The sequence below is a fragment of the Lampris incognitus genome, chromosome 12 (assembly GCF_029633865.1).
Source record: "Lampris incognitus isolate fLamInc1 chromosome 12, fLamInc1.hap2, whole genome shotgun sequence".
NCBI classification, from domain to species: domain Eukaryota; kingdom Metazoa; phylum Chordata; class Actinopteri; order Lampriformes; family Lampridae; genus Lampris; species Lampris incognitus.
Window position 1 is genome coordinate 28,193,334 of NC_079222.1, and position 128,332 is coordinate 28,321,665.

At 42.1% G+C, this 128,332-nt stretch overlaps 2 protein-coding genes and 1 pseudogene across 9 annotated transcripts; 2 read left to right on the forward strand and 1 right to left on the reverse strand.

Moving 5' to 3' along the window:
- Positions 1–989: 989 nt before the first annotated feature.
- On the forward strand, positions 990–33,249 carry LOC130122191 (cytosolic purine 5'-nucleotidase-like). Of its 8 annotated transcripts, XM_056291235.1 has the most exons (18): positions 1,240–1,270; positions 7,076–7,160; positions 7,684–7,757; positions 8,061–8,178; positions 18,749–18,844; positions 21,245–21,336; positions 21,894–21,951; positions 22,102–22,195; positions 22,323–22,376; positions 22,487–22,570; positions 22,693–22,728; positions 22,867–22,974; positions 23,053–23,119; positions 23,682–23,852; positions 24,410–24,461; positions 24,557–24,617; positions 31,280–31,456; positions 31,551–33,249. In XM_056291235.1, exons 2-18 carry the CDS (start codon positions 7,099–7,101, stop codon positions 31,650–31,652), a joined length of 1,506 nt encoding a protein of 501 aa, XP_056147210.1. In that variant the 5' UTR covers positions 1,240–1,270; positions 7,076–7,098; the 3' UTR covers positions 31,653–33,249. The 8 variants fall into 8 exon arrangements, with proteins under 8 accessions (XP_056147208.1, XP_056147211.1, XP_056147209.1 ...); XM_056291233.1 differs by lacking the exon at positions 7,076–7,160 and having other exon boundaries at positions 990–1,270; XM_056291236.1 differs by lacking the exons at positions 7,076–7,160; positions 22,867–22,974 and having other exon boundaries at positions 990–1,270.
- On the forward strand, positions 3,434–5,911 carry LOC130122193 (epidermal growth factor receptor-like; annotated as a pseudogene).
- A 24,561-nt stretch (positions 33,250–57,810) lies between the features above and the next one.
- On the reverse strand, positions 57,811–117,845 carry sppl3 (signal peptide peptidase 3). The gene is made up of 11 exons (XM_056290897.1): positions 117,376–117,845; positions 74,368–74,445; positions 71,757–71,848; positions 71,520–71,639; positions 70,762–70,840; positions 69,867–69,979; positions 66,919–67,025; positions 64,642–64,805; positions 63,191–63,381; positions 61,996–62,105; positions 57,811–60,100 (listed from the first exon to the last, which is right to left on the reverse strand). The coding sequence occupies exons 1-11, from the start codon at positions 117,399–117,401 to the stop codon at positions 60,029–60,031; spliced, it is 1,152 nt and encodes a 383-aa protein (XP_056146872.1). The 5' UTR covers positions 117,402–117,845; the 3' UTR covers positions 57,811–60,028.
- Positions 117,846–128,332: the final 10,487 nt, after the last annotated feature.

Sequence of the window (128,332 nt, forward strand, 5' to 3'; positions counted from 1 at the left end):
ACAGTGACGCTTTGCATTCCTGTACATTCCACCTGAACACCCCCACACCTCAGGCTAATAATGACTGAGTAAACAGTAAGCAGATTGCAAAGGCTGAGTGAAAACATTGCCTTCATCCTGTTCCCCTTTCTGCTTCCTGCTACTTGGACTTAAGAAATTGTTCAAAAGAAGGATGGTGCGCCCGATGCACATTTTTCTCTGACTGGTGCAGTTTCTTTTTGGGGACGACCACAAGTAAGTTACTGTGCCACGGTCACTCTGTATATTAGCAGCATCTGGAGCTCGTAAGAGATGTCTTCACCCCAATCTAATAGAGGGAGATCCTTCTCGATTCAGCACAATCTAATTACACTGGACAGTTCGCCTGAGCGGATTGTACAACGTCTAATGAATAAGGCACGATACAGGCTGAATAGACAGTTATTAAATACACGTCTTGCGATAGTGGTGGGCCTAACCCCAGCCTCTCTGGCTTTGTCATATGACACCAATCATCAGATAGGCCACCTAAAACTAACTTGGACTGTGCAGTTGTGTTATGGCTGCGTGCTGTATGACATAACAGAAATCAAATAAGGGTCACATGTGCCTGGTGCTAAATTTTAATCTGTAATAGGGCTCTATCAAAATCACATTCTGATTTGATGTGTGTGTGGGGGGGCACGACATAGCGTTATGATGCCTACCTAAACGCCTTTTTTTGCAGGTGAGCAAACACAACTTTCCTTTCGGTCTTTTTTTTCTGTTTTGCTTTCGAAACTGTTATTGATAATTTGCCTCACGCTCCCCTCCGACTCGCACGTAGGAGTCGACGCTGAACCGGTGCCAATTACGCACGCGTGCGCCGCAGCGGCATGTGTGCGCCTCTGATAACACAATCTCCATGGTCCACGGCGCGTTTCTTGTTGGACGTGACAAGTACGCACACAAGGAGGGGATTGCGCGCCTCTCCAACACATCACCGACCCCAAAGTTTAGGGCGTTTTTTTGTTGTTGTTTGGTTTTGTTTCGCTCCATTTACGAACTCAAAAAGGAAACGTCGGGGCCCACGCCTACAAAATATAAGTGAATTTAACGTTGTCAAAGCCTGTCAAATGACTGACTGCACGGGGACGCCGTGAGGTCGGCACGCAGGCAGCCTCGGTCCAGAGCATGACACCGCGACGACAATGGAGGAAGCCACTCGGATTTTGAAAGATCGACTTCAGTTGGACATCGACGCCAACATTTGCACGGATCTATCCGCGAAGAAGAGAGACCTTCACCAAAAGTGAGTCACCGTCTCAGGCGTGTCCTCGGCTAAAAGCAACGCATGACATGGGAGATGATAATCACCACGAATCCAAGCGGATAAAATCACCCAAATAGAGGATAAACAACCATAACAGCCTTTAATTTGAACAGACCACTTGTTTACCAAGCATAGAGTGTAGAAATACCTTCATTGTGTCAAATTGTTCTTTCACAACACATCAATGAGGCTGCAGAGGCTGAACTTTGCGTCTCTTTCCAAAATGTTTATTTCTTCATTTATGGGTGAAATACTGCTAACTAATGATATCTGTGCTATTTTTCATAGATTACAAAAAAAACACATCACATCAAACATATACTTATAAAAATGTACATTCAACTGAAAACAGCCGAACCCTGAAATGAAGACCGCATGCAGTACCCTATACCAGCTCCATCAGATAATCCTCTCCGCCGGTGTTTGTGTGTGTGAATAAGCTCATGTGACGCCTCTCATAGCTCAGCAACATACTTATAAAGGAAGAAGTTGCAGGTTAATTATTAACGGCGATTCAATATGCATGAGCTGGCTGTTGACGGGGTTGACTTGTGGGCCATCTATAGATGCAGATAGGCCCTTCTCCCCCGGGTGTCGTGAGTATCATGGAGCAACTGACATGGGAAACTTTGAGCCCCACAGATGACTAAACAGAGATGGAGAGAGATTTGTTATTAATAGGTCCACATAGCCCTATATCCAACAACGATCCATACGGAAGACTATACGTATAGCCTGCCTCAAAGTCCTGAAGTGTATGTATAGCTGTTTTCCCAGATTGTTCCGATGAGCTCTTTTGACTTCACCCAAGGACTCAATTAACAGAGCGAGAGGGACTAGCGGGTACAATCTAGACTCAAGATTTGCCCGCACATTATTAATGACCGCTCATCAACACCTCTGTATTTAACAGGAAGCATTAACGAATTAGTAACAGTATCTGACACAATCAAATAGATTCCTTTCACCCCAGGGGAACTCATTGCCTGAGATCAAGTCCAACTTTTGGTAGGGTTGATGCTAACATGTGCTAATAAACCGATAAACCCGGAACTACAGTAATGATGTTAGCATGGCGCTAACACAGCTTGCTCAGCATGTTTTACGAGACAATGCTGCATGAAGAATGCCACTTTGACAAATTCAAAATTGCTCTTGACCTTGAAACACAGACGGAAATTTAATGATGACTTTCAGCGTTCGAGGGAAACTGGGAGTGCAGTAAGTGTCGTCTTCGGTGAGGTCTCGTTCCTCAAAATACTCTCAGTCAGTATGTTTACATGATGTTAGAGAAAGTCGATTTATTGATATTCCGACTAAAACTGGACTTTCAAAATACATGTAAACGTGTTAGTCCAACTGAAATCGTACTATTTTGAATTTCTCGAAGATGGACTAACATAATAATAATAATAATAATAATAATAATAATAATAATAGCAATGCGGTTGGGGGTCGGGCCTGGCGGCCTGTCCAGGGTGTCTCCCCGCCTGGGATAGGCTCCAGCATCCCCGCGACCCTGAGAGAGCAGGATAAGCGGTTTGAATAATGGATGGGTGGATGTATACACTTCAATCGACTCCAAACTGGCCTAGGCATTCTGCGCATGATCCATAGTTACCGCGGCGGTCTTTCACTCGGAAGTCGAACAGCGTCGTATCAACAGTATCAAAAGTAAAGTGTAGAAAAAAAAGTGTAGACGGGGCGTCCGGGTAGCGTAGCGGTCTATTCCGTTGCCTACCGGCACGGGGATCGCTGGTTCGAATCCCCGTGTTACCTCCGGCTTGGTCAGGCGTCCCTACAGTCACAATTGGCCGTGGGGGTGGGAAGCTGGATGTGGATGTGTCTTGGTCGTTGCACTAGCGCCTCCTCTGGTCGGTCGGGACGGCTGTTCAGGGTGGAACTGGGGGGAACAGCGTGATCCTCCTACGTGCTACATCCCCCTGGTGAAACTCCTCACTGTCAGGTGAAAAGAAGCGGCTGGCGACTCCACATGAATCGGAGGAGACGAGGTAGATTGGCAGAGGGGGGTGGAGCAGAGATCAAGTAATTGGGGTAAGAGTGGGGTAATTGGCCGGATACAATTGGGGAGCGAAAAAAAAGGGGGGGGAGTAAAGCGTAGAGTACATTTGAAATGTACAGTGCTGTAAAGTTGTCCATGTTTTCACCGCTCGACATGGAACCTGCTTGCAGCTTGCTAACTTTTCTTTTTTAAATTTTCTTTATTTTGCCGTTTGCTAACTTGTTTGTTGCTTGTTTGGTATTTACCGCAATAGGTCAACCGGAAGAAGGAGTGACACCTTACAAAAACTCAACATGTTGGTTTGCATACGGCAGAATATCGCACTTTTATGAACATGGAATGACGCGCTTTCACTCGCTCTGGGGGACAATAAATAAATAAGTAAATACAATAGACGAAGGGCTTTGAAAACGCAATGGCAGTACAGTTCAAAATCTGGATCTCTCTCACTTCCTTGCTGTCGCTGGGTTTGTGTGTCCTGCCGGAAAAGAAAGTATGTCAGGGCATCACCAATAGATTCAACCTGTTGGGCTCCAAACAGAACCACTGTCTGAACATGGTGAAGACCTACAGCAACTGGACCATGGTCCTGCAGAATCTGGAGGTCACCCACATGGAGGACCACCACGACCTGTCTTTCTTCAGGTCTATTCAGGAAGTGCGTGGCTACTGAATTCCACTGCACAACCTGCGGATTATCCGAGGCCATTCCCTGTATGATGGGGGCTTTGCCCTCGCTGTGCTACTCATTTACAACGAAACCATGGGTCACGGAACTGTCAAGCTTCCTCTGACCAGCCTGACAGAAATTCTTAAAGGAGGGGTTCGGTTCTCAGGGAACCAGCTGTGTAATGTGGAGACGATCCGGTGGTATGATATTGTGAATGCCGACACCAAACCCAACATGGAGACCCCTGAGCCCAGCAATAACCCACTCTGTCAAAATGTCATTCAAGTTGCTTCAATGGTTCTTGCTGGGCCCCCAGTCCCCAGAACTGTCAGACTCTGACCAAGCTGAATGGTGCCCAGCAGTGCTCCAAGAGATGCAAAGGTCCTTCACGAAGTGACTGCTGTCTTGAGTACTGTGCTGCTGGCTACACCAGACCCAGGCCCTCTGACTGTCTGGCTTGTCGGGACATCCAGGGTGATGCTACCTGCAAGGACCCCTGCCCAGGCCTCATGCATTATGACCCCAACCAATACCAACTTGTGCCCAATTCATATGGGAAGTACAGCTTTGGGCACACCTGTGTCAAGAGCTGCCCACATAACTATGTGACGGACCACGGAGCATGTGTGTGGACATGCAGTGGTAATACATATAAGGTGGCTGAAGGAGGGGTCAGGAAGTGCACCAAGTGTGACGGCTTGTACCTAAAAGTTTGCAATGGCCTTGGAATGGGGAATCTGGCCGATATCATGTCTATTAATGCCTCAAACACTGACTCCTTTAAAAATTGCACCAAAATCAATGGCAACATCGCTATCATCCACACATCTATTTATGGGGACCGGTTTACCAAAATGCCCAAGATGGACCTTGCCTAGCTAAATGTGTTTAGGGCAGTTAAAGAAATTACTGGATTTTTATGGATTCAAACATGGCCAGAGAACATGGCCTCACTCAGTCCTTTTGAGAATCTGGAGCTCATCCATGGACAGACCAAACGTGGTAGCCATAGCCTAGCTAATATACATCTGGGCATCAACAACTTGGGCCTTCGCTCCCTGAGAGACATAAGCTATGGAGACGTGGTAATCACCATGAACTCCAACCTCTGCTACACCAAGAAACACCACTGGAAGGGCCTTTTCAAATCGGAGAGCCAAACTGTCAGGATGGATGGAAACACAGATGCTGCCACCCGCGCAAAGCAAAGCAACACTTGTGACAGGAAGTGAACCAAGGAAGGCTGCTGGGGCCCTGGCTTGATGATGTGTTTCACCTGCCAGGACTACAGCTGGGATGGGAACCGTATTGACTCCTGCACTATCGTGGAAGCCAGAATGCCTAAATCCAAAAAAGTGTTGTCATCCAAATGTGGGAGTGACTCTGACAGTGAGGTAGAAACCAAGGCAAAATGAAAGAAGCCAAGTGCACCACCGAAGCCAGCTAAGGAACAGAAGAGTGGAGAGGGCTCCAGGCCGGGTGGCTCATTCAAAGGCTGTAGTAACAGTGATGACCACATGTCCCAGATTGGTGAAACGAGGTATGTCGGTGTCAGGGACTTTAAAGGCAAAGTTCTAATTGACATCAGAGAGTACTGGGTGAAAGATGGGGAAATGAATCCAGGCAAAAAAGGTATTTCATTGAATCCCAAACAATGGAGTCAACTGAAGGACCAGATTTCTGAAATTGATGATGCCATAAAAAGAATATAGGTATCTATTTCAGTGTTCCTCATTTAATTTAACACCACCAATTTGTTTGTAAGAAGGGTTTTGTAAAAAGCTAAAATTCTCTAAGAGCAGAGGTTTCATTCGCAATTGTACAGTACAAGTGAATTTTGTTTGTGATGTGTAGTTTGCTTTGTGTTAAATTGATGATTGCTATTGGCGGATATTATTGTTCTTTGTCAATTATTTTTCAGTTTAAATAATCAGACTGTTCTACAAGTTTCATTAACATGATAGAAATTAAATTGAATTAAGTTGTATTGACAACTGTGTAGGGTTCGGAGCGTTATGTGTAGTCCACCCTTAATAATATATATTATGTACATTATTAAACATGGCCTATTGTGTTTATTACTAATTACGTCTGTTGATATCTAAGCAACAAAACCCTGTAAAGTTGTCACAATAAGTTTATGCTAATAAGAATAGAATGTCACATTGTTTTGTCTGTTTATTTAGATGACCCGAAATATGGTTGACGTCATGAAAATAAAGGTATATCATAGAAAAAAAATAGCAACCAGCTGAAAGGGGGCATATTGCCACTTCTTTTTAAAATCTTTATTGACAATAAAATTCAAATACAAACAAAAGTTATTAACACAGACAAAATATCAGAGCCAGGGGGAATCTTTTAAGTTTTCCAATAAAGAGAACAGTCAGAGTCAATGTTATCAACAATATACCGTGATACGTCTTTCCAAAATCTGTTAGTGTAGGGACATTGCCAGAACAGGTGCAGCATGGTTTCTGGGTACATTTCATACAATGAACAGTCAACACAAATGTCTTTCTTAAACTTAAGGAGATAATGACTTGTGGGATAATACCTATGTATGATTTTGAAAGAAACGTCCCTTACTTTATTGGTAAGGAGATATTTGTATGAAAGATTCCAGATACTTTTCCAATTCAAGTTATCCACAAATCTAGACAAATAGGGTACAACAGAAGGGGTGCTAGTAATGTCTTTTTGAAATAATGACCATATATTATGATTATTTCTTACAGTAGTAGTCAGGCACATACTACCCACTGGAGTTACCTTAGAGTCAAGCGCTGGTAAGCAAACTGGTCTGGCCTTGTTTTTTGAGAGGATTTTAAACCGAAATATATCAATAATGCGAGGTCACTGACACATCAACACAAAACACACAACACCGCTCTAAGACGTGTTGTGAAATATAAGGCGTAATAACTACGTTGCACTTATTTTATAAAGTTTAAGGTAAACGTCTCTTCTTTCTTCGGCATCATCTGCTATGATGTTGGGCACCGAAAAACATGCTCAACAAGTTGTGAAGCATATTTTGGGTTTTCGGTAAAAATAGACAGTGGTTTACCATTGCCCTCTTCCAGTACAGGAGACCAGATACTAGTTTCCAGCATGTCTCCTGTTGTCCTGAAGCGACCGTTGGCCAAACGGTTTGGCTCGTCCGCCAGCGACAGGTACTACACTGCTGCTGCCCAGTGTCGAGCAGGTCTATTTAAAGGCCTTTGCAACTTTTTATAGGTCCACCAGTGCCACCCAGTGGCCCACTGCGCCCTGGTAGCAACAGTCGCTGTTGGTCCGCGACTGCTAATTCGGTAATTTGGTAATTTCGCAGCTGCCCCCCATATTTGAGGGAGCATTCCGCTATCCGCCACCTGTGGACGCGCTCCATAGCAGTATAGCTCTGCCAGAAGATGCTGCGCTTATTTTATAAAGTTTAAGGTAAACAGCTCCAGCAAGCATGTGCGCTCACGTCGCCATCTTGGCTCGCCCCGCATATCGCCACCAACCGTGCCGAGGCCGGACATACTTCCGTCAATAAATCGATTCTCTACAACGACAGTAGCCTAATTGCATGGCCTAATCGAGTTATAACCGTAGCTTGACTTAACTGTGCATATAAACGCAGTGTGTGTTGTTGTTAAACAGTCTCCTTGATGATATGTCTGAAGACCTCTGTCTGATTCCATTTGATCACAGGGTATTTGTGAACAGAAGTCTAACACTGGAAAAAGTCAAATGCTATGGCTTCGATATGGACTACACCCTGGCAAGTATGTCCGTTTGTGCCTAAATTGCAGTATGCTATAGCAGTAGGCAGCATGTGAAATTAAGGCCACCCTGGTCAAGGGTTTGATTCCCACTAGTGTCACACATTTTCTAAAGATGTATGATATGTGCTAATGATATAAAGGTTAACATAATGTCAGTTCAGTTTCTGAATGTCTTGATTTACCTTCATTGTATAACTTCATTAATCATGTCTTGGCTCTATGCTATGCTATTGCTGTGTGTGTGTGTGTGTGTGTGTGTGTGTGTGTGTGTGTGTGTGTGTGTGTGTGTGTGTGTGTGTAAAGCATATAAGTCCCCTGACTATGAGGGCCTGGGCTTTGAGCTGATAAGAGACAGGCTAGTGTCCATTGGTTATCCTCATGAGCTACTCCGCTACACATACGATCCTAGTTTTCCCACACGGTAAGTTCATCTCTCTGCTTTACCTCTTTACCTCTGCTACATATAACTTGAGATTCATGCAAAGTACTGGATTAAGTAAGCAATTTATATTCTTGTTGCCCGCTATGTCAGTTCGACAAGTAATGGAGGAGAAAGAAAGGTAGAGCTGAGGTATTATAGGGATATCCCACCATTTTTTGCAGGTTTAAGTCAAGTCGAATTTATTTTTATAGCCCAAATTCACAAGGTAGTCCCAGAGGGTTTTATAGTCAGTACAATATACAACGGTAAACAAAAATACGACACCCTCTATCCTTGGACTCTAAGCCCGAATGAGGAAAACCTTCACAAGAAAAACCTTAACAGGAAAAAAAATGTATATATATGGGAGAAACCTCAGGAAGAGCAACAAAGGAGGGGTCCCTCTTCCAGGATGAAAAGACATGCACAAAATACACAAAAATAACAGAATTATAATGTATCATCATAGATTGCACAGAGGAAGGTAATGTAGAATACATACATACAGTTAATGCATAAAAGTTAGCAAATTTAAAAGTGCTGGGCAATAAACTTGTATAGAGAGTGAAAATTTAGTGAATCTATGTCCATTCAGGACAATGACAGGAACAAGTCAAGTCAATTTTATTTGTATAGCCCAATATCACAAATTACAAACTTGCCTCGGGGGGCATTGCAGCAATACAACATCCTGTCCTTAGACCTTCGCACTGGATAAGGAACAATTCCCTAAAAAAAAAAAAATCCTTAAAACTGGGGAAAAATAGGAAGAAACCTCAGGGAGAGCAACAGAGGAGGGATCTCTCTCCCAAGATGGACAGACATGCAGTGAATGCTGTGTGTGCAAAATAAAACACAATTTACAGAATACAAATCACACCATTCACATACACGGATGAAGAGACAACAAAAGATGTTTGTCACATATCAGAGAGAGAGAGAGAGAGAGAGAGAGAGAGAGAGAGAGAGAGAGAGAGAGAGAGAGAGAGAGAGAGAGAGAGAGAGAGAGAGAGAGAGAGAGAGAAGGATATAACAGTGAAACTGGATAACAAAATTATATGGATTTATAAGATATATAATGAATGTCATGAGGAGGATGCCAAGCAGCGTCCAGGTGGCTACCACCATCACCATGGAGACATGAGAGGAGGACAGACTACACATGTACACGGAGGAGACTCACATCACACCATTCACATACATGAGAGAAGAGAAAGGAGAAGACATCATTCAGAGAGAGAGAGAGAGAGAGAGAGAGAGAGAGAGAGAGAGAGAGAGAGAGAGAGAGAGAGAGAGAAGACATGAGAGAAAAGAGAACAGGTTGCAATAGTCAATAATCTATATTCTATAATCTTGGCAGAACAGTGCTTGGTCAATTCATTGAGACAGAAACTGACCTACCATGTAGTACAGATTGTGAAGTACTCAATTTAAAGGCAACTAAATGTAGGTTAACGCAAAAAGATGAGTTTTAAGTTTGAATTTAAAATACTCAGCAGACTCTGATTGTCTGATGGCAGCAGGCAAGTTATTTCAAAAGAACCTTATTCCAAAAGCACCTTGAAGTCTGATGGAACATGGATAGGAAGCCAATGAAGGGGGGCAAGAATTGGTGTAGTGTGGTCAACATTTCTACTTTTTAGTTAGGATTCTAGCTGCAGCATTTTAAACCATTTGAGACATTTAGTACTAGCACGTGGCAGACCCAAAAACAAAACATTACATCAGACATGGCAGGAGAGACCGAATTAATGTATGTTACAAAATGAAAAAAATGCACTCTTGGTGACTTCTTTATGTGCTTACCAAAGGAAAAGTTGGGCTCAAACGTAACACTAAGGTTTTTGGCTGCACCACTTTGTCAAATCAGAATTGTCGATTATTATTGTTACTTGGTCAAATTGGTGTCTATGTCTAGCAGGGCCAATGACCAGCATCTTATTTTTATCTAAATTTAAAAGCATGATATTTAATGACATCAATTTTTTCACAGCAGCCAAGCAGGCATCTAAATTAGTCATTTGATTTATGATCATCAGCCCTTATAGGCACATACAGCTGAGTATCATCTGCATAGCAAAGGAAATTTATTAGATGACTGCATACAATTTGGCCAAGAGGTGAACTTTAAAGAGAGAAATGTAGAGGGCCAAGAACCAAGCCCTGAGGTATGCCATATTCAACATCAGAGAATTTCAATATTATAGCAGGCACACTGTGTTCTTCCAGATAAGTAGGACTTAAGCAAAGAGAGGGCTAACCCAGAGACACCAAAATTCCAATTTATTCTGTCTGATAGCATAGAGTGATCAATGCTGCCAAAGGCTGCACTGAGGTCCAGTAATAGAATCAGAGTCCATAGCAAGTAGAAGATCATTTTCCACTCTGGTTAAACGCAGTTTCAGTGGAGTGACAGGCCCTGGGAGCTGATTGAAAAGGTTCATATTGATAGTTTTCTTCTATATTGGTCAAAAGTTGTTGATCTTGTTAAGTGAGAGGATGCCTGAGGAGTGGAGAAGAAGCATACTGGTACCGATTTTCAAGAACAAGGGCGATGTGCAGAACTGTAGCAACTACAGAGGTATAAAGTTGATCAGCCACAGCATGAAGATATGGGAAAGAGTAATAGAAGCTAGGTTAAGAGGAGAGATCATGATTAGTGAGCAGCAGCATGGTTTCATGCCACGAAAGGGCACCACAGATATGATGTTTACTTTGAGAATGTTGATCGAGAAGTATAGAGAAGGCTAGAAGGAGTTACATTGTGTCTTTGTAGATTTAGAGAAAGCATACGACAGGGTGCTGAGAAAGGAAGTGTGGTATTGTATGAGGAAGTTGAGAGTTGCAGAAAAGTATGTAGGAGTGGTCCAGGATATGTATGAGGGAAGTGTGACAATGGTGAGGTGTGTGGTTGGAATGACAGATGGGTTCAAGGTGGAGGTGGGATTACATCAAGGATCAGCTCCGAGCCCTTTCTTGTTTGCAATGGTGATGGACAGGTTGAAGGACAAGCTCAGACAGGAGTCTCCATGGACGATGATGTTCACAGATGACATTGTGGTCTGTAGCGAGAGTAGGGTGCAGGTTGAGGAAAGCCTGGAGAGGTGGAGGTATGCACTGGAGAGAAGAGGAATGAAAGTCAGTAGGAGCAAGATGGAATACCTCTCCGTGAATGAGAGGGAGGGCAGTGGAATGGTCAGGATGCAAGGAGTGGAGATGACGAAGGCATATGAGTATAAATACTTGGGGTCAACTGTCCAAAGTAATGAGGAGTGTGGAAGAGAGGTGAAATAGAGAGTGCAGGCAGGGTGGAGTGGGTGGAGAAGAGTGTCAGGAGTGATTTGTGACAAAAGTGCACCAGCAAGAGTTAAAGGAAAGGTTTACAAAATGGTTGCAAGACCAGCTATGTTATATGGTTTGGAGACAGTGGCACTGATGAAAAGACATGAGGAGGAGCTGGAGGTGGCAGTGTTGAAGATGCTAAGATTTTCACTGGGAGTGACAAAGAAGGACAGGATAAGGAACGATTATATTAGAGGAACCACTCAAGTTGGACAGTTTGGAGACAAAGCAAGAGAGGCAAGATTGAGATGGCTTGGATATGTGTGGAGGAGAGATGTTGGGTATATTGGGAGAAGGATGCTGAATATGGAGCTGCCAGGGAAGAGGAAAGAGGAAGGCCAAAGAGAAGGTTTATGGATGTGGTGAGGGAAGACATGCAGGTGGCTGGTGTGACAGAGGAAGATGCAGAAGACAGGAAGAAATTTAAACGGATGATCTGCTGTGGTGACCCTTAACGGGAGCAGCTGAAAGTAGTAGTAGTAGTAGGTCAAAAGTTGTTGATGCACAACTCTCTCTAGTACTTCAGAAAAGAATGGAAGATTAGAGACTGGTCAATAGTTATTATGAAACTCTGGACCGAGGTGTGGTGTCTTAATAGAGTTTTGACCACTAAACCGCTGGGAACAATGCAAGTAATAAGTGGTAAATTAACAATGTCTGGCATTGTAGGTCCCAGGAAAGGCCTGAGGTCTTTAAAAAGTTTTGCTGGTAGATGGTCAAGTAGGGAAGTAGTTGGTTTAGAAGCTGACATGAGGTTAGTCAAAGTATCAATAGAGATAGTCTCAAAAACTGTAATAACAGGGATTATCATTGACTCATTGTATAGATATGAATTTGGCAAGACAGGATCTGCAGGAATAGCTGGAGTGGAAGAACTACTTTTGTTTCTGATCTCATCAACCTTATTGCAGAAAAAGTGTAGAAACCCATGGGTCATGAATGGTGAGCAGCTAATACACGGTTGCTTTTTAGTAAATTTAGCTACAGTGTCAGAGAAAATTCTGAAATTATGTTTATTAATATTGATTAAGCAAGAGCAATACACCGAGAAAGCAGTGTATCTCTTGCTTGTATTTCAGTGAACGCTCAAGTCAAGAGGTAAAACACTTCCCATTTTGATTTTTGCCATTTACGTTCCAGTCTCCTTCAGGGCCACTTAAGAGCACAGCCTCTTTAGTGGCCTAGCTCTGGTAGTGAGAGGTGCAACTGAATGGAGCACACTAGAGAGTGCCACATCTAAGTCACTAGTGAGCTTTTCAACAGAATCTGTCTCTACAGTCAAAGCATTAAAGACTTCAGCCAGCTGCTGGCCAAATGAAGCTACAGTGGACGCAACAATGTGGCGAGTGGCAATAATATATGTGCCGACATTAACATAATAATGCTTCAAAAATAATAAGAAAATGATCTGACACATCAGATGTGGTTGACAAGACAGTCAGATCAGAAACAGCTATCTCTTTAGATAAAATCAAATCATGGGTGTTACCACTGCAATTAGTCGACTCTTGAACAAACTGAACAAACCCAAAAGTATCAACAAGCACCAGAAAGACTTTACTTAAAGGATCACCAGCCTTATTCAGATGAACATTGAAATCACCAAGAATTAGAATCTAATCAGAATGAGTAACAAGACCTGAGAAAGATTCTCCAAATTCTTTAAGAAGTAGTGAGCAAGGGCCAGGAGGTCAATAGAGTATCACAATGTGGACTGAGCAGTCTGTTCGTGGCTGAGGGAGATGGACTTAGAATAAGAGCCTCAAAAGATTTAAATTTAGTTTCAATTTAGAAGTTAAATTGAAAATAGACTTAAATATGAAACTGACACCCCCACCTTGTTTATTTGCCCAAGCTACATGGGCATACGTATAGTCAGGTGGGCAAGCTTCATTTAAGGGAAGGTAAACATTTGGTTTCAGACATGTTTCACATACCCCAATCATACCAAAAATATGTTCAACCATCAGATAATTTATTAATAAGGCTTTGGTAGAAAGTGATCTGATATTTGCAAAACCAGATTCAAGCGTCTTGTTGGAAGTGATGAGTCAAGTCAAGTCAACTCAATTTTATTTGCCTTTGAGAGCCATGTGTATGCAGGTTTTCGTTCTAGCTGGACTCCACACACACCAGGTGATTTCACTAATTAGCAACCCTTCAACCAAAGAGGAAGAATGTATCAGTGACATCACCTGTTGTGGAGTCGGGTTGGAATAAAAACCTGCATACACATGGCTCTCCATTTCACAAATTATAAGTTTGCCTCAAGAGGCTTTACAGCAATACAACATCCTGTCCTTAGACCCTCGCATCGGATAAGGGACAACTCCCTAAAAAAACCTTTAATGGGGAGAAAAAATAGGAAGAAACCACAGGGAGAGCAACAGAGGCAGGATCTCTCTCCTAAGATGGACAGACGTGCAGTGGATGTTGTCTTCACACAATTTACAGAATACAACACTGAAAGAGGATAACAGAAGTATAATGGAATTGTAAAATATATGAAGAATATGACGAGGAGGATGCCAAGCAGTGTCCAGACACCACTGGAACATTAGTAAGCAGAACTTTAGAGCTACCAAGAGAAAAACTATTAATTGGAATTAGACACCTTGTATTATTAGTTGACAATTTTGAAGACCTATGGTTTGGAAGATGTGTGGTCGGACTTTTGATAACCTTAGATGTTTGGTTCTCTAGATCATTAGGTGCTTCATTGCACATTTCACCACCACCAGCGGTAGGAATGATTATTAGATTGTTGTGATTCACACATTTAGGAGAAGAGAGCTTGGGAGCAATACAGCAGGGAAGGGAGACAGTCTCAGTTTTATAGACCAAGCTGTCAGTCTGATAATCTATGAGAAATTCCCTGACTAGACATATTAACTAAACTCTTTGAATCCACATCAGCACTAGGTTTAAACCTTGCAGGCTCGCTAACCACCTGCAGCCTGACGAATGATAAGTCCTTAGTGTCAAACTAAATGTTGACATATATCTATATTGCTAGACAAAAGAGCAGCGCCATCCCCAGTAGGGTGGATCCCATCCACTTTCAGCAGGGAAGGATAGCCCCAGAAAGAAGGCCAGTAATCAATGAAACCGAATCCCTGCTCATTACAGTAACAAGCAACTCAGAGGTGCACCTACTGTACATCTCATCATTATCCCTCACGGGTAATGGACCAGAGACAATTGATCAATGCTGACAGATCTTTCTCGACAACTCAAGCGCCCTGACAAAGCTAGCTTCTGTGATCTCTGAATGCTTAATCCTAGCATTATTGGTGCCGACATGAATAACAATGTGGCCTAAAGTAGTGGTGCTGTGTACCTGAGCTCCCTAATTCTCCCTCCGTGATGCCAGCACCCTAAGATTATCCTTTATGTCAGAGACTCTGGATCCGGGCAAACAGTGAACCAAGGCTGGCGAAGCTAATCTGATATTGTGGGTAATGGAGTATCTTATCATTAGCGTGCGTTGCTTTATTCTGTCAACAGGAGCGGGAGAGGCACACTGGCTGGTAGGACTACCAACAGGGCTGGTGAGGGGCGAAAACCGGTTTGCGGTCATGAGAGGTGACTGCAGACCAGGCCACATGACCAATGGCTTGCTCTTATGAGCCTTCCCACGCTGGCAAACAGAGACAAACTCTGCCACATCTGCCGATGGCTGAGCTAGTGCTAACAATAGCAGGTCTGCTGTCAGGTCCAGGGCTAAGGCTATCTGGAGCGCTTGTCACGTCCTAGCCGAAAGAAGCTGCTCTGACTCATGGACATCGCTCTAACAGAGATAACCTATCTGTAACTATGGAACAGTCACCACACACCATTGTTTTAACAAGGTTGCTTTGACTGCAGATGCAATAAAGTTAACTGCTAAACTAGGGTAAGCTCGAAGCTAGTAAACAGACTAGGAATGAAAGGCTGCCCACTAACACAAGAGTTGTTGAGAAAGAAAACTAGTGAATGTAGCAATAAGTGAAGTAATCACGGAAAATAGCGAAGTACGACAAACGAAGAGGTTAGAGCAGAATATAGAGGAGAAGAGAATAAGAGAATAAACATCAGTCATCTGTCTCACAAAGCCGAATCTTATGAAGGCGGAAGTCGGAGGTCAGCTGTTCGCAACTAGATAAGAGGGGCTGGTCGGCAAGATGGCGAACCGGGCAAGCAGCCATTTCCAAGCGCTCGCTCCACTGCCCCTACATTTACATGAGAACTTGCAAGTTTTGCCAGTCAAATGAGATAAAAACCGTTAAGTGAACATTTGAGCAAATAATTGGACTACCTCAAAGTACAAAGTTGAACCTTAAAGTTCTTCGATCTACCATGCTACATGGGGAAACAAGCTAACGCTAAGCTAAGTGTAGCCTCAGGCCAAGCAAGCACGACTGATCACTACTCGATGATGGAAGTTGATGATGATGATGATGAAGAGAAAAACTTCTCCTGTTACATCAACGAAAGTTCCCGCGCAACCTGTAAAGATGAGAACCTCACAGGAGCCAACTGCAGTCCCAAATGCGACTCTCATTGAAGCCATAGAAAAGCTAACCTCAAAGATGGACAACTTCGCTGACCAGTTGAGAGTCATGGTGGCTAATCTCCCCAGACTAGTGGAGATGAGTACCGCTGATATTAGACTGCAAAGTCTTACAACTATTTGATTGATGATGAAGATTTTAGCATGTTTTTGGATTTTTTTTAAGTCTTTGACACGATTGAACAGAAGTTTATGTTTCGTACTGTAAAATTGTTTGGATTAGGAGAAAACGTTATAAATTTAGTTAAAGACACTAATTTACTTAAGGATACTAATAGCACAGTCTTATTACCACAAGGTCCGTCTAATTGACAAAGGAATTAAAAAAGGTTGTCCCATCGCTCCTCTGCTTTTTATCGCTGCAGCAGAAATGCTCTCCATTCTTGTGAAAATTTCAGATTTTGAAAAATTGACAGTATTAGGCAAACAGCTGATGATCAGCCAATGGCAGATGATACAACCATATTCATGAAAAATGGTAATCCAATTCCAAAAATGCTCAATACAATTGATTTCTTCTCTAAGGCATCGGGCTTAAGATCAAATCTTAAAAAATGTGAATTACTTCCAATTCATAACTATCCTCTGACAACAATTCATAATATCCCTGTTAAATCAACTGTGAAAAACTTAACTATACACATTATAAAGGATAACACACTGGATAATCTCAACATTTGGAACAATCTAGATAAATCTAAATCTTATCTGAATTCATGGTCCCAAAGAGATATCTTTATTATTGGCCGATTTTTTCTCACAAAAATGGAGTGCATTTCAAGATGCATTTACCCAGCTTACTCAATGTCACTCCCCAAAAATGCAATCAAAGCAATAAACCAGGTCAACTTTAATTATATCTTGAAAAGAAAAACACTTTAATAGAAAATGAATCATGATTAAAGATTATGAGGAAGGAGGGCTAAAAGCCATTGACATTAAATGTATTAACGGCACTATCAAAATAAACTGGTTAAGAGCCTTTGTGAAAAATGTAAACAGCTTATGGTTCCATATCCCAAGCCAAATTTTTATGAAGCTTGGAAGCATCAACCTTCTTCTTAGATGTGATTATGACTTTAAAAACTCCCTAACAAATTATCCACGTTTCATCAACAGATATTACTTTAATGGAAAATAATCTACAAGCATAATTTTAGTTCTCATACCACCCCATGTGGAATTGCAGGTATGTGGTATTTAGAAATAAATCCTTGTTTTATAATGCTTGAGAAAGGAATATGGTCTGTAATGCACTTAATGGGAAATACAGGAAACATTATATTTTATGAGAATTTTTGTTCAATTTTTAATTTAAATGACCGAAAACAACATGGTACTGTTATCAAACCAGTCCTACACTCCTGTCAAACCAATCCTACACTACACTATAATGATGTCTTATAACTTGTATCAAATAATCTGGATCCGCACCTTCCTAAACTTTTGGCGAATGGACATGATCTTATCAGTCTAAAGCTGCCCAACACCACAATCCGTCAAAGAATTATATCCATTTTCATCAAACAGAAACTCAATTTTACAATATTTATCCAAAGATGAAGCTGAAAAATTGAGGACGAAATTCTTTTGAGTTTCCAATTGCACCAAAAGTAAAGGAAGTGCACTTTAAAATTCTTAATGGAATATATCCTTCTGGAGAATTTTTAAGACATCGATTTGGTTTAGGCTGTAACAACTGCTCATTTTGCAGTGAACACATTGACACAACAGAGCATGTGTTTTATGAATGTCAGTTTGCTGGTGCCTTTTGGGAAGATCTGCATAACTGTTTGTTTCCTAGAGATGCCAGTTTCTCTGAAATTTAAAAAGAGGATGCGATTTTTGGTATGCTTGTGAAAGATGGCACACATGGTTTGGCAGTCAACGCAATTATTATTCTTGCAAAGTGCTTTTTACATAAGAACAGAATCCTGAAAAGACAGCCAAACTTCTGCATATTTCATAGGGAACCGTGTCATTATTTCTCATCACTGAGGTTAATGGAGAAGAAAAATGCTATAGAACTCTCTGACTTGATAGAAGAACTTGAACTTGCAGAGAACCCCTAGGACTCCCCTCCCTTTCATTTATGTATTTAATGTCATTTATTTTAGTCATTTTCTTTACTTTTATTTCCCCCGTCTTTTGTTTTATGTGCTTGTTGTATGTAGAATTTAAACATGTCCAAAAAAAAAAAAGTTAAGAGAAAACTAAACCCCACAGATGCACTCAAGAGCTGGCTGACCCCATGCCATAAACCCAACTCAATGGGGCCCTGCAGAAAGAAAACACTTCCACACTAGAGGCGAGGCAGACTTCGACACAGCATTGACAGAAAGAGAGAGGTGTTGGGGTCATTTGATGTGCTTTCTCTTTTCGTTGCCTCTGGCCTAGTGGACACTGTGGAACAGTCTTTAGATATGTATTGCATTGGAAGTGCAAACACACGTGAACCACAGCTACAGTTTTATCAAAAACTTCACATTTATTAAATGGAGCAAAGTCAAAGATTAGGGGAAATAATAACATTATTTTAGAGTCAACATTTTTTTTTTTTACAATAAGAATGAAAATAATCTATTTCTCTCCCTCTCTATCTGCAGTCCCTCCTAGTTCATCTAATGTCCGGATGACCTCGTTCACACTTCTCTTTCATTTTTCCCCAAACCTCAGCGGTTTAGTGTTTGACACCAGTTATGGGAATCTGTTGAAGGTGGATTCAAATGGAAATATTCTAGTCTGCACTCATGGCTTCACCTTCCTCAAAAGGTAAAGGAAAATACTTTCAGAGAATCCAGTGCCAACATGTTAGTGCATTTAATGTGGCATTGTATTGCATGGTGTCAAAGGAAATCATTAGGTGTTACAATGGAGAGATGTGTACTATGGGGAGGGGGTGTGTATTAGCAAACTCATGTGTATTTTATGAACACCCAAGATCTACATTTGTAGGTCTTCTTTGTATCTGTCTTGAGTCTTTTTGCATGTGTTAAGTACATGTCTGTCATTTTAAATGAAAATAAGTAAAAAATAACAGTTCTATTCAAATTCATCATGAAATCTGTTGGCGTATAATGCTGATGTGCTCAGCTCACAAAAAAATGAAAAGTATATTTATATCCAGCAGCTGGCACTGCGGGGATTTTTGAATGAATGCCTTTGTGTATGTTACAATTTCATTCTCATAATTACAATTTATCTGGATATAGCTTCCTGCTGGTGTCACTGTAGGTTATGTGGAGAATACAGTATGTTACATTTGTGTCCATTGTGGGTGGTTTAGTTATGGTGGAACATATACTGTATTGAAGGGTGATGAAACCCCCTGGTTTCATTCTTTCTCTGCCCAACCCAATGTTTTACACAATGCAATCAAATGGACAGCAACAGTGAAAAGGGAAGTAGATGGGCTCTGAGAAAAACATGGGAAACCATGTTACAACACTCGTCACTACTGTTCTCTCTGGCACAGAGACACAGACGCTGACGGAAGTTAAAAAGGGCCCAAAGACCAGTTTGTTTCTTTAAAGCACACATGAGTAGCATAGCGGTCTATTCCGTTTCCTACTAACATGGGGATTGCCGGTTCGAACCCCCGTGTTACCTCCAGCTTGGTCGGGCGTCCCTACAAACACAATTGGCCATGTCTGTGGGTGGGAAGCCGGATGAGGGTATGTGTTCTGGTAGCTGCACTGGCACCTCCTCTGGCACCTGTTCAGGGGAGAGGGGGAACTTGGGGGAATAGCGTGATCCTCCGACGCGCTACATCCCCCTGGCGAAACTCCTCACTGTCGGGGGAAAAGAAGCGGTTGGCAACTCCACATGTATCGGAGGATGGCATGTGGTAGTCTGCAGCCCTCCCCGGATCGGCAGAGTGGGTGGAGCAACGACCAGGACGGCTTGGAAGAGGGGGGTAATTGACCTGGTAAAACTGGGGAGAAAAACAGTAGTGGGATGGTGAGACCGAGAGGCCATCAGAAGCACGTGTGCCCAGATGGGGTCAGACCCTTTAGTTGACTGGTTAGCGCAGTCGCCCGTGGTGCGGGGAACCCAAGTTTGATTTCCGGCTGCCCCCTGAATTTGCTACATTGGTGTACGTGGGATGGTGAGAAGTGGGATGGTGAGACCGTGAGGCCATTGGAAGCACGTGTGCCCAGAGGCATGAGGGAGTTGATATGCTGAAGCACGGGGACGCTCCTCCCAAAGGAGTGGGGTAGTGTAACAATCACAGGCGACTAGACTCGCTAGCCGGTGGGCCAACGGGTCGAACCCTTTAGTTGACTGGTTAGCGCAGTCGCCCATGGTGCGGGTGACCCTGGTTCGCTTCCCGGCTGCGGCGGATTCCCGGCTGCCCCCTGAATTCGGTAAGCACATCCCCACGCTTCAGCATATCAGCTCCCTCATGCCTCTGGGCGCATGTGCTTCCAATGGCCTCACGGTCTCACCATCCCACTTCTGACACCAATGTAGCGAATTCAGGTGGCAGCCGAGGATCGAACCCAGGTTCAATTCTCGGCTGCCACGGGAGACTGCACTAACCAGTCAACTAAAGGTTCCGACCAATCCACTAAAGGGTCCGACCTGTTAGCCAAGGGCTAGCGAGTCTAGTCATCCGTGGTCGTTACACACGTTTTAGTGTTTTTGACCTCTTTAATAAATGCTTAACTGCGTATATTGATTTTCAGGGCAAAATCACATTTAGTTTTATGGGTAATAAATCAATTTAAATACAGGAGTATAAAATCAGCATTAAAAAAATCAGCATTTACAATGCCAGATAGTTTTACAAACATGGTTACAGGAAAATAAAACAGGCAAACAAAATAAATACAGGTACATACAAAGAGGGTTTAGTAAATCATTGTTAGACTTTTTTAAAAAAAGAGAATGCCCATTTTACAGCTCTCTAGTTAGACATGTAAAGGAGAATATTGGATAAACCGTTCTCTTGATGGCGCTCCAATTTTATTCTGATGGTTATAAAGTTTTTACTTTAATTTATTTTTTCATTTGATGGAATAAAAAAGTCTTACCTTTGATTCTACATAGATCTGAAAAACAGATTTATTTGTATTTTTCTATTGGTAGCCTTCAGCAAAATAAGCCTTATGCATTATGATGTGCATCTGTAGGACTGACCTCTATCTCTAATATGGTTCCTCTCGACAGGCATGAAATTCAGGGCTACTACCCCAACATGTTCATTCAGCGAGATGACACTGAGCGTTTCTACATTCTTAATACTCTCTTTAACCTCTCTGGTATGAACCTCGACTTTATTCTTTGTACTGTTCCACTGTATTATAATTACGTTTTCTCACACAATTACAAAACAGTCACATTCAGCGTTATTGTATGTTTCTGTTTACCCTCATACAGACCCTTACATATCTTATATACACACACACACACGCACACGCACACACACACACACACACACACACACGAATGTATATATATATATATAATCCAGTGAGTCAAGTAAATTCTTTATGAGACAGTACAAGCCTGTTTCATGCCATAAGCAATCATCAGCTGCTTATGGCATGAAACAGTCTTGTATTGTCTCAAAAAAAATGTACTTGACTCACTGGATTATTTTGCGCCTTATTTGTTGAGCACTTTCCCTACCGTTGAGTGTTTCTTTTAACAAATATATATAAGATTTCCAGAAATACATTGTAACTGTCAAATATATTTAATAACTTCTGGATGTGTAACTTGTGTCGAGTAAAAGGAAAAAGAAAAAAGAACTGAAGTGAGCAAGGAACTTAAATTTGCTGGCAGATGGTTCTAATTATACACTTTACTCCTATAGAGACCTATCTCTATGCTTGCCTTGTGGACCTCTTCAGCAGATGCAGCAGATACACAAAGTAAATGAATGTTTTCTATTTCATTCACCGTTTCAAGACTGTACTGTGTTGTTTTCATTGTTTTTACCCCTGGACAGATGTAAAAACCAAAGTATAGCAGGACAAAGAAAAATAACCTCTTCTTTTTCGCTTGTGTTAAATGTCCTCCAGCCTGCTGAAAGGCTTCCAGCATGGGGACTTGTTTATGTCCTTCCGAAGTATGTTTCAGGATGTTCGAGATGCAATGGACTTCATTCATGACACGGTTAGTGAATCATGTGCTACATTCTGTTACCTCACGTTAAGAAATATAATTTGGTTGCACCCTACAGCTTGCAATAACACATGACACATTTATTCATAGCTGCTCTTTGTTTCTGCGCACTACTTAGGGCAGTCTGAAAGAGAGAACGACTAAGAATTTGGAGAAATATGTTGCCAAACTTGTAAGTAACAAAGACAAGATTCTTTGTCGTAATCTCCCAATTTTAAATGTTTCTTGGCTTTTAAACAGAATTGTGAAAAAGAAAAGTATTTTTTCCCCGCTTTGTCACAGCCAAATTTACCTGTACTCCTGAACCAGATTAAAGAGGTGGCCAAGGTCTTCCTTGCCACCAACAGTGACTTCATCTACACTGAGGTGAGCACCGAAACTTGTGTTTTGCCTGGACTTAATATACAGACAAACAGATAAGACACTGGTTTAGCATGGGATTCCCTTAAACCCTTCATTCTGACAGTCTTTTGGTATTGTTCCTCAAGGCCATCATGAAATATCTGCTTGAAAGTGGTCCAAAGGTAGGTTGACTTGTACTGGAGTGCAAGATTTAAATATTGTGTAGAATCTAAACATTCAAATAAGATCACACTTTGCTTTACACGTTGTTTCACTCCTTCACTTTCTTGCTCTGCATTTATCTTTATTCTTAATTCAAGTCTGGTGGCCCAAAAAGGTCATGGCGCTCTTTCTTTGACCTCGTTGTCGTGGATACGAGGAAACCACTGTTTTTTGCGGAGGGTACCGTGCTTAGACAAGTGGACACGGTATGGAAAAGCTCACTATGAAATTGCATAGACAATGGGACCACAACATAAATGTAACCTGCTCTTTAACGAACACAGGACACAGGCAAGCTCCGGATCGGGACTTACACTGGAGACCTCCAGCACGGGACCGTCTACTCTGGAGGTAAAACACAGAATTACAGGAGGAAGGAAGAGGTGTGTGTGTGTGTGTGTGTGTGTGTGTGCGTGTGTGTGTGTGTGTGTGTGTTTATGTTGTGGTGTTTTTGTATTTTACACATTATTGAAAGAACGTGTGTGTCATTTTGTCACCCTATGATGTTATCCCTGTTGTATTGCTTGCATTTTGAGCAGCACGGTGGCCCAGTGATTAGCACTGTCGTCTCACAGCAAAAAGGCCCTGGGTTTGAACCCCAGGGTTGTCTAGCCTTGGGGGTCATCCCAGGTCATCCTCTCTGTGGAGTTCACATGTTTTCCCCATGTCTGCGGTGGGTTTTCTCCAGGTGCTCCAGTTTGCCCCACCATCAAGAAGATATGTATATTAGGGTTAATGCTCCTGTCTGTGCCCCTGACTGAGGCATGGCAAGACAAATTGGTGTTAGTCCCCGGGAGCTGCAGGGCAGCTGCCCACTGCTGCTAGCTACACAGCTAGGATGGGTTAAATGCAGAGAGGAATTTCCCAAAGAGGGATTAATAAAGTATATCAAAATCAAAAATATGTGTTACAGGTTCCTCAGATATTATCTGTGATCTGCTGGATGTGAAGGGTAAAGACATCCTGTATGTTGGAGACCACATCTTTGGGGACATCCTCAAATCTAAGAAGCGCCAGGGCTGGAAGACCTTTCTGGTGGTACCAGAGCTTGCCAAGGAGCTGCAAGTGTGGAGAGAGAAGAAACGTAGGCGCTGTTTATTTTTGTAATTTTTTTAGATAAAATAATTTTATGTCAATGGGCGTATGGGTAGTGTGGTGGTCTATTCCATTGCCTACCAACACGGGGATCGCCAGTTCGAATTCCCATGTTACCTCCAGCTTGGCTGGGCATCCCTACAGACAAAATTGGCCATGTCTGCAGGTGGGAAGCTGGATGTGGGTATGTGTCCCTGTCGCTGCACTAGCGCCTCCTCTAGTCGCTAGGGGCGCCTCTTCGGGGGTGAGGGATAACTGGGGGGAATAGCGTGATCCTCCCACACGCTACGTCGCCCTGGTGAAACTCCTCACTGCCAGGTGAAAAGAAGTGGCTCGTGACTCCACATGCACAAGAGGAGGCATGTGGTGGTCTGCAGCCCTCCCCGGATTGGCAGAGGGGGTGGAGTAGTGACTGGGACGGCTCGGAAGAGTGGAGTAATTGGCTGGATACAATCGGGGAGAAAAAGGTAGGAAAAAAAAAGAAAAGAAATAATCTTATTTCAAAACACTGAATCATTGATATGTGTTTCCTTTTTCTGCCTCCAGATCTGTTTGAAGAGCTTAAGAACATTGATGTCGTCTTAGCAGAAATTCGCAAGTGAGTTTGTACAAATTTGTTCTGGATAATTCATAACTACTGAAAAGTGACACAGAAAAGCTCAGTGATCTTTTCTCTGTTTTCATCATCTGAAGGCATCTTGACAGTGGTACCACAACAAGTCCTGACATCAGTGCCATTGAGACCCGGAGAAAGGTGATCTCTGTTTACTGTTTATGTTTACCAGGCCCGGCTCTAGACAACAGGGGGCCCTAGGCAAGATTTTCTTTGGGGGCCCTCCTTACTTTTCCTGGAGCCAATAACTATGAAATAGGAGCATCCGGGTGTTGTGGCAGCCTGTTCCGTTGCCTACCAACACGGGGATCGGCGGTTCGAATCCCCGTGTTACCTCCGGCTTGGTCAGGCGTCTCTACAGACACAATTGGCTGTGTCTGCGGGTGGGAAGCCAGATCTGGGTATGTCTCCTGGTCGTTGCATTAGCACCTCCTCTGGTTGGTTGGTTGGCAAGATTGTTTGGGGGGAGGGGGAACTGGGAGGAATAGCGTGATCCTCCCACGCACTATGTCCCCCTGGTGAAATGCCTCACTGTCAAGTGAAAGGAAGCAGCTGGCGACTCCACATGTATTGGAGGAAGCATGTGGTAGTCTGCAGCCCTCCCCGGATCGGTAGAGGGGGTGAAGCAGAGATTGGGACAGCTCGGAAGAGTGGGGTAATTGGCCGGATACAATTGGGAGATAAAGTGGAAGAAAAAAAGGAACTAGGAAATAAAACTATAGACCATATATCCATGCATTATCCAAGCCACTTATCCTAATTAGGACCGATGCTGTAGCCTATCCCGGCAGTCATTGGGCAGAAGGCGGGGAAACACCCTGGACAGGCCGCCAGTCCATCGCAGAAAAGTATATATATATATTAAACTATGATTTGTTTTATGAGGACAACGTGAGAACCCTTTGGTATTGTACTGCCACAATGTGACAAGAACATTCCTGCAATCTATAAAGTAGGCATAATCGTAGCATGAAATGAATACACAGAACATACATTTGTAGTAAACATGCCTTCATTCAGTGGAGATGTTCATTAAGAATTATGCCCTCAGACCTTAAATTAGATATCCTCAAGGCACAAAGTCTTTCTAAACTGTCAGCGGAAAATGAGGGCGATACAACATTTGAAAACAGGCATATTAGCAGAAAAACAGTACAACCCAGCAAACACTGAACAGCAGTCATTCAATTCAAAATAATCTAAAACCGCAACAAAGCTCACTCACTAGAAAGAAAAATGAATACTGATGATGTGAGTTGTGAATGAACTATATACACCAACATCATGAACGCAGCTAACATTTTATGTTCCAGATGTTATCTGTAATTCTTCCAATAAGATGATTTACCAATTGCCTTGAGTGCACAAATAGAATATTTTCCAGTGCATCAAAAAGAAGTTTCCAATGTCCTTATTAGTGGAACTGCCAGAATGACTGGAGGGATTTAATTATGCTTAATGGGCTTTAAACTACTCATGCCAATATCCTGGAAATACCCAAATACAATATATGAGAAACACATGGCCAAATGTGACAAACAATAAAACCAGATTCCAGTTTGATGCTAGATTAGCTACAATGCTGTTGGCTCAGCAAGTGGCAGAAGAGGAGCTGCACAAAAAGTTGCATCAATGTGATTGTCTGATGATAAACGTCAGATATCTATTGTGACAAAATTAAATCCAAAACATAATTTATAACTTCTACAGCCAAAAATAAAATTGGGCAGAAGATGAGGAAAATTAAACATTTAAAAAAAGTTTGGGGCGTCCGGGTGGCGTAGCGGTCTATCCCATTGCCTGCCAACACGGGGATGGCCGGTTCGAATCCCCGTGTTATCTCCGGCTCAGTCGGGAATCCCTACAGACACTATTGCCCGCATCTGCGGTTGGGAAGCCGGATGTGGGTATGTGTCCTGGTTGCTGCACTAGTGCCTCCTCTGGTGGATCGGGGTGCCTGTTCGGAGGGGGAGGGGGAGCTGGGGGGAATAGCGTGATCCTCCCACGCGCTACGTCCCCCTGGTGAAACTCCTCACTGTCAGGTGAAAAGAAGCAGCTGGTGACTCCACATGTATTGGAGGAGGCATGTGGTAGTCTGCAGCCCTCCCCGGATCGGCAGAGGAGGTGGAGCAGCGACCAGGACGGCTCGGAAGAGTGGGGTAATTGGCCAAGTACAACTGGTGAGAAAAAGGGGGGAAAAGTCCATCCATCCATCCATGCATTATCCAAACCACTTATCCTTCTCTCAGGGTCGCGGGGATGCTCGAGCCCCCGCGACCCTGAATCCAAAAACAAAAAAAAAACTAAAATAAAATGTTGAAAAAATTAATCTTTAAAAACTTGGCAATCTGTGGTTTCCCTCATGTTGTAAAGCTTTTTTTCTATTTTACTGTTTGTGTGTGTGTGTGAGAGAGAGAGAGAGAGCGAGAGAGAGAAAGAGAGAGAGGGAGAGAGCGTACTTGTCATTTCCTCCTAATAATATAATATCGCCATTACCAAAAATAAGACCCACATAGAAATGAAGTCTGAACAAGAATGACATCCTGCTTTACGTCATCTGATACAGATTTCATTGTTCTTTGACGACTGCACACGCACACCCACACGCACACACACACCCACACGCACGCACACCCACACGCACGCACGCACACACACACACACACGCACACACACGCACACAATGATCTTCAAAAAGCAAACATCTCTCTCGCGCAAACGGAAGTTAGTTTAAGCTTCGCCGTCTGGCAGCAGCAGCTTACTAGCTTAGTTTACTAGCTTAGCTTACTAGCTTAGTTTACTAGCTTAGCTTACTAGCTTAGTTTACTAGCTTAGCTTACTAGCTTAGCTTAATAGCTTAGCTTAATAGCTCAGCTTCTGAACAGGATTGCTAATATTGGCTGATATGATCTATCTGTTGAGGACGGGGGCCCTTGGACTGGGTTAGAGCCATTGATTGGCTTTATGTCTCCAAGCAACCGTCTTTATTTAAATAAATAAATAAACAAATAAATAGATAAATAAATAAATAACGATTTGCGGGGCCCTACGTAATTGCCTATTCAGTGTATTGGGGGGGGTTGTGCTGCCGTTTTTTTTTTTTTTTGCTTTGCGATACACTTAAAAGCTCTTGGGTAACATGTCGGCAACTTCCGCCAACGAGATGCCTAAGGTTGTTGATTAATAATATGCTTTCCAACCCATAATTCAACCCCATATCCTCTGGAGTTGATAGTCCTTGGTCACCATTGGCATTGAACTGGTGGTGCTTGTGGTGCTGGTATGGATACTAGTCTGGGACTGATGGTGCAGATACCTGGCAGGGCTGGGTTGGTTGTCTCAAATCTTCATATGTGATGACAAAATGACATTACTGATGTATAAAATGTCTGATGCATAAGTTGCCTCAGACTGACTTTCACATTAATGCTAACTATACCCCGAGATTTAATTATCAATGGAGGCCTTCGTCTCTCACCTTCTCTGGAAAAAAATATGATTATGAACGTCCATCCATAGCCATATAAAATTTTAAAGGAACATTTTTTTTTATTACTTCGGTTTTATTTACCCAGTTTTTGCCATTTTATTCACTGGCTTCATTTTGTAGACTGGACACAGGACCTCTGCCGGACACAGCTTTACAGCGGCGTCTAACAGAACAATTGAACACAAGTCTCAAATATGTCCTTTCAGCGACAGCAATGACGCAAGTTAGACCGCGTACATGATTTTCCATAATCTATGCCTTCTCAGTTGTGCTGGCATGGTAGTTATTTGATGGGTTATCTAAATGGATGTCTGCTGTGAACGGGCTGGTTCTTCCTGCAAGTTGAACCAGGCAGCAGCTCGGTGATGCGATCGACCGTTCTTAATACTGGACAATTTGGGTCGTAGCTTTTAATTTGTCTTTTCATTTTCAGTTACAAATAGGTGGTTTAGATAATTGTGTTGTGTTGGACTTGCTGAAACACGTCTGACAGTCACATTTAATTGCCCTATAAATTGCCTATAATTGCCCTTGTAAAGCTGTGTCTGGCAGTGGTTCCCCATCCAAAATCTCTACAATGAAGCCTGTTAGCCGATATGCACGGGATGGCAAAACTACGTAAATTGGACCCAGGTTTTAGAAAAAAATTAATTATACTTTAATGAATAAAATGTGCCATGTCATTTTTATAGAGGGGGAAATGATATATTTTGTTCACTCGTATAACAGTGACCTGGACCACATGTAAATGGACTTTTGAGTTTAGAAATAGCTAGTTATGTAATAATGGGTTACATGTAGTATATAGCATGATGCTTGCTCAATAACCCAGGTAAGAAAATCAAAGAAGACTGGTGATTCCATATGTGGCGGGAGTGTCGGAAAAGCTGAGACGCGTATTTTCCAAACACCGCTTCTCAGTTGCTTTCAAACCCCAAAACAAGTAGCGCCAGAAGTTGGTCCACCCCAAGGATCGGGTCCCCTGACACAAATAGAGCAACATAGTGTACATGGTTAAGTGCCAGGAGGCTTGTACAGTGGGGGCCCGTGACTTATGCATTGTGCATTGGGGAAACTAAACAAATGCTGGCCAAGAGGATGGCACAACAGAGAAGAGCTGACACGTCAGGCCAGGACTCCGCAGTCTACACCCATCTACAGGCATGGGGTACTCTTTCAGGGATGAGGCTGTGCACGTCCTTGATATGGAGGAACACTGGTTTGAACGGGGAGTCAAGAGGCCATCTATGTTAAGGCGGAACGACCATCCCTGAACCCGGGGGGGGGAGCTAAGGGTACATCTGTTGCCATCTTACAATGCTGTGTTTGCAAATATTCCCAAATCCTCTGTGAATAGTCCACATGGCCGTTGAAACTCTAGTTAATGATCACACCCATATTTGCATATGAAACTGGTCGTTGGTTGCGGTCGTTATGCAGCTATGTTGTTTATAAGGGAGGGGATACCTGCAGTCAGTTTAGAGGTCACTTAGATGAGTGATGAAACGTTTCTGTCAGTAAACATTGTATCCAGATGAACTGATTCAACCTTCTTTGATTTATATAACACTTTATCTAGACACCCAAAGCGCTTCAGATTGAAGGGGGTAACTCGCTTCAACCACCACCAATGTGTAGCACCACCTGGATGATGCATGGCAGCCATTTTGTGCCAGAACGCTCACCACACCTCAGCTTGAGGTGGAGTAGGAGGACTCAATGGGCAATTACACAGGGGGATGATTAAAGTGGCCAGATGGAGAGCCAGGTTGGGAATTTTGCCAGGACACTGGGGGACCCCGTTCTCTTTGCGATAAGTGCCATGGGATCTTTAATGACCACAGTGAGTCAGGACCCCGGTTCTACGCCTCATCCGAAGGACGGCATTTCCTACAGCACAGTGTCCCCGTCACTACACTGGGGAATTGGGGTTGTTTTTGTTTTTATTAGGGCCAGAGGGACGACTGCCCCCTACTGGCCCACCAACACCACTTCCAGGAGCAACACAATATTCCCAGGAGGTCTCCCATCCATGTACTAGCCAAGCCCATACCCACTTAGCTTCAGTCATTTGGCAGAGCCAGGGTACGTGTTGGTATGGCTGCTGGCACATCATTCTGCAGTAGAGTCCTTTGTATTTGAGTCAGCAGTATTGTGACAACAAACCTGTGTGACAAAATGCCTCGCTCTCCAAAACATCGAACCTGATTTGGAAGTTAATTTTTGTAACATATATGAAAACCATTTTTTTGTATTTCCCAATCATAATCTGAGCGTATGAAAAAAAGATGTGTAATTTATATTTTCTCTGCTCCTTTTGAAGGAACAGATAAATAACTTTACATTTTGGGCCCTGAAAAAAAGTCATTTCTTACATGTTACAATTTCTAATAAACATCAATTTCAAAATCACACGAACACAAAAGAACAAGTGGAGCCCAAGCTTTTTGTACTCCACTTCCACCTTTAATAGTCATGTTTTTTATGTGAAAATGTGTTTACAATTTGACATGTCATTTACTTTCTACAGCCGAGGGTTAAGATAGTTCTGTTGGTGATGACTTGGGACCGAGTAAACCTATGCAGAACCCACTGTATAAATTCAAAAATCAAAAGTTGATTTCCTGGGGTTGCCCTGGTTACTCACCTGGTAGAGCACGTACCACATAAGGCCGAGTCCTTACCGCAGCAGTGGCCTGGGTTCGAATCCGGCCCAGGCCCTTTGTTGCATGTCATCCCCTCTCTTTCCCCCACCTTTCCTGTCTCTGTCTACTATCACTATCCAATAAAGGCAGAAAATGCCAAAAAAAAAGTTTATCATTTTTTCAAATTCATCTATTCTGAAGCAGTAAAGTAAATATGGATGAATAACCCCTTCCAGAGACATAAGATACCAAATGCCAAAAGAATAGAAAAAAATAAAATAAAAATAGTGAATAAATAAAACAAAATTAAATAATAATAATAATAAATAAATAATACAATAAAGTAATATTAATAATAATAAAATAAAAAGTTAATAAAATGAACCGGGTGGGGAAAAAAAACAATATTGTGGCTAAAATGGTGGTGATGAAAACAATAATTTTTATGTTGTTAAATCTAGCCTGCTTCTCTTAACCCTCTAACAAGTGTTTCATAATGAGACTGTACATAGGGTGTATTTTTTGTGTCGGTATGCATAACTACAAAAGGAACAACAACAAAAAAAAGCCCAACTTTTCTCGTCTTTTTTACAAAATGGCATGTTCAAATTGACTAAGGCTCTTTTAATGCTACGGCCCTAAATTTGTTCACGACCTTTGTCTTGTAGGTGGTGACTCAAAGGATGGACATGTCCTACGGTCAGATGGGCAGCCTTCTGCGCAGTGGCTCCAGACAGACGCTGTTCGCCAGTCAGCTGATGCGCTACGCAGACATTTACTCTTCCTCCTGCATCAACCTGCTGCACTACCCATTCAACTACCTGTTCATGGCCCCACCCGTCCTAGTCAGTCCCTCTGTTTAATGCACCCTGACGTTACGTTCATCTATCTTCAGCACATCATTTTTAACCTCTAATTCATCATTTCAACTTTTTTCAGATGCCCCATGAGGCCTTCTTGGATCCCCACTCTGCTGACTTTGCTTCAGCAGAGCTCGCCGTCAGTAATCATGCCCACACGACAAAAAAGGCCTTGGTTTGATTATCAGCATGACAGCGTACAGTAATAAAATGTTCGCGGCCTTGTTCAAACTGTTTGTGGAATATACGTTACAATGGACATTGTAAGTATTCTAAGTATTTTTCTCAATTTCTCCTCTCTTGCTTTGCTGAAGACAAGTGACCAAGACAATGCAGAAGACATTGTGGACATGTGAAGATGCTGCATTTATAAGTGATATGTGCTATGCTTATTTCAGGACGTTTGTCCTGATGCAAATGGCTTGTTGTGGAAATGCAAATGCTAAGCGTCTTTTGTTCTTGCAGCTTGTCTGGTGGATGCTAGCTTTATTTAGGCAAAATGTAAAGTGGACATTGTGCCACATGCTGAATATGTGTTGCTTTGCCATGTAACGTTTGCCAAGTCGACCCACTGTTGCAGAATATTTTCAGAATATATGACTGGAAACAGGTTCCGGGTTACTGTATATAGGGGTGAAAGTGTGTGCTAGTCTGTTTAAAATGGTCATTCACATCTAATGACACACTTTTGATCTAATGATTGTGTAATGGTTTTCCCATGTGTTAACATTATTTATTGGATGTTTAAGTAAGTTGGCCCAACTTCTTTTGATTCATTTGAATAAATCCTTTATATTCATTCCAGTGCTGTCTTTGTTGAATGGAATATATAGGGATACTTAATTGGTGTTTTAAATGGGCATGCTTATATGATGTTTTGAATTTCAGTAATTTCAACAATTTATGAACTAAAGGGGCTGTGATTACTACTTGAAAAGTTAAAATAAGCAATAGCATACTGCAGTACACATCTTGTCCATTAGATGGCATTAAATTTCCACTCAGCAACTATGGATAAAGAAACCAAATGAAAGAGCCTGGGTTAGTTCTCATCCAGTGGAGCCGGGGGGGTGGGTATCAGTTGCTGAAAACACATTAAACATATATAAGACATGTTCATTCTCAATTATAAACTGCCCCTTTTGGTGTTCAGGCTAAAATTGGTACATTTGCTTGTTTATAGCCCATTAATATGCTTATTCATAGGCTATACATAGGCTGTTAAAGCCCGCTGACACAAATGTGTAATATGTGATATTGGGCTATACAAATAGAATTTACTTGACTCATTCACAAAAGTTTCACTGTTCTCGTCCCAAAACAAAACGAAAATATACAGGCTCATGAATAATTACAGACGGTATGCCTTATATCACACATGAACAGTACTCTCTCGCTCTCTCGCACACACACACACACACACACACACACACACACACACACACACACACACACACACACACACACACAGAGCGAGAGAGAGAGAGACCCTTCAGTGTGTCTCCATCTCTGCCTTTACTCTCCCATCTTCTACAACTCAAAATTCAAATTAGTTTTATTGAAACTGCATAAATAATTACAGGCGGTATGCCTTATATATACATTATATATATATATAAGGCATATATAGTATAGTTTGTACTCCAGCTCTTTTTTTAACTTGTTTTTAGCTTTTGGTCTTCATGTGTGTATATCTTATATTGTGTTTGCTGTGTTTGACTGTGTTTGTCTTGCACTGTTTGGTGAAGCCACAGCCCTCATTTCATTTTTAACATGTGCCTGCACATTGTTTTTAATGACAATAAATTGAATTGAATTGAACTGAATTATATCACACATCAACAATTCAACAATACTCTACTTTTTTCTCTCTCTACAGCTTTCTCTCTCTCAAACACACACGCGCGCACGCGCGCACGCACGCATACAGAGTTCTCATTATGCTCTCACGAGGAAAAAAGTGGGGTCCCAATGGCCACAGAGGTCAGAACCCTCTCATCCCAGTACGATCACAAGTTTTTCTGTTGTTGTGTTTTGGCTTCCCCCACATACACTACTCCACACTACACGTGTCCGCTAGCATTAGCAAGTAGCATACAGCCCTCGGTCTCTATTTTCACAAGTTTCTGTAACAAATCGTTTCTTTGACCAGCAGGGGCAAATGATCTAATACGTTACACGTTCAACTCATAACATCTAGCCAGACACTACGCGGGGGGATTCCACAGGTTTACCACCCAATATGAGGGGCAACGTTGGCTGTATCAGACTAACCCTAATTGCAGTTAATAAATGTATAGCCATCCGCTGGAGAAGTGAGGAGCCCCCTAGTGTATCTTTGTGGCTTAAAGAGCTTGGTCATGCTTACCTTCAGAAAAGATTATGTTTAATCCTAGAGAAAAAAACCGTTACTTTTTGATAAATGCTGCGGAGGCGTTGTAACTTCTTTATCTGAAGGAGTTGAATCAAGTGCAACTGGACTTGGTATATATCCGTGAAGACGTTGCGCTTCTCATCCAAGAGGCTTCCTCAGTTCGTGCCTTTCTGACTAGACCAAGCTAGTCGTGTAACTTCTTCTTCTTCTTTTTCTCTTTTTACAAAGTAGAACTTCTCTTAATTATGATGTCCATGGTCGGACTCGAAGCTACCCCTCAAACTAGATCTGACAGGAAATGAACTCAAGCTGAACACTTGGTTTAAGAAATAATTTCCCGATTTATGATGCCTTTCCTCATTTGATATTATAGTTGTTTGTGGACATTACAGAAGGCTCTGTCTAAATCAGGGCCCTACATTTAAGTGTCAGTTGTCTCACTAGCCTGTTCTTCCGTCAGTTTTTTGTTTGTTTTTTTTCATCTCGGTGTCCCTCTCCTGGTCCAAGATGTGCTCGACAACCAGACTGAGTCTTGTATTGAAGTGTACTGATGTTTATGCCAGTGGACCAGGCTAGAAACTGAGCGGACTGTGCCATTAAACACTAACGCAGAGAGAAAACTCTACCTTAGTGTTTAAAACTACTGACATGTAGTTTTAACTCCTAAAAGCTTTTATGAAATCATTTCATAAAATATTTTATGAAATATGGTCACCTTGACTAGTTTTATGAAATAAGTTCTTGACTAGTTTTATGAAATATGGTCATGTTTAGGGTTAGGGTTTATGAAATATCGTTTTATAAAATATGGTCATGTTGACTAGTTTTATGAAATATGGCCATCTTGACTAGTTTTTTAAAAATATGTTCTTGACTAGTTTCATGAAAAATGGTCATGCCGGCTAGTGTTATGAATTATGGTCATGTTGGTAGGTTTTCTGACATGTGGTCATGCTGACTAGTTTTATGAAATATAGTCTTATTGACTAGTTTTATGAATTAAGGTAATCTTTAATAGTTTTTTTAATATGTTCTTGACTAGTTTTATGAAAAATTGTCATGTTGGCTAGTGTTATGAAATATGGTCACTTTGACTAGTTTCATTAAATAATTTATTGACTAGTTCTATGAAATATGGTCTTGTTGTCTAGTTTCATGAAATATGGTGTTGTTGACTAGTTTTATAAAAAATATATATAGCGTTATATATATATATATAGAGAGAGAGAGAGAGAGAGAGAGAGAGAGAGAGAGAGAGAGTATATGAGCATATATATAGTTTAATGAATTATGTCACGTTGACTAGTTTTATGAAATAATTTCTTGACTACTTATGAAATACGGTCATGTTGGCTAGTTTTATGAAATATGGTGTTGTTGACTAGTTTTATGGAAAAAAATATATAGAGAGAGATAGAATATATATAGCTTAATGAAATATGGTCTTTTTGAATAGTTTTATGAAATATGGTCACGTCTAGCTTCATGAATATATATATAAATAACTTTGTTCAACGAAATACTCAATGGGAGGGAAAGTGTTCAACAAATAATGAGCAAAATAATCCAGTGAGTCAAGCAAATTCTTTATGAGACAATACAAGCCTGTTTCATGCCATAAGCAATCATCAGCTGAAAGGGAAAAGTATATCTATCTATCTATCTATCTATCTATCTATCTATCTATCTATCTATCTATCTATCTATCTATCTATCTATCTATCTATCTATCTATCTATCTATCTATCTGTGTGTGTGTGTGTGTGTATATATATATATAGATCTATATATCTATATCTATCTATATCTATCTATCTATCTATCTATCTATCTATCTATCTATCTATATCTATCTATATCTATCTATATATATATATATATATATATATATATATATATATACTTTTTCCTTTCAAATCAAACATGAACAGAAATACACCACTTTTGAAGGTAACTGATAATTACCTATCTTCAAAAAAAAGCAGCGATTGCTATTTTACCAATGAATCGAATAGGTAATGCCGCTCTGCACTACATCTCTTGTCCACTGGATGACAGTAAATCCCCACTCAGTAACACACACAGATCATAGTTCTAGTGGCGTAAGCAAGGGTTAAATGAAACAGTCTAGGTTATCTCTGATCCTGTACATGCAGACCAAACTATTTCAAGGTGAGAATAATCTAAAAAAATGGTGTATTTTCCTTCCACAGGACAGCCTCTTGAATATTGAATTCATGCAGAAAACAGCTCGCTGATAGTAAAAATATCAAAGTTCACTGCCTCTCCCTCCTGTCCTGGGAGCTAAAAACCTGTATCGCAGGACAGCTGATGTGGACTTTGGGCTGCGAGTGCCCACTCATGAGCAGACACAACACGCTATTTCTGATTATCACTTTCCACCCTATAGCCACATGTTTTGGGATTATGAGAACTTCTTACCCACAGGAAAGAAAAGTGTAGCCTTGCAGGGTACATGTGAGAAGAAAAACATTAGTCTTCCCGGTGTGTTTGTGTAGGGACGTGCAACTTGCTAGCCTAGTCCACTAGCCTGAACAATACCCAGTAACCGGCTCAAGTTGATTATAAATCTGTTATTGACCAATATAATGACGTAGATAGTCAATCAGGAAAAACCGGGGGACCAACTCCAGCTCTCCTTTCCATTGCTTTGGTCAGGGGCACAGACAGGAGTATAAACCCTAACATGCATGTCTTTTTTTGATGGTGGGAGGAAACCGGAGCACCCCCACCGCAGACACGGGGAGAACATACAAACTCCACACAGAAAGGACCTGGGACGGCCTGGGGTTCGAACCTAGGACCTTCTTGCTGTGAGGTTACAGTGCTAACCACTGGGCCACCGTGCCGCATATAGAACCCTAAGCCTTCGCTAGCACCCGAAACTGGCTACAATGTAACACGAGTGTCCTCCTCCACTATGACGTAGACCCATATGGAACTGAGAACATAAACCCAGTGCTCAGTTTCAATCTATGCACATATTGACTGGGGAATTCTTCTTTTTTCTTTTTTTTAAACATTGTTAATTTAAAGGTGAAAATACATGACCCAACAGATGACACTTTTGAGGTGAAAATGAAAAATATTTATTTAATAAAAAAAAGAAGGTAATAAAAGCAAATCAACAATTTGTTTCTTTAAAAAGCCATTTGGAACAGTAGTACTCAGAAAAAAAGATCATAGTAACAAATGATGATGATTACAACAGCTCATCTTTATCCCCCGCCTGATATACACACTTTTACATTCACTTAAATTCCATACAAAGGTTGAATAAGACTGGAATGGAGGGGGGGGGGGTAACTAATTTTCATTGACAGCAAATCTGTAAATCTATGCAATGAGAAAATGTAGCCAGAGGCAAATACATTTCTTTTGTGTAGAACAATTGGAATGTGGTGTGTTTAACATATTTTGTGAAATCTGGTTCTCATTAACTCATTAGCCTATATTCTCTGCAGTTTTTTCTTCTTCTTCTTTTTTTTGGTGGGGGGGGGCTGTGCTTGTCTGATCCACACACACACACAAAAAAAAAGCTTCTCAAAGGCACATCAGACATGTTGGATTTCATTGCAGGATACTTTCTGCTCCATCCAGTCAGATAGCTGCAGAACCACAACCATCCGCCATTCCACACATTCCAGGATTTCCCAGAAAGCATTGCAAGCAAGCCTCAACAAGTCACGTTCTTTACTCGGAGAGAATTTCTTATTGTAAAGTGACTGCGGTTTTGATTTGCCTTGATCTGATAAATTAATACTTACGCCTGACTCAATCCTAACAGTTTTCAGTCAATATTTTACAACAAAGTAAACGTGTTGTGTCCGTTATGAGCAGGATGTGAAAGGCCCGAGCCTCCTGACAGTGATAGCCAACATGCTTACCACCTTACAAGCTGATAGAGCTGGATGTGTAGCACTCGAAAGCATGGCGTCGGTGACATATTCACCAGTAGACTGTAAGCTCTCTTTAAAAATGTAATATTTCTGTTCAAATATGGCAAGTGAACGGCTGTGGTTTAACAGGTCCACTAAGAAAAGTCTGCTGAAAGTAGTCAAAACAAACATGTGTTGGTCTTACGATAAGGTTCACACATGAGGCGTTCACAGGAGAAATCCAACCCTATCTCTGCATAAAGAGACATACAGTCAGAGAGACAGACAGCTGGTGTGAAAAAGAAAGACACGGACAGGCAGACATACTTACAGACATACAGACAGAGACACAGACACACAGACAGACATAGTACATACAGACAGACAGACAGATAGAAACACACAGACAGAGACACAGACGGACAGAGACAGACAGACAGAAAGAGACAAAAAGACAGAGGCAGACAGAGAGATAGAGAAACAGACAGAAAGACAGAAAGACAGACAGACAGATAGAAAGAGACAGACAGATAGAGACCGACCGACAGACAGACAGAGACAGACAGACAAACAGACAGACAGAGACACAGTCACAGACAGACAGAAAGACAGAGACACAGATAGATAGAGACACAGACAGACAGACAGACAGACAGACAGACAGACAGACAGACAGACAGTCAGCCAGACAGACAGAGGGCCTGCTCCCTACATTCCTCCCCTCCCCCATTGACCTGCCACACTGAGGATGCTCAGAAATACACTGACACACACTCCTTCCTTTCTGTCTGCCTGTTCTAATTTACTGCTAACTGTGACTCTGCTTTGTGTCATATCATAACAACAAACAAATTTAGTCCACCTTAATGATACTACTCAAGATACTATACGTTAATTACCTCAAATATAACTAAACTATAATCACTATAATTTGATGTAATCTCCTTTCATTGTTCAAACTAACATAACGTCAAAGGAAAGCACTGATTCACAGCAGTGTTGCCTCTTCCACTAACATGCACAGCTGAGGTACAAAAACCTGTCAGTCTGTAAGTTTTTATAGTTGTTTGCTTTAATTAAAACTCTCTAGGTTCTCTCTGACGGCGAGGGGGCATCGCCATTGTGTGGACAAAGTTTCACGTTACGGAAGAAAGTTCTTCTTGCTCATCACTCAGCAGCCATCGCTCGTTTTTCTGCACAAATTTAAAGCGAGCCTTTATCGCCAGCTTAGACTGAGCTGAGGTCAAATGCTATGACAATACTATTGCACTGCTAGAATGGATGGTACAGTAGTGCAACATTGTCAAAGCAGCTGACCTCAGCATGTGTCAGCACGTGGACGTGGGGACAGCCATTCCCCACTGCCAAAATGAAATTACATCTCTACAAGCTATAGCTGCAACCATCTACATAGTGTCAGACTTTTTCTTTTTGTTTTAAAGAGTGCACATTACTAAATTTTATTATTGTTGCGGTGATTGAGTGACAGCGGCTGTTCAAATTGCACCGAATATGATGCCCTTACTTTTGAATATAGTGTCTTTAGAGTTGGGAAATTAAGGAAGTGACGGTCGTTGCCCCGCTGAAGGGCAACACACACACACACACAGTTATATTTCATTTATATAAAGATGACGAGCCGAAAGGGGTGTTTGTCACTGCTAGAGCCTACTGAAACAAACATGCACAACCTATGAGGGGGTTTTGGTTCGAGGCCTGTTTCATCAGCCAATACCCTTTTAATATTGCACTGCTCATCACATTATACAGTAGTGCAACAGAAAAAGGGTAGTGGACAACAACACTGACACCACCAACCTCTAGTGCAGATACTGACTTCACTACCCAGTTTTTTCTACATTGACTAAGATCCCCCTTGGGCCAGAAATAACAAGGTATTCAAAAACCCCATATTAGCAAATTAGGCAACTGCATCTAAATCAAGACCAAAAGAAAAAAAAAAAGTTGGAGGACAGACATTTGCCAATTTCTGATTATTTTGTTGTTGTTGTTGTTGTTGCACTATACAGTAAAGTAAACTGTGAAAACCTGAGCTGAGTAATGACACGCAAATCAACGGTTTGCACCATGTTGACGTTTCCTTGATAGCAGTTTCCATGCATTCCTATGCTGCACTAAAGTATGGCCTGCCATTTCCACACCAAGTCAAACAGTTTTTTCATGGATTAACTTAGTGAATGCAAGCCTCAACGACACATTACAACAACACAGTTATTACAATAGTGCTCTTCAATCTTTGGCATAAAGTTTTAAGGAACATTATAAATTCACCAGCAATAGGTTGCTCTCACCGAGGGGCTTCCCAGCATGTGGGCCCATACTATTCTCTCTCAGTGAATGACATGCATTCTAATTTAGACGGAAAAAAAGGGAGGTTCTACATGGGGCACATACTCTACGTTTCCATAGGCCTATTGGCTGAGGCTAGCCACCAACCATGTACTTATCTAAGGCATCGAGGGCTAAACCTTAAACTCAGCAGCATTCAGTTTGTTCCTTTACTAAAAACAAACAGTATCCCCCCCCACAAAAAAAGAAAGAAAAAAGGAAAAAGAAAAATCAATGTCCTTAAGCTGGATCACCAATTGAAAGAAGAACTTTGTCCCAAAAAAAAGTTGCCATTTCAATTACACAAGTCATCAAAATCGAGAATTTAATCCGAGTGTTTCTCGCAACTTTGCATACCAAGTATGTGATTACATACCAAGCAGAGGACACGACCGAGGATTAAATTGAGGGGAAAAAAACATAAAGCTCTATATAACGACGTAGACTTGGTTGTTACTATAATTATTAAACACATCAGGTGTTTATGGGTGTTTTTTTCCCCCTATCCTATAAAGGTTTATGGTTTCTCCGCCTAACACATCCATATGATAGGCCTATAAGCCTCCTCAACATGGAAAGCACTGAATTTGTCCTGCAAGCCACTGGTGCCATCTCACTAGCTTATCCTGCAATAGTAACGATTTGTTAGATTGCACAACACAGTACAGACAACAGACATGCACACAACAACATCATAAATATTCATCGCATAAAGTCCAGGAGACTACGGTGAGACCCCGGACGATACGAAACGGGGGTTTTCTGTCAAAAGCGCGTTAAAATTTCAGACATTAAGTTTTGAGGCAAGCCTCCAGATGCGCAGAGCAGGCAATTGGCAAATCCAATTTGTGTCCCCCCCCCCCCTTTTAAAGTCAAATCAATACACAGTTAATCGTCAAATCTCTACCTTTCCAACTTCCAAGTTTGCCCACAGCTTCTGACTATTCCGCCAAATGCAACTCAACAGCGGACCCCCACCCCCCACCCCCCAAATTCATGAATAGTATCTATAGCCAAGGGAGGGACAATCCGTTTAAGGCAAGAGAAGAGAAGAAAAAAAAGAAAAAAAGAAAAAGAAACGCAAAAGTTATCCATTAAAAAAAGAAACCCACCCTCTCAACAAACCACACTAAATTGATCCGCTGTATTTGGGATTTGCGGCGTCATTCCCGGCAGGAAATGTGTAAAATCGTTTCAGAGCAGCTTGAGGATAAAATCGCAAATCTTCCATGCACAACCACACGGCCTCCGAGATCCGGACTCCATCTTTGACTGCTTGACATGCAGAGCCTGCAGGAGCAAATTCCTCCTTTGCATGCCTGCCACTGATTGGCCTCTTCTTGCGCTAGTCTTTCCTATATGATAAGCCATTGGTTTGGTTTCGGCGTGTTCAACGTTCTCATCGGACACGTGATTGGTCGCAAACAGGAAGCGTCACTCCGTACAGCGAATGCCTGATTGCCCCTCTCCCATTCACAAATTTCCCATCGTCTTATCGTCTGGCTACTGTAAGGCTGCTTTTTAGCATTTTGTTTTTAAACAACCTTATTTACGAGACGGCTAATTTGACCATTGGGCTACTTAAGGCACCGTAATGTAGGTGTCCAATGTAGCCCAGCGAGCAGCCGACATTGGCGGATACATCGTGTAGCGGACACACACCGATAACGCTGCCTTCCTCACTAAATCACCGCAGGGAACATTGTTTGAATTTCCAAGCAATCTCCCTCGATCTTTTTTTTTCTTTTAATAATAGTGTGTAAACCCAACTTCCGTTTTATACGGAATGCGTGGCGATGAGTTGTGTGTCTGTCAAAACGAGTTAACCGAGGGCACTTTTATTCCTCGATTTAAAAAAAATTTTTTTTTTAACTTGGGCAAACCAACAGGGCGAAGTTAAGACGAACACGACAATAATCGTTCAGTTCATTCAAATACGACCGACTCGACCGAGACGCTTGCCGAGGTGCGTAAGTGGCGTAGTACCTAGTGTAAATTGAACCCCTGGCTCTTAAGTGGCTCGGTGGAAATGGGTGGCGCTGGTGGCGGAAGGCGGGCCCAACTGGGCGCCTGAACCCCTCGCGAGGATTTGATTGACGCGCGGAGAAGAGTAGCGGGCTGTGAAATCTGGCATTCCTGGCCAGAGGAGCTGAAATAATGGTATTGTCCGGCGGGAGAGGGCCCACTCTTCACTCCCCATACACCCACCCACCTCGGACCCTCTCTAAAGAGATCTGATTGTGCAGCCAGTCGGCAAAAAAAATGTTTGATGTAAAACGGCGCAGGAGGATTTAGAGCAGTGATGCCCCCCTCGTCCTCTCCAGTCTCCGCTCATTGACTCACCTTTAATGGCACTGAACTGGTCTTTTCGAACGTTTGCTCTCTAATTTGAAGGGGGGTGGGGGTGGGGGGAACAAAACAAAAAAAACAAAACAAAAACAAAAAAACAGATAAAATAAAAGCTGAACACGGAGGTCAAGAAGCGAGCCAACCTTTCCATTAATGGGGTTTTTTTGGGGGGGGATTTTAAATTCGCCTTCCTCATCTAAAACGTCACTCGTGACGGTATTTCACCAATCACATCTTCTTTTCATGCTCAGACAAAACCAGCGAAGTCAAGGGCAGAATAACACGGCAGCCTTGAGACCCCCCCCCCCCCCCATGTCTTCATAACAAGAAACCTCAGTGTCACCCAAACAATTGAAGCTAGAGAGAAAACAAATGTCCCACAGACATTACAGTGTGGGAGGTGCAAGCTGATAACCGGGAACTGAAGGTCAATTTAATGACTTCTCCACGTGTGTATGCAGCAGTTATATTGCACAAAATAAGCCCAGTAAGGCTGATTTGACATTATCAGCTAAAAGTGGGATTTAAGAAATATGACGAGGATTTGTGGCATGCGAGGATTCAACTATTGTCTCTAACCTGTAATTGAAACAGCAGAGACTCATGGATCATCAGTTCCCCAACAAATCCTCACAGTTTCGGTCAAACTGATTCACATTAAAAGGACCAGAGGATTGTCTTACAGCAGATTTATCGTTTCTCTCACCCCACCCGCGTTCGTTAGATATGAACTGTCTGTTATTTGTGGAAGAAATCAGGCACAAATTGTGTTTAAAGGGCTTATTAAAAAGGTGTTCAGAAATGGTTTGGTATGATTTCAGGCAAACTTCACAAATTGAAAACATATTTATAGTGGGGGTTGTGTGCATTTATTTGTCTGATTACACAAGTCAAGTCAGTCAAGTCAATTTTATTTGTACAGCCCAATGTGTAAATAAACTAAACCACATTTGAGAATCACTGATGGTTTCTTGAGTTTGTATTTTCTCCCCGTTTTGTGCAAGAAATGTTGGAAAATATTATTGATTTTCAATATTGTTAAATGCTTCTTTGAAATGGTCTTGTTTTCTCATCATGCCAGTGGCCAAAGTGTAATTTAATACAATCACAGACAATTTCAAAATAGGTAAATATTAACTTTATTGTATTACAATTTATGCAATCAAACGTATTGTAAAATATCAAATTCAGTGGTGTTTAAACTGCAGTTAAACGTTTACACACCCTGAAATTTGGAATAAATTACGTTGCTGCTGAATAAATGGCAATAAAATGTAAAAAGTTAATTTGTGATTAATTAAGGAATTTGTTCTTACTGAACACTTTTTGCAACACAAACAAATTTAAATGATTTCACCAAAAAATATATACAGAAAGATTTTTTTTCTGGGTTTCCTGCCCTGATGCAGTTTGATTGTTAAAATATTAAAATCAGTCAAATATCACACATAACTGAATTGTTTTAGCTGTGTTGCATAACACAATTAAAGAACAAATGAGTGAAAACACAATTAGCATGTAGCTTTAGAGTTAAATTTAGCATATAGCAGCTAGCTTCTTGTCGTTGGTATTTTACCTTCAAACGAATGGAAAGGCGTATCCTTATCAGATGATAATGCTCCTAGTAATAATAATAAATCTTCTTGAGCGACGTTCAACGATTAAACGATGGCTTCGCTGAGCAAACTCCATATTATTTCCTCATGGCGTAAAAACCTGCTGTAATTTAAAGTACAAAAAATAATCAATGGGAATAAATATTTAAAAGGAATAAACTTTTCATTTTTGTTTGATTCTGTAACTGGAAAGTTGAGTTTTGATGTCACCATTGAGAGCTGTTAAGTTTATTTCAGAGGCTTCTGCTACAAAGAAAAACAACAACAAAAAACCAAACAAAAAAAAGAAAAGGAAACACTTGAATGTATTTGGTCTTTAGAAAAAATAGGATCAGAGTCCAGAAGGATCTGGAAAACTTCTGTGTTATGCAATACTTTTCTACACGTGAATATTTGAAAGCACACCTTTTTTGAAAAAAGGGCACGATGAATAAAAGTGAGGGGAAAGGGAGGTAAAACAATCTGTTTGCATGTTTTTGTAGTTGTTTCCTCTGAAACCTTCCTGGGGAAAGTTGGAGTAGCAGGACGGTTTGGTTGTGAAGTGTGGGCCGTGAGAGACGCCTTTTAAACATGGGAGTTATTGTTCCCTTTTTTTTTTCCAACCCTTCCTTCGAACATGTACCTCCTCTCTTCCTCTGCCCTTTAACCTCTCCCAACCCCCACACCACCATTTCACGTCTCTCTTCAGGTTTCCCTCTCATCAGGAGGAGACCAAACAGCTCTGATGGATTGTCATTGATAATTTCCCACCAAAAAAAAAAAAAAAAAAGGTTAATGGATTAGTTTGTGCTGTGTGAGTGTGTGGGAGGTGTGGGGGTGGGGAGTGAGTTCTCTCTCTTTTTTCATGGGCTAGTGGACCCCACCTCAAGCACCAGGCCCCTGTGCACCCCTGTGCCTCCCCCTTGAAACAGACTCTATGGGCTGCATGCATGACATTCCAGCTGCATGGGTGGCACAGCCTTTTGCAGCGTCTCCAACAGCACACATGGCTCCCAAGACATCATGCTACAAGAAACACGTCCTGGAAGCTCCCCGTTGAACCAGGTGCTCAGGTGTGTCTCTCAAGGTTCACAGTTTAGCCAGTGAACTCCAATGAGAAATGTTTATCCGATGCTACTGAAGCGGCTGGGGGATCAGAAAGCATGGCATGTGCATCGGAGACCAATGTAAATCATCGTGACAGCCTCTAGCATCAGATTTCAGACTATTTACAGAAATGACTTAATGAGAATTACAATTTTTTTCTGCTCAAAGAAGGTTGAATCAGCTCATCTGGATACAACTTGAATCAGCTCATCTGGATACAACGTTTATTGACAAGAAACGTTGTATCATCAATAACTTTGTATCCAGATGAACTGATTCAACCTTCTTTGATTTTCTTACCTGGCTTATTGAGCATGCATCAAGGCAAAGTTTTCTGTAGTAATTTATGTTTCTCTACAGTTGCACCATGCATAATTAATGTTTTAACAATCAATGTTTTACACAAAATCAGAACGGGAGTAAACTCAATCTCTTTACTTATATATGCAATGCGTCTACAATTAAACATTAGTGCGTTAAATTATTATCACTGCCTTGAGCCGACTTATAACTTACAATTTTTTAACTCTTCATTTATTTTTTTCTCCTAAATTGTGATTGCCTGTGGTGATGATGTTTGTGGATCAAAAGAATGGTCAGGCTAGTGGAAATTACACCAACTTCACTTCCCCAAATCTTTATTACCCCACACCCTCTGCCATAAAATCAATCACTCGCAATCCCAAAGGATCACCCCTGATGTTTATTGAGGTTGAAATTGCTAAACTACTAATTGGACAAAGATTTTTTTTTCCGCCACAAACCTACAATAAACTCCATCTGTAAGTCACAGAGCTGTTCAATGGTGTACATACAGATTGTTTTTCCTCCCACTGAGTGACTGGAGCAGAGTCCAAAGGATGAAAACGCAACCCCATCAACTGAACTTCAGAGGAATTCCTCACTTTACATACGGAATGCACTTTAGGTCAAAGGGCAAAGGGCCAGAGGGGAATCCACCCGCGCCCAGGCAAGCAAGCCTTATTTAAACAAGCCCGGAATGCATGGCTGTGAGGGGAGGAGAGGGGAAAGGAACCTCTCTGCCATTAACATGGGCATAAACAGGCAGCATGCCATCATAATTTACCATTAACTGTCTTTTCCCATGTGTTGCTGGAGTTTAACTTTACCATGATGTTGTTTCCAAATCCATTTTTAGTGTGCACCTTAACATCACAGGGGCCAGCAATAGATGTGTACACAAAGATAATGCATTCAAAAGTCTTAGTCAGGTACTGGAGTGGACAAAACTGTGGGTCAACGCAAACAAAAGTAGTACATCCCACAGATGACTATTCCTCTTTTGTAGTTTCTTCCAGACGGAATTTAAATAGAGATTGGTTATCGAATCCCAGTGCAACGCATTCAATTAAGCCTGCAAGTCAAATTTCCGTGTGTTGTCTTGAACAAATTTTGAGCAATTTAGAGGTGTTAGCTGCCAACCCTAAAACCAAAGATGATTATTACTATACAGCGGCCGGCTGTTTTAGCCTGCTCAATCATCTGCCCGTTCGTAATCTTTGGCTCGATAAGATAAGGATTTTAGGAGTTTGTCTACACACAGAACTTCACGTTTCATATGTTGGCCAACCTATTTTCTTTTTTCTTTTTTTTTTTTTTTTTTTCTTTTTTGGAACCATCTCGCCAAACCGTTTCACAAATGACATGCTACAATCCCCATGGTCCTGGTGGAATTCTGGCCACTTCAGGGCCACAAAGCTGCACAGAACCCATCGGATGGTCTGACCAATAAGTGATAAGGGGTGGACCATGCCTTGACCTCAACGACCTTCCCCACCCCCAGTGTCCTGGAAGTTTTCTCCTGATCCCCATTACACCTCAGTCAGTCTGCCAGTCAGCCAGCTGGTCGATTAGCGTGTCAGGCAGGAAGTCATCCAGTCTGACTTGCTTTTTGTCTCCGTCCTTCCATTAATCCTGCCTCTCTCTGTCTGCCCGTCTCTCGGTTCAACCAAATATTTAGTGAAGTAAAATCACCATAATAGTCAAAGAACCAAAATATGACTATTTAGTATTACTAATACCCATCTCAAGCATGTACCTCAATTTGTTCCTCAGTGCACCAAACACAAGCAGTGACAAATATATACGTTGTTGTTAACTTTCCAGATGACTTGTTGCTGGGCAGCTGAAATAGATCAAACCCACAAAATGCTTCAAATCCACAAGTGAGAAGTAATAACTCAGAAAAAGAATTTTTTTTGTGTGATTTTAAGATACTTTATTGATCCCCTATTGCGCTGCTCAATGAACTCTTGACTCAGCATCTTGGTTTCTCATTGAAGCGGCCATTTTCCCATGGGGGCAAAGAGGACCTCGCCATTAAGGTGCATGTAATAAAGATTTTCGACTGGCTTCCCTACATATATATATATATATATATATATATATATATATATATATATATATATATATATATATATATATATATATATATATGGGTATGTATGGGTATGTATGTGTGTGTATATATATATATATATATGTATATATATACGTATGTGTGTGTGTATGTATGTATGTATGTATGTATGTATGTATGTATGTGTATATATATATATATATATATATATATAGGGATATAGATATATATAGGGATGTGTGTGTGTGTGTGTGTGTGTGTGTGTGTGTCAGTTTAATGGAGTAATAGATATCACTGAAACAAGCTAAAATCTTAAACAGTAGCTGGCGATGTGGTATCAACCAGGTCTATGACGCTACTGTGCATGTTTCAACATTGTTATTAACGTGGACTGTGTCGCCATCTTGTGGCTGTTATTGGGCACAAACTCTAATGCCTTTCAGGTGTTATAGCAAAATCTGCGACGGTGGAAAATTGTGACCGTGGCTGTACGGAACGGTCTTCATCAGATGGCGTGCTGTAAGAGACTAACGTATAGGCACGTGGACAGCCGCCCTTCCTATATCGGCACTCGAGCCAAGCTCGGACCAGCCCGTAACTAAACGTATCCAGAAAGTGGGAGGAGTTGGGGGGTGTCCGCGAGTTCACCTTTAAACTGTCTCGGACTGATCGGCAGTTTTTGCGTAGCGCATGCTGCGCCCGTGTACCGTCGGGTACTTGGGGTGAACGCGCCTCCCACCGGAACAGGATGACGATTGTGAAGTCGACACGTGAATGGAGGTTTTGTGTTCTTTTCATTATCCACCAAAAATAGATAACGAGTTTGCTTTTATACGCAAAAGGCAACGTCTTTATAACGCGTCTTATAACGTTTTCCTCTCCCAACCCATTGCACATGACCGCCACTCAAGTGGGAAGAAAAAATGTCGCCGAGTCGGTAAGTTCGATCTCCCGACTTCCCGTGGATCAAATGAACGCAACATGGTCACAGTTTTCCACGGTAGCAGATTCTGGTATAACACTGGCACGGAGGCGTTGTTTTCTGCTTTTCTTTTATAAAACCATTAACACGTTTTATTGAAAGACTTGATACGGGGCCAACATTAGGAATAATAATAAAAAAATTTACTAATATATTTTTAGCCAACCAAAACCTCTTATTTCCAGTTCTTGCTAACGTTATTTGTCAATTTAGATATGTTGAGGGAGACAGAAATTGTCGCTACTTTCGTAAATTTTCCTGTCTTGGTGGGGATGTAAAGAACAAGACATGGTTAAACCTTGCTCTCGTAATTGAAAGATACATTTATTTGTTCATTTATTTATTTATTTATTTATATGTACATTTATTTGGATTTGCTCATTTACATTTTTTTTCAGATACTATATGTTTTTATCATATATTCATATTTGCCACAAATCTCCACATAGGACTTATTAGAGGTATACACTTATAGAAAACGAAGAACAAACAAAGGGAAAAAAACTATGTACAGGTATTAGTTAGATTTGCTCATTTACATAACGTAGGGTGAATTAAGGGTGATTTGGACATAAGGTCAAATACGGGGAGCGCAGAAGAGAGTGGAGGCAGGGCGGAGTGGGTGGAGAAGCGTGTCAGGAGTGATTTGCGACAGAAGGGTACCAGCAAGAGTTAAAGGGAAGGTTTACAAGATGGTTGTGAGACCAGCTATGTTATATGGTTTGGAGACGGTGGCACTGGCGAAAAGACAGGGTGTGGAGCTGGAGGTGGCAGAGATGAAGATGCTAAGATTTTCATTGGGAGTGACGAAGAAGGACAGGATCAGGAACGATTAGAAACTGCTCAAGTTGGACAGTTTGGAGACAGAGCAAGAGAGGCAAGACTGAGATGGTTTGGACATGTGTGGAGGAGAGTTGCCGGCTATACTGGGAGAAGGATACTGAAGATGGAGCTGCCAGGCAAGAGGAAAAGACGAACAGGAGGTCTATGGACGTGGTGAGGGAGGACATGCAGGTGGCTGGCGGGACAGAGGAAGTTGCAGAAGACAGAAAGAGATGGAAACGGATGATCCGCTGTGGCGACCCCTAACGGGAGCAGCCGAAAATGAGAAAGTTTATTCATTATTTATTTATTTATTTATTTATTTATTTATTTATTTTTGCTGAGCCCTAGCTGTGAAACCACATAATCAAAATTACATAGCCTCATTCGTGTGACATCACGTGTGTGGGCGGGGCTAGCATCATAATAAGGTCATACAATTGTCATCGCTGCTATATTGCACATACCTTTGATGGAAGCGTGTTAATATCATGTCTCTATTTTGGGAATTAGATTGTTTTTTTTTATTATTTTATGAATGGGACAGTGCTAAAAGGCTTTGCTAATGAAGAAAAGGATCAACCCTGCCACAGAGAACCATCTTGTGTCTTGAGTCTTGTGGAGAAGATAAAGGGTCATTGTCGATAACGCCTCCTTCACCTGTAAGGACTGTCTGATTTTTTTCTTTCTTTTTGTGAAAGCTTTTACAAATGTTTGATAATTGTTTTTGTTTATTCATACTGTTTTTATTTTTACTGTTATTTATTTGATCTTATTCGTATTTTTGCCTTGTCTGGTTTTATGTCTCTGTAAAGGACTTCGTAACAATGTTTTAGAAAAGTGCTATATAAATAAAATTATTATTATTATTATTATCATCATTATTATCATTATTATTATTATTATTATTATTATTATTATTATTATTATTATTATTGTCTGACTTAAACGATGTGTTCAACAAACAGTTTGTGGGGGTTGGGGGTCAGTATTTAATGAACTTTGGACGTGAAGCATTTAAAAAAAAATTTTTTTTTTACTTCAGTTAAATGTATTCAGTGAAATTTGGACTCCAAGCCATTTTTGTTACCTCAGTTAAATGTGGTCAGGGGGGGGGGGGTTGTGACAGTGAACAGCTTTATATATTGTATGAATGGTGGACGGATTTTTGAACCTTCAGTAATACAGTTTAACAGAAATGAACATGGAGTCATAGTAATGACCAGGAAAAGGAAAATGTGCATGTGACATTATAGTAAAGTATGAATTAAATTATCCAATAAATATGCTTACACTAGTTTAAATCATTGATAAGATGTGCTGTCCCACTCACCAACATGTTACGAAGGAAATGTTTTGGATCAGTTTACACAAAAGAGCATGCCATGCCTCCTTGGAATATGAAAAAACCTTCTTTCCTCCTGAAATGGATAAGTGACGTCATCATGATTACGTTACAGCATTACAGAAATGTATGAATATGAAGCTGGAAACTGAAGGTGTGATGGTGAATGTTATCAGCGCATATGCCCCACAAGTTGGGCATGAGATGCAAGAGGAAGAAGAATACTGGAGTGAGTTGGATGAAGTGGTGGAGAGGGGACCCAAGGAGGAGAGAGTGGTGATCGGGGTGGACTTCAGTGGGCATGTTGGTGAAGGGAACAGAGGTGATGGGCAGGTGATGGGCAGGTATGGTGTCAAGAAGAGGAATGTGGAAGGACAGATGGTGGTGGATTTTGCGAAATGAAAATGGCTGTGGTGAATACATATTTCAAGAAGAGGGAGGAACACATGCAGGGTGACGTATAAGAGTGGATGAAGTGCACACAGGTGGACTATATCTTATGTAGGAGGCACAATCTGAAGGGGTTGGAGACTGCAAGGTGGTGACAGGGGAGAGCATTACTAGGCAGCATCGGATGGTGGTCTGTAGGATGACTTTGGAGACCAAGAAGAGGAAGAGAGTGAAGACACAGCCGAAGATCAAATGGTGGAGGCTGAAAAAGGAAGACTGTTGTGTGGAGTTCAGGCAGGAGTTAAGACAGGCACTGGGTGGTAGTGAAGAGTTCTGGATGGCTGGGCAACCACTGCAGAAATAGTGAGGGAGACAGCTAGGAAGGTACTTGGTGTGTCATCTGGACAGAGGAAGGAAGACAAGGAGACTTGGTGGTGGAATGAGGAAGTACAGCAAAGTATACAGAGGAAGAGGTTGGCAAAGAAGAAGTGGAATAGTCAGAGAGATGAAGAAAGTAGACAGGAGTACAAGGAGATGCAGCGTAAAGCGAAGAGAGAGGCGGCAAAGTAAACGGCGTATGGTGAGTTGTATGAGAGATTGGACACTCAGGAAGGAGAAAAGGACTTGTACCGATTGGCTAGACAGAGGGATGTGCAGCAGGTTAGGGCGAAAAAGGATAGAGGTGGAAATGTGCTGACAAGCGAGGAGAGTGTGTTGAGAAGGTGGAAGGAGTACTTTGAGGGGCTGATGAATGAAGAAAATGAGAGCGAGAGAAGGTTGGATGATGTGGGGATAGTGAATCTGGGAATCTGGAAGTGAGGTGGATTAGCAAGGAAGAAGCGAGGGCAGCTATGAAGAGGATGAAGATTCAAAACAGAGGTGTGTCGTGTGGGGTGCGGGGAGGTGTGTCGGAGGTGTCTGGCTGGCGCTTGGATCGGCTGAGGGAGCCTGGTCTGCTGAGTCTGGTGGGCTCAGGGACCGCGGCCGTGCCTGGAGCTGCGCCCGTAAAGGAAGCACCAAGGGCGGGCGGTGCGCCCTCGACAGCGGGCGGGCTAAGCTGGCTGCTAGCCCATGCAGACCGGCAGGGATTTTCTGGACTGTGTTGCTCTGAGTGGACTGTGTTGTTATGTTGTTAACTGTTTGTGTGTTGTTGTTGTTGTTGCTGTTATTTTAATTAATTTATTTTTTGCTTTGTTCTCTCTGTTTTTTGGTGGTGTCGTTTTTGGAGGTTTTGGATGTGTGTTTCTGTCTTTTGTGTCGCACTGCTGTGGGCTGGGTGGAACGAAATTTCGTTTCTTTTGTATATGCAAGTGCATGAAGGGTATGACAATAATTGTTCCTGGTTCCTGATTGCTGAAAAGGCGGTTGGCCCGGATGACATACCTGTGGCGAGCAGCGGTATGGTTTCATGCCATGAGAGATCACTACAGATGTGGTGTTTGCTTTGATAATGCTGTTGGAGTGTAGAGAAGGTCAGCCGGCGTTACCTTTAGAGAAAGCATATGACAGGGTGCCGAGAGAGGAGGTGTGGTATTGTCTGAGGAAGTCGGGAGTGGCAGAGAAGTATGTAGGAGTGGTGCAGGGTATGTATGAGGGCAGTGTGACGGTGGTGAGGTGTGCGGTAGGAGTGACGGATGGGTTCAAAGTGGAGGTGGGATTCCATCGAGGATCGGCTCTGAGCCCTTTCTTGTTTGTAATGGTGATGGACAGCTTGATGGACGACATCAGGAATCAGGAACACTTTGTGATATTGTTTCCCCCAGCCCACAGCAGTGCAACACAGACAAAAACACATATCCCAAAACTACAAGAACTACAAGAACGCACATATTCCAACTAACACATATATACAAACTAACACATATATACAAAGCAAAAAAAAAAAATCACTGCCCAAGTGAACGAGCGCAGGGCTAGCAGTTATCTTAGCCTGCCTCGCTTATATGTCCTGTCAGACCGCCCTCAGTGCTTCCTCTTTGGCCGCAGCTCCGGGCAGGGGCCATGGTCCTTGGGCCCACCAGACGTAGCAGACCAGGCTCCCTCAGCCGATCCAACGCCAGCTCTCCCAACCAGACACCCTCAACACACCTCGCCGCATCCCACACGACGACACCAAAAACACCACAGTCAACACCAGGCGAGGCCGCTGTCAGACCGCCCTTGGTGTTGTTGGAACTGATGGTCTGCATGGGCTAGCAGTTAGCTTAGCCTGCCTCACTTCCAGACCGCCCTCGGTGTTACCTCCTCGGGTGCAGCTCCAGGCAGGGCCGTGGTCCCTGGGCTCACAGGGCGCAGTAGGCCAAGCTATCCCAGCCGATCCAGCGCCAGCTCTCTCAGCCATCAAACGAAGACAAAACTTAGATGCAGACAGGAACAAAGACGCTGCATGGTTGGTACTGGATGAGGCCGCCGTAAATGTGAATTCGTGCCGCCATGTTCCCACACCGGGAGCAGAAGATCAGGCAGGAGTCTCCATAGACTATGATGTTCCCCGATAATATTGTGATCTGTAGTGAGAGTAGGGAGCAGGTTGAGGAGAACCTGGAGAGGTGGAGGTATGCACTGGAGAGAAGAGGATGAAAGTCAGTAGGAGCAAGACAGAATACCTATGCGTGAACGAGAGGGAGGACAGCAGAATGGTAAGGATGCAAGGAATAGAGGTGACAACGGCCTATGAGTTTAAATACTTGGGGTCAGCTGTTCTAAGTAATGGGGAGAGCAGAAGAGAGGTGAAGAAGAGAGGGCAGGCAGGGTGGAGAAGAGTGTCAGGAGAGATTTGCGACAGAAGGGTGCCAGCAAGAGTTAAAGGGAAGGTTTAAAAGATAGTAGTGAGACCAGCTATATTGTGTGGTTTGGAAAAGACAGGAGGTGGAGCTGGAGGTGGCAGAGTTGAAAATGCTAAGATTTTCATTGGGAGTGATGAAGAAGGACAGGATTATGAACGAGTATATTAGAGGGACAGCTCACGTTGGACGGTTTGGAGATGAAGCAAGAGAGGCAAGATTGAGATGGCTTGGACATGTGTGGAGGAGAGATGCTGGGTATACTCTCACATAAGTAGAGACACACATTGCTGCGTACTTGATTGACATCTCGGAGTGGATGGCGACACACCACCTGAAGCTCAACCTGGACAAGACAGAGCTGATGTTCCTCCCGGGGAAAGGTTGCCCGCACCGAGACCTGGCCATCACCATTGACAACACCGTGGTGACGCCAACTCGGACTGTGAGGAATCCGGGTGTTATTCTGGACGACCAACTGCCGTTTGCTGCAGACCTTGCATCGGTTGCTCGCTCCTGCAGATTTCTCCTCTCTAACATCAGGAGGATTCGCCCATTCCTCACCGACGAGACGGCTCAGGTGCTCATCCAGGCCCTGGTCATCTCCCGGCTGGACTACGGCAACTCCCTCCTTGCTGGCGCCCCAGCGCCGGCCATCAGACCTCTGGAGCTTGTTCTGAAAGCTGCAGCTCGTCTGGTGTTCAACCGCCCTAAGTTCTCCCACACAACTCCCCTTCTCACGTCCCTACACTGGCTCCCAGTAGCTGCTCGCATCCAGTTTAAGACTCTGGTGCTAGCCTACAGGGCAGTGAAAAGAACAGCTCCTTCCTATCTCCAGGCCATGGTCAAGCCCTACACCCCCGCCTGACCACTTCGCTCTGCTGCCTCGGGACGCCTGGTTGCCCCGTCGCTCAGAGGCCCCTGCTGCGGATGGACCCGGTCACGGCTCTTTTCTGTCCTGGCCCCGCAGTGGTGGGATGAACTCCCCACTCATGTCAGGACAGCGGAGTCGCTGCCCATCTTTCAGCGCAGGTTGAAAACTCACCTCTTCAAGAGCTACTACCCTGTTACTTGCTCTTAGCACTTATTGTATTCACTCATTTAAAAAAAACAACAACTCTTTCTTGCACTTTTACTTTAGCACTGGTTTTGCTGTTAGATGCTTGTTTAGGTGCACTTATGACCTCTGATGACCAGTAGTTCTCCTGATTTCCTACGTTAAATACACTTATTGTAAGTCCCTTTGGATAAAACCGTCGGCTAAATGACTCTAATGTAATGTAATGCAATGTATTGTAACGTGCATGGATAAGTAGACACGTCGGCCCTTGGGTAACGGGTCGGACCCTTTAGTCAAGCGGTTGGCGATGTCTTCCGCGGTGCGAGAGGTACGGGATCGCGTTCCGGCGGCGGCAGTTCCTGTGGTTGACCCCCCGAATTCGCTCCAGAAGGAAGAGGAAAAGAGGAAGGTCAAAGAGGAGGTTTACGGATGTGGCGAAGCAGGACATGAAGGTTACTGGTGTGACAGAGGAAGATGCAGAGGACAGGGAGAGATGGAAACGGAGGATCCGCTGTGGCGACCCCTAACGGGAGCAGGTGTAAGTAGTAGTAGTAGATTACTGAAACGTATCATATATTTGGCCAAATTTTTTAAATATATGGCAAGAAAGTTTACACAAGGCGGAAATTCAAAAACTGCCCCAATCACCCTTATGAGCAACCAAAGATCATTAAAAGAGGCTAATCACTCCTTGTTTCAGAAAAAAATAAGTTTAACATCACAAGACGTTAGTTTAATATAATGTACATCTTAGACGTTTTCTTTATCTTGGCTCAGTTGTTCAGCTTGAGAACAGTGTAGCAGGTATGGCATTTAAACCTCTAGATGTGTACATTTATCATAACCAGATAATCTGGAGAAGTCCTTGTTCGATTTCCATTCTAAATGTTCGTCATTTAAAGTCTTAATCCTGTGAAGTTACTGGGAGTTACAGATGATATTGTAACGTGCATGGATAAGTAGACACGTTGGCCCTTGGCTAACGGGTCCGACCCTTTAGTCGACTGGTTAACGTTGTCGCTTGCGGTATGGGAGCCACGGGTTCGCGTCCCGGCTGTGGCGGTTCCCGGGCTGCCCCCTTAGTTTGCGACAATATGTTAGCGGCGGCTTCGAAGGGAATGCTCAGTTACATTTTCACACAACTTCAAATCACCAGGGATAATGTCGTGTTGTACGTAAACGGACCGTCTCTGAAATTCTAGATAACATCAGAATAAAGACGTTATCCCTGTGGAGAAAACGGGTCGTCACAGCCGCTGCTTTCAGGAAAGTACAGACAAGCGTGATGTTATGAGGGCGGTAATGCAATTAACCAGTCACTACCAAAGACTAAGATACGAATTCATGAATAGAAATGAGACAGAAATAAGAGAACTAAGATTCACCATCACTATTAGAGGTACACCACTTTCACATTTGCAGACTAACTGGTGGACGTCCATCACCAGCTGGACCTGATCCAGCAGAGCGGTTATGCGTGTCTTTGTAGGCGTTGCAGACACCCCATGGCTACCTCTGTTGCCTTGACGGATTCTGCATCATCGGTGCAATTTTGCTGGAGAATCCTCTAAAGATCTTCCCTGGGTTTTCCCAATTTTGGATTGTTAAGCTTATGTTACACAACTCTAGTTTTTTTTATCCCCCCCCCACGCCTATTTTTTCTCTCTCCAATTACCCCATCCTCCCGAGCCGTCTCTGTTGCTGCTCCACCTCCTCTGCCGATGCGGGGGAGGGCTGCAGACTACCACGTGCCTCTTCCGATACATGTGGAGTCGCCAGCTTCTTCTTTTCACCTGACAGTGAGGAGTTTCGCCAGGGGGCGTAGCCCGTGGGACGATCACGCTATCCCCCCCCCCCCCGAACAGGCGCCCCAACCGACCAGGTGCGCCAGTGCAGCGACGAGGACACATGCCCACACCCACCTTCCCACCCGCATACAAAGGCCAGTTGTGTCTGTAGGGATAGACCGTTACGCCACCCGGACGCCCTCACGTGAGCTTATTTAATGTGCCCTGAGAAAACTGGTGTATATTTAAGATCTGAGTTAATGTAGTTAAAAGTTCTCTATGGATAAATGGAGACGAACGTCATCACAGGACGGTACAGTTAAAGTCTTGTTTATTTACAGCAGAATCCTGACTGAATAAGGAAAGAAGGGAGAGGAGGGAGCACAAAGAGGGATTCAAAGGAGAAAAAAGTGTTTTAGATTCAACGCTTCAGGATCCATATTTCACTACACAGTTCTTAATTTATTTATTCACCTTTTTTTTTCTATACAGAATCCATTCAGCTGTAACATCAACACGCCAACAGAGCTAGAGCCCTCTGCTGGAAGGGAGAAGACGTGGAATTAATGTATAAAATGTAAAACTAAGAAAAAAAAAACTAAGAAAATTTTTTTACCAACATGGGGATGAAAAGAAAGCTGTCTTCCATAGAAAATGAAAACAGATATTTTTCTCCTTTTTTTTCTCCAAAAAACAAAACAAAAACAAAAACAGTTATCACCATGATCGTCATCAGTTATTTATATTATATTTTCTTGCCATGTCCTTAGTGGCAGGGGATCTGGGCTGAGATTGTGGTTCCGTAATGTCCATGATATTTAGGCAATTGGACTTAGGGACAGGCTGAGAGTCTCGAACCGGCGGGTTCCAGGTCATGTTCGGCCTTTGTGAAATCAGTCAGGCCTGGCTGCCAAGGCCGGAGTTGAGCAGTCTCTGATCAGTAGCCTTTTTGTCCATGTGATGTTCCTCTGCGTAGCCTAGCTTATAGGTCCAGTGCCTCGGTTGAGTCCAACACAGTCTCAAAACTGCAGCTGATGTTAATGCAGTCTGGAAAATGACACACTGTACACTTAACATGCACGGCCAGAAAGCATAACGAAAAAAAAAAAAAAAAACCAGCAAAAAAAACAAAAACAAAAAAACAACCCTGCATTATCCATTCATCACTTTCCAGCTATTAACCGACTAGGCCCACAACAGCGGGAGTAATGAGAATTGAAAATCAAAGATTGTAAATTGCATATCAGAAGATGAGCGAAATCTCATCCAATGAATTAAGTTCGGGGTCCACTGACTGCAACCCATTTTCTGAATTCTGAAGGTCACAATATATTGTCTCCTTTCTGCAGGTCCAAACAGACTTCATGAAGGTAATGCTATTTGATCTGGTACTCACACACAGCCAACATACACCCAAAACAACTCCGGTTAAAAGCCTGGGGGAGGACCACATGCGTTCTCGCTCGAAGCAATATATTTACGGAGGCACCACCCAACTCATAGAGACCACGACGTATGGCTCCAGCGCCAACGCATCAGTAGGGTCCCCCTGACTCTCACCTGCAGGTTTTAAGTCCAGAGTTTCACAATAGTCAGGTTTTCACTTTCAAACAGTAATCTGCTTCCGATATAAATAAACTGAAAAAAGTAATTTAACCAATTTATTTATTCAACTTTGTCAAAACAAACCTTGTCTCACCGTGGCAATAAATAGGGTCGTTTTACAATTACGAGCCTTGCACCTCAAACGCACCAAGGATTATTCAGAGGAAAACCTCAACAAGGAATCGAACGTCTGGGGACAATTTTACAAAAAAATACTTTTAGGGTACGGTATTCATTTTAACACATGAAACATGGGTTCCCAAATTCTATATTAGTATACATTTCCACTGCTGGCCCTTCAAGTAATTTGTTGTTAACTTTTATAAACGTGCCAACAGGTTGCACATGAGATATGTCTTTATGCCCCACCACTTGCTGAACACACCGGGGGGAAGAAAACCGGACTACTGTCGGTTCTATCATCTGTGAACTCCAAATCAGAGGTACAAAAAAAACCCATTCGGTATTCTCTTGTGCATGCATGTGCCCATGCACACGCCCCATGAACGAACACACACACACACACACACAGATACGCGCACACACACACACACATACGTACACACTCAGTGCAGGAAACTAACTCTTTGTCCACCGGCCTTGTTACTCCCCCACCGGCCTTGTTACTGCCCCAGTCAAACCAGTTTGGATTAAAATCTTAAAACGTTCTCTCATCGCTCGACTAAAACCCATCAGCCTGAACTCACCAGCATGCGGCTGGTGTCCGGTGTTAGCTTCCTAACTCTGCTAAACATCCCCAAATAAGAAACACAAACGCATACCCCGATGATACCCTAATGTGTACACATATATACAAACAGAAGTTCTTCCTATGATACAAGGGGCATATTCACAATTTGTGATGCATAAATTCTGTATATGCCAAGAATTAAAAAAAAAAAGAAATCCTCAAGAAATATGTGAGCATGGGGGAATATGGGGCAGTAGATTATCAGAGGACGATGGGGTGGGCAAGATTTGTCAAAAGGAGGGATGGAGTGTTGCTAAGGAACCACTGTGATGGGATGACAGACAGCTTGGGGGGGGGCAGCGGAAGGATGAAGATTCTTCTTCCTGGCGTGACTACTCCCCATAACTGTCACAATCCTGCATGGCTGCAATCCATCGCCTCTTCTCCACTGCATGTTTGTTGAAATCAATCCTTAATCATAACAATAATAATAATAATAATAACAATAACAATAACAAGAGCCATAATGATGACCACGACAATGTATTACAAAAAAGAAAGTCCTGATCATGTTTCACAACCGTAAGTCCACAAAAAGGGGAGGCTTGACCCTCATGTTCATCTGAGTCAGTGAAATACAGAGATTGAGGGGTCGACGATGAATGGCAGGCCCAGAGAAAGAGACTAAGACAACAGGAGAGGCTGGAGATATGGAAGGAGCCATGTGAAGAAAGTGTAATAAAAAAAGAGAGAAACAGTATGGAAAGCATGTTCTATAATGAACAGACTTGAATAAAAGCGATATAAAGAAGCAGAAAAAAACCCCCCTAAATGTTGGGAACAACGACAATATATAAGTTGTTGGGCATTGTGGTCCAAACACTGCTGTCCTTCTGAGGGTTTCACAAAGGACTGGCAGAAAACATGAACTAGTGATGACGAGAACATGGCCTCTCTTTGAGTGCACCCTATCTCCATCCCTCTGTCAAGGGTAGGGTTCTGTGGTCCTCCCCCTGCTGGTTGTGTATTTCAGGATGCATCATACTTCCAGGAAACGGGAGCTGCTGGTCTTGGCATGGAAGGGCTCTGACCACATGCGCCGCAGGTCCCCCTGTAGATCATAGATCACATCTTAAACACAAATCAGGATTCTTGATTTAAATGTGAGAATAAGCAATTTCATGTCGCTTATCTACCTCAAATATTTTTCAAGTTATATAATTCTTATATCATTATTTTCAATATGAATATTATTATAGGTATGAATGTGTGTGTGTGTGTATGTCGGCCCTGTGTGATGGCCTGGCGGCCTTTCCAGGGTGTCTCCCCGCCTGCCGTCCAATGACTGCAGGGATAGGCTCCAGCATCACCGCGACCCTGAGAGCAGGATAAGTGGTTCGGATAATGGATGGATGAATATTCTTTTCCATCCATCCATCCATTATCCAAACCGCTTATCCTGCTCTCTAGTTCATCACAGGGCCGACACACACACACACACACACACACACACACACACACACACACACACACACACACACACACACACACACACCTAGGGACAATTTAGTACGGCTAATTCACCAGACCTACATGTCTTTGGACTGTGGAAGGAAACCCACACAGACACGGGGAAAACACGCAAACTCCACACAGAGGATGACCCGGGACGACCCCCAAGGCTATACTATCCTGGGGCTCAAACCCAGGACCTTGCTGCTGTGAGGCGACCGCGCTAACCACTGCGCCACCGTGCCGCCCCAATATAATGTAAAATTTCTCAATGTTGAAATCCCATTCACATAACTTTACTTCCAGCAGTGGTGCTCTTCAGTGGTACCTAAAACTACACTGTGTAATTTTTCTATTAGCTCCTTAAAATCCGGAGTGTGCACACAACCACGTGAGACCTCTGGGACTCCAATACACCATTTAATTCTGCTGCTGTAATCTTAAATGGTCTGGTGCGTCACGCATGGGCAGTATTGTCATAGCAGCGAATGAGACGTGATGGTTTCTTTACCCACAGGAAGTGACCCTCGCTACAAGGCATGACAGAAATGAACAAAGGATTTTAGATGTTTTGTTTTTTTTCCTCAGCAATGGGCCATATGTATTTCGCTGCAACCTCTACCACCAACAAGCCAAGAATAAGTGTGCTGGGAACCCCCCCCCCCATCTAAAATCTTACACTCATTTTTATCATCACTCACAGTTGCATCATTTCCTGTGTGCGAGGAAGCGATTATGTTTATTTCTGCGGTGACGTGATGATACCGCTCATGTGTTTCACACCAGATCATCTGAGGCGATAGCCGTGGACTTAAGTGGTGTACTGAAGCACCAGAGGTCTACATTTGCTGTGTACACTCACAATGTTAATAAATGACAAGAAAAATGACACAATGTCGCTTTAAGAAACATGTTTAAAAACCAGCTGGCTGACATCTAAATTCTGATTAAGAATAAAATAAAATATTAAACTTTGTAAAAAATTAAATCCCCCTTTTGTGTCAGTGGTTTGGATGACTTTTACAATAAGACTTGAGCAAAATTTTTTTGTGGCTTTTCCCCCTTGTTCTTCCCAATTGTACCCGTCTAATTACCCCACTCTTCCGAGCTGTCCCGGTCGCTGCTCCACCCCCTAAGCCGATCTGGGGGGTGGGGGCTCACCTGACAGTGAGGAGTTTCGCCAGGGGGACGTAGCGCGTGGGAGGATCACGCTGTTCCCCCTCCCCCCTGAACAGACGCCCTGACCGACCAGAGGAGGGGCTAGTGCAGCGACCAGGACACATACCCACATCTGGCTTCCCATCCACAGACACGGCCAATTGTGCCTGTAGCGACACCTGACCAAGCCGGAGGTAACACGGGGATTCGAACCGGCGATCTCCGTGTTGGTAGGCAACGAACAGACCGCTACGCTACCTGGACACCCCGACCTTTTAAATTTTACGTAGGATTTTTTTTTCTTCACCACTCTTCACTCTCCCAACCCCAGTGTACCTTCAAGTAGGCCATAGTGAGGAGAGGCAGTAGGGTGAAGGGCACCAGGTAGAGCAAGGCAGGCTGAGCCGCGCGGTGGATCCTGGAGGCCACGGTGGCGGTCAGCAGTCCTGAAGACACAGTTACACACACAAATTAAACCTTTTGCAAAATTTTGAGAGAATATGCCTTTTAATTTCTTTTCTGTCCTTCTGCACTATTCTACTAGAGAACATGCCACTGTGGTCCCCCAAAGCAACTTCTGGCTACAAAACCGTTTTGGTTGCACAGCTTCATTATCAGTACCACTTTATTCAGCTAGCTTCATTATATCAGTACCACTTGATTCAGCTGGAAAATGTTCTCAACTGTCAAACTACAGGACCAAGCTTCATAATGACAGTGTTTTGATTTAAAGCTAAAAGGCTCTTATTTTGGTTCTCTTTGCTGGTGTGAGATGGGAAATAACTTTTTTCTTTGCTTCTCCCCAATTGTATCCGGCCAATTACCCTATTTTCTGAGCCATCCTGGTCACTGCTCCACCCCCTCTGCTGATCAGGGGAGGGCTGCAGACTACCACATGCCTCCGATACCATGGAGTCGCCAGCTGCTTCTTTTCACCTGACAGTGAGGAGTTTCGCCAGGGGAATGTAGCGCGTGGGAGGATCACGCTATTCCCCCCAGTTCCCCCTCCCCCCTGAACAGGCGCCCCGATCGAGCAGAGGAAGTGCTAGTGCAGCGGCCAGGGCACATACCCTCATCTGGCTTCCCACCGCAGACATGGCCAATTGTGTCTGTAGGGACGCCCAACCACGCTGGAGGTAACACAGTGATTCCAACTGGCAAGCCCTGTGTTGGCAGGCAGAGGAATAGACCGCCACGCTACCCGGACACCCGCCTTCAGAACCACTCTTTTCAACAGCATAGATTCACTGTTGTATTCCTCCTTGGGTTTGTGCCAATGGCAATGAAAAGAAGTGACGTATGGAAGTGACTTGTGTTCATTGGGTACAATACAAAGTAGTGCAGACCAAGCACACAGGTTCAAGTTTAATCCAAATTAAACAAGGATCAGAAGAGTGAAAAGAGTTTCATACAAATGAGGCTGGACTTGGTGACATATAAATGAATGTACAGTATGAGGTGAAATGTTACACCAAGGTCAATCATGTGTTAAAACAAAAGCCTTACAGCTCTTCCATAATTCTGTCCTTACCCACAAAGTATCCAATAAGGGTGCAGTGGAAATAGGAGACACGCTGCATCCGTCCAGACATGTTACCAGGCCCCGGGACCTCCCCATTCGCCTGCTTCTTATAGTTATCATAGCGCAGTACAAAGCATAACAGTAAGCCGGGCATCACAATGTCCCCTATCCCCAGCATGGAGAAGTGACTCCCTGTGGAACTGGACAGGGAAACACACAAAAGGAACAGACTGGTTAAACACTTGGCTTCCATTTTTTTTAACCCCCCCCCCCAAAAAACCAAAATTTTTGTAATGTTTATTTTATTGTTCTTTTTTTGTACTAAATAAACATCAACAATTATATGTACATAAGTTATTTTTGACTTTTTTCTAGCTTTGGTCAAAATGTCATAACTACCATGGTAGTTATGACACAACGGATCTCGCTTAGCCACACCACTGCCTAGCTTAAAACGGAGGTCTAATAATATGATATTATGCGGTGGATGGCCCACTTATGTTACTTATTGGCTTCGCTAACTTCGCTTGTTCAACAGTGCTGCTGAACAAGTCACTCTGAAATGAATAGAAACGTTAATGATGTGAACTATGTAAAAAAAACCAAAACCTTCCCATTTTATTGCTTATGGTACCATGCAAATTGACTAGGAGGTTATTTACTACGGCGTTCTCATTCATCCACACAGTCATATTAAGAGGGTGACAGACCGTGTAGTTTTGGGGTAGATCTGTTGCAGAATTCCTGCTCTGTTTTTTTAATTGTGTAGTAATGTGTTTTGACAGAGAGGTGCTTTTTGACTGTGCCATTTGCTTACATTATATATATATATATATATATATATATATATATATATATATATATATATATATATATATATATATACTGAAGAATAGCTGAATCAATCCAGTTAGTCAAGTAAAATTCTCTATGAGAAAGTACAAGCCCGTTTCATGCTATATGCAATCATCAGCTCATCATCATCATCATCATCATCAGCTGCCTAGGTGGGCGCCCCCTTGGCAGCTGATGAGTGCGTGATGCATGAAACAGGCTTGTACTGCTATGTATTACAGTTTTTTTCCTACATCTATATTGATATATACACACACACACACACACACACACACACATATATATATATATATATATATATATAGGTCAGCAAGTTTTTCAAGCCTGTTGGCTTTAAGAAAACACCTTCTTAGAGTACCAATTTACCTGAAAAAAACGTACACAACAAGAACTTAAAATAATTATGTACAGGGTCAATTCATTCATTCTGTGACAATACATTGGGTAGTTAGGCAGGCGTCTTACATTTGGGATTTATTACAGCAAAGGTTGGAAAGAAAAAAGGAGGCTCAAGTAAACTAGCTGAGGCTGATCTATAGAATTTGAGTGTAAGATCCTGAATGAATGTGTAAAGATTACTCCCTATCATCCCAACTTAATCATACCTTGGAAAAACCAGTTTGCCAGGAAGGGAGAGGCGGGGAACATCACGACCCATCCCTGGTCCCAAGTGAAGCTTCCTGGAAAGGACATCTATGGGGTTTTCTGCTGGCTGAGTTGCCACCTTAACCATAACATTACTGTTGAAGATGTAGGCTGAGAAGAACACCTGGAGGAATGCAAGCAGGCCATTTGTGTGGTTAACTGCAGAATCCAGCACATTTTGTTCTGTAAAGTGGCAAAAGAGTTCGCAAATCACAACATTTGAAAATCCTAATGTCTTCATGGCACTACACTTACTAAACCTATTGCTGCCAGGGTTACCTAAAGATATGTTGTAAATAATCTATGCTGCGATTATGCAAGCACGCCAACACACACAAGCATATGTGTGAGGAAAAAAAAATTACATCACTGGGTTTTTCATTATCCATGACTAACCAACAGGCAATGACTTAAGGGACATTTTAGAAATATTTTCCTCGTAAAAATGTTTTGAGGCCATCTTTTTTGTTTGAAAATGCAAATGACTATCCCTCCTATGCATCTACATGTGATTTTAGGTGTAGGTGGACACATTTATCTCAATACGTGACCAAAGTCAGAAATATGAATTTAATATATTTCACTTATGACCTGCACTCAGCGCCAGATTTTGAAGACTCATATTAACTTTATATTATCATTTGCAGAGTCATAATTACCTGTCAGCACTCTACTGTTGTAGGCTAAAAAATCACCACCTGACTTGCTGCCACGATAGTTTCGAGGCAAGTTAGCTACCATGAACTTACCAAGCAGGAATGAAGGCTTAACCAATGCTGAATTAAGTGACGCTCTCACACACCATCTACCAAATGCTGAGTGCACATATTTACTCACCCTGCCATACTGATTTCTGTTTTAAAAAAAATTGTGAAAGTAAAATCCTTAAAGCTTGAAGGTGGTCATGCACTGAAGTGACACCTACTATATGCTAACCAAAATATATCTATATCTACATCTATAGCTCTGACAACGACTCCAAGAGGATAAATTCCGGGTCTCATCACCAGCCAGTCAGACTAGCTTCATCTAGTCAGAAAGGCACGAACTGAGGAAGCCTCTTGGATGAGAGGTGAAACGTCTTCACGGATATATACCAAGTCCAATTCAACTCCTTTGGATAACCAAAATATAGTAGGACCACAGCTGTGCTGGACAGTCCAGCAGAACAGTAAAATAATTTTGTTATCAGATTGGCATTTCTACTAAGCATGTATACTTTTAACATTAAATGATTAAGCTATATACAAGACTGTGAAATACAAACCTCAGAGAAAGGGCATTTTAAAAAAATGTGGGTCACTTTTAGCCATGCCTTGTGCAAATCTAGGCACATGACTGTGCTGACACTAGAAATCGCAGGAAAGGGGAAATTGATATTTTTCATAAAAATGACACGACTCATCACTCATATTTGTCATTCTTAGAAGCAACTTACGTACCAAACTAATCAAATTAACTTGATTTGATTTTGTATTGCATCGGAAGTGCCAAAGTTTATGAAATGAATAGAAAAATATGTTCAAAATGGATTATAATTTGTAAAGGGGTTGATAAAGGCAACTTCTTTTACATCAACCAGACAAGCAGACAGAAAAAGATAGATAAACAGACGCACATACAATTTAAACCTGGCGTGCGTAAGTTTTGTCTCCCCCTTCTGGTAGTAAGAGTAAATACTTCTCTTCTTTAAGCGCTCTCTAACGAGGAAAAGCTACACTTGCAGTTATCCGTGTTTGTCCTCGCCGTTGATCGCTTTTTTTCTTTTTTACTTTAATCCTCCCTCTGAACGCCGAGTTTCTTTGTTCTCTGGAGCATCAGAAACGTTTCTTGGACGTTTCTGAGGTTTTTCCGTCATAGCTTCCAAGCCCGAAATCTTTCGGGCAGAAAGCCCTGAAGGCAAAACAACGAGAAGCATGCCAATGCTTTCGTCACTCGGACGTTCAGCTCTGGCAAAGCAATCATTGCTGGTTAATCTAAAACACATAACTACGTATCACTTCCGCTGTGCCAGCGCGGGAATGCTGTTTGGGAATATCGCCACAGACACCAGATTTAATTGTCCAGTAAACTGTGAAATACATAGAGATTCAAGGGCTTGAATGTCCTGGATATTCATTTACATGTAAAAGTCCTCACTCTCACCTTAAAATGTTGAATTCAACACTGTCCCTGTGTGTTTGACATTATAAGACTTGTGTGAATCAGGTGGCAGTTGGAATGGAGAAATAGCTTACCCAGAATACATCATAGATGAGTAGACCTGACAGCAACAGGCATGACACCTTTAGACTGGGAAGCCGCACAAAGGCTATCATGGCTACACACAGACCCATGGCTAGTGCTGAAGAAAGAAAAACACACAGTTAAGACTTTTTATTCTATACAAGGCAATAGGCATTCCGATAAAGAAAGCTAGACTGATAGGGATAGGAAAAATATAGTTCACCTAAATTGAACATGAGGCAAAACACACAGACACACCAGGTCAACAGCTAAAAAGAGGGAAAAAGCTGCACTGGACAATGCTTTCAAACTACGAATCATAACCAAGAGTAGGGTCCCGACTAACTGGATATGTAACGATTCATATTTTGTGAGTATTTCGACTGTAGCACACTAAAATGAAACAAGTGGATTCAGTTTGGCAGGTTGCCAAAAGAAACTAAGTTTTGCACACACTGGCTGATGACATTAACAAATGATTTGGAGACTACTGAAAAATCTTCGATGTCCTTCCTCAAAATAGTGGTGGGACTCAGAGATTCATGAGGATTTAATTAGCTGAATGAAATGTTAATGGGTGCTGCAGAAGAGGAGAATCTTAACACCGATTCTTGACATCAGGCTTTCCTTTGTTCCCAATTAACACTACCCACTCTCTAATTGTCTGCATAGATTAATCTTTTCTCTGTATGACACCCCCATTTATCATCTAACATCCCTTTTATTTTATCTCATTACCACAGCAGTCCCATGCGAACTTTAATTTCTTCACGCAAAGATTTTTGTCCATACTGTGCATTTTCATTTCGTATTTAAATTAGTGCTGTCAAAATGAACATGTTAATTTTTGTGATTAATTTAAATATTTAACACGCAAAAGAAATTAACACAATTAATGCAGCTACGTTTTGTTTGCTAGGAAGCGGCGGCTGTGCGAGGCCGTTTCTTGGACATATCAGGGGATTTGGCTGTGCGCTCTCTGGTGTGTTCTCTGCATACGCCAGTAGGTGGCACCAATGTTACGAATATGCCTTGCTGCGTGTAACGTAAGTCAGAAGAGAAGAAGAAACGATTGATCATTACTACTGTGCTACGTGCCTTCCTTACTTATACTTACTTACTTATACATACACCGCTTACACAGCACAGATCCAAACATAACACTCTCCTTATCCCCTACTCGACACAACACTATTTGCGCTGTCAGGGGCGCAACGCAGAGGGTGCAATGCACACAGGTGCCGCATCAGCGGGGGCGCCAAAAGTACAGTGTGCAGTAAATTTTCTGGTTATTGGCGTATTTGTTTTTTGAAAGTTTAATATTTATAAATATTATTACTGAGATGAGAATTTTAGATTAGAATATATAGTTACATGTTATATTTTTTAATTATGATACATTTTTTTACGTAGTCTTTTGGCGCCCCTGCTGATGCGGCGCCTGTGTGTATTGCACCCTCTGCACCCCCCCCCCCTCGTTGCGACCCTGTAAACAGCACTGTGCTTACCGCTTGGTTTGGCGCGGAAGACAGAGTAAAATAGGCGGAGTTTTCAAAACTTCTAGTGGGACAAGTTCGACATTATCCTTATTATTGTTATATTTAATATTATTATATCCATCCATTCATCCATTATCCGAACCACTTATCCTGCTCTCAGGGTCGCGGGGATGCTGGAGCCTATCCCAGCAGTCACTGAGCGGCAGGAGGGGAGACACCCTGGACAGGCCGCCAGGCCATCACAGGGCCAAAAGACATGCAGGTTAGGGTTAATACTCCTGTCTGTGCCCCTGAGCAAGGCAATGGAAAGAAGAACTGGAGTTGGTCCCCAGGCGCTGCAGCTGCCCACTGATATTATTCATCTTATTTCATACTATCTTTTCCTCCATTTTTTTCTTCCATGCTTGGCTGTCTGCCTCATTTCTATTGGCCATGTGGTTATTTGTCACAGCGCACTTCGCTCGCCGAGTGGCGTGCTGCACTGCGCCTGAACGCTTCGCTCGACAGCCATTGTGGTGCAGCACAAGCCATCGGAAATAACGGGTTTCAGAGTGCAGCGGTGCCATTGTCGCGTTGTGTCTGAAAGGTGCGCAACCCTCGTCTCCACTTTCTCACAGCAGTAGGCTTTATTTGTTCACAGCCCTCATACCCGAATGTAGAATATTAGATATTCCACTATGCTGTGCCATTGGGGTTATGGGGCCATCACAAAACCCCATGCGCCATTATGAACATGTAATAAACACGTAATGAACGCTGTGAATTCACGACACTTTAAATTCAATGGGCACTTTAACATATAGGCCTGGGTTTTGATTTTTCTGTTAGTGCATATAAGAAATATGCTTTTTAAGCTGACAGCCAAGTTCGATGGCTTTGGTAATTTTATTGGAAATCTGTAGTCCACAGGAGAGAATCTGTGTTCAGCGTTAAAAAGATGCTATTAAAGTATCTGAATTTGATTTTACATATGCTTCCTTTGTGTTGATTCTACATTAATTCCGTGATTTTACATTTAAATATTCATTATTACAAGCTTGAGTCTTAAGAAGAAAAGAAAATGATTAATCACAGCAAATGAAGTGACTAATTTGTTAATTTTTTTAATCGATCGACAGCCCTAATTTAAATTCTTCAATAAATATTTAAATATACTTAAAATATAAAATATATGGACATATATTTAAAATATATTCAAAATGTTCCAATTTTTAATGTTTGTCACGCATTTCACTTTTTTATTCATCTCAATCCATTGTAGCGGTCTCTTGAAGACCTGAACTTACATTCCAAATATAAATATACGGAGACGACACATCGAGTTGACGGTGACAGTAAAGCTGGACCAAACGAAGTCGCTGTCACGCAAAGTTACCTCCTAAGCCTTATTTTGAGTCAGGAAGAAATCTGGCATACACGTAAAAGCCAACACCAACAACCGTCATGACTGAAAGACGCACCATCCATGAGTAGCCAATGTCCAGTCAACACCCAGATGAGCACTAACATGACAGAAAGGGAGAACGAGAGGAGCTCAGCCAGAGTAAAGCGCCCACAGCAGCCAAACGAGATCCTGCAGAAATAAAACAGCTTGTATGAACAGTCTAAAACACATGATTCTATTGACAAGAAAAAATACCTTTGAAAGATGACTTATTTCATGAAAATTACTTATTGGTCTTTAAAGGAAGTTTTTCATCAATCATAGATTTTTATGAAATCATTAAGCTAAAAAGTGCACCATACATAACAAGACAGACCATAGTAAACATATACATAATAACAACCAAAACAGTGCAGAGTTGTCTGGCCAGCAAAATTGACTATTTTTGTGCTTTTCCTTAAAAGTACCTGAATAGGCAAATATCAGAGCTGAAAGTTAAGAACACTGACAATATGAACAAGTTGAGGTCAATATTAGTCACTGCCAGGAAGCTGTTTGCCCTAATTACTTGAAGAGATTGGAAAGTAATGCTACAGTTTGCTAAGTGAGAGGGGGAAAAAAGCTCTTTGTGGTTAAATCTTCATTCCTTTATGTTCTTTGCTGGACACTTGCCATTAATTTTTTTTTAAATGTTTAACCACATTAAACTTGCAGTTTTCTTATATCCTATAGATGACACAAAGGATGACAAACAGAGAATGTGAAGCTTTTGTAGAGTAGGTAAGCTCATTAAAATATGCAGTGAAATCATTATTGGTATCTGGCTAGTTTGCTGCATAAATGACATAAGTGTGCTGCAATCATGATTGATTTCACAGAGGATTAAGTAGCTCCGCGGAAAGAAAAAAGTGGGAAGGGGGGGCGAGGAATAACGGGACAAGAAAAGCAATAAAGAAAACTGGTCTCCTTACTTGTTTTGCGGGGAGCAGGGTCTGGTCAGATACTGGCACATTGGCAACAAGAGGAATGCAAATGCAATTGTAGCAAGAACTGAAAAAAAAACAAGAGACATAAAATCAAAAGCTGTTGATATATAGACTGGTTGGTTCAGTTGTTTGTAAGTAAATTAGGGCGGATAATGGTCACTATAGTTTCAATAACCATCCCGGAAAATAGTATTTTCCTTTGTTTGTGACTATTAGGATGGATACTGAGAGCTGCTGCAAAGAAAGAGGCACCAGTTGATGATTAATAGGGCCTGAATCCCAGAAAAGCCTGGACACAGGATGGTGCTAAAAGTTTTTAACTGTCTAATTCAATTCACAAAGTACCCAAAGTAATTTTAACTATAGAATGGAAGGTTTTTCTATGGAATGTTTATGTTGGAACAGTCAACTCAGGAAAACTGATAGCCATGCAATTTTTTTTCTCCTAATTTCTGTTTCTTTGCTGCACCAAGATTGTGCCTCAATGCATCTAAATTTGGTGTTTCTGCTTAATGTAGTTTAAAAAAATTGATCCCATATTGGCTAGCTCTAAAAAATAAGCTGTAAAAACTAAAAAATCAGGAGAAAAAATGTTATATTCAACCACTTCTCAATTACCTATCAATCTAATAAACTAAAATTAATTCAATAATGTAAGTCCTTAATACTTGCTTATGCAAAAACACATATGAAATACATTTATTAGTATTTTAATGATTTTACTTAGTGGGGCAGATAGATACCTGCAGTGCAAATGGTGAACACCACCTGTACAGAGTCAAAGAAGAAGAACATGACTAGCAGAGACACAGAAGCTCCTATGGGCAGGAACAGGGCCTGTGTGGAGTCTATGGTCTGAATACCTAAAAAAACAACACAAAAATGCAGAAACCACTGATCAATACTCCATGCTCCCTAAAGAATTGTAAATCTAAGAAAATAAAAGGTCTATGAATCCCAAATCCCACAATAGCACTCACTGTTGTTTGTGTTGCTGTTATTGAAGGACCCTGTTGTCAAGGCGTTGCCATCCTTATCCTTCTCCTGATTCTCACAATCCATGTTTAATGATCTGCATTAGGGGAAATGTATCAAGGGGGGACAGCAGAGTGTTGACCCAGGGCATCAATAATTATGAAATAGCATCCCAAAAGTGTGTTAATTGTTGGCATGTGAGGTAAAGAAGTATACAAGATACCAGGGCAGATTTTTTTTGTCCATTCAGTTTATTCTAAGCAGAACCAATACTTGAACATTTGTGTTTTTTTTCTATCGCCTCAACTTAACATTCTCAAACCAGTTGGCACAAAATTAAATATCAGTTAATACGGTTCTTTTTTAGATACATTAATCTAAATCTACATACCCAACTACATGAGCTGTCTAATAAAATAAAAAAATGTAAATTTTATGACTACTATTCCCTCCATGAAACACACACACGGTTGCTTCCCCCTAATGAGGGCTTTTAATTGACGATTATTTCTAATGCCAACCAGAAAATTAGCAAAAGACCTCTAACCCAGTTTTAAAGTGGCCATATCATGCTCGTCCCAGCTCTGTACTTTTAATCCTGAGCTCCACTAGAGTAGCTTTGCAACGAGTCATAGTTCAGGAAAAAAAAACCTTATTTATCTTATACGGGACTGGCCCTTTATGCAGCCCCTCAGTTCATCCTCTGCCTGAAACAAACCGTTTTAGCTTGTTTTAGTTGTCTCTTTAAGCACCCCCCCTCCCCAAAAAAAGCCCACTTCTTCTTCTTCTGATTAGCCAACTTCTGGAAGCCTGCCAAGGGGAAGCAGTCAGTGCTTTTAGCACCCCCTAATCCTCAGCGGGGAACAGAACTCGATGGGGAAACAGAGTTCGATACAACACAGTGTAGGAAGTTCCATAAGCAAACTATAAACCTACTAAATAACATAATTTCTCATTCTTGATTTGAATGGCAACGTCTCAAATCCATCCGTACATGTTTGAACCCAAATACGATGTGGAATATGAGAGTGGACAGCATGAACATCTGCAGCAACAAAGATTACAGCAGGACATCTCTGGTAAATATTACACTCATTACTTGCCTATTGTGTGACATAACGGTGGGGTTAGTCTTTCAATCACAAGCTGTATATAAAATGTTTCTACATATGTCCATTTAATCGATGTACGTGTGGGAAATGTGCTAAAATGCTGACTGAAGTGGAAAACATCTGCTGCCAGTAAATAACAAAGATTAGGTAGCAAGTAAATTGTTATTCTGCTGTCACCAAATGACTGTAAAGTATCTCCTTGCATCATCGGTTATTTGCATGCTGCAGTACACTGAATGCCTATAATGCTACTGGAGTAGACTGTTTTGCAAGAATGTGTATATACATTTAGCAAGAAGACCATTAGTTTGAAAGGCTTTTGGCCTGGAATATCTTCGATTGAGCATAACTGCTATTGCTATTATAAAAATTACAGCTGATTGCTTATTACTTGAAAAAAAATGTACTTGGGTGATGGTGACATTTATCCTCGGCAGTTGTGAAATTAACGCCATGATTTTGAACAGATATGGTTGAAATAGAGGCATGTAATCTGTCCGCTCACTGCACGGCTGTATTGTTTTGAGCAAATTCCTGTTAGCCCTCTAAATAACTTTAGCTTAATTGTATACGCCCATTGTCTGCACTGAAACTGTATTCACAAGCCATCTGGTCCGATTATCAATACAAGACAAACATTTCAGTGATATAATGTCACCTACAGATTGCGTTTCCGACTCTTCAACATGGTCCCTTACACATGGAACAGCCCCGTCTTTTAGCACTAGCCTAGCCGAAAATCCGGCGTGAACAAACAAACATGTTGGCATATGGCTGTTTTGGGCCCGAAAAAAGAAACTGTATCCAATTTTGTCTGGTGCTTTCTTCTTTAGGAAAGGCGAACAAATAAAAAATCCAGCACTGAACTGTGCCTGGTTCAAGAAACAGTTCTTGGTAAAATGAAGATGACAAAAGGTTGGGGTTGTAATGCTGAGGAAAAGTGGTAAAAATGAATTTTAACCACTGATTCTTCATTTCGTCTCCCTTTGGAAGTCCATAAAAAGGGAATTTGCCTTCACACCAACGAAAACAGCATCTTCTCAACATTGCGATACGCACTAAGCAAACTCTCCCCAGTGTTGCACCAAAATCTGTGACCTGTCCACTCTACCGATCATTGCCTGAGGGCGGGCCAAACTAGCCGCTAAGCAGGCATTACGAAAATGTGTTGCATAGTGACGTAGACAAGTAATGTAAAAAAATGCTGGGCTACAAACGAGGCAGTTCAGGCAGTGCTTTCTGTTGTAGCAAATAACTTCCTTTGGCATAGACTGTGGGCTTTGTAACGCTGTAGATGTTTTACATGCACCTCCAAGCTATATAATACAATAAAGGGAAGGGGAAAACCCAAAAAGTAACATATGACATCTTTAACCAATGTTACGGTTTAAGTAGCAATGGCTTATGCTACAGTTCTGAGCTAAATATAAAACACGTTTCTTTTTTTATTCACAGTTGTGTCCTGTCCACTTAGCTGAACAACTGAAAAGATACAGACACTCACCTGAAGCTGCCATAGACAATGAGAAGGATGGAGATAAGGAAGGTGGATACCTGGCTGGAGTCAACCAGGGAATACGCCCTAAAGAGAGAAAACATTGAAAAAGGAGGATTAACAGTTGATTCTTACAAAACAGCAATCAAAACATAATATTATCTATTATAAACAATTTCATATAACTGCATAAAAGATCTCACCCTGCTGAAAACACTTGAATGAATTTTGGAAAAACTCTTTGAGAACACAATGTTTTCACTATAAACATTCAAGGATAGAACATCTGGAATATAATCTGGCCCTAAAAATGACAGTTTAGAATATAAATGAGTAAAAAGCAGCACAACAAACATGTAAATACACTACATGGCCAAAAATATGCGGACACCTCTTCATGGGTTCAGCTATTATAGCCACACTCATTGCTAACAGGTGCACTAAATTATGCATACAGCCATGCAATCTCCATAGACAAACATTGGCAGTAGAGTGGGTCATACTGATGAGCTCGGTGACTTTCAACATGGCACTATCATAGGAGTCACCTTTCCAAATAGTGTGTCACTCAAATTTCTGTTCTGCCAAAACTGTTGTCACGTAGAAACATCTAGTAGAAACAACAATTCAGTCGTGAAGTGGAAGGCCTCACAAGTTCACAGAATGGGACCACTGAGTGCTGAAGGGCATAGCGCATAAAAATTGCCTGTCCTCAGTTGCAACACTTACTACAGAGTTACAAATTGCCTCTGGAAGCAACATTAACACAAGAAGTGTTCATCGGGAGCTTCATGAAATGGGTTTCCATAACCGTGCAGCCACACACAAGACTAAGATCACTATGTGCAATGCCACGTGTCGGATAGAGTGGTGTAAAGCACACCGCCATTGGACTCTGGAGCAGTGGAAAAGCGTTCTCTGGAGTGATGAATCACACTTCACTATCTGGCAGTCTGACAGTCGAATCTGGGTTTTACGGATGCCAGGAGAATGCTACCTGCCCGATTGCACAGTGCCAACTGTGAAGCTTGGTGGAGGAGGAATAATGGTCTGGGCTGTTTTCAAGGTTTGGGCTAGGCCCCTTAGCTCCAGTGACGGGAAGTCATAATGCTACAGAATACAATGACATTGTGTGAATTGTGTGCTTCCAACTTTGTGGCAACAGTTTGGGGAAGGCCCTTTCCTGTTTCAGCACAACAATGCTGTGCAAAGAGGGAGGCCCATGAAGACATGGTTTGTCAAGTTTGATGTGGAAGAAAATGAGTAGCCTGCACAGAGCACTGATCTCAACCCCATCCAACACCTTTGCGATGAATTGGAACGCTGACTGTGAACCAGGCCTTCTCAACAACATCAGTGCCTGACCTCACCAACGCTCTTGTGGCTGAATCGGAGCGAAACCTTGCAGCCATGTTGCAAAATCAAGTGGAAAGCCTTCTCAGATGAGTGGAGGCTTTTACAGCAGCAAAAGGGGGACTAACTCCATGTCATCGCCCATGGTTTTGGAATGAGATATTCAACAAGCACATATGGGTGTGATGTTCGGGTGTCAAATACTTTCGCCATGTAGTGTATCTTAGAGGAACTGAACAAGAAGAATGGCAAACTGTCTGCAATGGAGATGTAGCAGTTGCTTTTATACTTTTGGATTTCAAAAATTTAATCTGTTCTACAGAACAAAGTTTACTCTTCAATGTTGACAACTGTCAGCAACCATTACTATTGTTCATATATATATATATATATATATATATATATATATATATATATATATATATGCAGGCTAACTTTTTTTGTAAAACTATCATTAAAGATCCCCAGGGGTGCATACACGCATATACATAATACATGCATACAAACATACATAATGAGTAGGGTGTGATGATTCACCGATGTGAACCAAAGCACCGAGCTTACAACTACATCGCTTCAGACAGCTCGTGTTGGGCAAACATTGGTAGGGAATCACTGAAAAATCAATTTGGGCTACTGTGTATCTCTAACGCCTGAAAAGACACGTATTTTTAGTTGCCGTTGCTACTCATTTTGGATAGTGTACTTCTCTTGTGTTTTCTCCAAAATTTCCAAAGAGCAAGTATAAGATTAGTATGCTTGTCTCTCTCTGCCTGTTGGGGGAGACTCACACATGTCAAGTGTTCCCCTGACCCTGATTCAAATATAACTAACTTTCTGCCCTCTACCTCCTGTGTTCCTCTCCCAATTGCTTAAATGTATGTTGACCAACAGTGAGGAAACGTATGATGCACCACTAAACTACAGATCAAAAGCGTGGCCTAACTTTGGGTCTATAAGAGTTGCAATAATTTTCAGGTTTTACTACCAACATATGAGACTTCAAAGAGGATGTTAATTCCGGCATTACTGATTTGATTAGATCTATACATATTAGGATTTCTTCTTGAAACCAGCCACAAACCTATGACATTACTAGACTTAAAATTGAATTGTCTGAACAACTGCATTGTACTGTCGTGATTTGCATCATATTTAAATGCATCAAGATTGCATAGAGATTGTATTTGCATATATTCACTCAACTAGTTCAAAAGTTGCATACACTCATGTTCACCAATTTACTAGTAAAGTCAATGTGTGTACTACTTATTTTCTGGGTGGAACTCACACTTTTGAATTTAGGTTTTGCAAGTGCTATGATGTAGACTCGTAGACTGCATTATTTGGTTCGTAGGGTGTACCAAACCGCATGTCCTGTACAAATACATGTACTGATACACCCCTCATTTTTATTAACTAATGTCACAGCCATCATTGAGACATCAAAATTTCCTATGCAATTTAGAAAAACAACCCCACCTAGTTGACACATACCAAAGAGGGTTGAAATCAGACCGACTGCCTAGGAGGGGTATGAAAGGGTTTTTAAAAAAAAATCCAAAATGGCAGAAAATTTAACATGGTGGACTTTATGGGTCCAATGAGCATGTTTGTTTGTTATGACCCACTATGTAAATACATGTAGGGAATTTAGTGATCTTATGTCACAAAGGGTGGCCGAAAAAAAGTATAAACTGAAAAATGTTCATCCTGTAATTACAGCACCCTCTGGCCCGTCCCTGAACCGGACCTTGGTCGATCTCTAAGTGTCCACCAACCTGACAAGACTGCCAAATTTCATGAGTTCTCATGTATGAGAACGTGGTGAAAATTGAGCTCAACGTGACAAAGGAGGAAGGAGAAGAGGAAGAAGAAAAATAACAACAACAACAAACAGCTGCCTTCGGTGCCTGGCCTCCCTGAATATCTAGTCATGGCTTCGACAGGACTTTAATGTTCTTACAGATTTCTAAGTCAAAGATACCTGGACAGAGAAGCAGCAGAGCAAGCAAATGAAGAAAAAGAGGACAGGGGAGGAAGTGCTGCTGAGAGGGTTAGAGGAGAGAAGTGAGCCCCAGCTCCAGGTGGGTGGGGGGAAATTGTTAGGCAGTGGTGGAGACAAGAGGTGGGCCCCAGGGGTTGGGTGGGACAGCAGTCTGCCTCTGTTGGGTCTGTGAGTGGAATACCAGGGGCAAACGGTAAACTTCAGGGAATGATTTTTTCCCCACTTCTCTGTTGATGTTAGCATTGTAGAGAAATGTCAGTCAGTAGATAGGTAGGTAAGGGTGCCAGGAGTGGTTGGCATCAGTAGGGTGATGCTCCAGAGGTTGACTTGGGATCGAGTGGTTGGTATGGCCAAGAAGGCTATCAGGATAAGCCAGGAAGCAGAGAAAAGAAGACACGGTCCTGGACATAAAAAGTTAGGGTTCACTCTAGAAGTAGGCGGGTGGAAGAGGGAGGTTCGCGAGACTGATGGGTACTGTCATCCAATCATGGCATTCTGACATTAAAATATGTAGATTAACATGGCCACACCCTTAGCAACAGACTGAGAATATTACTAAAAAGTTAATGGAAACATTTTAAAATAAGTTAAAATACTTATTGATGCTTTTGGTGAGAAAAACACACATATACCGACCTCTTATATTTCAGGGATATTCGAAAATGAATTTAAGATGAATGCAGAATAAGGGGTTCTATTTGCATTTGAGGATAATCAATTTTCGAGTAGTTTTGACTTTTAAAAAAATCTTATCACTGTTCCCCTGATGACCAAGGGCTGAGCAATACCCTGAGCTTTACATTCTTCTATGCACCCTGCTGGACTTGCACTGAGCATGAGACAAGGCTGGCATTGTGAAATAACTTCTTCAGTTGAGTGGTGCAGATATGACCCTTAGTCCTCACCTGTCTGTCATCTAACCTCCCTACCCATGTGTGTGGAATGTACTCTGGAGTTAGGACTCCTAAAGCACATACAATACCAATACCAACACTGCCACACTAATATAGTGTATGTATATGTATGTAGGGCACTTGACCCACATAAGGCCAGCAGAATCTTAGTAAGTTTTTTTTTTGGTATTTGAATTCTTTCCTAATAAATTGGGTGGCACAGGGAAGATTAATCTCTCATCTAAACACTCCAGGAATATTATGAAATTAGAAATTAGAATGCTTTAACTGAATATGTTAAGTCTGGAATGGGCTTATAAAGTGGGACTACTTTGTGATTTTGGGCTATAATAACAACAATATAAATCAACATAGATACAGGAAAAAAGTTTTAATGCATTGCAGTAAAGGCCTGTTTCGTGCGTCGCGCACTCATCAGTGCAGCTGATGACTGCGCTCCTTATTAGTTTAGCACTTATAACACTACTGACGGTTTCGGAAAAAAACGCTATATATATATATATATATATATATATATATATATATATATAACAATTATTGTATTTGCAAGAATTAGGTTGTGTTAGCTATGAAAAAAAAATTGTGTCTGAACGACGACATTTTAATACGTTTTCAGTATGTTGAAAATTCAAATGTGCCAGAATTTCACTGATTTGGGCTTGTCCCCAACTCAGACTTTTTAACTTCTCTATAATAAAGTAACAAAAACGTAACAAATTCATTAAAGCTTTACTTTGCATTTTCTCATAATTTAAAAAGACATATTTCAAATTCATATGTTTTATATATATGCAATTTGTACATTTTTTATAGTTAAATATTGCTGTCACTCATAAATTTGTCATTACCATCACACCGAACATTTTAGAGCAATAACGTTGTTTCAAACAACAATGTGGTTGCCATGGAAATGAGAAGTGCCAGAGGCGTATGACCAGTCATGGCAGAAGCATGACTTTTTCATGCCCACAAATGTAAGTAATTTGAAGAGCTATGCCTTGATCTGAGAGTATGTTTATTAGGTGTCATTACCAAACAAGTTACTTATTAAGTATTTTAGTTCAGATATAAGAAACTTCATTTTATTCACGTATATTCATTGTACATTGTATGCTAGCGAACAAGTTAGGTTAGCAAGTCTAAGACTTAGCCAACGTTTTCTCCAAAACGTAAAAATTGTCATTACCACCATGTCATTACCATCACATTTTGCTCTTATAACTTTGAAATAAAGCATCATAATATCAAACTTATTTTGTAGGACGATCAAAGCTATGCTAAGATATTTGTTCCAGACCACTTAAGAGAGCTTTTGGGGAAAAAAAAGCCTTTTTGCCTTTATTGGATAGAGGTTAGTGAAGTGGCAGACAGCAAACGAGGGGAGAGAGATGGGTACGACATGCAACAAAGGTCACTGGCTGGATTCAAACCAGGGAGAGCACTGCATCTGTGTTTGACACGAACGTTCACAGTAGTAAAATGTGCAATCTAAGTCTAACTGAAAAATGTTTTATCATTTGCAAACCAGAAATGTCCACATTGAATAACAGGAATGAATTGGCCAACAGTTGCATAGATATAAGCACTTATTTTGTAATTATAAATAAATCATGCCAATAGACAAATACTAACCAATGGGGGGGGGGGGGGCATTGGACCGTTAGCAATCACATGTTTTTAAATTTTTGAATGTCGCACCTCTCCCTTCCCCCATTGGACGTTGTGCATGTGATGTACATGACGAAGCAGTAAATGGTATATTCTTTCCCCGAGTAGCTTTATGACAGCTGATGATTGCTTATGGCATGAAACAGGCTTGTACGGTCTCAAAGAATTTACTTGACTCCCTGGATTATTTTGCTCCTTATTTGTTGAGCACTTTCCCTACCGTTGAGTGTTCCTTTTAACAAAGTTATATATATATATATATATATATATATATATATATATATATATATATATATATATATATATATACACTACCGTTCAAAAGTTTGGGATCACCCAAACAATTTTGTGTTTTCCATGAAAAGTCACACTTATTCACCACCATATGTTGTGAAATGAATAGAAAATAGAGTCAAGACATTGACAAGGTTAGAAATAATGATTTGTATTTGAAATAAGATTTTTTTTACATCAAACTTTGCTTTCGTCAAAGAATCCTCCATTTGCAGCAATTACAGCATTGCAGACCTTTGGCATTCTAGCTGTTAATTTGTTGAGGTAATCTGGAGAAATTGCACCCCACGCTTCCAGAAGCAGCTCCCACAAGTTGGATTGGTTGGATGGGCACTTCTTTGAGCAGATTGAGTTTCTGGAGCATCACATTTGTGGGGTCAATTAAACGCTCAAAATGGCCAGAAAAAGAGAACTTTCATCTGAAACTCGACAGTCTATTCTTGTTCTTAGAAATGAAGGCTATTCCATGCGAGAAATTGCTAAGAAATTGAAGATTTCCTACACCGGTGTGTACTACTCCCTTCAGAGGACAGCACAAACAGGCTCTAACCAGAGTAGAAAAAGAAGTGGGAGGCCGCGTTGCACAACTGAGCAAGAAGATAAGTACATTAGAGTCTCTAGTTTGAGAAACAGACGCCTCACAGGTCCCCAACTGGCATCTTCATTAAATAGCACCTGTTAGAGCCTGTTTGTGCTGTCCTCTGAAGGGAGTAGTACACACCGGTGTAGGAAATCTTCAATTTCTTAGCAATTTCTCGCATGGAATAGCCTTCATTTCTAAGAACAAGAATAGACTGTCGAGTTTCAGATGAAAGTTCTCTTTTTCTGGCCATTTTGAGCGTTTAATTGACCCCACAAATGTGATGCTCCAGAAACTCAATCTGCTCAAAGAAGTGCCCATCCAACCAATCCAACTTGTGGGAGCTGCTTCTGGAAGCGTGGGGTGCAATTTCTCCAGATTACCTCAACAAATTAACAGCTAGAATGCCAAAGGTCTGCAATGCTGTAATTGCTGCAAATGGAGGATTCTTTGACGAAAGCAAAGTTTGATGTAAAAAAAATCTTATTTCAAATACAAATCATTATTTCTAACCTTGTCAATGTCTTGACTCTATTTTCTATTCATTTCACAACATATGGTGGTGAATAAGTGTGACTTTTCATGGAAAACACGAAATTGTTTGGGTGATCCCAAACTTTTGAACGGTAGTGTGTATATATATATATATGTATACACAGTGCATCCGGAAAGTATTCACACCCCTTCACTTTCCCAACATTTTGTTATGTTTCAGCCTTATTCGAAAATGGATAAATTCCTTTTTTTCTCATCAATCTACACACAATACCCCATAATGACAAAGTGAAAAAGGTTTTGTAGAATTTTTTGCAAATGTATTAAAAATAAAAAACTGAAATATTGCATGTACATACGTATTCACACCCTTTACTCAGTACTTGGCTGAGGCACCCTTGGCAGCGATTACAGCCTCAAGTCTTCTTGGGTACGAAGCTACAAGCTTGGCACACCTATATTTGGGGTATTTCTCCCATTCTTCTCTGCAGATCCTCTCGAGCTCTGTAAGGTTAGATGGGGAGCGTCGCTGCACAGCTATTTTCAGGTCTTTCCAGAGATGTTCAATGGGGTTCAAGTCTGGGTTCTGGCTGGGCCACTCAAGGACATTCACAGACTTGTCCCGTAGCCACTCCTTCATTGTCTTGGCTGTGTGCTTAGGGTCGTTGTCGTGTTGAAAGGTAAACCTTCGCCCAAGTCTGACGTCCTGAGCACTCTGGAGCAGGTTTTCATCAAGGATCTCTCTGTACTTTGCTCCATTCATCTTTCCCTCAATCCTGACTAGTCTCCCAGTTCCTGCCGCTGAAGAACATACCCACAGCATGACGCTGCCACCACCATGCTTCACTGTAGGGATGGTATTAGCAAGGTGATGAGAGGTGCCTGATTTCCTCCAGATGTGACATTTGACATTCAGGCCAAAGAGTTCAATCTTGGTTTCATCAGACCAGAGAATCTTGTTTCTCATAGTCTGACAGTCCTTTAGGTGCTTTCTGGCAAACTCCAAGCGGGCTGTCTTGTGCCTTTTACTGAGCAGAGGCTTCCGTCTAGCCACTCTACCATAAAGGACTGATTGGTGGAGTGCTGCAGAGATGGTTGTCCTTCTGGAAGGTTCTCCCATCTCCACAGAGGAACGCTGGAGCTCTGTCAGAGTTACCATCGGGTTCTTGGTCACCTCCCTGACCAAGGCCCTTCTCCTATGATTGCTCAGTTTGGCTGGGCGGCCAGCTCTAGGAAGAGTCCTGGTGGATCCAAACTTCTTCCATTTATGAATGATGGAGACCACTGTGCTCTTCGGGACCTTCAAAGCTGTAGAATTTTTTTTGTACCCTTCCCCAGATCTGTGCCTCACTACAATCCTGTCTCGGAGGTCCACAGACAATTCCTTTGACTTCATAGCTTGGTTTCTGCTCTGACATGCACTGTCAACAGTGGGACCTTATATAGACAGGTGTGTGCCTTTCCAAATCTTGTCCAATCAATTGAATGTACTACAGGTGGACTCCAATCAAGATGTAGAAACATCTCAAGGATGATCAGTGGAAACAGGATGAACCTGAGCTCAATTTTGAGTGTCATAGCAAAGGGTGTGAATACTTATGTACATGCAATATTTCAGTTTTTTATTTTTAATAAATTTGCAAAACATTCTACAAAACCTTTCTCACTTTGTCATTATGGGGTATTGTGTGTAGATTGATGAGAAAAAAAAGGAATTTAATCCATTTTGGAATAAGGCTGTAACATAACAAACCGTAGGGAAAGTGAATGGGTGTGACTACTTTCTGGTCTGATGCATCGTATATATGGGAAGGTGACAAATGAAACAGAAAAACCAACATAAAGAGTCTTAGTAAGGTGTTGGGCCTCCAGTACAGCTTCAGTGCTCCTTGTCATGGATTCCACAAGTCCCTGAACTCTACTGGAGGGATGAACACCACTCTTCCAAAAGACGTTCTCTCATTGGTGTTTTGATGATGGTGGTGGACAGCACTGTCTAACGTGTCATTCCAAAATCTCCCATAGGTGTTCAACTGGGTTGAGTTCTGGCGACCGTGAAGGCCATAGCATAAAATTTACATCGTTTCCATATTCTTCAAACCATTCAGGGACCCACTGTGCCCTGTAAATGAGGGCATTGTGATCCTGGAAGAGACCTCTCCCATCAGGATAGTAACGTTTCATCATAGGACAAAGGTGATCAGTCAGAATAACTTTGTATTGATTTGCAAAGTTTGGACACATCTGATTGAATTAATGTTTTTCAAAATCTTGAAAACGTTGCCTATTTTTTTTTAAATTTATTTCTGATTTTTCCCTTTTTTCTCCTAATTTAGTGGCCAATCGATCCCTATTTTAGTTCAAACACCCACCCTCGTACTGCATGCATTCGCCAACTGCATCTCTCCGGCCGGCAGTCTCGAAGGAGACGCCTCACCACTTTCGTGACAAGGCAAATCCAAAAGCAAACCACTGCTTTTTCCAACACACACAGAGACGCAATCATGTGATGAACACAAGCTGACTCTGCCCCCTCCCAAAGACAGCGTTGCCAATTATTGCTGCTACATTGAGTCCAGCCATAGTCTGATCTGACGGGACCGGGGTGCGAACCCCGGTCCCCAGCGGGCAACTGCATCGACACAAAGCCGATGCTTAGACCGCCACACCACCGCAGACCCAGATGTTGCCAGTTTCTGAATTTCTTTCCAAAAAATGTTTCTACATCTAATGCCCCCCACGTACTTTCGTATATATATATAGTATGATGATTCCGCTCCTCATTAGTTGAGCACTTCTATCAACACCATTGATGGTTTCCGAAAAAAAAAACAACCCACACTATATATATATATACACACACACACACACACACACACACACACACACACACACACATATACACTCACTGGCCACTTCATTAGGTACACCTTGCTAGTACCGGGTTGTCGGCTGCACATCCATGATGCGAATCTCCCGGTCCACCAGATCCCAAAGGTGCTCTATTGGATTGAGATCTGGTGACTGTGGAGGCCATTTGAGTACAGTGAACTCATTGTCATGTTCAAGAAACCAGTCTGAGATGATTCGAGCTTTATGACACGGTGCATTATCCTGCTGGAAGTAGCCATCAGAAGATGGGAACACTGTGGTCATAAAGGGATGGACATGGTCAGCAACAATACTCAGGTAGGCTGTGGCGTTGACACGATGCTCAATTGGTACTAAGGGGCCCAAAGTGTGCCAAGAAAATATCCCCCACACCATTACACCACCACCACCAGCCTGAATCGTTGATACAAGGCAGGATGGATCCATGCTTTGATGTTGTTGACGCCAAATTCTGACCCTACCATCCGAATGTCGCAGCAGAAATCGAGACTCATCAGACCAGGCAACGTTTTTGCAATCTTCTATTGTCCAATTTTGGTGAGCCTGTGCGAATTGTAGCCTCAGTTTCCTGTTCTTAGCTGACAGGAGTGGCACCGGTGTGGTCTTCTGCTGCTGTAGCCCATCTGCCTCAAGGTTCGACATGCTGTGCGTTCAGAGATGCTCTTCTGCATACCTCGGTTGTAATGAGTGGTTATTTGAGTTACTGTTGCCTTTCTGTCAGCTCGGACCAGTCTGGCCATTCTCCTCTGACCTCTTGCATCAACAAGGCATTTTCGCCCACATAACTGCCGCTCACTGGATATTTTCTGTTTTTCGGACCATTCTCTATAAACCCTAGAGATGGTTGTGCGTGAAAATCCCAGTAGATCAGCAGTTTCTGAAATACTCAAGACCAGCCCATCTGGCACCAACAACCATGCCACGTTCAAAGTCACTTAAATCACCTTTCTTCCCCATTCTGATGCTCGATTTGAACTGCAGCAGATCGTCTTGACCATGTCTACATGCCTAATTGCACTAAGTTGCTGCCATGTGATTGGCTGATTAGAAATTTGCGTTAACGAGCAGTTGGACAGGTGTGCCTAATAAAGTGGCCGGTGAGTGTACATATATATTCACATATACTATACACATACATAGCGTTTATATATATATATATATATATATATATATATATATATATATATATATATATATATATATATATATATATATATATATATATATATATATACACACACAAATCCATCCATTTATCCATTATCTAAGCTGATTATCTCAGTCATGGTCGCGGGTAGCTGGAGCCTATCCCAGTAGGCATTGGGCGGCAGGCAGGGAAACACCCTGGACAGGCTGCAAGTCCATAAGTCCATACACACACAAACACACACACAGAGCTAGAATGAGAGAGTGAGAGAGAGAGAGAGAGAGAGAGAGAGAGAGAGAGAGAGAGAGAGAGAGAGAGAGAGAGAGAGAGAGAAGAAAGAAAGAAAGAAAGAAAGAGAGAGAGAGACAGAGAGAGAGAGAGAGAGAGAGAGAGAGAGAGAGAGAGAGAGAGAGAGAGAGAGAGAGAGAGAGAGAGAGAGAGAGAGAGAGAGAGAGAGACAGAATATCTATAAAACCTGCCAATTTCTGCAGTGAATCTTGTTTCATCACTGACTATTACTGGGCTGACTGACACTCGTCTTTGTTACCAGTTTTGTTCTAGGCGCTGACTGACAAACAGCCCCTGCATAAGAGGATTTTGCTCTTTCAATTGCTTTTCATCCTGCTGCACCTCTGACAGAGGAATTCACAGGTTTCGTCGTGGTGCTGAGGATAAAAAGCGGGAATGTCCTCTCTCATTCACTGAATAATAGAGGAATGACTTAGGGTGTTTGTGAGAGGAGGGGAAACATAGAGATCACTGTTGAAACAGGACACCATGACAATACTTCATCTCCTAGATGCGTCATGGTCCTCTGTGTCCGATGCAGCCAATTACTAGAAAATACATTTAGCAGGCATTACCTTTATAGAATATATCAAGATACAATAGGACTGATTATTTTTGACCCAACAAAACCAGGCCTTAATAAAAACCCTTAAAAATCATCACTCATCATGTAATTTCTCCCTTTGTGGATACCAACCTAAACAGTATAACTGTTTAAAAGACAATTCAGCAGAGATTTGGTCTAAAAAAGATTGTTAAAAAAAAGTCAGTTCAACAAAGTGAAAATGTTGTCTTGCTAAAGCACAATCAATGATGATGTCACTAAGCTATCGTCAACATAACAACCGAATAGCTAGTTTTGTCTAGCATGCACCTAATTAATATTCAAGTATCGAACTGGTTCCTCTGAATTCTCTACACAGAAGCCTGTAGAACATGGGTGCGATAGATGAATGGAACATTTAAAAACAAAATACAATCCCGGACTGTTGAGGGCTGGATGGCAGCCCAAAGTGCCATAAGACTTCCTTGTTCACAGACAGACTAGGTTTTCAATAACACAATCCCAATACCGTCCTCCATCAAGCCAATTGCACGCATGACTTGACCGCAAAGGGCTAGGTCACCAGGCGACTAGGAAGACTTAGTTTTTTGTAAATTTGACCTCTTAAAAGAGTGGCCGGTTGAGACAGAGCACCAAGAAGCAATAATGCCACACTTTTCACTCCTGCTACTCACTCATGAAGATATAACTGACTGATGGGTGTCTACACTCACTTTCATAATTATTCAGGCCTTGCACTTATCCCTAGTATCTGATCTAAAATCTCTGATTGCGCTTCTGTTTATGACAAACGCTAGAGGAGTCAAGCAGCAACAGTACGACACGATAATGTTTAAAGTTACAATCCTAAAGATCAAGAGTTTTCACATGGTTGATCCCGTTTTAGCCTTTAAAGTGAACTTGGCAGTTAGTCAACATTTTTTTTAGTGTGAACACTCCAAATAAATGCAGACCACTCTGACACAAACCGAACTCAGACCTCCATGTGAGGTAGTTTGACAGTAGTTTGTTTTGTGTCCACTCTGTGGCCTGATTGGTTTGTATAAAGTGAACACAAAATGGCCTTGGTTCCCTTTTGTTGTACTGCTTTGGTCCTCAAGGCCAAAGAGCACGTCACCATATTTACCCTTTTTCTACCAAGGCAGTTCGAGGGCTGGTTCGGAGCTGGTGCCTAATCTCGAACCAGTTCTTCTCATTCTGACAGCCAGAGAACCAGCCCTCGGCCAGGAAAACTAGTTCCGGAGCGGCACCAACTCTTTGCTGGGCTAGAAGGAAGAACCGCTTATGTTAGGGATTCAGGGCGGGATTATCATGACCAACAAGACCAATAGAGGATGCATTATCATTATTATTATGCACATCCATCACTGTCTGGTTTGGATCGGCCACCAAACAGGACAGGGATAGACTACAACAGACAGTTAAGTCTGCAGAGAAAATCACTGATGCCAACCAGCCCTCCATTCAGGACTCATACACCTCCAGGCTCAGGATATGGGCAGGCGACATCACTGCAGACCCATCACACAACCTGTTCCAACTCCTCTCCTCTGGTAAGCGCAACAGAGCACTGTAACCCCGAAACAACCAGATATAAAAAGTTTCTTTCCGCGGGCTGTCATTCAAATGAAATGAACGATTAACACTGTCAAATAAATCCAACTATTTTGTATATACTGTAATGTACATTGTATGTATACTGGTACGCTCTGTCATCTACATCTACCTCAGACATGTATGTAAGTAACCTGCTAACAGCTATTTCAGCATCGCTGATATATTCTCTGCATTACTGCACTTTATCCCCTCTTATTTCGCCTGTATATAGTCAACTTGTGTATGTATCTTAAGATTGTTGTGTTGTAGTGTTGTTACCCTATAAAATTCTTTTTCTTTAGATCATGTTTTGGCATTTTCCGCCTGTTTTTTTTTGGATAGCAACATTAAATATGCTGACTCGGGTTAGTGCAATACACAGACTCTTCATCTAGTGTAATAGATATTACACTTGTTTTTACACTTATGCATACATTATCTGTATGCTGATCATGCTGCAAATGTGTGTCCATTTGTATCTTGTCTATTTCTGTGTGTGTGTGTGTTTATATATATATGAATACATATATATTATATATGATCTTGTTTGTACCACTGGGGAGTTGCACTTAATTTCATTGTACAATTGTGCAATGACAAATAAATAAAGGCATAGTAGAGAGAGACATGAAAGGCAGGGGAGAGAGTGGGGATGACATGCAGCAATGGGCCCGGGTTGGATTCGAACCCAGGCTGCTGTGGTTAGGACTGAGTCTTATGTGGTACGCGCTCTACTAGGTGAGCCACCGGGGCTCCCTGGAGTCAAATTCCATGTATGTACAAACCTACATGGCTAATAAACATGATTATGATTTTGATCCTGATTAGTTGGCAGCAACAATCAGTTCTGCCCAATAATGCAAGCACCCCTTAACACTCTATAATGACACTTCAGATCAAAGTTGATAGGAATCAAATGGTTTTATCAGTACATACTTTATTTGATTTGAAACCCCACAATCAATTTTCCACATTTAAAAACCCAATTTTAGTATAACTATCTGAAATTCTATGCTTAAACACACATTGACAAAGAAGACCACAGAGTTCATGCTAAGAAATATTTAGAAATTATTCAAGGAAGCCTTGTAAATTTCAGACTAATCACCCCACAGGAGAACAAAGCAGACAATCACAGGTTCTGTTAATTTTATGACATTTGTGTTCTGATACTTAAACAAACCATCTGTCAACAGGGAAATAAAAGCTTCTTGTTTATTAGACTGATCTCGAGAGCTCCAGCCAGCTCACAGCGGGGTATGTTAGCGTGGCCAGCTAGTCACCAGTTTGTGGAGTTTCTCAAGTCCAAAAAACGTTGGCGCAAATTTTCGATTCACCATCGATTTTCGTCAAACTGCCAATATTAAAAATCTAAACATCTGATTTCTCGCCTCAAAAATTCTCAGATGTGAATTAAATGATGAAATAGCATACTAAATTTTTTTACAATTGTAAAAAATTGGAAATCTACACAACTGATTTCTCAGCTCATCTTGCTGGGAAAGCAGAGATGTATACAGTGACGTAATGACATGCCTCTCTAGCCAGCTCTAGTCTGTGGAAAGCAATCCACTTCTTAGGAGGTTCACCAGTTGAACCAACTGCAAACTGGCACTAGCACCACTGCAGAGCTGGAACTAGGTTTGCATTGGTGGAAAGAGGGTAATTGAGGTGGGAAAAACACAAAACAGAAGGTGTGGCTGATTGATTGATATTTAGGTAAACTGACATCAATGAAAAATATATTTGGTATACTTAACCTACATACAATTTATGATTTTTCTTGAATTGTTTTTTCTTCATTAGTCAAGATCATTGAAAAACAAACCCTCTTCTTTTCTTTCAGAAAGACTTCTTATTATTCCACATTGCAAAAGTGAATGAAAAAATGAAATGCTAAGAGAAATTACGAGCTAATATGAACTCAGAAATTACCCTCAAGACTGATGCTTTCCTCATTTCTTGTAGTTCTTGCAAGGCCTTTTTTATATTAACATTCTGCTATTTGTAGCTTGCAAACACTACTTGAAAAGTTGGCCCATCCTCCCTACCTCAACAAGACATGAAGTCTACAAATATTATCGCTTTTCATCCCAATCCTCTCCTACAATTCTTGCCAATGTTGGAGAGTCAACTACCGATTCACCCTGGTTTCATTTTTGAAGTGCTGCGTTTGTCATTAGCCTAATGATCATTTCAACAGTAACGATCTGGCACACTCACTGAATGCTGCAGTTTCAAAGCGTTACGCCTCACAAGCAAAGGTATTGCTTGCAGTTGTTGACTGACAGAACAGCAAACACCCACAAACCTTCCAAACATTCAGAAAATAATACACACAAGCAGAAGGCATGGTGTATGCAGACACATACCATACTGACCAAGACTACCAATGGACCATAGGTAATGATCAAATAGGTACATCTTTGTTAAGTTTGCCATTTCGGGGGGGGGGGGGGTCCTAGTTACTATGCCTTTAAAGGTCACTATGCCTTTGTAGTTGTTTATTTTTTCCAAAGAAAAAATGATTTGATACAAAGCATTTTTCAACATGAAAATGGGAGGGTTTCTTAGAGCGTGAAAGGGAAGCTAAATTGTTTACAATTTCATTTAGCAGACACTTTTATCCAAAGGGTCGTACACCTGTGAGTTAATACGACACAAGCAAGGATCTAGTCAGGAGGCAATAATGCAAGTGCCAAAAAACTATGTTAAAGTCCGATAGGACATGTAGGTGTCAACAGGCAGTGCACAAAGGCAATGCATAGCGTGCATAGAAGTGATTATTATTATTATTATTTTTTTTTTTTTAATATTAATACCATAAAGTGTGGAGGTGTTTGAGAAACAGCTGGGTCTTTAGCTTCTTCTTAAAGATGGCAAGGACTCAGCGGACAGAATGGAGTTTGGTAACTCATTCCACCACCGGGGAACTACAGAAGAGAAGAGTCTGGCTAGTGACTTAGGGCCCCATTGTGCCAGAAGTGTCAGGCGCCTTTCATTGGCAGAGTGTGGTGAGCGGGACTGAGTGTAGATCCAAATGAGGGAGTTCAGGTAGGCGGGAGCCATTTCAGTTGCTGTTTTGTAAGCGAGCATTAAGGTTTTGAATTTAATGCGGGCAGCAACTGAGAGCCAGTGGAGGGATATGAACAGCGAAGTGACATGTGCTGTTTGAAGTCCAGACACACTGCCACGTTCTGGATCATCTGAAGAGGTTAGAAAGTGCTTGCAGGGAGACCTGCCAGTAAGGAGTTGCAGTAGTCAATGCGTGATATCAAAAGAGCCTGTTACCAGGAGTCGTGCTACATGCTCAGACAGGTAGGGTCTAATTTTCCTGATGTTGTACAGGGCAAATCATCATGACCGAGCAATCGAAGCCACGTGAACCTTAAAGGTTAGTTGATCATCAATCATGGCACCCAGTTTTCGGGCAGACTTTGTGGGCATGAGTTGGGTTGATCCGAGCTGGATATTGATCTGTTGTTGTAAGGATGGCCTGGCTGGGATGACAAGGAGCTCAGTCTTGGATAGGTTAAGCTTAAGGTGGTGCTCTTTCATCCATGCGGAGATATCAGGCGGGACGATACTCGTGCCCAGACTGTGAGGTCATCTGGCGGGAATGATAGGAAGAGCCGGGTATTGGCAGCATAGCAATGGTATGAGAAACCATGAGAGCGGATGATTGCACCAAGTGAGGTGGTGTATACTGAGAAGAGAAGGGGACCGAGCACTGACCCTTGAGGTACCCTTGTTGATAAGCCGTACAGTTTGGACACTTCTTCCCTCCAAGATACTCTAAAAGATCTCTCTGAGAAGTAGGACTTGAATCAGCAGAGGGCAGATACTGAGATACCAAGTTCAGTGAGTGTGGAGAGATTGTTTGGAGGGCAGAGATGGTTAACAGAGGAGGCTAGTGAGGAACAAGAGTGTGTCTGTAGCCTCACTGACAGGGAGTGAAGAGAAATTATTATGAGGATGCAACCCTGTTCAAGGGTTTTTTGTAGGGAGTTGTTCCTTATCCAATGAGAGGGTCTAAGGACAGGATGTCGTGTTGCTGTTAAGCCCACTGAGGCAAATTTGTAATTTGTGATATTGGGCTATACAAATAAAATTGATTTGATTTGATGGATGCCAAGACCTCATTGAAGAGCTGGGTCAGTGTAAGGGACCGGAAGTTTTGGCGTAAGGAGAATCTTTGTGGAGGAACCTGATGATGTTCCAGTAAGGAGGCCGTAAATTGAATAAAGAAGTGGTCTGACAGATATAGGGGAGTGACAGTCAGATTTGCTCTGGAGCAGTTCCGAGTCAAAATCAGATCAAGATTATTGCCCACTTTATGTGTGAGAGGGGTTGAGACCTGTCTGAGCTCAAAGGAAGACAGAAGAGACAGGAAGTCAGTAGCTTGGGTTTTTTCATTAACGATGTTCATGTCTGCCATGACAATCAGTGGTGTGTCATCACCAGGAATGGCTGAGAGTAACATGTCTAGTTTGACTACAAAGTTCCCCAGTTGTTCAGTGCTAGCGAGCTCATACAGAAGAACAGGCCCGTAAAAGTACTCTGGACAGATATAGTTCAATATCAATAACTAAAACAAAAGTTAAACCACTTTTTATTTTTTGTTTTGAATGGGGGAAGTGCTGATATAATGGCACTGGTGACTTTAATTCAAATAGATCTTTGGTATTTGAATTGCTCAAATACAAGTGCAACTACTATGGCTCACCATAGATACCAGTAAGTTTAACAAAAATAACTCCCTTTAAGACTGTATCTTCAAGTGCAGATGCAACAATATACTAAGCAAGTATGAGAATAGAATGCAACATGGTACAGATTCTCTTTACAATTTAAAAAAATCGAGCAACATGTTAGCAAAAATGCCAAGATGAATTGCCCTTCTGGGATAAAGTTGTCTTAATCTCAATCTGAATCAAGCTCCAGGCAAGAACTGCATGCTAGCCACTGCTGTCTAACAGAATCAACAAATGAAGTTAATTTCAATTTGAGTGACTTTTAAATCTTTTTTTTACAGTCTTTAGAGTAAATATTAATTTAATTTACCATTTTGACATTGAGGAAAAATGTAAGGAACCAACAAAAATAATACTAAAAAAAGCAAACATAATAAATAAAGCTAAAATATTAAGTAAAAACACTGAAGGAAAGAGGTTAGTAAGAAGAACAAAAGTTGGAAAAGTGCAAATTGTGTTAGAAGAGAGCAGATAAGGCCGCTCTGATGGCCAAAAAGAATAAACTGCCGTTCTTGCAATCCGCTCGTCATGTGGCTGGGAGGTTCGTATCCCAGACTCGCCGTAACTGGTCATGGCCCGAGTGTCCACGGGGTAAGGCATTCATTAGGCCACCCTTACCCGAGGGATAGTGGGTGTAGATCGGTGTAGTGTTCGGGGACTCGTCGTTCTCCAGCGACCCCTCTGGCCCATCCGGGCGCCTGCAGCAAAGCAACCAAAAGCATTCTCCCTACATCTCCTTCACGGCCTGAAGGTAATGCAATCCATGTGAGGCTTCAGCATATAAAATAGCGAGAGCAGCCAACACGAGTTTGAAGGAAGCTGGTGTTATGACTATCTCCTTCCTGTGGAAACGTGAGCCAGGGGAGTTATTCGGCAAGAGTTCCGGCCATATGCCATTGGGTTAATCATGTGGGATAAGGGGAAAAACTAGACATAATTAAAAAAAAAAGAAGAAGAAGAGAACAGATAATAACTGAAGTAGAATACAATGACTGCTAAATGATGGCTAAATGGCTGCATCCTCCCAGGTAGGTGCTACAAATTGGTGGTGGTTGAGACGAGTTTTCCCGCTTCACTGTGAAGTGCTTTGGGTGTCAAAATAAAGAGCTATATAAATCTAGTCCATTATTATTATCAAAACTGAAAGTTACTAATTCAAAATTCTTAATTTTGTCAATATTGTTGGGTGGATATTTTAACTAGTCTGGAGTTTCCCTCCTTACCTAATTGAGGATTAACATCAGTAAATGTTAGCCTATTAAGCTCATTACACTGTAATGTAATTAAGTGCTTTACAAATAAAACTGAAAACTTTAGCAGCAGGACATTTTTTGCTTTGTAAGACATTTCGCTTTGTAAGATATATTTTGAGCATTCACATTAGAACAGATATTGTAGTCTAGTTAACATGTTTTGTATGGTGGTATGAAAGAGAAAAACATGAGTGGGGCCCTCTAGCACGCTCCCTCATACATACACAGCCATAAACATAGAACCTTACAAAGACACATATAAAATGAAATAATTTAAATAAAAATGACTGACTGACTTACTATAGCCTCCATCTCCTTTCAGTGCCAAGTGCTGTTATCAATTCCAGAAAGGTGCTCAACCATACTGTGTTGGACAAGGAAACCTGTTACTGCTTGTAGATGAAGGGATATTTGGGAAAGTGCTGGTAGTATTAGGAGTTGAAAAAGCAGTGGGGATACTTAAAAATGTACTAGAGGGAGTCTACCGGTGGGTGCTAGGGCTTTGTGAGGCAGTTGCTAGGGTCGATCAACTGGCTGCAAAGCCGTTATTTTGTAACTGCTATGATTTACCAGGTGGTTTTTATGGTGATCCTAAGGCATTGCGTCAGTCAACCAGGTAGTTCGGGGGATTAAACTATGTGGTTGCTAGGGTGGTGTACCTAGGTTTTCCTAGGTAGCTGCTTTGTTCTACTATGCGGTTGCTTGGGTGTTGCTAGGTGGTTACTATGGTCTATCAAATGGTTGCGAAGGCATTGCTAGGTGGCTGCAAGGATGTTGCTAGAGTGTCTTAGTTAGGGTCTACCATTTAGCTGTTAGGATGTTGCTAGGAGGTTTCTATAGTTTACTAGGCAGGGCATCAGACTAAATTTTTTTTTAATTATTTTGTGACACAAGCACAAACATTGCATCTTTAAGTATATCTATACATACATTATTTTTCCATCACTCCGACGAGTTGCACAAATACCATATCGTTACTGTATTTTGGATTTACAGTCAACCCTTTTTTTTCAGCAGTATTTTCATCTTTGGCAATATTGTATAATGTGATAAACTTAATCATCTCTGCCTCTTCATGAGATATGCTGACCACTTCTTGGCAGTGAAACTGCTGGGAGTAGGGCAGCAGACATGCTTGTGCTTATGGCTTTTGATGATAAGTTTGAAGGTCTTAAACCGTGTAGCTGCTGACGCAAATTTTGACTTGCCTGCAAGAGTCGGTCCCCATTGTTTACAAGAAACCCAGTAGGGTCTTGCAGTTTGCAGCAAGCAACAATCTGCATGCTCCAGTTAGCCTTCTACTTGGTTGCACACAGAAAAGTTTGTCATAGTTAGCAGCTTTGGGGGACTTTGAGGGGAAAAAACAAATGCTGCCAGTAGGTACTGCAAAGCAGAATAATAAAATAATGCACACAAAATTAGTTGCTTGTTTGATCAGATCACACCTCGCGATCCATGAAAATCACATCTCACTGGTGACACCAATTATTTTTTTTAGTGGCAATAAAAATATTTATAATCCCATATTGAACCAAATTAGTGGCAGCCTGGAGCCCTGCCTATGGTTGCTAGGGTCAGTGGGAGTGGCGGATATGAGTAGTACCAGAGGTCGCAGCGTGGGAATTGGTTGGGGTAGGGTTGGTTGATGATTCATGTTGTGGCGAGCAAATTCACTTCCAGGTAAAAAGGGAATGTGTGGCGGACACTAGGGGCTATGCCTCTCACCCAGCAGGGCTGTGAGCTGGGGGCATGGTTTACATTCCCGGGCTTTCTGGTGCAAGGTTGTTCCTGTTTCAGTTTTGGTTTTGGAGCTGAGGAATAAAGTTCAAACTCGCCTTCGTCTCCTGTGTTTTTCCTCATCCTGCCACAAATTCACCTTATTGCCTTTGTGTCAAGTTCAAATGTTGATGCAAATTCATGCTACAGAGCTGCTTTGACTGTGCTGACCTATGATGGGGTGGTCGCTAGGAAGAGTAAATAGAGGAAGCTGTCATGTTAGCGGCATTTGATCATCCGATTCTATACTACTGTGCTCTGACAAAATTTAAATTGCGCTGCAAAAAAAAGGGGATGGTTTGCTGTCATTCACGAAACAGGGGTAGACCATATAAGTATGTTTCATTAAGTTATTTGTATTAATTGTTTTCCGACACCAAGCTTCCTATCCTGCCTACTTCACAAGGTAACACGAAGGAATTGCACCTTGCCAATTTCTGGCGTGACCACAGCCTTAATCGCAGTGGGAGTAGTTGACCTTTTGATGCATAATGTGTATTTATAGCAAAAATAGTTGGTTTTATCAAAGTTTAAGCAGAAATCAACTTTTCTGTTGGCAGCTCCAAAATTTGAATGGCACCCTATGGAGAGAAAGTGGGGTACTAGAGTTAAACAAATGCTCATATTTTAACTCAAAATGCTTTGAAATATATAGGCGAGTTAAAACGGGAGTACCTCAACATTTTGCAGTTTGGATGGAGCTACATGTTAAATTAGCTCTATGTTAAATTATTAAAGTTTTAGACTATAATATTTCACCGTAAAAGCTGAACTTGTAAATGCTGTCTTGGGCGCTACAGTGGGTGATGGCTAATATTTTCTTGAAAACATGATTGCATAACAGAATATATTTTTGGAAAGTTTTTTTTTTGGGGATTTCACCCCCTTCTTTTTTTTTTGCCCCAATTGTATCCAGCCAATTACCCTACTCTTCCGAGCCATCCCGGGCGCTAATCCACCCCCTCTGCTGAAGTGGGGAGGGCTGCAGACTATCACATGCCTCCTCTGATACACATGGAGTCGCCAGCCGCTTCTTTTTACCTGACAATGAGGAGTTTCGCCAGGGGGACGTAGCGCGTGGGAGGATCACGCTTTTCCCCCCAGTTCCCCCTCCCCCCTGAACAGGCGCCCTGACCGACCAGAGGAGGCGCTAGTGCAGCGACCAGGACACATACCCACAACTGGCTTCCCACCCACAGACACAGCCAATTGTGTCTCTAAGGACGCCGGACCAAGCCAGAAGTAACACGGGGATTCGAACTGGAGATCCCTGTGTTGGTAGGTAACGGAATAGACTGGTATGCTACCCGGATGCCCATTTTTGAAACTTTTAATAAACTAAACACAGGAACAGTTTTGGAACAGAATAGGCTAAAATGAGAAGGAGGTTATAAGTTCAGCAGCCAAAAAACAGTTTTGTCAGAATCTGACTAGCCCCCCTTCTTATATTTCCCCATTGCAATTAGAGTCAAAAGTAGTTTTTGTCTTGCACAGTATAGGGTCAGGATGTGTCATCAACTTAAAATGTTGATTAAATATTTGTCGCAATTATATGCATACTCAAAAAATAAACCAGATTCTCTTCTGAAGATTGCCTATTTATCATGAAGTCAACATACTAGAGAACCTATTACAGACAACTAAATGAGCCAAGTCAATATGAAAATAGTTTTTATTTCAGTGAAAAAGTGAACAGTATAATAGAATTGACATGATACCAAAATCTGGATTTCGATAGGTGTTTAAACTCTCTGAAGAGATTACGGTGATTGTCTGATAACTGTTTAGCAATCTTTCCTCTCTTTACCAAACAAACGTTGAAGCACTGTTTGCAAATTCGTGCTGACAAGTTTTGGCGGCTCACCTTTTTGGTGGCTTTGTATTAACAAATTTCACTGCAGGGATCTCCTTTATTAAAAAGTTTAGGATGGCTGGCTACAGTCACAGGTTCTCTTCCTGTGGGCAACCAGCTGGTCTATTTGTTTTCACTGTCTCTAAACTTAACTCTAAACCCAAATCATGTAACAACAAGTAGGCATAGTTTTTAACGTAACACAGACACCTTCAAATGCAGGACCTAAGTGACATCAGTATTGCTAGTTCGGTCCTTTAAGGAGAATAAACATATTTGGTTCTGTTGTATAGTCTATAATTTTTTCTTTCCACCTGATAAAGTCAATCCTTGTGTATATATCTGAAGATTGCTGTGTTGTAGTGTTGATATTCTGTTAAGTACACTGACAGCACCATGAAACCGTAGTCAAATTCCATGTAATGCAAACCTACATGGCCAATAAACATGATTCTGATTCTGATCATTTCGGCTTAATAATATCAAAAAGTATCAGTTTTTCTTTACATTCTAGTTCAGTACCCAAGTATAATTTAGATAGCTCGGTGTGGTAGCAGTACTGGTATACCACACAACACTACAGCAGAGTACTAAAATGAAGAAAACAAGACTATTGCGATTTACACAGCAGCAGGGATTCTTAGTGCACTTGTGCAGTGGAGACCTTGGTAGGGAATGAATATTCAGCATGACACCTGCATGTATCATCCACTTTCCTGAATCCTTAATCAATAAATACGACAGGGATAATAAGACTTTGATACAGGATGGTTATTCAAGATGCTGTATGTGTACTCCGGTCATAGCTGTGCTGGAAAAAAAAAACAGCATTGAAGATCGGTGCTTGGACCCACCTTCAACATAGGAAATATTTTTATAAGACGCCTCCTGTGGACAACATACAGCCTTAATGCATCTGTTTTCAGTAGGCATGAGGCTTATCATGGTATAGATCAGTAAAGAGTTGTAAGCACCTCATATAACAAGTGAAAATGATATTATCCATCTGATTAGGGTTGGGGCTCTGTAGCATTTCATCAAATCTGAATCTAGCATCGAATCTGCTTATGAAACCCAAATCCAATCAAATACTGTATCCAATCTTTTTGGTAAACAGTGAAAAAAGCAGCTTATTTTTGATATACAACCAATAGGCTTTCATTCTAAAACCCACCCCCAACTTCGTCAAGTTCATGCACTGGCTGTCTGGGTATAATCGACAACATAAGCAAAACATATGGCACATTGTTTAGATTGAATGCAAATCCAAGAGTTTGTCTTTTCAAGAATCTCATCTCATCTCATCTCATCTCATCTCATCTCATCTCATCTCATCTCATCTCATCTTATCATCAGCCACTTCTCAAGGGTTGGGTTGCGGTGGCAACACGCTAATTAGGGCACTCCAGACGTCCCTCTCCCCAGCAATGCCCTCCAGCTCCTCCTGGAGGAACCCAATATGTTCCCAGGTCAGATTGGACATGCAGTCCCTCCAGAGAGTTCTGGGTCTACCCCGGGGTCTCCTCCCAGTTGGACATACCTGGACAACTTTCAAAGGAAGGTGCCAAGGAGGCATCCTAATCCGATGCCCGAACCACCTCCACTGGCTCCTTTTGACACGAAGGAGCAGCGGCTCTACTCCGAGCTCCCTCCGGATGTTGGTGCTCCTCCTGTCTCTAAGCCTGAGCCCAGACACCCTACAGAGGAAACTAATTTCAGCCACTTGTATCCGCGATCTCACCCTTTTGGTCACTACCCAAAGCTCATGACCATAGGTGAGGGTTAGAACGAAGATTGACTGGTAAATTGAGGGCTCAGCTCCCTCTTTACCACAACAGTCTTCTTTACCACAACTGGTGCAGCATCAGCAGTAATGTGAACACAACAATGTTCACATTACTGCTGATGCTGCACCAATCTGCCTGTCAAATTTCCCGCTCCATCCTACCCTCACTCATTAACAAGACCCTGAGATACTTGAACTCCTTCAGTTGAGGCAACAACTCATCCTCAACCCAGGGGGCGCAATCCACCATTTTCCAGGCGAGAACCATGGCCTCGGACTTGGAGGTGCTGACTCTCATCCCGACCATTTCACACTCAGCTGTAAACCACCCCAGTGCGCGCTGGAGGTCGCGTTCTGAAGAAGCCAACAAAACCACATCAGTTGTGAAGAGCAGGGATGTAATCCTGTGGTTCCCAAAATGGACACACTCCTCACCTTGGCTGCGCCTTGAGATCCTGTCCATGAATATCACAAACAGAATCGGAGATAAGGGACAACCTTGGCGGAAAACACGTTTGACTTTGTGCCAAGATTGGGGACACAGCTCTCACTTTGGTTATACAAGGACCGGATGGCTTGTAGCAACTGCCCCGGTACCCGATACTCCCACAATACCCCCCACAGAGTACCCCAGAGCACACGGTTGTAAGCCTTCTCCAAGTCCACAAAACACATGTAAACTGGCTGGTCAAACTCCCATGCCTCCCTCAGCACTTTTGCAAGAGTAAAGAGCTGGTCCGTTGTTTCAGAGCCAGGACAGAATCCATATTGTTCCTCCTGGATCCAAGGTTCGACAATCGGTCGGAGTCTCCTTTCCAGCACCCTAGAGTAGACTTTCCCAGGGAGGCTAAGCAGTAAGATGGTCCGATAATTGGAGCACATCCTCCAGTCTCCTTTTTTAAATATGGGAACCACAACCCCAGTCTGCCACTCCACAGGTACTGTCCGTCTCTGCCAGGCACCTCAATGTGGAGTCAAGTCGTGAAAAGTTGCCCCGCGAAAGTTGCTATTCATTGGGGATTTGAATGCTGATATCTCAGACAGGAATTCGTTATTTGCTAATCATATGGTTCAGTTCTGTCAAGATAATAATCTTATATTGTCAAGCAAAGTCTTGTTGCCTATAAATAGTTATACATACATAAGTGAAGCCTGGCACACTATGTCATGACTGGACCACTGTATTTGCACTGCTGATGCACATGCCTCGTTGGGGAGTATGGTTATTATGTATGGGGCAGCAATGACTGATCACATACCTCTTGCTATGGCTATAAATGTTGAACATCTACCTGTGCTGTCTAGTAATGGAGATCGTGATAATGCAGAAAGGTTGGACTGGTCAACTCTTACAAAGGAGGACATCTTAGCCTATCATGCCTGTACAGATGAAACCTTAGGTAATATACATCTGCTTAGAGATGCAGTTATGTGCAGACAGATTAATTGTAAAGAAATGAGGAATAGGAGCAATCTCTGCTGCATGTATAATGATACTGTTAGTGCTCTGTATGAAGGTAGTAAGCCCTACTATAAGTATAAAAATAAGACACAAAATGTCAGGCCTGGCTGGAACAAGTATGTAGCTGGGTATCATGAAGAAGCCTGTGAAGCCTTTAAATCATGGGCTATGGCAGACAGACCCAGACAAGGGCCTGAGCTTGAACACAAGAAGCTCACTAATGTAAGATACAAGTACGCCATTAGCTTCATCTGTAAAAATGAGCAGGCCATCAGGACAGATTCCATGGCTAAGAAGCTGCTAGGAAATAATCCTGCTAATTTTTGGAAAGAAGTGAGAGTTCTCAACAACTATAAAACATCTCTACTATGCACTGTTGATGGTATCTACGGTACAGACAATATTGCTGAGTTATGGTGACAGCATTATAGTACCTTATCCAACTGTGTCCAAAGTGATCTGTATAAGGTGGGCAATATTGAGAGTGATGATTCAATGGTGATAATGTCACATGAGGTGTACACCAAGCTATAAACAAGCTATCTGTTAACAAGGCAAGTGGCTTAGATCATGTTACTGCTGAACAACATGCCAGTCTGAGGATAGCTCTTCTCCTTGCTATTTGTTTTACTGGCTTTATGGTCCACGGCTTGTTACCAGACTCAGTGTTTTCTGTACTGTTAGTGCCAGTCATTAAGGAAAAAGCTGGGAAAGTATGCAGCCTAGAGAACTACAGGCCTATAGCTCTAGCCAGCATACTGTCAAAAGTCCTAGAAAGAATACTGCTGGTTAAAGTGCATGAATGTATCCACTCCACGGATAACCAGATTGGTTTTAAAGCTAAACGTGGCACTGACTTATGTATATATGCCTTAAAAGAAATTATCGGCTCATCGGTTCTTATGTATTTTATTGACGCTTCTAAAGTTTTTGATCATACACGTTTGGGTTTGCCAGGTCTGTCTGGCAGCCTTCCCTGCCATCTGATCCAACTCACCACCAGGTGGTGATCAGTTGACAACTCTGCTCATCTCTTCAAACAAGCTTCCAAAAAATACGGCCACAGATCTGATGATACGACCACAAAGTCTATCATTGATGGAAAGAGTCCAGTCCCTCTCAAGGAATTTGGTACCAGAGCCCATGCTATGTGTGGAGGTAAGCCCAACTATATCCAATTGGTGCCGCTCCACCTCCCGCACCAGTTCAGGCTCCTTCCCTGCCAGAGAGGTGACATTCCATGTCCCGAGGACCAGTCTGCGATGCTGGAATTTGGCATGCCCTAGTCCCCGCCTTTGTCTGCCGCTGTATTACACCCTAACTCAATGCTCATCCCCGCGGGTGGTGGCTCCATGATGCTTTTTCGAGCTGGGCCCGACCGGGCCCCATGGGCCAAGGCCCAGCCACCAGACACTTTCTGGCGAGCTCCCTTCCCAGGTCTAGCTCCAGGAGGGGGCCATGGTTTCCCTTTTCAGGGTGAGGTGCTATAGCTCTGCTGTTACAATTTCATTGGGTTTCTTGGGAATCGCTCTTTGTCTGGCCCCTCCCCTGGGACCAATGTGCCTTGGGAGACCCTACCAGAAGCCATTGCCCCCGACCACACAGCTCCCAGGATCACCAGGACACCCAACCCCCCCTCCCCCCACCACGTTAAGGCGGCGATTCTCGGAGAGGTTCTTTTATTCTTTTCAAGAATATCATTGCCAATTCTTTCCATATCACATTTACTCCAGCTGTACCGTCACAACTGCGAATGGCAGAGGCCACATACAGCTGCTGGTAACCCATTGTTCTACAGCTAAAGTGTAGTCTGGTTTAACTGAGAGGTTTTTCCCTTAAAAGGTAATGTTTATTTTTAACACATGTAATGTGTTCTCTCCACAAAGGAGAGCTACATGTTTAACTGGAGTCCTTTTTGGTGACTTTTCAGCCATGTTAACGTACATCACTGGTAACTACACACTTGTCAGTTGGACAATTTTAACAAGAGTATCATTGCGCTTTCCTTTTTAAATCACTGCCTCTGCTTTCAGCTCATCCATAGTGTCAGCAAAGTGCAAGAACAGTTTCATATTGGCTGTTTCTGAAGGCAAATAAGAACCTTCAGGGAAAATCCATAGGGAAATCCCTTAGTGGACTTTAAGCATGCTGCCTGTGTAGGCATAGACTGCATGACATCATCACCTGTTGACTTCACAGTAAAGATTCAACAAACTTATTTTTCTCTTTCTAATACTGTATGTTGAAATTGCAGGGTTCTCCTTTTAGTCTGGGAGTAGTTGGCCAAATATTTGGGAAAAGAAGCCAGCTATTGGGATTGACTGGCATATTTCCCTGGAGAAAATGTTGGCCAAAATTAGGTTATTTTGGTGGCTCAATCTTTATCTAATTTCCTTATATATTTCTTTGTTTAATTTGATTTCACTACATCCTGTACTATCCATGTAAAAGTTACACTGTTTGCTTCATCAAAATAATTGACCATTATTATTATCCAACGCATGATCAAGATTAAAAAATGACAGTATCAAGTGTAAGTCTAGACCAGATAATATGAATATAACTGCTACATTATATCCTGAAATGGTATCTATCACCATTTACTATTGCATCAGGAAAGTTAAGGTGAGTCTATGTTATAGTGATGACGATGTGGTGAATCTGTTGGACAGACAAATAATCAGGAATACACTGACACTAGACATTATTCTTTGGCGATATGGCCTATAAATAATATTGCGATATTTTTAGGCTATATCGCAATACACAATATATATTTCAATATTTTGAAATCTCCTCTAAAGCACTTCATAAATGCTTGCTTTAACCCTTTGATGCATACAATCACACCGATAGGAAGATTCTAGTAGTCCCTGCAGCTTATGTCAAGTCAAGTCAATTTTGTCTGCATTAAAACATTATTGTTTATATTCATTAGGGTTTCTATTGGAACAATTTTAAACGCATGCAAAAAGGGGGAATCACAACCAAGTTAAATTTAATAAAATAGTATTTATTCAAACAAGGCAACTGCACACATAGGATTTTAACAACTGATAAATGAAAATAAATAATGGCATGGTGATGTGGACATGCAGACTTTAGGCATTCTTTGTTTTGCAGTGGGTGGCATTTCAAATGGTGAAACAAATTTTTGGTGCTGCTACCTTTTGTGGCAATGATTTTGCTGCATTTTTTGCCGATAATCATTGTTTGTTCAACATCTTCCTTGCAATATGCAAACAAATGCCAGACGATGGATCCAGTACTGTTTCTTTTTGAACAAATTCGTCCACCTCCATCTTCTATTACTGTTTCCGAACTCAACATGTATAAACTTGTTTTGGCGCTTCACTTCTTTCGCTCTCCCCAGGCTCTTTCCCTGTTCCCTCCAGACACAAAAATACACGCCTCACCTATATTCGTCACACACACTCGCCCAGGAGAACGATCTGTATGGGCGGGTGAATGTGTTCGACGCATGTATGAGAGTTTTTTTCTTTTGGTGTCTGTGAGATCATTCTTTGGGCATACCTGTCATCCAGGTGGAAGTAAATTAATAAAGACAGCGATTTTGGGAACTACACCAGCAAAGCGCAAGAGAGGCCAACCAAAAAGTCAGTATCATGATGACATCAAAGAATGGCTTAGCCTGAAAATATCGGCGGCAACAAGATCAGCTCAGGACAGAAAGAACTGTAGGAGACTTGTTTGGCAAGCATGTCATCCTGATGGTGCTGGTAACCCTCGCTAACGAGGAAGCCTTGAAGAAGAAGAAGAAGTCTGTGAGAGGGAGAGAGCCATAGGAAAGAGCAAGAGAAGTGAAATGCTAAAGCGAGTCTTCAGCTGGCGACTTAAAAAAAATTAAGTGACAACTTGTACTCGATGTCTACGATATAGTTATTTACCGCATCAAATGTAGAACAAGCAGTTGCCCACTGGGGACTGGGGTTCGCGCCCCGGTCTCGTCAGATCCGACTATGGCCGGACTCGATGAAGCAGCAATCATTGGCAACGCTGTCTTCGGGAGGGGGGCGGAGTCAGCTTGTGTTCGTCACGTGAATGCGTCTCTGTGTGTGTCGGAAAAACAGTGGTTCGGCTTGGATTCGCCTTGTCACGAAAGTGGGGAGGCGCTTTCCTTCGAGACTGCCGGCCGAAGAGATGCAGTTGGCGAACGCATGCAATACAATGGTGGGTGTTTGAATTAAAATAGGGATCAATTGGCCACTAAATTGGGAGAAAAAAGGGAAAAATCAGAAATACATTTAAAAAAAAAAAAGTAGAACAAGCCACAATACATTGAGTATACTTGATTAATCACCCACCCCTTACTGATCCCGATATTGAATATCAGATATCAGGCTGATAAACAGGTTAAAATGGAATCTCAGTATCGGTGCTTTTACCCAAGACTAAAATCTGAAACAAAAAGCCATGAGCAACATGTTAGTAATAAAAACAAAAAAGGCTTTATTTACTACATTTTGGCATATGGAAGCCTGTAATTTACCCCAAACTAATGGTTTAAGCCTGTACTGTTCAGCAAAAGTAATGGATTGGAGCGGTAGTCAGTATTGGGTGATACCTGAATAAGTTTCCTTTTTGGAATCAGTATTGGCAATGAAAAAATGATATCGGTGCAGCCCTAAAATCAATATTACAGTACAACAGTGTTGTAAACCTAGTTACTGAGGATGCGCAAGCCAGCGCATCCTTAGTGCGGGTCCCAAGCCCGAATAAATGGGGAGGGTTGCGTCAGTAAGGCCATCCAGCGTAAAACCTTTGCCAAATCAAATATGCGGATCATATTTCATCATACCGGATCAGTTGAGGCCCGGGGTTACCAACGACCGCCAACGATACTGTTGGCCAGCAGGGTGCCGGTCAAAACTATGCTACTGGAAGGCATGTCATGAGGCAGTGGGAAAGGAGAAAGGGTAAAAGTGTGGAGGTGAAAGTCGGAACTTTGAATGTTGGCACTATGACTGGTAAAGGGAGAGAGCAGGCTGATATGATGGAGAGAAGTAAGTTAGATATATTGTGTGTGCAAAAAGACCACGTGGAGGGGGAGTAAGGCCAGGAGCATCGGCGATGGGTTCAAACTCTTCTACTATGGTGCAAATGGGAGGAGAAATGGGGTAGGGATAATTCTGACAGAAGAGTATGTCAAGAGTGCGTTGGAGGTGAAGAGTGTCGGACAGAGTGATGAGTATGAAGCTGGAAATCGAAGGTCTGTTCATGATAGCTATCCGCGAATATGCAAGTTGAGTGTAAGATGGAAGAGAAAGAAGAATACTGGAGTGATTTGGATGAAGTGGTGGAGAGTGTACCCAAGGAGGAGAGTGGTGATTGGAGTGGACTTCAATGGGCATGTTGGTGAAGGGAACAGAGGTGATGAAGAGGTGATGGGAAGGTATGGTGTCAAGAAGAGGAATGCGGAAGGAGAGATGGGGGTGGATTTTGTGAAAAGGATGGAAATGGTTGTGGTGAATACATATTTCAAGAAGAGGAAGGGACACAGGGTGATGTATAAGAGTGGAAGAAAGTGCACACAGGTGAACTACACTCACCGGCCACTTTATTAGGCGCACCTGTCCAACTGCTCGTTAACGCAAATTTCTAATCAGCCAATCACATGGTAGCAACTCAATGCATTTAGGCATGTAGACATGGTCAAGACGATCTGCTGCAGTTCAAACCGAGCATCAGAATGGGGAAGAAAGGTGATTTAAGTGACTTTGAACGTGGCATGGTTGTTGGTGCCAGACGGGCTGGTCTGAGTATTTCAGAAACTGCTGAACTACTGGGATTTTCACGCACAGCCATCTCTAGGGTTTACAGAGAATGGTCCGAAAAACAGAAAATATCCAGTGAGTGGCAGTTCTGTGGGCGAAAATGCCTTGTTGATGCCAGACGTCAGAGGAGAATGGCCAGACTGGTTCAAGCTGATAGAAAGGCAACAGTAACTCAAATAACCACTCATTACAACCGAGGTATGCAGAAGAGCATTTCTGAACGTACAACACGTCGAACCTTGAGGCAGATGGGCTACAGCAGCAGAAGACCACACCGGGTGCCACTCCTGTCAGCTAAGAACAGGAAACTGAGGCTACAATTCGCACAGGCTCACCAAAATTGGACAATAGAAGATTGGAAAAACGTTGCCTGGTCTGATGAGTCTCGATTTCTGCTGCGACATTCAGATGGTAGGGTCAGAATTTGGCGTCAACAACATGAAAGCATGGATCCATCCTGCCTTGTATCAACGGTTCAGGCTGGTGGTGGTGGTGTAATGGTGTGGGGGATATTTTCTTGGCACACTTTGGGCCCCTTAGTACCAATTGAGCATCGTGTCAACGCCACAGCCTACCTGAGTATTGTTGCTGACCATGTCCATCCCTTTATGACCACAGTGTTCCCATCTTCTGATGGCTACTTCCAGCAGGATAACGCGCCATGCCATAAAGCTCGAATCATCTCAGACTGGTTTCTTGAACATGACAATGAGTTCACTGTACTCAAATGGCCTCCACAGTCACCAGATCTCAATCCAATAGAGCACCTTTGGGATCTGGTGGACCGGGAGATTCGCATCATGGATGTGCAGCCGACAAATCTGCAGCAACTGCGTGATGCTATCATGTCAATATGGACCAAACTCTCTGAGGAATGTTTCCAGTACCTTGTTGAATCTATGCCACGAAGGATTAAGGCAGTTCTGAGGGCAAAAGGGGGTCCAACCCGGTACTAGCAAGGTGTACCTAATAAAGTGGCCAGTGAGTGTATATCCTATGTAAGAGAAGCGATCTGAAAGGCACTGGAGACTGAAAGGTGATGACAGGGGAAAACTTAGCTAGGCAACATCGGGTGGTGGTCTGTAGGATGACTTTGGAGACCAAGAGGAGGAAGAGTGAAGGCACAGCCAAGGATCAAATGGTGGAAGTTGAAGAAGACAGACTGTTGTGTGGAGTTCAGGGGGGAGTTAAGACAGGCACTGGGTGGTAGTGAAGAGTTGCCGGATGGCTGGGCAAGCACAGTAGAAATAGTGAGGGAGACAGCTAGGAAGGTATTTGGTGTGTCATTTGGACAGAGGAAGGAAGCCAAGGAGACTTGGTGGTGGAATGAAAGTACAGCAAAGTATACAGAGGAAGAGGTTGGCAAAGAACAAGTGGAATAATCAGAGAGATGAAGAAAGTAGACAGTAGTAAAAGGAGATGTGGTGTAAAGCAACGAGAGAGGTGGTGAAGGCAAATGAAAGGGCGTTTGGTGAATTTTATGAGCGGTTAGACACTAAGGAAGGAGAAAAGGACTTGTATCAACCGGCTAGACAGAGGGACCGAGCTGGGAAGGATGTGCAGCAGGTTAGGGCGATCAAGGATAGAGATTGAAATGTGCTGACAAGTGAGGAGAGTGTGTTGAGAAGGTGGAAGGAGTATTTTGAGGGGCTGATGAATGAAGAAAATGAGAGCAAAAGGTTGGATGATGTGGGGATAGTGAATCAGGAAGTGCGGTGGATTAGCAAGGAGGAAGTGAGGGCTGCTATGAAGAGGATGATGAGTGGAAAGGCAGTTGGTCCAGATGACATACCTGTGGAGGCATGGAGGTGTTTAGGAGAGGTGGCGGTGGCGTTTTTAACTAGATTGTTTTACACAATCTTGGAAAGTGAGAGGATGCCTGGGGAGTGGCAAAAAAGCATACTGGTACAGAATTTCAAGAATAAGGGTGATGTGCAGAGCTGTAGCAATTACAGAGGAATAAAGTTGATCATACACAGCATGAAGATATGGGAAAGAGTAGTGGAAGCTAGGTTAAGAGAACAGGTGATGATTAGTGAGCAGCAGTATGGTTTCATGTCACGAAAAAGCACTACAGATGTGATGTTTGCTTTGAGAATGCTGACGGAGAAGTACAGAGAAGCTCAAAGGAGTTACATTGTGTCTGTGGACTTAGAGAAAGCATATGACAGGGTGCTGAGAGGAGGTTTGGTATTGTATGAGCAAGTCGGGAGAGGCAGAGAAGTATGTAAAAGTGGTGCAGGATATGTATGAGGGCAGTGTACCAGTGGTGAGGTGTGCGGTTGGAAAGAGAGATGGGTTCAAGGTGGAGGTGGGATTACATCAAGGATCAGCTCTGAGCCCTTTCTTGTTTGCAATGTTGATGGACAGGTTGACAGACGAGATCAGGCAGGAGTCTCTGTGGACTATGATGTTTGCGGATGACACTGTGATCTGTAGTGAGAGTAGGGTGCAGGTTGAGGAGAGCCTGGAGAGGTGGAGGTATGCACCGGAGAGAAGAGGGATGAAAGTCAGTAGGAGCAAGATAACATACATATGCATGAACAAGAGGGAGGACAGCAGAATGGTAAGGATACAAGGAGTAGAGGTGACAAAGGTGTATGAGTTTAAATACTTGGAGTCAGCTGTTCATAGTAATGGGAAGAGCAGAAGAGAGGTGAAGAAGAGTGCAGGCAGGGTGGAGTGGGTGGAGAAGAGTGTCAGCAGTGATTTGCGACAGAAGGGTACCAGAAAGAGTTAAACGGAAAGCTTACAAGATAGTAGTGAGACCAGCTATATTGTATGGTTTGGAGACAATGGCACTGATGAAAAGACAGGAGGCGGAGCTGGAGGTGGCAGAGTTGAAGATGCTAAGATTTTCATTGGGAGTGACGAAGAAGGACAGGATTAGGAACAATTATATTAGAGGGACAGCTCAGGTTGGATGGTTTTGAGACAAAGCGAGAGAGGCAAGATTGAGATGGCTTGGACATGTGCGGAGCAGGGATGCTGGGTATGTTTGGAGAAGGATGCTGAATATGGAGCTGCCAGGGAAGAGGAAATAAGGAACGCCAAAGAAGAGGTTTATGGATGTGATGAGGGAGGCCATGCTGGCGTGGCAGAGGATAGGAAGAGATGAAAACGGATGATCCGCTGTGGCGACCCCTAACGGGAGCAGCCTAAAGTAGTTGTAGTAGTACTAATAGTAGTAGTAGTAATAGTAGTGTTGTGATATAGTTTGATATACGTGGCCGAAAGTAATAGTCAATGGCTAAATAGGCTACAAGCAGAGAAGTAAGTCAGCACAGTACAACGTTAGCATCCACTATTAACATCTGTTACTGAGTAGCAAGCATGAAACGCACAAATGCACACCTGGAAGTGAAGAGAGAGATAATAAAATAGTTATTTAACTGTAAAATTATTCTAAATTGGCTCTATATGTTAAAACGTACAAAGCAGTAGGCTAAACTAGACATAATGGGGGTGTATTCAAAATACATTATTTTCTGAATAAACATTTGCTCCAAGGTTTTACAGGGTCAAATCTGATTGAATTATTGCTTCCAAGTCTGGGGGTTTTACTTTAGATTCTCAAGTCCTACAGCAGTCAAATTGCAAGTAAGTCCAAATCTCACAGCAGACAAGTCCTAGTTGAGTTGCAAGTCCAGATTTTTCATGTCTTATGTCTAAGTACCAAGTCTCACGTCTACAACTCTAGTTAAACCTCAGTGGACACTGCTGACAACCGGCCAGTAAACTGTGGCAGAGTGGTTTTAAATATAGCAACTGTGGTAGCCAATGGTTGAGAATGACAAAAATACATCTCCCTCTCCAAGATGTCAATGTATAAAATCAGTTATGAATTCATGTTAATGTTTGTTGTTCCTGATGTTTGTAGTAAAACTGATTTCATGCGATCCGATTGAGAGATTGTTTGATAGTCACTTCCGCAAAATGTGGCATGCTTTGTTGCTTGTTCCATAATGGCAAAGGGTCCATTTAGATTTAGCCTTCCACTCATCCGCCATGTATGCAAACTATTTGTTTATTTATGCTGCAGGCTACAGTATTTTCACATGTGCATGCTTATTTTGTATCTGAATTCAATTTTTTTCCCCATTATTGTTGGCACCTCAGGTTTATCCATTTTAATTGTTTGAATTACATACTCTGCTTTCCAAGGTTTAGACATTGAACAGTTTTTTTTAACAAAAAGAAACAAGAGAGCTCTGCATTTAACTTTAATGACAAAAGTATCAATAACAAACAAATCGTCTAAAATGGTGTTCAAAATGTGCATCAGATCCCGATGCACATTTTGTAAATCCTCTCTTGCGCAAAATAATAACTCCTCTATTGTTTGTTTTGCTTCATTGTGTTTACAATGTACAGCATCACATGCCTAATAATGTCACTTGTTTAACCATCACATTTTTTTAACCCCCCCCCCACACACACACACACACACAATTGTACTTGGCCAATTACCCTACTCTTCCGAGCTGTCCCGGTCTCTGATCAACCCTCTCTGTTGATCCGGGGAGGGCTGCAGACTACCACATGCCTCCTCTGATACACATGGAGTCACCAGCCGCTTCTTTTCACCTGACAGTGAGGAGTTTCGCCAGGGGGATGTAGCGCATGGGAGGATCATGCTATTCCCCCCAGTTCCCACTCCCCTCCGAACAGGCGCCCCAACTGACCAGAGGAGGCGCTAGTGCAGCGACCAGAACACACACCCACATCCAACTTCGCACCCGCAGACACGGCCAATTGTGCTTGTAGTGACGCCCGACCAAGCCGGAGGTAACATGGGGATCCAAACTGGTGAGCCCCGTGTTGGTAGGCAACGGAGTAGACCACCACTCCACCTGGATGCCCACTAACCATCACATTTTGAATGGTTATCTGATCGCCATGGTTTTTTAAATGCGATGGAAACAAAAACGGTATGGTTGTTCAGGGAGCAAAGTGTACCCTAAACTTCATGAGAAGGTAACACGGAAAGCGTTTGGCCATCACAACCAAGATTGATGACATTGTGTCATCTTTATATTTCTGGTTCAGATCCCAAAAGAACACAATAGGGAAAAGCTGCTTCACAAGATTCATAAACCATTTAGCTTCTAGCTGTGGAATACAAACAGAGTTACAGCTTTGGGACAATAAAACTTTACTTAGGGGTGACTGAGTTCGAGACAGTACCAGGACAAAAGGGAAAAAAGTTAATGCCAATGCCTGGATTGTAACTGGATAAATAGATTGATTAAATAAGTTGATACGATAGAATTGCTGTCTTCAGTCAGTCCCCCCCCACCACCACCACTATCCCTGTCCTCTTTTTCTCTACCTCTTTTTTCCCACCTTTCTCAAAATATGAGTAGGCAGGGATAGGCTGAAAATGACTGCTTACCTACTCTTTAATGGCTGAGTTCTCCCTTACCTACATTCAATCCCCCACTCACTCTTACATCCTACCAAAAATCAACTGGTATCGATCGCAATAGTGGATCAAGTTCTTCATTAACAACATGAGTGACATGCTGAGATGTTTCATACATGCATATAGTACTTATATAAATATTGAGAAAAGAAGATTTCTGTGGACTAGCAAATTAAGTGACATGTTAACCATTCAAAACAAATAAATCAGTAAACTCATGTGAATGTGAATGTCAAACCTGCCCTATGCATATTTCAATTAAAAAAATTTATGGATGAAACATGAAATAATCTACTTCAACACCTATCTCTGCTTATTAAAAAACTACAAGCAATCCGCAGTGACGTAGCTAACTACAGTAGAACATTATTCCAATATCGTTGGAGCCAAATAAAAAGACTTGTTGCAAGTGATTTTCTGACTACAAAAAAAAAAAAGACATAGCAGCCACTGAGGCTTATGTGCAATCAGCACACCAGTAGATAGTCTTCCCCTTGCTAAAATTCTGTTCTTGGACCAGAGCTAACACAGGCAGGCTTCACTTCATCAAATTATATCACCGCATTGTTCTATAGATATACTGATGCTGCACTGGAATCAATTCAAAACAATTCAACGGCGGTATAAGGAAACTACAGAGGGCCCCCAACCATGGTAAAGATGACAATTTGCATTATACCACCTCACTTCATGGTCCAGAATAAAATAATGATTTACTATTGAAGTAATATTACGGGCTGCGGTTTTAAGACAAGGGATGCTCCTATAAAAAGGCCTTTCTTGGTCGATGTTCCCTCAAATCAAAAACCTGTTCATTGTTTATGGGTGTCAACCTGCCTCAAAAAGCACATTTTAGGCATCCGGGTGGTGTGGCGCTCTATTCCGTTGCCAACCAACACGGGGATCGCCAGTTCGAATCTCCGTGCTACCTCCGGCTTGGTTGGGCATCCCTACAGATACAATTGGCTGTGTCTGCGGGTGGGAAGCCAGATGAGGGTATGTGGCCTGAACGCTTCGCTAGCGCCCCCTCTGGCCAGTAGGGGCACCTCGCCTGTTCGGGGGGGGGGCGACAACTGGCGGAATAGCGCGATCCTCCCACGTGCTTCGCCCCCCCCCCCCCGTGAAACTCCTCACTGTCAGGTGAAAAGATGAAGCTGGGTGACTCTCCATGTATCGGAGGAGGCATGTGGTAGTCTGCAGCCCTCCCCGGAGTGGCAGGGGAGGTGGAGCAGCGACCAGGATGGCTTGGAACATAGGGAAACTGGCCAAGTACAATTGAGGAGAAAAAGGGGAAAAAAAACTTTGCAAATGTTGTTGCTTGCAAGGCTAGAGCTAAAATGCTTCACTTAAAAAAAAAAATCTGTTTACTTTTTAAAAATGTGCTCCTTGGACCAGAGCTAACGCAGGCAGTCTGAACTTCATCAAACTACATCGCCACATTGTTCTACAGCTATATTCTTCTACACATATATCGATGCCACATAGGAAACAATTAGCATCACGTTTCTTTTTTTTTTCTCTCTCTCTCTCTGCTGGAGTAGTTTCCAGCACATACATGTTGGCCACTGCATAAGTGTTTATCCTACACAGTCTAAATAAATAAATAAATAAATAGATAGATAAATTCGACGGTGGTTTAAGGAGACTAGAGAGGGTCTCCAACCATGGTAAAGATGATAGTTAGCATTATGCAACCTCACTTCATGGTCCAAAATAAAATAATGATTTATTATTGGAGTAACGTTATGGATTGCAGTTTTAAGACAAGGGATGCTCCTATAAAAGAGTCTTTCCTGGTCGATGATCCCTCAATCAAAAACCTGCTCACTGTTTGTGGGTCTGAACATACCCCAAAAAACACATTTTGCAAATGTTGTGCTTGCAAGATTAGAGCTAAAATGATTCACTTAAAAAAAAAAACCTTTACTTTTTTAAAAAATGTACCTACTTCAATGACACATTTAGCAAAATCAAGTTATGAGCAAGAAAACAGCACAATCTGCAGATTTATTATCTGTCCTATTTCTATTTCGTTTATATAGCAAAAAACAAAAAACAAATTGCCGATTTTAAGGCAAACCCTCTGATTTTTAGAGAGGCACGCTGACTGGCAGCAGAGCATAGCATTGCCTCCATGTGCTTGGCAAACGTATTGTGTTACAAAAGCAAATGGATATGAAAAACGGGGAATCAAAAATGAAATTTTATTGGAATTTTCATATGCCTAAAGATTTTCAGGATATAGCAACACACTGATTGATATTCAATATATTGATATTTGATGGCACTCCTGATGTGTGTATTTATATATGTATGTACAATATCAACTGTTTAGATTAAATTAAACATTTAATTCCAAAACAATTATTCTGTTATTCCAGTTCAGAGCCAAAGTTTTAAAAACACTGTTATACTATTTTTCAGCCATATCGCCCAGCCATAAGCACCATGATATACTGCTGATTTAATATTTGGCCCAATGTGAATAAACCACTTATCTTTACCCAACATGAAATAACAGACACCAGATTCATGATTTGTATGAGCCTAAGCAGAAACGTCGATATCCAAATAAAAATTTAAGCTGCAGAAAAGAACCATCAGCATGTTTACATGTTCAGGGGTCAATCTGCTCATGTTACCCCCACAACAGAAAAAATCCATTCAGTGGCAATATTAATACAATTTATTTGATAGGCTTAAACAACTCAGTTACATAATCATTAATGTTTGTGGGGAAGTAGTCTAGCTTCCTGTTAATAAAATGTGATTTAGTTTCACACTCACATCCATCTATTTTATATCTGTTTTCTGATTGAATACTTCCCTTACTAATCATACCAATAGTACCAGGCTATTGTACAGCATCTGTTTTTAAGCACTGAGTAATTGTTATGTATTGGTCTATTCCATTCCTGTCACAGAGAGCCCATCTATATGTTTACTAGTAAGATCCTATCAAGCATTCCAGTCACATTTGACAGAGGTGAAAGGTGCCAAGTTGAGAACACTACACTTTAATATACAATTACTAAGAGAATGTAGTATTTGTGTCTACAAGAAAAAGTTCCCCGTAGAACTGTTGTACATTATGTTTAGTAAAGATAAGTCCAAGGAAGCATAAAAACTCACCTGGAATAGGTTAACTGGTTAAAAGTTACAAAGACTGAACATCTGATTCACACTGAAAATGGGAAAAGACTGGCTGCCAACAAACCCCTGCCATCTTTTACATGATAAAGTGATGGAGGGATTATTTAATCAAACTGACCGTCTTTTGCTTACAAGCTGCAACACTACTTTCCTCACTATATGCAATGACAACAAGAATTTCTATAATACTGTTGAAAACGTCAAAATGTTTATTTAATGTGTTACTATTCATTAATTGGCAGTTTATTTGGGGAAAAGAAACTCTCAGTTTCCTAATCCCCTGCTGATTGACCACCTTAATCTCTTCTTGGGAGTACAGTAATGTTACGCTACATGCCATAATAATTGGCTTACTTAACCATTAGTATAGAAAACATAGCCGATAACATATGGCCAATGTATGTATATAGAAACACTGCTTGTACAGCAATGCGTTTATATAAAATGTGAAATTATGAATTCATTACTACCATAACAAGATGAAATGATAGCAATATCATATAATCACCACACAATACTAGAAAATAGCAGTCAGTGTGGAAACTAATTGTGATAAAAAACATCAATCAAATGTAAATTCTTGTGTTACACGATGTAACACAAATATCATCTGTTGTTCGGGTCCACTGCTTTGGATTGTAAGTGTGGTATTTTGAAGAAAGTATGGAAGCTCAGGTCTTAATATGAGATAGTCTTGCGAAACTCTTCAGCAGTGACTACTTGCAAACACAAATGTATGGTGGATTTCAAATAGTGGTACATCATATTTCATCATCTATCTAGCTCAGTTACCAAGAGCACTATCTTTCAATTGGCAATATATAAAGTGCTATGTAAGATGCAGTCCCTGGATCATTGCTTCATATTCAAAAACATAGAAGAGGATTCGGCTCCTTAAATGGGGGTCAAGAATACATATGGACTAACCAGACTGTCTGATAAACCTTTTTCATAAAACAAATTGGAAAACATAGTTAGGCATACAATTGGATACCTATCATGCAGAGACATTTCTTTCAGTGAACCTTGGGATTCTAGATTTCACTCCAGATTAAGCATAGTATATACATTTTACAAAAGACGGGTTTATATAAGAATAACATTACGACTCCTAACAAAAGCCAAAGCCTTACAAATGGCTGGGTCCGAGACAAACAAAACTTAGCTGTGATGAAGCAGACTAAAACAGAGTCAGGTCAAATTCAGGAATTAAGACAATACAATTCGATAAATGGAAACCTTTCTTATGTTCAATCTTACTTCAGGCATGTACAATACATGCTTTTGCAGAGATGGTTTTTCGCTATATGTAGCGCCATCAGTATCGGTAATAGTACAACAAACCCCGAAGCTGGGCTTTAGACGTGATTCTTCTGCCAGCTAGCTAACCTAGCTCTAAACCCAGAACCTTTGTTATTGTGTGCAGCTAGCCAACGATGAAATCTAGCATCATGCTGGCTAATTAATGTTAGCTAGTTTGCTGTGTTACCTCAATGGATTTTGACGTTGACACGTCGGTATAGAATGTTATATTTACTGAGCAATTTCACAATTTGTCTGCAAACAAGCAGGACACATTAGCGAATAAGAGGGACGTCTATCTGCTTGCTATCTCAGTAAGGCTATCAAACCATTAGCTAGCTAGCTCCTTAGCGTTTGCTCACAATGGCACTGTTGGCATTGACCAAACCTAGATAGCACCAGCTGGTAGGTTTGATTAGCTACCAGCAGCTAGCCTCAACTTAGCTAGCAATATCAGAGCTACAGGAAAACACTTGGATAATTAAGATTTTGTTCAATGGGCAAGTAGAAAATGTATACAGATGCAGGCAACTGCAGAGCTGAGCATAAATGTGAATTGTCAGATTCAAAAAAAAAAATCGATTTAGCTCCGTTACACAAACCACAAGCGGCTAAACAGCTACCACCGAGCTAATCGAGTGACTCCTATGCGCACTCACCAAGACGAGTATCCCTGCTCCGCCATATCGCCGATAACAGGAGGCTCCGCGTCTATGGTTAACAGATTCAGATCCCTGTGGCACCCCGTTGGGACCTCGGCGATATCCTCTGTCCTTTTTCCTTTTTCTCTTTTTTCCAGAATCAGGCGTCCTATCAGTAACTTTTAGATGACGACATGGCGATACATCCTAGCCCCAGCTAGTAATCACTAGCTGAAAAGCTTGCAATCGGAACAGCAATGATGGTCTACCAACGTTAGGTGGCCAAGACAAAGCACCCCGAGAAAAAAAAAAACTAATGTAATTTTCGCCGGTTTGGCTAATGTCCTGCCGTCACCCTAGCCAACGAGGCTCGGTTTTTAAGCACGCTATGCCCGCTGTGGATCCATTTCCTGGCTGTTTTATCCAGTTCAGACTTGGGTATTCCCGAGGTCTGCACCTCTGGCAGTAATGGAAGACGTTCAGCTTTGTTTTCTATGGCGAAAGACGCGAGCACGCGCAAAATCTCCCTGCTAGAGGTTCGCAAGTAGGACGTGCACTGAAATGCGTTTATGTGCTGGAGATACTTGCACAGGTTTTCCCTCAACTGGCAGGATTATAGCCTGCTATGCACGCCTATAATGGAGCATTTGACACTCGTGTTAGGTCGTTTGTAAAATGCAAGGTAAGTTATTCGTTGGGGAACGTCGTCGCTTAATACACAATTAGAAACAAATGCTACTTGAATGAGTTACAATCCTGAAAGCAATTTTGCTTGTCCACATGAAGGTCATGATAGTTAAATAGCACATGGTCAAGAACTGTATGTTATCCCGCAATTCTTTATTAATGCTACGTATACACTGAAATTGGACCCCAAAAAAACAACAACAAAAAACAAAAACAAAACATACCGTTGCCTTTGTCTTTTGAATTTCACAGATGTAATGTGAGAGAAATGGTGAAAATATCCCTCAGTGATTAATGGGTATAGGTAAGCTACTTGGAGCATTTTGAGTTTACAACGTCAGTTCATTACTGATGTATTAATACCCTTTTTTTATTATCCAAAAACGAACACTGAAACTGACTAAATCTAAGCAAAGCTATAACTATCATACCCACTGACAACAAATTGAAAATAAAAGCATACTTATTTCTGACAAAGTCGTAATGAAGAGTTTTTGTAAGTGATCTATCTATCTATCTATCTATCTATCTATCTATCTATCTATCTATCTATCTATCTATCTATCTATCTATCTATCTACATAGTAAAAACCTGTAATTTAACTCTGAAAGTGTACAAATGGATCCTTTTGGGTCCACTTTCACACTCAGAGTAAATAACACTCAGGAAGTTAAATCAACACTCAGGATTTTACTGTGTATCTATCTATCTATCTATCTATCTATCTATCTATCTATCTATCTATCTATCTATCTATCTATCTATCTATCTATCTATCTATCTATCTATCTATCTATCTATCTGTCTATCTGTCTGTCTGTCTGTCTGTCTACATCTTCCCCATGGTGAGTACTTTCAGATTAGGTTTTAGTCTGTGCTTGTCTTGCCTTTGGATAAAAAAGGGGGGTTTACCCAAGTCTGCAAGGAGCTTTATTTCATACACAATTAGATTGTAAACTATAAACAGATTATGTATAATATTGTAAATTAAGAACAGTCTCGTCTAGGCGCTGTAACACAAAAGGCCAGGGCAAGTGTCCTTTAACAGTCTAACAAATCTGAGGGAGCATGTCCAGTCCTGACTTCAACACATCTATCACACGATGTGAAACTACCAGCTACCAATTGGAGATTAAAGACACTGTAAAGCAATGATCTTGTCATTTACTTTGATTCAGCTGAGGATTTTTGCTAATTGTGGCCAGGCCAGTGAAACAATTAACCAAGGCTGTGTCAGCAGCATTCTTGACTGTATCACGGAGAGTTCATTATAAGACAAACATATTTATGGATAGCTAGCCAGCTGCATGAATAGAAATAGAGCTTTAGAATGATTTCTAATGTAGCAGATAGGGAAGTAGCAGAGGAGTGCAACTGTACTCCCACAGGAGCAAAGAAATAAAAAAGAAATGTCATTTCATTCACTTGAAATGTGAAACTTAATCACAAATCAAATTCAGTAAAAAAAAAAAAGGAGATGGTATCATTAGACCAATATATGTTTCTGTTTGTGTGTGTGAGTGTGTGTATACGCGTGTGTGTATGCTGGAGGTAATCTTGAAAAACTAGTTACTTGTGCTAGGGAGAAGTCATCACCAGGTATTCACATTATCACCACATATATCCAAAGCAGATATCACATAGAGAATGAAGATTGCAGTGCAATTGAGTTTTGATACTGTTACTAACCCATCTAAAACCAGAACATTGTCTGAAAATTTCGTGTAGCATCTACAGGCCCCTCTATTTTTGAACATCTGTTGACTTGTGACAAAATAATATTGGAAGAAGGAAGTTTTTCGTCAACGTTTTTATTTCAGAAAAAGTAGTTTTTTCTTAAACTAAACATTTACTTTTTTATGCCTAAATTATTTTCCACCAAGGCAAATTTGCCCAAATAAAAAATAAATTGTACCACCTTAAATATGTTGTACACAAATATGGCCGCTAGATGTCGTGATTTAGTTTGAAATAATTTCAAGTTCGAGGTTGAGAGTGACACAGCAGGCAAACCACAACGTAAACACACACTGACAAACTTTATATGAGTATAGCTTTAATGTATAATGGTGACAGATAGGATATATAGGGAGTAGGGATAGGGAAAGGCATGCAGTAAAGGTCCTGAGCTGGACTCAAACACAAGACGCTGCAGTCCAGCCTGAGCACACCTGATATGCACTTACGTGGCTGAGCCACCAGGCTGGTGTGGCTTTTCCAAAATTACAGCTGAGTTCTTTGTTTTAAACCAAAAGATCCAAAATATGCACGCCCATTTTTGCTGCATAAATTGCTGTTGCAAGATGTTGTGTTGGTCGGTAGGGGGAGCAGTAATCCACTGTTATGTTGTGTGCCAAAACTGTGATGGAAATTTTCTGGTTTCAGGTCTGTCACCCAGCATGGTGCTGCTCACTATCCTATCTCATAATTGCTGCATATACCTCAGTGCCCTGTTTTCCATTCCAGGAGATGAAAGCACAGCTATGTTAATTACAAAGAGTGGATTCTCGCAGCCATCTTTTTTTTTTTAATAATTAAGTTCAGGCACTCATACTAGATTACATTTTACTATTTGTTTAGTCACAACTGTTGTATGGTTTATTGATGCGTAATGCGATACCAAAACATTCACAAACATCGCCTCTTTTGACCTTTTTTACAGTGGAAGTGATAACCCGTTGCACAGACAGACAGGGAGAGATATCCAGAGATAGAGAAAGAGAGAGCGAGAGCGTGAAAAACAGACTGATGCATATCAGATGTTGCACTTCCTTTACAAAGGCCTGCACAAAGCAGGACCATGCTAAATACTTAGTTTCTCTGGCTGATTAAAAGCACCTGATTACATTTCTGAACTAATTAAATACTAAGTCTCAGCACACTGTCAGCATTGTTGTGGATGTGGAGGGTGCGCAAGTTCCCAGGTCATGTGGCGCTGTAGAGTGGAAACTCTATATATGATAACATGTTAAAGACATTTTCTGTAAGGTCCCATGTCATTGAAATGTGAGCTCCACTGAACATGCATTTCCACCCAATTTCAAGCTGTTGACTTAGTTTGGTTTATGAGACCAATGTCTTCCTTCCTTCTTGGGGCTTTCTGTCGCACCAGCAGATTATGCACTTAGCAAACATTGGAGACGATGAATAAACAGATTTTTGCAGCAATATATGAATTTGGTTTTGCAGAAGATACATGTCTTTTTGTTTTTTGCCTACAAAACAAACACACAATTGTGGAACAGCTAAGATTTGTAGTGCAGCACACTGCGGCTCCATGTTGATTTCTACACAGAAAGCTTTGTTTTTGATGCAACATTATTTATTTATTTATTTATTTATTTATTTATTTATTTCCCCCGCCAGTTGAACCCGGCTAATTACCCTAACTCTTCCGAGCTGTCGCGGCCTCTGGTGTAGGGCTGCAGACTACCACATGCCTCCTCTGGTACAAGTGGAATGTGGAGTCGCCAGCCGCTTCTTTTCACCTGACAGTGAAAAGATCCTCCCGCGCGGGAGAATCACGCGATTCCCCCTCCCCCGGACAGGCGACCCGACCGACCAGAGGAGGCGCTAGTGCAGCGACCAGTACACATACCCACATCCGGCTTCCCACCCACGGACATGGCCAATTGTGTCTGTAGGGACGCCCGACCAAGCCGGAGGCAACATCGGGATTCGAACCGGCGATCCCCGTGTTGATAAGCAACGGAATAGCCTGCCACGCTACCCGGACGCCCCTTGATGCTAATTTTCCATGAAAGAAACCATATTATTTAGGTAGCGTGTTTTTGGGGTGGCAAGCGTTCCGAGATGTTTCACGAGATTTCTAGACCGAAACCGTGGGAAGCTTTGTCTTGGTGCAAGTTCAGTGAATCCGGGTATGAAAACCAAAGAGGGTCGAGTCAGTTCATCCGGACACAACGTTAACTGACAGATACGTTTCATCTAAGTGACAGCTAAGTCCACATGGCCATTGAAACGCTAATTAATGGTCACGCCCATATTTGCATATTGTAGCGCGTTGGGGAGGCAACCACAGAAACTGCCGCGGCCTGGACGCGAACCCGTAACGCCCGCACCGCAGGAGACATCGCTAACCGCTCGACTAAAGGGTCAGACTCGTCAGCCTGCGGCCATCGTGTCTACTTATCCATGCACGTTACAATATGAAACCGATCGTTTGGTTTCGGTGGTTATGCAGCTGCTTTGTTTATAAGGGGTGGGGATACCTGCAAGTCAGTTTAGACTGAAGAGGTCACTTAGATGAGTGATGAAACGTATCTGCCATTAAACGCTGTGTCCAGATGAGCTGATTAAACCGTCTTTGGTGTAGAAAGCTTTTGCATTATTACAGACACGTTTCGTCGGATGCTAACGCCTGACCTTTCGGGACGGCCAAAATCCGCAAGGTTTTAACGTGACATGCCTCTTACGCCCGGTGTCTGTCACTAAAACACTACTGACACAGATTCCACGCCGGATGTCACCACAGACAAAAATAGATGTGATTTCCACAATCCTCAGACATACTGAGCTCCGTGTTGTCTCGGCTGGTGATCTGGTTTGACAAAGCAAATCAAAATAATTTTTTGGACAGAACGATATTTATTTAAAAGGTTATCACAGATAAACGGTGTCGAATTGGGATGCAAATGTCAAGGGAGGGGGAAGGAAAAGAGAAAAAAAAAGAAAGGGCTTGTCTCACGGTGCATTACTTAAGCCAACAGCGGAGAAAGTATCTCCGCAGCCTTTCTTACCCCCCCCCCCATCTCTCTCTCCTCGACGGAGCCAGGGGGTGAAGTCCTGTTTGAAGCTCCAGCCATGTGCTGCAGGGTTTCTGTGGGATCTGGGTGTGCTGACACTGTTAGCATGCCTGATACGAGAGACTGATCAAAGCTGCCTAGTTCTGCCTGACCGATTTCCACAGGATTAAGGATTAGGGAGACAGGAAGCTGGGAGAGGCACAGAGACGGTCTGGGGGAGAAAGAGGAGAGAGAGAGGGAGAGAGAGAGAGAGAGAAAAGGGGGATAGAGAGGGTTATAGTGAGTGAAATGGAAGGAAAAAATGTGAAAGAGACGGAAGGGGTCATAAGGCGTAAGTCATAAGGGTCATAACAAAACAACCAGAGACGCAGAAGGTGGAAAAAAAAGTTGCGTCTAAAAACAATAAGGGTTTATTTAGAAAGGGGCTGAGTGGATCGACTAATTATCAGCATTGTTTAGATTATTGTTATTATTATTATTTGTACTTTACTTAGCGGCAATGTGACACACCAGTCGTCATTATTACCACACAGAGCTTTTCACTTTGATGTTCTTTGGCTTTGACGTTTGAACTTTGATGTTGTGTTATTTATTGCAGGGCTTTCTCTGTCAAATTGTGACGAGAACAGAAGAAACGATAGCAGGAGTTAAAAAAAACTCTTTTGCATATCAAGAGATGTGTGACGTCAGCGTATAACGTCTGCGGTGTGTCTGTTACGTCCAGTTGCAGTCCACAGAGCACACATTTGGAGGTGATGTGTGTGTGAAAGCTATTGAGTCCAGGCTGGAATCACAAACCTTGTTTAGACCCCAAACTCGTACGTGACGTACTCTCCCCATAGACGCTGTTTGTGTAACAATGAAGGCTTTTGTGTAGTACACTCTCTCGGTAATGAAAATAATTGCGCTTTAACGTATGGCCCTGCTGACAAGCCGAGGGTCATAAATAAAGGAAATAAATATGGCCACGTTTTGTGGTAAGTAAGAGAGTCCTGGTTATTAAAGTTTAACGCAATTGTGCCGATAAACTAGGTTATATGTAATGTTGTTTTCACATTAAGCACATGAAAGAGGACACTGTTACGCATGTTTTGGATACAATGCTGTTTACTCATTGCTACATATGAAGATATTGGCTTGTTCGCTCTGAACGTCAGTGGCTGCCGTTGTTTCTCTTCAAAGCTTCAACCGGCGGGAAAGAAAAAAACACAGAATGGTCTCAAAACGCCCCAACAAATGGACGTCTGTCTGTTAAAGGTGCAATCCGTACATTTATCCATTTAAACAAATACAAATCATACATCCACGGAATGCAATCAAACTATTACGTTTCATGAAAAAAGAGAATATACCAACCATTTATTTTTCACCGTTAAATTTGACGGCCCTGCTAAATCTGGCATGCTGTGGTCATAATTCAAACATAGCAGCAGGTCCTGTGTGGGAATGAATGCCTTAGCAGCCAATTACATTTCTTAGTTTGGATCCAAATCTAACTAGCTGCCCAGACATACATTCATTCCCACATGGGACCTGCTGTTATGTTTGAATTGTGACCATAATGTACACAGAAAAAAAACTGAGTGTTAATTTAACTCCGAGTGTGTGCAAATGGTCCATTTGTACACACTCGGAGTTAAATTAACACCCAGGATTTTACTGTGTAGCAGATTTTGTTCAGGCTGTCACATTTTTCAAAACATAAAAATAGATGGGTAATATGTATATATATATATATATATATATATATATATATACATACACACACACATAGTTTCATGGGGGGGTACTTTGACTAACCTATTTATACAATTCCAATTTTTACAATTTGATGTGTTATATTTATATATAAATTATTATTATTATTATTATTATTATTATTATTATACTGGGCATTGATATTGACTGCTGGGATGGGCTCCAGCGTCCCCGTGACCATGAGAGCAGGATAAGCGGTTTGGCTAACGGATGGATGGATGTGTTATACTTATTTAATTGTTTTGTTAGAGGAGATAAAGTTACATACTGTGGCTTTAAGGTGAAGCAGTAGTACAAGCTCGTTAATGAGCCACTGCTTCAAGAGGTGACTGAGAGAAGAGAGCAAGTGGGTGAGAGAAAGAGTGATTATTAGGTGGCGATAAACCAATTGCTCACTAGTATGGATTAAAGGCTGGAAGACTTGGCAAAACGCTTTCGCCCCCCCTGATGTGGACCCGAACTGGTGAGTCGCTGGTGGATTATACCAGGGTCTGTTGTTCTGTCAAACACCCAGCATACCCCCTTGCAACTTGATACAGTTACCTTTTTTTCCCTTGACGGTGTGTGTGTGTGTGTGTGTGTGTGTGTGTGTGTGTGTGTCTGTGTGTGTGTGTGTGTGTGTGTGTGTGTGTGTGTGTGTGTGCGTGAGAGAAAGAGAAACAAGTCTCCTTGCACAGTGGAGGCTTCACTAATGACAGAGATACTATAATCTAGTCATGTGGCTGCAACCCTACCACCATTACGTGTGTGTGTGTGTGTGTTGTGTTATGCTTCACCTTGCCGTGAACAAGTTAAACACATGCTTTTCAACCCAGAGATATCTAACTAGCATGACAAAAGGAAATCAAATAAAACGAACCACACTGTTTCAGCCCATGTCATAGAGCCTGCGCCGCCTGAATCTGTCAATTCTTGGTTCCAGCCAATAACAATGAAGGATGTGGTCACTGTCACAGACACAGTTGGCACGGAAACAGCACATTACACCATTAGCCAATACCCCTCCCAGTCTTTTGTCGTCATTTCCCCCCCTCCCCTCCCCTCCCCTCCCTCTCCTCTCCTCCCCTCCCCTGCCCCAGCCTCTTCCCTCTCTCCCTATCTTGTATGTTTTTCAGTCATCAATGAAATCACAACCAATCCTGCTGCTGACCTGCGAGGGAGGCACAGCTCGGATTTACTCACACGTCGTCTCTTATCGCTAAGCGGGGGCTCCGACTCGTCATGACAAATACACCTTTTACCGTCACAGCGCGCGACGAACCCCCGACACTTTGTTGCCTTATAATGGATACTGTATCCAAACCTTATTCCTCTTTCACTCACGGTTTAACCCTAGCCGTTTCCCCTTCTCGCTATCCCCTCTGACTCCTCCCTCCATTTCTCTCCTGCGTTCTCTCTCTCTCTCTCTCTCTCTCTCTCTCTCTCTCTCTCTCTCTCTCTCTCTCTCTCTCTCTCTCTCTCTCTCTCTCTCTCTCTCTCTCTCTCTCTCTCGCTCTCGCTCTCGCTCTCTCTCTCGCTCGCTCTCTCTCTCACTCTTGCTCTCTGACACACGCAAACACACGCTCACTCACACACACACGCACACGCCCTCCACCCCCATCGCTGCAGTCTCTCGACTGCCTTGGAGCAAACAAGAGGGGATATAGAACACAGACAATAATTAGACAGAGAAAGAGGGGTATTGAGGGGAGAGCTCCCAGTGTATTTTAAGTGTGCGAACATGAGAGACGTATGAGGATGCAGCAGCAGCAGCAGCAGCAGCACTGAGGGTGGACTGCACACAGCTTTCTCTCTCCTTGCAAGGGCTTGTCTGCAGTATCCTTTGTAAATGGATGCTGGACTGTGAAAACGGTAAGCCTGTTTCATTTTCTACAGCTCACACGCGCACGCACACGCACACGCATACGCACACGCACGCACGCACGCACGCACACACACACACACACACACACACACAAACACACACACACACACACACACCCACCAACCTCTCCTGCAGCCACTGCAGCAAGACTGGTCTTCTACCTCTTTTTTGTCCAGGGTGGAGTGGCGGCTTTCTGTTTCAACTGTACCATTTTGTAGAAAAGCGACTGAATTTTCTGCTCAAACGGGGGGGGGGAGGGGAGATAGATGATGTTCAGAGATGGCACTGAGGCAGGCGGCTTCTCAAGTCCCCCTCCTCCACCCTGTTAGCTCCGTGCAGACAGACGAAGCCGTCTGTGCTTGCCGTTGACTCATCCTTTCCTCACAGCATCCTTTATTTCATAGAAACGCTCATAGCCGAATGCGATGCTGCGATTATGTAACTAATATATGTAGGACAGGGGCGAATGGAGGATGCATCGAAGATGTGTTTGCATGATCATGTCTGCAGTATGTCCGGGCCTGACGGGGGGGGGGGGGGGGGGGGACAAGAGAGCTGAGAGTAAATGCACCATCACATAGGATCAGGTGTGCAGTGCTCATGACTGGCTTTACGAGACATTGAATGTGAATGTGCAGTGGGAGGTGCACACATCCCGCGGAGCCTGGCGTTGCAGCCACTCTGATGATCTGACAAATCGTGGCAATGGAATAGGAAGCTCTTAGCATCTCTCACTGTAGTTCAACTGCCAACCATTTTACAGAAACGATCACATCGATCCAGGGTTTATTTGGTATACTATGTGAGTCTGGTTGTGTCTGTTTGTGAATGTATTCTGACCAGCCAGAGGAACAGAGGGATGGGGAGCGAGAGCGAGAGAGAGAGAGAGAGAGAGAGAGCATGTTCACTACTCAATGTCCATAACATGATGAGACTTATTTATGACATTTTCAGTGTCCAGAATCTGTAGTTTTTCTTTCATATTCGCACTGGGATATAATTGTGTTTCTCTTTAATGGGAGTTGGGATCAGATGTTCAGCGTCAGGACATCGAGTGTATTTTATGAATGTGTGCAAATATGGGTGTTTGAGTGATGGGCTCGTGAGAACAAGAGGGAAAGGGGCAGAGGAACAGAGTGAATAAGAGCTATAGAGAGCAGGACAGACAGAAAGAGTGGGACAGAGAGCCGGTGCAGGGAGGGGTCGCGGGGCTGGGGGTTTAACAGTAGGGAGGCAGATGAGGCAGATGGGGCAGAGAGGAGGAGGTTGATGCAGTAGAGAGAGAGAGAGAGAGAGAGAGAGAGAGAGAGAGAGAGAGAGAGAGAGAGAGAGAGAGAGAGAGAGAGAGAGAGAGAGAGAGAGAGAGGATGAAGAGAGAGAGAGAGAGAGAGAGAGGGATGAAGAGAGAGAGGAAATCTTTACACACAGAATGGAACACAGTGGGGGGAAAACATCACCATAATATCAAGATGACAGATAAACGGCCTTTTCTGACCAACTGAAACAGTGTTGGACATCATCAGAAGATAAAAACAGTCTGGGCCCTGAGACAGAAAACAAAAGAGCAGATAAGCAGAGTGAAAATATCCCCCGTACATTGAGATGGGGGGATATCTTGCACATTACTGACATCAGAATAGACTACGGTTATCAAAGTGATGCTAATACCATTGCTTAATTGATGGTTTTGCGAGATTAACGACAATCTGGACAATTACAAACCACCGCGTCAATCCGGAGCTGTAAAATGCTAATGGACAGACACGTTGGAAAATATAAAGCATTTGGTTCCATGACAATGCTGAAGTGCATTTGGAGCCATTCACTATCACCAAGAGGCGGCATCAGTTTTTCAGCAGCTACAACCTGTGTAGCTGGTGTCATGTGCTGGACATGGAC

Coding starts and splice junctions, on each gene's coding strand:
- sppl3 (XM_056290897.1), bottom strand. CDS start 117,401: ATGGCGGAGCAGGGATACTCGTCTTG. Junction 71,849..74,367: donor ATTGTCTATGGCAGCTTCAG/GTGAGTGTCTGT, acceptor CCCCTAATGCAG/ATCATTAAACATGGATTGTG. Junction 63,382..64,641: donor GGCAAACTGGTTTTTCCAAG/GTATGATTAAGT, acceptor TTCCCTGTCCAG/TTCCACAGGGAGTCACTTCT.
- LOC130122191 (XM_056291233.1), top strand. CDS start 1,170: ATGGAGGAAGCCACTCGGATTTTGAAAGATCGACTTCAGTTGGACATC. Junction 22,729..22,866: donor TGCTTGAAAGTGGTCCAAAG/GTAGGTTGACTT, acceptor TCTTAATTCAAG/TCTGGTGGCCCAAAAAGGTC. Junction 23,120..23,681: donor CGGGACCGTCTACTCTGGAG/GTAAAACACAGA, acceptor TATGTGTTACAG/GTTCCTCAGATATTATCTGT.